At 41.9% G+C, this 144,179-nt stretch overlaps 4 protein-coding genes across 15 annotated transcripts; 2 read left to right on the forward strand and 2 right to left on the reverse strand.

Moving 5' to 3' along the window:
• The first annotated feature begins 4,764 nt into the window (after positions 1–4,764).
• Positions 4,765–47,464, forward strand: LOC119233743 (protein FRA10AC1). 12 transcript variants are annotated; one of them, XM_054689941.1, is made up of 16 exons: positions 21,574–21,696; positions 21,823–21,892; positions 22,242–22,324; positions 23,648–23,724; positions 25,095–25,190; positions 25,319–25,364; positions 27,094–27,170; positions 28,768–28,851; positions 29,409–29,493; positions 31,487–31,532; positions 32,177–32,290; positions 33,305–33,347; positions 35,942–36,060; positions 38,472–38,510; positions 43,709–43,787; positions 45,926–47,464. In XM_054689941.1, exons 4-16 carry the CDS (start codon positions 23,648–23,650, stop codon positions 45,966–45,968), a joined length of 948 nt encoding a protein of 315 aa, XP_054545916.1. In that variant the 5' UTR covers positions 21,574–21,696; positions 21,823–21,892; positions 22,242–22,324; the 3' UTR covers positions 45,969–47,464. The 12 variants fall into 12 exon arrangements, with proteins under 12 accessions (XP_054545923.1, XP_054545921.1, XP_054545919.1 ...); XM_054689943.1 differs by having other exon boundaries at positions 22,283–22,324; XM_054689944.1 differs by lacking the exons at positions 21,574–21,696; positions 22,242–22,324 and adding an exon at positions 20,957–21,079.
• A 1,424-nt stretch (positions 47,465–48,888) lies between these two features.
• Positions 48,889–79,729, reverse strand: PDE6C (phosphodiesterase 6C). The gene is made up of 22 exons (XM_037495996.1): positions 79,280–79,729; positions 71,999–72,151; positions 71,805–71,894; positions 70,752–70,892; positions 68,919–68,993; positions 67,697–67,761; positions 67,528–67,594; positions 66,862–66,909; positions 63,410–63,559; positions 62,697–62,840; positions 61,571–61,639; positions 59,549–59,695; positions 58,923–59,030; positions 58,428–58,537; positions 56,416–56,503; positions 54,203–54,303; positions 52,403–52,510; positions 52,255–52,318; positions 50,140–50,214; positions 49,947–50,030; positions 49,436–49,592; positions 48,889–48,950 (listed from the first exon to the last, which is right to left on the reverse strand). The coding sequence occupies exons 1-22, from the start codon at positions 79,727–79,729 to the stop codon at positions 48,889–48,891; spliced, it is 2,556 nt and encodes an 851-aa protein (XP_037351893.1).
• Positions 79,730–90,416: 10,687 nt separating this feature from the next.
• Positions 90,417–96,027, forward strand: RBP4 (retinol binding protein 4). The gene is made up of 6 exons (XM_037496856.2): positions 90,417–90,447; positions 90,574–90,702; positions 90,806–90,942; positions 91,064–91,170; positions 93,339–93,551; positions 95,720–96,027. The coding sequence occupies exons 2-6, from the start codon at positions 90,592–90,594 to the stop codon at positions 95,755–95,757; spliced, it is 606 nt and encodes a 201-aa protein (XP_037352753.1). The 5' UTR covers positions 90,417–90,447; positions 90,574–90,591; the 3' UTR covers positions 95,758–96,027.
• On the reverse strand, positions 95,502–120,584 carry FFAR4 (free fatty acid receptor 4). Its single transcript, XM_037496857.2, is given in 4 exon segments — positions 95,502–99,320; positions 111,265–111,393; positions 120,019–120,545; positions 120,548–120,584. Coding segments are annotated over 4 exon segments (1,083 nt in total). The 3' UTR covers positions 95,502–98,930.
• Positions 120,585–144,179: the final 23,595 nt, after the last annotated feature.

Here is a 144,179-nt window from a genome sequence, read left to right on the forward strand (position 1 = left end):
TTTATGTGGCTTTTGAGGCACAGAAATAACTGAGGGGGACCCAGTCCTGGCTCTGGAGGTTCTCTGGGGACACCTGGGAACCCCCTGTATCAGCTGAGACTTGTAGAACACAGTCTGGTGTGGCCTTACAGCTCAAGTTCCAGCTTTGCCCTTTACAGCTGGATCATCTGGGGCAGGTGTTTGCACTTACTCAGCCTCGGTTTTCCTCATCTGTAGAATGGAGATAATACTATTACTGATGTCACAGGACTGCTATGAGAGGAACAGAGAGAATGTAAGAAAGTGCTTAACATGCAGCAGTTACTATTATTCCATGCTGCTTCCCACTATCCAAGAACCTGTTATAGGACGGGGAGAGGGGCAGCCCAAGCCCCGCAAACCTGCCTATTTTAAATGGGTTCTGCCATCCGCCGCATCAACACAAAACATATGAGACTTTAATGGGAAGGAACTTTAATAAAACTAGGAAACAATACAGGTAAGGCAAAGAGTCTAGTTTCTAAATGAAGCACCCAAAGTTACCCGTCCCCTCGTGGGTAAAAGTCCATCCAAATGGGATTGGCCCAGAGCAAGGCCCCAAAGCCTGCCACAAGTCTAAGGCATCTTCCAGTGGGGACCCACAGAAAAGAAACAACCAGACAAGCCCAGAAGGAAAAGAGCAAAATCAACATCAAGATAAAAGCTGCCATTGTCACCTCCCCACGGGTCTCACCCACATCTGTGTCACCCCGTCCACGACCAAAAGACAAGCGCAGTTTCTTCACGTGTCTCTAGGCTCCATGCGCCTCCTCCAGGTCTCCTGGCTCCATCCTGCTTCCTTCCTCAGTCTCCTCTGCAGCTTCTTCCCTTCCTGCTCAGCTCCACCCTCCCTTGGGTGGGGCAGGGAACCTCCCCTTTCCTGGGGACCACCCTGTTGCAAACCCTCCTCCGAAAGCTGAGAGAATGACTGAGGGGAGCGAAATGAGAGAAGAAACCAGGCCTGAGGTAGGAGGGGGAGAACAGCCTAGAAGGATTTCTTTCCTGACCCACACTAAGCCCTCAACCCTAGGCCTGTGGAGTAGTTACTCTCTGTCTGTCTGAGGGTAAATCACACAATCCTGAAGAAGCACAGCCCACCTGTGTTATTTCCTTCTGTCCCCAGATTTCAGAGGGATGTCCAGGAATTCTGAAAGGTAGAAAACGTAATCCTCAGCTTCCATGGCTGTGGGACACCAATTTGGTGTCCAATCCAACCTCTTTTTCCAGTATTCTTTCTCCAATGCCTGAATAATCAGAGTTCCTTTTTCTTTAGAATCAGTTTTACCATATTCTTTCCTAATGACATGAAAAAAATCTCCAGTGTGTGTCATTCAATAGCTGTATAAAAATTATGTTCTTGACTTTTTAAGTTCTTTAACAATTACAAGGAATTCTAACATTTCTAAAATATAAAGATCACACCTTAAGGTGATAGGTGGCCTTTCTGGATTGTGAATTTTTAATTTCCAGATTTTCTCTATTTGTTTATTAGCAACTTTAAAGCACTAATGTTCAAAAAGCCACAGAAAAATTTGATTCCCTTCACAGGCAGAGCAAACCTAAAGCGAAATGGATACCTGGTTTTTGTCCTTTATTTTACCCCTTCTCTCCAACCCCCCATCAGACACAGAGTCCTTTAACCTCGCTCTGTTCTTCAGTCTCCTTGTCTCAGTTGGGAAATGATCTGATAGGATACAAGGTATGAATGACAGCAGGTGGCTCCTCCGAGGCCATTTATATTCAAGGAGGACATATGTTTTAACCTGGGGGCTTTCTGCTGTTTCTGGGCTTTGCCTCTAACTTCCCCAAACGTTCCCTGCCCTTGCCACTCCTTATACAAACACTTTAACCAGAACAATGCCATTCATTCATTAAGATTTAGGTACAATTTCATTTGAATGATCAATTACTTAAGAGAGTCATTTAACATAAAGAAATGAAAATTTAATAATGATAGAGGCAATTGTGGTATAGTAGAAAGAACCTGAAAACCAGGACTGTGAAGAATCCTTGTTCTTCCCTTTACCTGTGTGATCTTGTGCAGATCATTTGATTTTGGGGGGACTTGAGGTTCATACTTAGAAAACCCCACCTTGCAGGAGAATTGGGGGCATTAAGAGAGGTCATGTGAGTGACCTGATTGTGAAGGGTTTCTAGGAACAGTTATCCAGGCATTGCTGTCATTCAGTGGAGGAGATGTTAGGGATGACAGGGGAACCCCCTAAAACTTTTCAAATCGTGTGACTAAGTGGCAACCCAGTAATGTGGCTCTTGATTGTAACCTTATTACATGAGCATTTGCTTCTGTATTACCTTAAATTCCTTTTGCCACCCATCTGGTTCTCCAGTGTCTAATTAAAATTTGGAAGTTTCATGAAAACTCAACAGGAACAGTTTTTTTATGAAATGTTTTCTCCAATGGAGCAGATTGTGCTGCTCATCCGAGTCAGTTCTCAAACTAATTTAACTCTCAGTCCTGTAGTCTTCATACAGAAAGGCAGGGAAAGCAAAAATGGAGCTGTGAGGAACAATGCCAATTGGACTGCCTCATGCTTCTGACTCATTTCAGAACCATTATCATGTCAATAGATGCATCCCCACTACCCCCATTTTTTTTTTTTTTTTTTTGCAAGGAAATGCTGTTTGTTAGTACAGCAAGGTCCAGAGAGAAGTAACACATTAACAATGTGAGCAGGCTTAAAGACAAAGCAGGCTACACATCCTGAGATGTGCTGGTCACTGGATCAAAGGGAGGAAACAGCACTGGAAAAATGGGAAAGGAAAAGCAGGGCAGATAGCACATAATAATAAATAGCAATTACTTACTAGACATTTAGTATGTTCCTGACACTGTGCTTATAAATAAATTATCTTGTTTGATCCTAATGATAGCTGTGTTAGTCAGAGTAGGCAACCTGCCAAAACAATCTCCAGATCTCAGTTACTTCGTACAGTAAAGGCTGATTGCTTACTCATGTCCTCCCCTCCCAGAACCTTGGAGTCCTCCATGGGACTCTGCGCCCTGCTGGAGGGTGAGGGGGAGGGAGAGATGCACATGCGGAGGCCCCCACAGGAAGTTCTTACAGTCTCCACTGGGATGAGGCATGCATCATTTCTGCCCAAGTTCTGTGGATCAGAACTCAGTCGCGTGTCTCTCGGGAGTCTGCAAGGGAGGCTGGGAAATACCTACTAGGTGTTTGACCAGGAGGAAAAGGAAACAAGGCTTAGCAAACTCATAGTCTCTACCATCCATAACAACTCAGCATTACCCTCAATTAACAAGTGAAAGTTTAAGAGACGTGCCTAAAAGCACATGGTAGAACTGGGATAAATTCTCAGCATGGTAAGTTCTTGGTAGACCCCAAGAACCTGACCCTAGTTTCTTGGGTTTTGCTATGAGAAAAGAAACTGCCACTTCTGAGCACAGTCACTAAACCTGAGTGTTTCCTGCAATTGCAAGATAACATGTGGACATTACTGTTTTCAAGACTATAATGGAAAGATAAAAATGGAAATGGGGATGAACATGATATTGCAATTATGTACTGTTTACCCACCAAAGGTGGAGGCCTGGCTCCCTGGCTTCCTCCTTGGGTGTTAGATGATAGAATTGAGTTCATCCTGTGCTGCTGCAAACCATGTGCTATTAACCATTGCACCCTTTTCCTAAAGATTTTTTGAAGATTCCCTTGTTTAATAGCATCTGCTGTGATATGGCTGCAAAGGCATTTACCACATGCAAAGCTTGGGAGCAGGGAATTAGAACCGATGTTACCTCTTCCTATGCCATCGCTTTTATGTCCCACAGAACAGTGGTGACCCTAGTGTGTCACCTGGACTTTGGGTGATGCTTTAATTTCCCTGTTCTGTGTTCCAGCCATGTAGAATTATGAGTATCCCCAGTAAGCCCAACCTGTGCTCTGGCCTTTGCACTCATTGTGCCTTCTGCTCAGATGGGTCTAGAATCACTAAACATTTATTTATTTTTTCTTTTTATGCCAAGGTGTTTCTTCCTTATGACCAGGGAGGAAGCCCAATGAAAGGATTGGTCTAAGCCAATCATAGCCAGTCATATTCTCCTTGTCTCAGCCAAGACCTTTTACCTAATTCTGCTACAGAACTAAGTAGTCTGTGTTATGTGAAGGCCAGACAAGGGAATGCTGCCCTTACCATCTGCAGGACTAGCTACTCGCAATGTGCTGTGATAGTGCTCTAGGGCCCACCTGCTCTGCATGGCACTAAGTAGAGGTGGTGGATTCCGGTTCTTGCTTCAAATTTAAAACATAGTAGAAATAGGGGCCTCCCCGGTGGTGCAGAGGTTGAGTGCTGGGTTGCAAAGCTGCCTGCAGCCCCTGCGGCGCCGGTTCAATCCCCGGCTGCTCCCCTGCCACCAGAGGAGGGTCCCACATGGCGCACAGACCTCTCCTGTCATGCCTGCTGCTCCCCTCAGCAGTGTACTTTGTCGTTCTGCCAGTTCTGCTCTCCGCTCTGGCTCTGGTGGGTTCTCTCACCCTCCCGTGCTTTTGACTGTACCCAGTGCTTGTATGGATAAATAAATAAATCTTTAAAAAAAAAATAGTAGAAATAATACCTTCCCAGCGCATCTTGATTATATTCCAGAGAAAGAATGGTTACATTTTTAAATCTTGACCCCTCTGTATTGCAGGCAGTTCCCCAATAGCCTCCTCAATAGCCCTGCCTTTCTGTGATGTCTGTGCTCTCCTGACCCCTGAATGAATTCTGCATTCAGCTAAAGGTAAGTTACTGATGGCCCTGGGTCTCCTGCTACTGTGAGTTTGGTGACACTTTGCTTTCCTGTGTGCTCACTCCTCTTCCAATCCTTGAGGTTCTGCTTAAATGTTACTTCTTTTTTTTTTAAGATTTATTTATTTATGCATACAAGAGCTGGGGTGTAGGCCAGAGGTATGGGGGGTGAAAGGATTCACCAGAGACAGAGTGAGGAGCAGAACAGGCGGATCCACTGAAATACACTGCTAAGCAGCGGGCAGGGGACAAACAACCATTATAAGGATTTGTAGGGAACGTCCAGAGACCATCTCTCTCTGGGTCTACATTCAACCTCAGTACCTGGCACCAAACAAGTATATTTTTCTGGCGTCACAGTACTCAGGTGACACAGAATTTCCAGTTTATGCACACGCAGAACATGCAGAACATGCAGGGGAGCAGCAGGCAAGACAGGAGAGGTCTGCTGCGCCATGTGGGTCAGCTCCCTGGCAGGGTATTGAACTTGTGCTGCAGTAGCTGTGGATGGCTTCACAGTGGTGACTCTTATCCCCTTGTGCCACCAGGGAGGTCCCTTAAATGTTACCTCTTTGAATTCAAATGCAGAGTCTCTGTATCTCCAGGAAAGAGGGGAGTGAGGAAAAGCCTTCTGGGTACAGCATGAGGCTGATGGCAGGCCTGCTGATCCAGCCCCACGGACCCCGTAGACTTGCTGTAGGATCAGCGTGTTCTGCGGGTGCATAAACTGGAAGTTCTATCTCATCTGAGTGCTGTGATGCCAGAAAAACATACTCGTTTGGTGCCAGGTTCTGAGGTTTTATGTAGTCCAGAGAGAGATGGTCTCTGGACATTCCCTGCAAATCCTTACAATGGTTGTTTGTCGTGGAATTGTAGCAACGTCTAAAATGAATAGACTGTCATTCTAGATAATGGAAGAACATTTTGGTTCCAATTGAAGCAACACAAAAGGCAGACAGAAGAACTCTTTGGTGAACTGACCCCACTTCCTGGTGTCTTCCTACCTGAGTCAATATTAACTAACTTAGCAGTTATAGACGAATCACTTTAAGTATCCACCCCTGGAGCTCTTGTTCTTATCACAGCACCTGCACACTAGCAAGAGTAGGATGAATTCTCCTGGTCAAGATGAAAACTCAGAATCACTGTAGTTTGGTCACTAAAGCAAATGTGGCCTTAGTTTGTACCAGAGGCAGGTTGAAGCAAGATCTACCATTAGATTGATGAAATAAAACTCTTTTCCTTTAATATCTCATTTTCTTTTTCATATCTCCGATGTGCTAAACTCGTTCAATAAAATGTACACTGAAGGCTTGTTGTGTGCCAGCCGCTCTCGTCAGTGCCCGGACTCAGACAGAACAAGTGGACCCTGCCCTTAAGGATCTTCTTGACTGTGACCCGAAGTTCTGCTCCATTTTCAGACTCTTCCACTGGTGTCTGGCTGTGTTAGAGGGAATTCAAAAGAGCTTTAATGTTTCCCTTAGGCGAGCAGAGGGAGTGGTAGTAGTCCTATGGGTGGAGGAGAATTGCTACTTTGACACCTAGAATGGATGTCTTTGTTTTGTGTCTCTTGTCTCCATGTGAGAAGCAGTTGACTCCACTTATTATGCACTGTTGAGGGTGACCTTTCCATTTTTCTCTCTTGAAAATGTGCAATTTAATGTGAAGCATCTATTGGTGGACTGCAAGTACAAAACATTCTCAGAATAATGTGCTTGATTTTCCCTTGATGCAATTCACATTTATTAAGTGTCTTTTATAGTTAAGGCAGAGAGAAGGTGCTTCACATGCATTATCTCTTTTAGTCTCATTTAAACCTCCCCATTGCCTCTGATGGAAGCATCATTAGCCAGCTTTTATAGATGAGATAAAAGGGGAAAAAGGAAATGGTAGCTCAGGGCTCTGAAAAGTGCTAATTCACTTCCAGTGGATGAATAAGCTTATGATCTAGTTTCTATTAGACAGATTTTGGTAAACAATTTTAATATTAATACCTACCTCACATTTGCATAATCCTTTCAACTTTTCAAAGCACTGTCACCCTTTTCATATCTCCTGCTAGCCTGCTTGCTAATGCAGTCTAGAACTTTGGGATGGTGTCTTTTTTTTGAGCCTCAATCTCTGCAGAGGAATCTTTTTTTTTTTTTTTTTTTTTTTTTGTATAGCTGAACTCTAGAACTAAGCCAATAGAAATCGTGCTTCCAGAAATTTAATCCACATCTTTATTTGCAGAGTCTCCCTGGATGGTGTAATCTGCTGCTTAGTACAAGCAGTGTACATCAGCACTCTCATACCAGAGCCTATTGCTATGGTTACATCTGCCCCCAGCATTCTCTAAAACTCTAGATTTTAGAAATTTAAGTGCCTTTACTGCTTTGTGCTTGTTTGGATCTTCCTGCCAGTCAGTTAGCCTCATTTAATAATAGCCAAAGAAAAAAGAGAGAGAAAAAAAGCAAAAGAAGAGAAAAAGGTTTGTGTGCTTGTGCAGTGAGGTGTGTTTACTCTCAAAAAACCCCCCCAAAACCAGAAACCAACCTAAAGGAGGTGACGGCAGATGAGGCTAAAGCAGGTGCTTTTTAATTGCTGCAGCTGGTGCCAAATGTTTGGCATAATTTTTCTCCTCATTTTCAATTATTCGCACTAGTGCTCATTTAACTTTTTAGCTGAAGCATCTGAGAAGAGTCTAGGAAACTTCTCTGTTCCTCTCCCTTTTACAGGAAAGCAGGCAGGCAGTTTTTTTACAAATATTGTAAGTAAATACAATCCTGAGGATTTTTTTTTTTTTTTGCCTCAAAAAAACCTCATTGATTATAGAAAGGGAAACTGGCTTAACAACAATTTGACATTTTATTTGATTCAGCCAAAATTGCCATGATTGAATTTCTCATTTGTTTCAAAAGACTTGATTTAACTGTTCATTCTCATCTGTGATTTTGATTTCAGAGTTGTATGTCTGAGCCCCTAGATTCCAAATTGCTTTAAAAGCAGGTTGCTAAATTCTCCAGTTGATGTGCTATATTCATTTTGCTGTTTCACTTTTCTCCTTAAGTGGTGAAAGGAAAATATTGGATGCAAAATATTGGATGCAAATTCTTTTATGCATTGTCATTCCAAAATGCAAAAATATTGGATGCAAGTTCTTTTATGCATTGTCATTCCAAAATGTTTATGAAGAGCAAACTCTGCCAAAACCTTAGGAAGAACAAACTGTGTGCCAAAAAACAATACAAAGAACTACGAGAGCTGCAAAGATAAATAAGATAAGGCATTTTCCTTTCAGCAGGTTTGGTTCCAAAAGGAAAGTGAAACAAGTACAGGAATAGTATAATGCAGTTCCTGGGGAATGGTAATAGGCTAAAGAAAAGCCCATGTAGATCAACGACTCTTGATGGCAGACCAAACGTAAAGAAGAAAATTTATTTTCCCCTTCCCTTAAGTCATTTGAGAATGCTATTCAATTACTTTAACACAATATTTGAATTTCTATGCATTTCTCATATCGTTATTGGCCCATCTGTCTACCTACTTACCTACCTGCCATCTATCTAAATATAATATAAATATAGATATAGATTTCAAACTAGATAGTAGAGTTTTGAACTGAAAGATGTGGTTTTTTAATGATCTATTTATTTTATTATTTTATTTTATTTATTTATGCATACCAGAACTGGGGTGCAGGCCAGAGGTACAGGAGATGAGAAGATTAACCAGTGACAGCATGGGGAGCAGAGCAGGCAGATCTACTGAAATGCACTGGTGAGGGGAGCAGCGGGTAATACGGAAAGGTCTGCTGTGCCATGTGAGTCAGCACATGGCCGGGGATCGAACTCTTGCCGCAGTGGCTGCTGATAGTTTGATAGTGTTGTGACTTAATCCCTGGGCTACCAGGGAGTCCCCCTGAAAGATATGTTTTTTAATTTTGGAATTTTGTTTCTGGTTGTGTTTCAGAAAGGGAAAAGACAGAAAGGTTGGAATTCACAGAGGGCATTAGAGCCCTGGGTCTGGTCCTGTTTTCTGTGTTCCTGGGTCCTTGAGGGCACAACCTGGGTGATCCCCAAGATTCTTCTCAGTTCTGATGGTCTCCTGTCCCATCCTAAATGAACCTGACAACTGTTCCATAGGGAGCAAAGGAAATTGGAGGCATGAGAGAGTATCAGAGATTCCAGAAAGAAAGAGGGGTATTTGGGCAAAACACTTGATTTGCCTCTACTTTCTCTGTGCGTCTACTTTCTCTCCTATTTAAATGCCACAGCAGGCTTCCCTGGTGGCACAAGGGATTAAGACGCAACCTATGAGGCTGTCCGCAGCCACTGCAGCATGAGTTCGATCCCCCAGCTAACCAGGGAACAACCCATATGGCGCAGGCAGACCTCTCCTGACTCGCCCGTTGCTCCCCTCAGCAGTGTGTTTCAGTTGATCTGCCTGTTCTGTTCCCCACTCTGTCTCTGGTGAATCCCACACCTCTGGCCTGTACCCCAGCTCTTGTATGCATAAATAAATAAAAATGTTTAAAAATAAATACCACATCATTTGTAGAAAGCCACAAGTCTAGAGACACTTGTGGTTTATTGTGGGTCTGATTCCTTTTAATTCCCAGTGGGTATAGCAGAGACACAGGGCCTAGAAGAAAAATATCTAAAAGATCTATAAACTGATTAATGTTTATTCTGAGTTGTGTCCACAAATAAGTCTTGAAGGTAAATGAAGTGAGTTCTAAGGAGCTGACAGAAGGGAATGAGGGAAAGTGTGATGTGAGAGCAAGGAATGCCATGTCTCTCCATGGTTCTTTCCTGTCTATTTCACAGCCAGCAATCTGGTCCAGGCCCTAATTAACCACATGCCCGTGGGTTGCTGCTGGTCCCCAAAGATTCCCTCCCTTCAAACTCTTCCTGTCCAATTCACACATTATTGTCCGTCTTCAAACACTCTGTTCACCATGTTGCTTTCCTGGGTAATGATTTCTTACCAGTCCCTGTTACCGGTCTCATGTCATCTCAACTCATTAGCCCAGGGTTTGGGGTCCTTCATCCAGGAAGCATGTTATTCAAAACAGGAGATTTCACTTTAGCCTTGACCTTGGTAGCTATACAGTCCTATGGCTTTGGGCAAATGCTTAAACTTCCTTTTCTCATTTTCCTTATCAACAGAATGATTGGGGACTGAGGTCTCTAACTGTAAATGATCTCCTGGAATTGCTGATCCAACATGATCACTCCTGTCTCACCGTCCCCGGGAGTGCCAAGATTCAAGGATGCTGGCCCAATTCCAAGAACATCTATACACTTGGCAGGCCTTGGAATCTAAGTTTTGGTTTGAAAAGGCCATCACCTATAATTCTCCATCATGTCCTTCTGCCCTAGATAAGTCAGTGGCCTCAAGGGCTCTGAGAAAATGCACGTGCTTCCATCCCATGTTCTCTGGTTCTGAGCCATTCCACTGCTGGAAAGCAGTTCCTGGTTCCCACCCCATCCCATGGCTTCCAACTCCCAGAATAAAGCCCATCTCTTCCAGAAGCTAACTCCACCTAACCATGGTGTTCCTTCCATGGTGGCAAGTTCAATAGGCATTTCCTTGACCCTAGTGACCTGTCTATGTATTTTAAGATTCCAGTCATTTCCCCAAATGTGCTTTTTAAAAATAAATGTCTATATATCTTTTATACACACACACACACATACACACCACACACACAGTGACACTTAGGTATTTGTAATTTTATATATTTAATATGTATATATTTACATAGTTCTGTAGGTTATTTTTTCATTCACCATTATATCATAGATATTTTCTCTTCTTGACAGTCTTCACAAGGCACTAATGAATGCCTTGGCACTCTATTAACTCTTCCTCTAATGTTGAGCAGTCAAGATTTTAGTCTTTCAGTATTATAAATATCTCAGAACACACAGCTTTTTCAATATTTTGAATTATCTCCCCAGGCAACTCAGATGTGCTGTTATTATAAGTCATAAGCTTTTTTACTTTCTCGTGGTGTGTTGTAGTTTGGCTTTTCCCGCACATCTCTAGTTGACCCTTTAGTCAATACCTACAATAGTCATCCCAGACCTCCTGGACCCTCCTTCAGCCTCCACCTACTCCCCCTCAGCCAAGGGCCTTGCCCAGGGCGCTACAGAGCATTGTCTCAAACATGTCTGCTCTTCAGCTTTTCCCTAGTTTGGTAGTTCTCAACCTTTAGGAGTAATGAATCACCCGGAGGATTTGTTAAAACACAAACGATGGCTGGGGCCTACCCAGCATTTCTGATACAGTAGTTCTGGAGTGAACCCTAGAAATTTGTATGTGTAACAAGATCCTGGTGGTCCTGAAGCTGCTGGGTCAGGCCCTGCATTTAGTAAACTCCTGCTCTCTTTCTTTCATGGGAAATGGGTTATCCTCTCTAACTCCTGTCCACCTCACTATCTATCCTCTGAACCTCCTTCCCATCCTTTCCAGCACCAAGCTCCTACTTCTTCTAGAGCCTTCAGTAGCTGTGTCATTGGACCATCCTTTACTCCACCCTTCAGGCACTCTCTCTTCACTGCTACTTTAATAACCTTTTGCTTATGCATATTACCCATTCTTACTACCAGTCTAAATATCTTTCTTCCTGCTGCATATTTTCCTGAACTTGATCTTATAATCTTTCTGTCTCAGTGCCAGAGGTTACAAGCCAGGTGTGCCTGAGGCTTAGGAATATGAATTCTTAATAATCCCCCGAGGGATTCTGGTGTGTATGTTCCTAGAACTACACACATTTTGAGAAACAGTCCCTCTGTGTTGACAAAATTGGCTATTTCCTTTCTTTAAACACTTCCTTTCTGTTGCTAAGATACATTATTTTCCTGGTTCTGTGGACTCTCTAGGTCTGTGGTTCTATACATCTCCTGCATCCTCTCCTGCTCCCAGGCTCTGCCCTCTACTTTTTCTTTTCTCTGCTATCTGTCCCCATGAGCCTGTCTACTTGCAGTGCTCCAACTTGGGCAGATGGTTCCCAACCCAGCCCTTCTGGTGCTGGCCTCCTGGTGAGAGTTATGGAGCAGCGTGAAATGACTTCGGAGCTGTGATAAACCATTGCCAAAGGCCTGGACATAACTGTGAGGCAGGTGACATTGATCTAGGTGTCCCCCCCCCCCACCCGCCCCCGCCACCTCTGTGCCCTTGGTCTTTCCTCTCCATAAGATCCCTGTGCTGTGCAGTTTTTCAATCAAATCAGTTCAGCAAAAGAGCTCATCCTTTTACACAGTCGCACTAATGTGTTAATTTCCTCTTACTCATTTGCATTTTTAAAGCCTTTTATCTCTTTTTGTGGGTTCAACTGTTGTTCATGTGTTGAAGACATTTCAGGCTTCACTTAGCAGATGGGGGATTTAGGGGAAAACTGGGACTAAAGAGGAAGGAGGGTTGGGAGGGGCCTGGTTAGGAGCTGGGAGGGCAGGATTTGATCCTTCTTGAGTTCTGCATACCCTGCCTGGGAGAAGCAGTCACTGCAGCTGCTGTAGACCTGCCCCTAGCAGCTCTGAAGGTGAGGACAGACTGCAGAGTTGTGGCTCCGCTGGCTTCCTCCACCCCCACACGCAGACGGCTGGCTCCTCTTATTCCTTCAAATCTCAGCTGAAATCTTCTCTCTTCTGAGCAGCCAGTGCTGACCATCTTACTTATATGAGCCACTCTTGGTGATTCCTGGTGTGAGCAGCTGTGTTCTTTCATAGTCTTTATCATAGTTTGAAATTATGTTGCTTATTTACTTATTTTTCCTGTTTCCATTTGGAGGATCGGCCTCCTGAGGGCAGGGAAGGGCCCATCATGCTTTCATTTCCACTGCGCTCATAGCATAATGCTGGCTCATAGTACATATTAAATATTTGTAGCAGGAATTGTTATAGGACAGGGAGAGGGTCAGCCCAAACCCCGCAAACCTGCCTATTCTAAATGGGTTCTGCCATCCGCCGCATCAACAGAAAACATAGGAGACTTTAAGGGGAAGGAACTTTAATAAAACTAGGAAACAATACAGGTAAGGCAGAGTCCAGTTTCTAAATGAAGCGCCCAAAGTTACCCGTCCCCTCGTGGGTAAAAGTCCATCCAAATGGGATTGGCCCAGAGCAAGGCCCCAAAGCCTGCCACAAGTCTAAGGCATCTTCCAGTGGAGACCCACAGAAAAGGGTCAGAAACAACCAGACAAACCCGGAAGGAAAAGAGCAAAATCAACATCAAGATAAAAGCTGCCATTGTCACCTCCCCACGGGTGTCACCCACATCTGTGTCACCCAGTCCACGACCAAAAGACAAGTGCAGTTTCTTCACGTGTTTCTAGGCTCCATGCACCTCCTCCAGGTCTCCTGGCTCCATCCTGCTCCTTCCTTCCTCAGTCTCTTCTGCTGCTTCTCCTCTTCCTGCTCAGCTCCACCCTCCCTTGGGTGGGGCAGGGAACCTCCCCCTTTCCTGGGGACCACCCTGTTACAGAATGACTGGATAGCAGCACCTCCACCACCTGGCACTTAACAGCTAGTCCTTGAGCAGAACTCACTGCCTGAGTAGTCATTCCAGTGCTGAAAGACTTGCAGCGACAAGAGGGCAGTGGATTCCGCTCACTGCTGGGATGGGGTGGTCAGTGTCCTGGTGTGTGGCATCAGCAAAAATTATGAAAGATTTTGAAATAGGCAGCAAAGATTTCACTCCTGTGAATGAAGATCAGAATAAACCTCCCCAAGATGCGCCACTTTGGCATGGGGGTTATTTTGAGCCACAGGCGACGATCCTGCAGGATGGCTCAAAAGAAACTTTTTCTTCTTCTTTAACTACCTAGAAGAATTTAGATAAGGGGGTGCCTCTTCATAATGAGATTATCAGAAACAACTTTTTACGGCCCATCTGTATGGCAGGGCAAACGTCTAGTTACCAAATACCTGCTTTTCTTCTTATTGTCCTGTGAATTGCCCTCCTCACCCTGGAAGCTCTAGCCCCCTCCCTCCATTAGCTCAGAGTGACACATATATTCACTTTGCCTTTCTGTCTTCAAACCTCTCATGTATGTCTGAGTGGGCAGCATCCGATAGAGTAATACTTTCGATCAAACAAAACATTTTCAACAACACACTTTATTGCCAGAAATTACGTGGAATGTACATGATGCACAAGAACATTGTCAAATAAAAAAACAAAAACCAAATCTGGATTTAGTCAGAAGAGACTTTTATTCCAAAACATCATTGCAAGGACGTAAGACAATTGTAGTAGAGAACCTAAAAGTGTCTCAAGGGTCAGGGAAAAAGAAAAAAAGGTTTTCTTTTATAGAGAGATGTGATCAAGGCTAAAACGGGAAGTGGGATGAAAGGATGGTATGATCAGAGGACACTTTACGTTGAGGCCAGTCTGTCCTCAGGAAGGGCTATGTGCTGACTCAGGCTGAGGGTGGGCCAAGGGTCAGGGCTTGGAAGAAGGAGAGAAACAACCAAAGTTTGGTTAACAAGCATTTTATTCCAGTGGGATGAGCAATTCAACTTATTGTTTATGAGGTAAAGAATGGGAATTAGAAAAGTCTCTGTTTAGCCTTGGCATGGGTTAAACAGGGAGCATCTAAATTCATTTATCTAAATTCATATGTGAAAGAGTGGTTCTTTGTAAGCACTTTTCCAGAATGTAAAAACAGGGAGTGGTGGTGGAATCCTTTAACAGTCACTGTTTTCCAGGAGCAAAGGGCTCAGGTAAAATTCAACATTGTCGGGCCTCCCTGGTGGCACAGGTGGTTGAGCGCAGTGCTGTGAAGCTGTCCACAGCCTCTGCAATGCCGGTTCGATCCCCGCCGGCCTCGGAGCAACCCACATGGCGACCAGACCTCTCCTGTCTCACCCGCTGCTCCCCCAGCAGTGTATTTCAGTCCTTCTGCCTATTCTGTTCTCTGCTCTGTCTCTGGTGAATCCTCTCACGCTCCTGCGCATCTGGCCTGTACCCTGGTTCTTGTAAAAATAAAATCTTAAAAAAAAAAATTCGACATTGTCAGCATGTTCCGGGATATGACTTCCTTCCCTCTAATTTGGGTGGTACCTTGGTCCTCTCAGTCAGTAGATGTGCGGTCCAGGCTGTGACCACTCCCAGCCCTCCTTCCAGGGTGTTTAAGGCTTTTGGTTCCTCCCTCGAAGGAATCCCTGATCCTGAGTTACTAGGAACCTGTTTATCTCTGAGAGATGCTTTTCAGACAGTCTCTACCTTTGCTTCCAAACTACCACCAAAGCCACAGTTCCAAGGGGAATGCACTTGGAAATTTGCTTCCTATGGACTCAGTTCAACTCAGAGAAGTGTTTTGTTCCGTGTGGTATTTTGCTTTTATTTTTAAGCTTTATCTGGATGTCAATACTGAAAATTAGAATTTTAAATCTAAAAATCCAGATTTCTAACATCTCTGGAAAAATAGATTGCTCTAGCAATTCTGGCCTACATTTCTATTATATTCCTCCTACACTATTTAACAAAGTTCCTTCAATAAAGTGTGTCATTGAGAAAGTTCTATTTATGAATTGAACTATCACTTCTGATGCTGTAGCTTTTAGACAAAGTCAGGAGGGGCATGTGCTCTCTGTGTCCTGTTTACCACTGTTTCCCTGAGCTTATTCAGTTGTTTATGTTAGCTTTGTGTGTTTATTTCCATTTCCTACCACCAATTATCACCTTCAGTACCAGGACAACTAGTCAGAGAAGTTTTACTTTCAGAGAATATGTTGATTAAAGTATCATTAAGAAAATTGCTTACTATTTATGGATAGTTGCTTGACCACATATAAATAATGACATGTATCCTTAAATATGCAGCTGACTTAGTTCACTGGATTTTTTTCACTAGACTGTACCAGCATACTCTCTACATAGCAATTGGGTTCTTAAATTATGAAATCATGTGATATGGCCAATACCTACTTGATGCTTGCTTTCACCTTATAAAGAGAGAGGGACTGCTGGGGTACGTTGGGGATTGTAGTCAGTCTGGGGAGGACATTCTGCCCTTTCTTTGGATGTGAAGTCAGTGCCATTCATAGCACAGGGTTAATTAAAGCTGTGTTTTAAGCATTTTGAATACAAAGTCCTATCTCCCAAGCGTTTCCTGGTTTTCCTTCTTTCAGGGCCAGGGATCCCTCCCTAGGGCTTCCAGAACTTTATGGATTTTTTCTTCCTACTGCCCACAACATCTTTTTGTCATGGCCTATTTCTGCTTCTGTGTCCCACTTAGAGCTGGAAACTTGAAGATGGAAATTATGTCATTTCCATGATTATAGTCCAATGCCTACTTAATCCTCAAGAAAGATCAAGAAATGTAGAACCGATTAACCATTATTTAATAATGAAATATGATTCCTCACTTTGTACATTCCCAAGTCATGAAATCTTTGTGCCTACAGATATTACATGACAAAAAAAAAAGGTTCTGGTTCCCAGTGGTAATAAGTGTTGCTTATCTTTTCTTCTCATCTTATCTAATGGGGTGTCCCCTGTCACTTAATCATAAGGCTCCTTAGCCACTACTGCTTCAAAGACATCCTGTCTCTGTCCTTATCTTCTGGGAACAGGTCTAAAATGCCAATCAGGGGCCTCCCCGGTGGCGCAGCGGTTGAGCGCTGGGTTGCGAAGCTGCCCGCAGCCTCTGCAGCGCTGGTTCAATCCCCGGCTGCTCCCCGGCCACCGGAGGCGGGTCCCACATGGCGCGCAGACCTCTCCTGCCACCCGCTGCTCCCCTCAGCAGTGTACTTCGGTCCTTCTGCCTGCTCTGCTCCCCGCTCTGGCTCTGGTGAATTCTCTCACCCTCCCGCGCTTCTGACTGTACCCAGTGCATGTATAAACAAAACAAACAAACAAATAAATAAATAAAAAAAAAATGCCTCTATAAAAAAAAAAAAATAAATAAAATGCCAATCAGTTCATTTGGCTAATTGGCATATTGCTCTGTTTCCACTTTGCTTCCCAGTGTCCATCCAGCCACAGTATTCCTGCTCTGGCAGCCTCTTCCAGGCACTTCCAGGAGCAAGTGACTGCCCTTTGACCAGCTTGCAAAAGATAGTTGTTAGACTGCGTCTCTATTCATGGACCCAGCTTTACTATGGAGGTTGTAGAGCTGCCTTCTGCCAGAGCTTGGCTTATAAATGAACAGAAAGTACAGGATGACCTTGCCAAGAATTCAGAGCCCTGGTGCTTTCAGTCCTTTGGGTGTTGACTAGAGTCTTTCTCAGCACTTACTGAACCCTCTGTCTGACTCCATGTCAGTGCCTACAGGAAATTTGTCATTGACTATGTAGGATTTTGCATAGCATGGTTTCTGAGGCTCTAGAAAATCCCACCTATACATACTCCACCCTATTTTGTTTGCCTGGAATACTTTAATTGCCAAAACTTCCCATTTACCAATTAGAGTTAGAGTTTTAAAAACTTCAGTGTTAACCTTTTGTTGAAGTTGAATACACATATGTAAAAGTGTACAAATCATAGGTGTAAATGAACCACTCATATAACAAATACCAGGATCAAGAAACAGAGCATTATCATTTTCCCAAAGTCGCTTTGTTCCAACTTCCTTTCGATCCTTCTAGGTCCCTCACCTGTGCCCACCAGGGAAACTACTGTGCTGATTTTTAACAGATAGGTTGCTTTTGTTCTTTGTATAAATGGAATGATGACCGATGTATTTTTTTGTATATACAATGTTTCTTTTGTTCAGCACTAGTGTATGAGATTCATCCATGCTATTGCATATAGTTGTAGTTTGTTTATTTTCATGGCTGTATAGTAGTTCACTGTGTCAAGCCACAATTTCCTTATCTACTCTAATATTGATGGAGTTTCTTCCAGTTTTTGGCTCATGCAGAATTTTGTTATGAACTTTCTATCAGGTTTTTTGTTGAACATATGCATACCTTTCTATTGAAAACACACTGAGTAGCGGGATATATGAGACAACAGATATCTTTATACCTATAATTATATCTATAATATCTATCCATCCATCCATCTATCCATCCAGCACTGGTAAATATTATCATATACTTTCAAGATTATTTCACTGAGTTGTATTTCCACCAGCAACATATAAGAGTTATAGTGATGCCACATCTACATCAGCAATAGATCTCTCTTCCACTTATCCATTCTGGTGGGTGTGTAGTTGTCTGCATTGTTTCCTTAATTTGCATTTCTATAACACTTCTTAAAGAAGCCATTTCTTTCTACCCTTCTAAGTTCTGGGCTGGAGCTCTGTAACAAAACAAAAGCTCAGCAAGAGAAAAGCATATCATTTAATGTAAGTTCTGCTTGGCAAATATATTTACCAAAACTTTTTCTTTATAGGAAACTAAGACTCAAAAGAAATAGCCAAACCTGAGCATTTTTATGCTATTTTTTTTCTTTTAAGATTTATTTATTTATTTATTTATACAAAAACTGGGGTACAGGCTAGTTTTGAGGGAGGATGAGAGGATTCACCAGAGACAGAGTGGGGAAAAGAACAGGCAGACTGATGAAATACACTGCTGAGGGGAGCAGCAGCCGCGACAGGAGAGGTCTGCTGCACCATGTGGAACCCTCGCCAGCCTGGGGGATCGAACCAGTGGTGTCTGCTGACAGCTTCACAGTGCTGCACTCAACCACCTGAGCCATCAGGGGAGGTCCCTATGCTAGTTTTGATGAAGAGTGGAAAGTCATGGGAAAATGTGATGGGATGTAGGCAAGGCTTGTTAGTTCAATTCTTCTCCTACAGATTCTTCTCATCTTCAGAGATAAATATGCTTCTTTTCTCCAGATGTAGAGAAAGTACCTCTTATATAAGAGTCTTAAGATCTGCTTCAAGGGAGGTGGGAGAGGCCAGAGAGGCTTTCCTGCTCCTGCATTTCTCAAATTCCTTTTACTTGATGTAGTCAATATGCGAAGGTGCCATATTTTGGGGGACTGTGTCTTGAACTCTGTCAGTATCTTGTGCTATAGAAGGTAACATGTACATACTACAGTAATCTTACCTAGTCTATGGGAAAGATTGGCTATGAAAGCCTTCTCCTTCACCTAAACTGAGTTTGAAGGATAAGTAAGAGTTGGTCAGGCAAAAAAAATTGAGAAGGACCATTCAAGGTGAAGGGGAGAGTAAATTTGAGGAGGCATTCATGTGGAGGAAACAAAAAAAGGATGGCTGAGATCTCCTCAATGTTGTGGGGATTAAATGAGACAGCAGATGGTTCTGGTTATCTATTGCTATGTAATAAACCACCCTTAAACTTAGTAACTTGAGGCATTTTTTTTTCTTCCTGATCTGTAATGGGATAGGGTGTGGTGGTTAGGACTCACTCGACACAACTCATCTCTGCTGTATTCTGTGTCAGCTGGGGATGAAAAGAGCCAGAGGGCCAGATAAAGTTTCTATCATTGTTTTTTGCAAGCTAATCTTGGAAGTCACTTAGTATTACTGTTTTTATAATCACTGGCATGCCTAGAATCAAGTCTGGGATTGTAAGTATAGGGTTACCATGTAGGAGGTAAGTGTCATCTCATAAGAACACATTTAATATGTTAAAAGCAAGATGACATGCCTTAAGTGGAGTTACTTTTGTTAGGCCCCAAAACCTAAGACTCAGTTTTTATTCTCCCAGAAATGGAAACTTAACCCAGTCAATCAGGAGTCACCTGAACAGCAATAATTCAGTAATCAGCCTCATAGACCCCAGCATCCCTTAAAGGAAACCAACATTTTTTTTGGGGGGTGGGGGGTTGGGGGGCTGTATAACTTCCTTGTTCCTGCTGTCTTCTAGCTATAAAACTCTTCATTTTGAAGTGTTCTTCAGAACTGCTTTCTATCTTCTAGATTAGATAATGTTCAAATAAACATAAAAATTTAATATACCTTATTACCTTTTAGTAAATGAGATATATTGATGTGATCATTTTTGGAAAATGTAATCTGCAAAAAACTATAAAATATTAGCAGAATGCAAGCTTAACGCTTGAATTAGAAATATTACTTCAACATCACTCAACTTCTCTTACCGCCATCACGTACCTGTCATAGTATTTTGTTGCTATATTTGAGTTACACAGAATTTGAGGACATTCAATTTTTCATACTCATTATTCAACAACACACATTACAGATTGGGAGCCACAGGTTCATGCCATTTGCTAGGCTCTTAACACATGACAGAATATACTGCTACCATTCCACATACTCTTTCTAGTCAACCTTTGAGAATAAGGAATAGCTTTTACACATATTCATACCTTTGAGGACTAGGGCAGTGCCCTGCCCAGAGCAGGCCTTTAATAAATACTTGAATTTAAGATAAAAGTTTTAGTGAGCTGTAATTACTAACATGAGATTTTGTGGTCACGTAGTTTTTCTAGACTGTATTAATTCTTTTTGTTCAGATCATGTGACCTAACCATAACATATATGTTCTGTTCTTTACCTGTCAAAAATTCCTGCTCAAGGGGTAAATGTAAATCTTTAGCTAAACACTCTGATAGCAACAGATCTTAAATTTGTAACATGTTAGAACCAGGAGTGCTTCCCACAAAATCAATTAGTTTAAAAGAGAAAAAGTGCAGAAGAGGGTGGGAGTGAGGGACTGAGTCTTGGAGAAAAGTCAGTACTGTCCTGTTCTAAACCCCAATCAGTTCTTTAAGTCTTGTGTTTCCATTTCTCTTGTGCAAAGTGAGGCTAATAACAGAGCAACAGAGGTTCTTAAGATTTCGTTCACTGCTATGGGTAAAACAGGATGTGTTTACCATTTACTGTCAAAGATAGAAGTGGGGCCTTGAACTGATCAGCATGTTATCTACTGAATAGTGCAAAAAGATGTAAAATGATGTATGTATTAAGTATAAAGATTTAAAAAAAGTATAAAGATTGTCTCTAAAATGGGTCCACTGTAGAAGCAGAGGCATGAAGATCTCATTCACTGCAATTCAATTTGACAAATACTTAATTAGCGCTTGTGATTTTGGAGACAGTGCTAGATACTGAGGAGGAAGCAAAGATGAACAGCATCAGCCTCAGGGAGACAAGACATGAGCCTGGTAACTAGACTGCAAGCAGAATAGGGCTGTCATAATATAGAAAAGGTAAAATACAGGAAGAACCTGGTGGAGCTTAAAATAACTTTCCTGCCTGATTTTTTCTTTTTTTAAGATCTATTTTGAATCCCTTTTCACATGCCAGGCCACTTCTCTGCAGAGAATCTGCCACTCTGTGAAATCTCCCCTCTGCCCTATTCTTCTTAACTTCAGAAATTCGACGAACATCTCTGCCACCAGATCTGCATTTGGAATGGTATCTATTGTGTGGGTGGTGAAACGATGGAAAGTTATTTTTGTTCTAATTATGAGAACTGTTTCACTGGGAGAAGGAGTGGGAGGAGAGGCAGATCTGAGACCCAGGCTCTCAGCAAGGATGCTCCAAGGAGGCGTTACTAAGGTTACTAGAAAGAGGACGGCAGTGATATTCAGGCAGGGTTTTTTCTAAAACAAAATATATTTTAGTGTGCCATACGATATTAAATGCTGAGCTCCCTAGAGCGGTTGAGGGGGGCGGGGAGAGGGGGGAGGCTCAAGAAAAAACTAGGGACTGCGACTTGGAGGAAGTAGGAAATCTCGCCTTCTCGGCCTTGTTCTTCCGGCGCCTTTGTTTCCAGGGGATGCTCTAGCTGTTGCACCCGGTCGCCGCTCCCGGCGACGGTGCCATTTAGGCGTGACACGCGGCCGGACCGGACCGGAAGTGGCGCCCTTCAGGACCCGTAGGGAGAGGCGGGGAGCGGGAGGCGGTGTTGGTGGGGAGGGTGAGCTGCCAGCCAGCCAGGCCAGCCTTGCAGTGGCTCGCTCAGGCCTTGGATCGTCGCTACAGCCCCCGGGAAAGGAGGAGACGAAGATCCAGGGGGCGAAGTTGGCAGAGTAGGAAGGAAGGGAAGGGGTGTGTGAGAAGGACCTTGACTGTATTTGGGGTCGGGGATAAGGACTTCGAAACTTGTTTATCAGATGTTATTAGTTGATTCTCTTTCTTTTCTTTTTGGATGACAGACTCAGGAGACACCCGGAGTCTCACTGCTCGAGTTTCTCTCGGCCCTTGTCAGTTGATTCGTAGTCTGAAGTGAGTGAGAGCGCTTTAGTTCCACCACCGACTTGAGATGGGTGTAGGATGGAGGAAACCTCCAGTGAGGGGGAGGGCGAGCAAGGTTAGGAAGTGTTGTCCTGGGGTGAGGAACAAGGTTATGATGATGATAATGTAACATTTACAGGGATTTACTGTATCAGACACTGTTCTAAAGCCCTTTATATATAGTAACTCATTTAACATCTAGTCCAGTGAGGCCAGTAGTCTCCTTAGCCTCATGTTATTGCTGGGGAAACTGAGGCTTAGAGAGGCTAAAGAACATGCCTGAAGTAAGACAAATGAAAAGTGCAAAGCCAGGATTTGAATTCTGGTTGGCTGTTTGCAGAGCATATCTCTAAATTCTGCACAATGATGTCCCCCATCAAGATGTGAAGAGAGCAAGAACATAGGACAAGAAGTGAGAGTCTGGTATGGCTTGAACCAATGTTTTAATACAGCTGAAGCCAGGTGTTGAACTGATAAAGGGTGTGAGATCCAGGTGTGTTTCTAAGGTGATGACATGAAAGCCAACCTCCAACTCCAACCTTGGCTAGGGCCTTTCCTTTTATAGAAATCTGTGGGACAGGTAAGAGGCACACACCTAAGTTTGAAAATGGAGTCACAGAAACATTACAGACTCATACATAAGATTTAAGGATTATTTTATGTAGCCAACTTGTTTATCAGATGAATCCCAAAGAGATGAAATAACTTATTCAAGAAAGTCAGGACTAGAGACATGTCTTATGTCTTAGTCTCAGTGAAATAAAGTTTAGGGAGTTCGCTATTTCTTGTTGCACTTGCTATAGTGAATATTAAAGTTTAAGCTGTATTATTGATTGGTTGACCTGAACTGCTTCCTTTTAGCCATATGAATTGGGTATTTATGGCATCAAGTAGTCAAATAATTCGTTCATCCCCTTCAATATATGCCCTAATGTAATGCTGAAATCAGGAACTTGTTCCAACACAGCTGTGATAATTGAAATCTTTCAGCATTTTTAAAAATTTCAATTAAAAAACAGAACATCATAAAAAATAGAACAAGTTTAAGTTAACTAGGCCAAAGAACAAGGTAGTTTATGTTGAAGAAACTAGTTTTTTTTTTTAAAGGAAATTTCCACATATGTTGAAAAAAATAACAGGAAAAATTTGATCAATTGTTAGTGTACTCATCAAATACAGTAGGTCTAATGGAATATAATGAATTAAAATAGAAACAATTGGAATAGTTAAATTATGGGCCAAAGAATCACATTTGTCTGTATAATTAATTTATTTCATCTATCCTTGATTTCTTCATCTCCGTACTGGAGATAATAGTTCCTAACTTGTAGAATTAGAAAAAGTGTCTGGCACAATGTCTGAAACAAACTTGACAAACACACAAGAACTGTTATTACTGTCAGTCAAATAGAAATGAAGCATTGCTGAGCCTTGTATGTAATCACATGGAGGTGGTTTCTAGACCTGGTTTTTAATGAAAATGTCAAAGAGTAGCTTCCACTGTTGGTCTGATGATAGTTAATCAGGTGAAAATGTTGCTTCATTTCTGAAGGGTTAGGCTTGTTATTTGAAAGTGATTGAATGTTGTTTTGATGTTTTAGATAGCTGGATAGCTCATGAATAGTGACCTGCCACCACAATCCTTTAAAATTGTTGTGACTTTTTAAGATAACTTACTTTTGAAGTATTTTTTACTGAACTATTGGCAGCTTGGCTTCTAAGAAGCTAGTTTATGTTCCTTTACAGATGCACGGCCATGGAGGTTATGACTCTGATTTTAGTGATGATGAACACTGTGGAGAATCTAGCAAAAGGAAAAAAAAGTAAGTGATTATTTTATTGATTTGTGTTTCAAACCTTTTCTATGTTGAGGTGAGTGTAAGTAAATAATATGGAAATTTTTTTGAGATGTGTTTCATTCCCCAACTATGGAGAATGAATTTTTGTTCATTAAACCTGTAATGACAGTTGTGTAAAAAATAAGAAAATGTTTGTGCTATGAAGAGTATTGTGGAAAAGGAAGCAGAACAGAAGAAAAGAAAAACAAAGCTTTTAGATTTCCCTGTTGCATCTATTTTTCATTCAGCTCTTAAGGACTTGTTACTTTCTGGTATCACAATTAAGAAGGGGCTTGCTGATGGTCTTTTCTGCTAGTATTTGACTTCAGGATAAGTTTGGTGTAGGGAACGAGATTAAAATGCAGCCCATCCCCGGCTGCCCGCAACCTCTGCAGCGCCGGTTTGTTCCCCGGCCGCCGGCGAGGGTCCGACCAAAAAATAAATAAATAAATAAATAAAATGCAGCCCAATAATATAGTTTTGTAAATTAGCAGACTGTAAGTGGTCAAGGGAAAGAACTCATGGTTATTGCATTGGGAGGGACAAAAACTGTCTGCAAATACAGCCTGGCCTGACAAGGAAGGCTACATCTTAGTGGAGTTGCTATGACATCATTCTCTGCTTCCAGTGCTTAGAAATTTGATTTATTCATTAATTTAGATGTGGTCGACTGATTTGTATGAAACAAACTTACAAATATTGGTTTATTATATCACACTGATAGCAATATATTAAGCATGCTAATTGGAACTGATCATTTTTCTAGGGTACTCAGTCTTTGTGGATAGCCAAAACAATCGAATTAATTTTAATAAATTACATTTTATGGTGCTCTACATTTTCTAGAGTTTTCATTCAAAAATAATACTTTTTGATAATAGAATCTGAGCAAATCTAGTTGGATAGTCTTCTCTGCTCTAGGATTATATCTAACTAAATACCTAGGCCTGATGATTTATAGTGTATACCATCTGTAATCAGTCCTTTTTTCCATTGTATCAATTAGGAAACTTCATTACCTTTACAAATGATTTATAAGGAAATTGTGGCACAAAGAATGAATTCATCTTGTTTAAGATTAAGATAGTAAACGGCAGAGCCATTATTTGAACTGAGGAACTTAGGTGGTTTGACAGCAGAATTCATGCTTTGGATAGTTTCATCTCTCCATTTTATAGGTATTAAATAAAGTTAATAAGCTATTTAAGGAGATGTAAAATGTCTCAATACCAAGCCACAATTCTTTTAAGATTTGAATTCTTCAAAATGTTCTAATAATGAAAAGAAAAGGAAAGAGGAACACCCTTTGAGAAAAATGAACTCTTAATAAGTAAATTTTCTTTTGAATAAACCAGGGCAGTTGAAGATGATTTACTGCTCAAAAAGCCTTTTCAGAAAGAAAAACATGGAAAAGTGGCCCATAAACAAGTTGCAGCGGAATTGCTGGATAGGTAAGTTATGTTAGTGTAAATTAACTTTATTGTAGTTTAAGATGTAAACTCAGGGACTTGGGGGATTTGATTGTATGAAGTAGAATGTAGATGTTTGCATTTGTTTAAAATAAAATTTGTCTTAACAGGGAAGAAGCAAAAAATAGAAGATTTCATCTCATAGCTATGGATGCTGTATCCTTTTTGTATTCTAGTTCTTTATGATTAGTAGACTGGTTTAAAATCTTTTTATTTCATAAAATCTTGTCAAGTTAAATAGACCTTTTACATTTTATTTTTAAAGATAAGTATTTACTGACAAGAAATTTTGCCATTTATAGTTTTGAGTACCATTCTCTTTTACTAACATATAGGAAAGGCTTATAGACAAAAATAAGATGTATTACCAATGTTCTGTAAATATATGAAGAAAGTCCATGAACTTGGAAATAGTTGTTCCTACCTGTTTTTTTGCCAAGCTCTCAACATTTTTCATTTTAATGTGACTCTTATTTTTAGTTCTTTGAACTCTTATCCTCATTCCCACCTGATTTTATTGACTAGTTAATATTTTTGTAAACTAATATTTATTTTTAAAAGTTATTGAAGAAAATATTGTATGAATTTTTGAAGTCTAATTGGCATATGACAAACTGCACACTTTTAAAGTGTTTACTTGACAAGCTTTCACATAATTATACCTGTGTGGAACTATTAACACATCAAAATAACAAGCAAATCCGTTACCCTCAAGTTTCTTTAAACCTTTCTATAATCATTTCCTTCTGTAGTTCCTGTCTCCCACTCTCCTAGACTATCATCATATACTTTCTCTTTGTGGACAGTCCTCAGACCTATACTAGGAGAACACATTGTGATCAGTTAAGTCACTAGTTACCTTTAATAAAATAAGGTGTAGTCATAGACAATAATATAGATAAGGGCCTCCCTGGTGGCGCAGTGGTTGAGCACTGGGTTGCGAAGCTGCCTGCAGCCTCTGCAGCGCTGTTTCGATCCCGCCACCGGAGGAGGGTCCCACATGGCATGGTGCGCAGACCTCTCCTGCCGCCCGCTGCTCCCCGCAGCAGTGTACTTTGGTCCTTCTGCCTGCTCTGCTCCCCGCTCTGGCTCTGGTGAATTCTCTCACCCTCCTGCGCTTCTGACTGTGCCCAGTGCTTGTATGTATGTATGTATAAATCAATCAATCAATCAATCAATCGATCAATCTTTAAAAAAAAATAATATAGATGAGATTAGTTCTGTTACATGCATGTTCAGCTCTTAGAGATCTGAGCTTTTTTAAACAAAAACTGAATTGCTCATATCTTGTTATACTGCATTGAAAATAACATGTCTGTGGAATCTTTGACTATTAATAGCAAGTGTAAAAAGTGACATCTGATTTCTTATGTTTACTTTTATTTGAAAGCCTAATGCAAGGATTTAATATTATGAAAGTTACACCTTTTTTTCTAGAAACTTTATTATTACTGGAATGGCTGTTTTCTATTTTACATTAATGAAAGGTCAATTCTGCTCCTTACCTTTAATTTTAGAAACTACAATTTATACTTCACATTATGATGATTAAAATGAGTGGTGGTATGAGGTGGTATGCAGTTCAGCAGTAGAATAGGTAGCTTCTTTCTCCCAGATGGAGTTGTGTTTTATTACAAGAGTAATGGATGCTTGAAAAATGTTTAAAACAATATATCGTAGAAAGTGAAAGCCTCTCTTCATGATCATGTTAACTCTTAACAGTTTAATATTCATCCTCTTAGGTCTTTTTTGAATTTATAAGTATGTATTTGCATATTTTAAAAGTATAAATAGATTCTTAGTATGCTTTTTCCTTACTCCATAATATATTATGGGTATAGAACATCTTCTGAGTACGTAAAGTCCTTAATTTTTTGCATTTCAGTATCAAAGGCATACAAAATTTGTAAATGACTATATTTTATACTATGGTGGCAAAAAAGAAGATTTCAGGAGATTAGGGTAAGTATCGTGATGTTCACACAGAAGTTCCAATTTCCTTGTTATGTCATAGGTGCAGAGGCCATCCACACCTCTTAGCTAAGTAGCTTGTTTTGAATCCCACTTCTTTGGCTATAGACCCCAAGTGTACCCTTCTTACCTGCTGAGCCATATCTGCTCCTGGCAGTATCAGGGTAGATGAGGAATACTTACATGTCTGATTGTACAGTAATTATTTCTTGACAGGGATCTTTGAAATAATGAACTTTTTAAACCTCAATGTTTAAGATTGTTTTTTAAAAAGGAAAGCAAACAAGAAGACTTTACTATTTCTCACCCAAAAATTTCTTCCAGTTTTGGGCCTCCCCGGTGGCTCAGTGGTTGAGCGCTGGACTGCGAGGCTGCCCACAGCCTCTGCAGCGCCAGTTCAATCCCCTGCCGCCAGTGAGGGTCCCACATGGCGTGCAGACCTCTCCTGCCTCCTGCTGCTCCCCTCTGCAGTGTATTTCGTCAGTCTGCCTGTTCTGTTCCCCGCTCTGGCTCTGGTGGATTCTCTCACCCTCCCTCACGTTTCTGACTGTACCCAGTGCTTGTATAAATCAATGAAATAAATTCTTTAAAAAAATTTTTTTTTCTTCCAGTTTTGAGGCTCTTCTATTAGAGCCTCTAGGTTTTGTGTAGATTGCTTTTTTCTTTGATTTTAAAATTTTCTGAGTTGGTAGAAACCTAAAATACTACTATCAACTCATCTCCCCAGACTTATATACCCACTCAATTTATTTTGGATTCCCCAAAAATCTTTTATTCTATTCCCAAACTATTAGCATCTTGAAAAATCATCCCCTTAAATTTTTCGTCTTTTATTCAGTATCCTTGAGTAAGGAAGCTGAATTAAAGTAAGATACGGAAAACTTCTTTCCTCATGTATTTTTAAAATTGGATCTCCATGGGATATGTGACTGACTTGATCTAATTGTGAAACTTACTTTCATTTACTTTTCCTAATCCATTTAGTGTTTTTTCAGGTTTCTCATCCTAGCTTCAGTAATTTAGCACTATTTGTAAATTGAAACCAATACCAGAGGTGAATGGATTCTTTATTCATTTAACTTGTTTCTGTAGCAGCACTCTTTATAAATGCCTTTTTTTTTAAAGAAATGCTTTTTTTTTTAAAGATTTATTTATTTATGCATACTAGAGCTGGGGTACAGGCCAGAGCTGTAGGGGTAAGAGGATTCACCAGAGACAGAGTGGAGAGCAGAACAGGTGGATCTACTGAAATACACTGCTGAGGGGAGCAGTAAGCAAGACAGGAGAGGTCTGCTGTGCCATGTGGGTTGCTCCCTGGCCAGGCCGGGCATTGAACACGTGCTGCAGAGGCTGCAGATTGTTTCATAGTGCATTGTTTAACCCCTTGTACCACCAGGGAGTCCCCTTTATAAATGCTTTTTGAAGATAAGTAGAATTTTCATAAATCTATATATTGTATACTCACATAAAATTTTCTGTAATCTTCAGTATTATATTTTTACTCAGTTGGTCAAAATCTAAACTGTTTTAACTGCCAATATTTGATTAATTTTGCTTTATATTAAGTTCAAATAATTTTATTTCCCAGGGAAAATGATAAAACTGATATGGATGTTATACGAGAAAATCATAGATTCCTATGGAATGAGGAGGATGAAATGGACATGAATTGGTAATGTTTGCCATAAGAGGCATAATGCATCAAATGCTTTAGTCTTTGTTCTCCTACTGAGTGTTTTACTTTGTCACCTATCCAGAAGCTGAGCCCCCACATGAAACAGTTTTGAATTGAGCACATACAATCATGCCTTACTATTGAATCTAGTTTGGTTCTTTTGATAATTTTTGGTTTTAACTGACTTCTCATTGCTTGACTTTGTCTTAAAAAATAATTTACAACAGTTTTATAATATTATGCGTTGTCCCATAATATGTTATTGCATGCTATTTTTTAAATTAAAAAAAAATAGTAATACCTAAAAATGGTTTAAAAGATCCAAACTTTACAAAAGTAAAAAATAAAGGGTAAGTCACCTTCTCATCACTGTCAGACCTAGCTTCTCTCCCTGAAAGAACCACTTAGCAGTAAATATTAAGATATTCTATGCACAGCTAAGAAGCTTCTTTTAAAACATTAATATTTGTATGTATTATTTGACTCTGCTTCCATATAACAAACCATGGTTGAATTTTTAAATGTCTAAGATACATATTTTTTAATGCTTCTAGGGAGAAGAGACTTGCGAAGAAATACTATGATAAATTATTCAAGGAATACTGCATAGCAGATCTCAGTAGATACAAAGAAAATAAGGTATGCCTTCCAGATATTTTAGAAGATTCTTATTCAAGTACAGTATTAATCAAATACAATATTAATTTTTATTATGCTGTTATGCTACACATTATTCTTTTAAAAGATGCTAATTCTAGCAGTCTCTCTGTGCTTGAGGGTAGAATGAAAAGAAGGAGGCTGAGCACCAAACCCTGAGTAACTGCAGTGTTTAACCTATCATCAAGAAAATTCATGTCATGAGAGGCTATAAAAACATTGAGGCAAAACCTTTTTGCAATCTTTAATTAGTAGGTCACATTATAGTGGTTATATTTCTCATTGCCCCATCAGATTATGAACTTCATAGTGGCAGGCACTATTTCAATACTCACTTTTTTTCCTTAGCAGAATGCTGAGTTCAGTAAGTAGTTGTTTAATAATTATCTGTTGGATAAATTAATGAATTAAAAAAAGTTTAGAAAATATTACTATACACATTTGATTCAGTGGACATCCTAACATTTATTGGATAGCTAGTGAGCCTAACATATATATGTGCTTAAAAAAGAACTGAATAGAGTTATTTTTAATTTTTAATTTTTTTTTCCCCCTAGACTTGGGGTATTTTATTTTCATTTGTTTTAATCAGAATATTTTGAAATATTTGGGGCCCTCTTTTGCATTTAAAATATAAACTTGCTTAACTCACCTAATACATGAAGGTAAGCTTGTTAACTCTTTCCATTTTTATACATCAAAAGTAAATAGAGAGGTTAAATAACTTTGCCAAAGTCACTGGACTAGTTAATGAATGGTAGCACTTGTGTTGGGTCTGCATGATTCTGGAACTGAGCTTTTAACCACTATAGTAAACTGAATAGAACTAACCATTACTAAAATTTTAAGTTAGCATACTAATATGAAGTATCATAAGGCATTGGAAAAAAATAATTTTTAGCCAAAAAATAGTTATTTAGAATCTGAAGGGAAGTTTCACTATAGAACTACAGCCTGGTGCAATTGCTCTTTCTTGTTCTTTTTCTGGGCCAAATTTTGCCAATGACAGAAGCCTGAATAATGTTGGATTTCAGGTCAGAGATTTCTCAGTTTAGGTTGATGACATCAGAGGTATGGTCTTTTGCTCCTGAATGCTGTGTTTTCTATTATATGGGAGATAGCTGATTATATCCTTTGGTGAGCAAGAGTGGATTGTAGTAATATCAATTAGTAAGTAACACTTTTTGAGCATTTACTATACAGGACTTGACAAACTTCTTTTCTAATGAGCCAGATAGTAACTATTTTAGGCTTTGCAGGCCATATGGTTTCTATGACAACTAACTGAAGTCTGCTGTTGTAGTGAGAGTAGTACCATACATAGAATGGATAGGTATGGTTGTATTCTGATCAAACTTTATTTATAAAAATAGGTAGCAGGCCTATCACCCATAGTTTGCTGACGTCTGGTGTACTATGTGTTGGGTACTATTCTAAGAGCTTTATATGTCTGTATTATCCCATTTAAATCTCTTAACACCCAAAAATATATAGTTGTATTTATCTACTTTACATGTAAGGAAACTGAGGCACAAAGAGATTCAATAACTTAGCAAAATACTACTCTTAAGTGATAGGGCTTAAATTTAAACTCAAACACTGTGACTTGAAAAGCTGCACTCTTTTGCCTCATATGTACTGCCTTTCTGTTATACCAGACCCTCTTTTTTTCTTTCTGTTAATGTGATAGAACAGGATATATTTTTTTATTGTGTATCTTGTGACCTGACACCTATAACTTTTAAGGTGGTCTAAAAGTTGAAAAAATAAAAATGTTCCTTTTCAGAGACAGATAGTAATTTGATTGTATTTTTAAATTCCTAGTGAGAGAAAGCAATAGGATGGTAATAAGGTTTACTGTTTAGCTTGGAAGAGATTGTTACGTCAATTATTGATATTGTGTCTAGATTTTTATAAAATTTAAATGTAATGTTTAAATTTGTTTTGGTATAAATGTAATTTTTTGGTTTATCAGTTTGGATTTCGGTGGCGGATAGAAAAAGAAGTAATATCTGGAAAAGGTAATTTTTTTCCTGAATTTTACTTTTTAATAAGATACAGATCATTTTGTTATTGAAGTCATTAAGTAAGATTATTCCTAATATATACAGTAAAGATTATCTACAAAAGTAAAAATGTTAAAGCTGTATTCATGGTACATTACTAGAGCAGATAAAAAGACAGTGCTTCAGGAATTTTACCTTTAGAGCATTGGGCTTGATTACTCATTCTACTTCATCTCAGAGTATGAACATTTTAAAATGTGCTTTTAAATGCCTGTTTATGTTGGTACTAAAATACGTGTCTTTATATTAAGACTTAAAAATATTAATTTTTATCAATCTAATTATTATTAACTATTTGAAAGGATTTACAGGTATAAGTGCATGTACTTGGAAGAATGTATTTATTCTTCTATGATATTTGTGACTATACTTTTTTAGAACTCTAACTTTCTGAAGTGTAGAATCCTTAATATGGAATCACTAAAACTGTATCTAAATATAGTCTCTCTGTTCAGAAAGAATTCTGTGACCGATGTGTCTTAATGCTGACTTTATAGAACTACGAATTTATGTTGAGTAAATTTCAGAGTTTACACTAGATTGTATAGATAAATATTGTCACCAGCTATTATAGTTAATATTACTTTCTTTTTTTACAGGCCAGTTTTTCTGTGGAAATAAATGTTGCAATAAAAAAGATGGCTTAAAGAGTTGGGAAGTTAATTTTGCTTATATTGAGCATGGTGAAAAGAGAAATGCACTTGTCAAGTTAAGTAAGTTGAATTTAGTTGGGATTTGATTGAGTTCATCCAAGTTTACCTAATAACTTAGTTTTAAATATATATAAATATTAATTTAAAATTCCCTTCAAAACTCCTGAAGGAGTTTTTTCCTCAGAGCTTCCCAAAGTCTTAAAGAGCTTTGGAGACTAAAATTTTTATTCCCACATTATAGTTACATTAGGTGAATTAATTTTAATGTGAATGTAAACCAGTAATTTTATAAAGTAAAGACCTCTTCCCATTAACTTGAGAAAGTTACCAAATTACATGGTTAAGATGAAAGTATCAGAAATGACAGTGTAAAATCTCACATTAGCTGATAACCTTATTGTTATTGTGTGGATACTAAATAAAGGTACTCTCTTTGATCATTGAAGACAGAATTTTAAGAGGACATATAAGTTGTTCTTGGTATCAGTTTTAAAAGCTTAGGGCTATACCAGAATATATCAGCTTTTCTTAACATATGCATTCTATAATGTCATTATTTTCTTTTTTCCTTTCTAAGCTTATTTTCATGTGGCAGCTTATTTTCTCCTTCAAATGCTAATGGCCATCTGTGGGTCCTAAGTTAATGTGCCCTCAGAGCTTTTTGTCCACTCCAAATAGAAGTAAAGAATTTCCCCTGATACAGACTGCTTTCTGAGTTCTTCCTGAAAGTGTTCATGAGAAGTCAACTAGTATGAACTGAGGTTAAGGCAAAAGAAGAGGCTACAGTGGTGGCATTGTTTGAAAACTTTGCATTTGAAAACTCTAAGAGCTCTTCAGGGAAGTAACTTTCCCACATTGTTATTAGGTATCTTTGAGGTGACAAACATGTTAATACTGGTCATGAAATACAGTTTGCTTTTAGGGTAAATTAATAGCACATTTTTCTAAAGTAATGATAGAATATTTTTAATTCCTTACATATTTTAATGTTTTTATTCATTATATGCATTTTTGAGGTGGAGAGAATAGATTGTTTTCTTCAGATTATTTACTTTATTATTTTATTTTTTGTAGGATTATGCCAAGAATGTTCCTTTAAATTAAATTTTCATCACAGGTAATACTGTTTTTTTAAATGCTGTTGTTGGTGTTTGGTAGACTGGGGCATAGTCATTTACCTGCTTTGAGTGTCTAAATATAGACTTGATAGGTTGATGGTTTGATTAGTTGATTGTGCAGAATATCAGGCATTTACTGTATAACCACATAAACCAAGAAACTAGAAATTCATCATCTTCTACTTTAGCTAAGCAGTTTCAAATGAAGTCCTGTGAAGGGTGTTAGATAAATGCTACAATTTTAAATTTGGAGTCAATATTCAGACACAGTAATTTTCTTAGAAATGATGTTTTAAAGCAAATCTTCATAAATCATTTTTTTTGAAGATTTATTTTTTATTTATACAATAGCTGGGGTACAGGCCAGAGGCGCAGGAGGGTGAGAGGATTCACCAGAGACAGAGTGGGGAGCAGAACAGGCAGACAGACCAAAATACACTGCGGAGGGGAGCAGCGGGTGAGATAGGAGAGGTCTGTCGTGCCATGTGGGAATCTACCTGACTCGCCGGGAATCAAACCCATGCTGCAGTCTGCGAACATCTTAACAGCACTGTGCTCAACCCCCTGTGCCACCAGGGAGGCCCCATAAATCATTCTTAGGTCTCATTTTAATACAGTGTTTTCATTGGCATTTGCCATTCTTGCAGAGGATTATATACCCTGATGCTCATTTCACATTGATTGAGCTAAAATGTGTTTACCATATTGAGTGGGGGCGTGATACCAGTGTTCTGCAATATGCAGTATATTTAAGATTATGGACTTTGAAATCAGACTTTTGGGTAGTCTTCTCAGCATATTACTATCACTTAGTGGGCCTCTTCTTATCCAAACTACTTAATCTCTCTAAGACTCAATTTTATCATCTCTTACAATAAGGATACCAATATTATTGTGGGGAGTAAATCAAAGTACATGTAAAGTGTGTCACACAGTACCTGACATATGACAGGTCAAGCATAGTAGAGTCCCTGACATTAAAGGTGTTGAGACAAAATCAGATTTTAAGATCAGCTTGTTTAAAAATGAGTCCTATCTAGCATTTTAACTGATAAAAATAAATAGTAAATAATTAACAATTCTCTAATCCTTAAAATTAGCAGAATTTTTTAGATTACTTAAATAACCTATACCTTTATTTCCCTTTCCATCAATGGTACTGGTAAGATACCAGATGTACTTTTTTGACCTTGACTTTCAAGCTTCATTTCAAAACTGAAGTGATTTTATGAAAGAGGAAAAGAACAGTTATTGTCTTAAATAGTATTATAGCATTTAGTATAAGTAAGTACCTTAATTTGGAAGTTCTTGAAAATAAACCTCTCTTTTTCCCTTTACCCTTCTTCCTAGCATCAGTTTCAGCATTATCACCTTTTCCTAATTAATATTTCCTTTCTTAAAATGTTCAACATCACTTGTAATCAGGGAAATGCAAATCAAAACTACCATGAGATACCATCTTACACCAGTGAGAATGGCACATATTAAAAAAACTAGCAACAACAAATGTTGGCGAGGTTGTGGAGAAAAAGGAACTCTCCTGCACTGTTGGTGGGAATGCAAACTGGTCCAACCACTATGGAGAGCTGTGTGGAGATTTCTGGACCTACTAAACATAGAGCTTCCATATGATCCAGCAATTCCACTCCTAGGTATTTACCCAAAGGACACAGAAACATCAATTCCAAAGAACACCTGCACCCCTATGTTTATAGCAGCACTATTTACAATAGCTAAGCTTTGGAAACAGCCCAAATGCCCAAAAATAGATGACTGGATCAAGAAGATGTGGTACATATATACCATGAAATATTACTCATCATTCAAAAAAGATAAACACATGCAATTTGCAGCAACATGGATGGCGCTGGAAGGGATCATGCTCAGCGAAATAAGCCAAAAAGAAAAAGAAAAATACCGGATGGTCTCACTCATAGCAGGAATCTAGAAAACTTAAATAAGGGATCAGGAAAATGAATAACTATAAGAAAGTGAAAATCAAAATCAACAAAAAACTATGAACCAGAGACACTTTTTGGGGGGTGGGGGCCGGGAGGGGAGGGATTGGGGTCAGAATGGGGCATGTGCAGTTGTATGGGGGAATATAAAAATAAAATTTATTATTTAAAAAAAAATAAAAATAAAGGTTGTAAAAATTCAAAAAAAAAAAAAAAAGAAAGAAAAAATTTCCTTTCTTAGCCGTTAAGATCAATTGCTCACCAATTATGGCACTGACAATCTTGTAAATGAGGCCTGGGAGAGATAAAGCTATAGTAATAAAACAACGTATGATGTAAAGTAGACGTATGATTTAGGTAAGCATCTCCGTCCTCCTTCCATTGTACCTTCACTACATTCCTACCTTCTTAAGAGAATTTTCTATTTACTGATGATTTAGAACTGTTAGTGGTTTCTTATTACTATATATACTTTTACCTAAAATATTTAGAGATTAACTTAAGGATTTCTTATTATATAAATTGTATTTTTTAAACAAATAATTGATTTAATTTTTTTCTTTGCTCATTGGTTTTTATTTTTTGTAAGGTGAGTTAAAAGTTAACTTTAATTTTTTTTATTGTTTATCATAAAGGAGAAAAGAAGTCAAGTCAAAAAAAAGAAAGGGTAAAGTCAAAACAGATGATGAAGAGTCATCACCTAAAAAATCCAGATTGTCTTCTGCAGAAGAGACCTCCAAGAAAAAAGATAAAGGTAATGGTGAATAAAATATCTACTCACAGTCCTGAACGTGAAGTGTAACCAACCATAATGTCTCAGCTGTAGAATTTAAATGTGTTTAGAATTCTGTTTTATAATAATTGAAAGAAAATTGGGTGGTGAGTTTAGCTATGAGTTTACAGTAACTTTTAAAAACAAAGTTATTTTTGATTCATTTTTGGCAGACAGTATAATATTGAAAACAGCATTCTAATCCTGGCCTTGTTTCTTAAAGACGTGTTATCTGGAGCAAATTGGTGAGCTTCGTGTGTTTTATTTTTCCCAACACTTACCTGACCTCTGCACCGTTTGAGCCATCAAATAAGTATGTGAAAGGCAGTTAGAATCAAATTATATTGCTGTGATTTTGGCTATGGTCTGTATGATTTTCTTACTTGCTGATGAACTTGAAATGGTAGCGTTTGGTATATATGGGTCCTCAGCAATATAGATGGAGCGGGAGAGGACTATGCTAAGTGACATCGGTAAGATGGAGAAAGACAAACACCAGGTGATTTTACTCATGTGGGACAGAGAGAAACAATACAAAAGAACTGACAAAACTAAGCCAAAACAAACCCTAGACATCTGACTGTAGAGTTGAGGTTGTCAGAGGGAGAGGGGTGGAGTGAGGAGCAAAGCTGGGAGGGGCGTTGTGTGACAGCTTACATCTGAGGAGCTGTGAGCCTGTGCCTCTAAATTATACACAGTGTTGTAAACCAGTGTTACTTTAATACACAATAATACAATTAGAAAAAGGAGTTAAACTGGTTAGAACTTTGACTGAATTGGACTTAGAGTAGCAGGTAATGTAGATTGAATTAGATTCAGGCCGATGCTAACATAATAGTTGGACAGAAGAGGGCTCCCTTGCTCCAGCTGTGAAGATCGCCATTCTTAACATTTGTTTTGTTTTTTTTTTCTCCCTAAAGCATGTAGTATCACCAAGTTTTAGATTTGGTAAAATTGGTAGATGATAAGAAGAAAATTGTTACTATATTGTTTACTGAGAAATGTATTTGAAGTAGAATACCTTTTGTTTCTAGATCATTCCCAACAATAAAGTTTGGGAAACACTGCTCTATATTACCCACTGACTGTTTTTGCTTCAGCACCTACAAGGAAGCAGAACCCACTGCATTCCCAAATAATCTTTTACATTTTACGTAGTTGTAATTGCTGGCAGATTTCTTTTAATATTTAGCCTAAACCTACAACTTCTTACTTTTGGTTCCAATTATGTTCTTCGGCCTCCAGAAAAAACCTAACCTCTTTTTTTACCTATAGACATTTGGAAGCAGGTATCATGTTCTTCGTATAGTAAAGAAAATAACAAAGAAGAATACATTTCTTTTGCCATCAGAAGCTTGGTTACTGTGTTTGTTTGTTTGTTTGTTTGTTTGCTCTCACAACTTGGAAATGAGGAGTGAAGAAGCAGTATCCTAAAGCAGTTGCTGAGTTGGGGTCTTTACCATGTAGTCCTTGCAGCCTCTTTGCCTGGCTTTAAAGGAGCTTTTCATGAGCCAGCTTTGGCTGATAAAACCTTCTATCCAGGGAGTTGCAGCAGTGGTTACTCTGCATATATTAGCTGTCCTTTTTTGATTTTGCACCCCAGAGAAATATTTCCCCAGGGGTCTTCTAGGAGTCTGTGTATAGTGATGATTTTTAAAAAATGACACCAATATATCTTCAGTACTTTTCAGTTTCCATTTTCCTTACTGGTAACCATTGTATAGCTGAAAATATTTTATGACATAGTTGTCTGTGTGATTTTCAAATGCTAGGAACAGATTTTCACATACATATATATGATGTTTGTAAAAAATGATCTTATTTCTAAGCTGTTTTTAGATGTTGAACATCTCTGGTGAAATGTTGCTTGTATTGCAACTAATATATGAGGTGTTTTTTTTTAACAATATGAGTTGTTTTTTTTTTCAGGTATTCATTATTTTTAAGCTTCGTCCTAGGTTATCTAGGTCATAATAGAATGTGCTTTAAAAGAACCTAATTTTTTTTAATTTTTAAAAATTTTTTTACATCATTATTCATTTTTAAACAATATTTGCTTCCTGCCACCCCCCCACGTGTAGTCCCCATAGAGTTTCCTTCACCATTGTGCCTGTACATCATCACCTCAGTCTCCTGTGCTCCTCCCTCCCTCCCTCTCATCTCTCTCCCTCCTCTTCCCTTGCAGGATGTCTCTAATTTATAATTGTCTATTTTTGAAGAACCTAAAATTTTAATTAGGGATTTAAGTCTAAGGAACATAACAAATTAGAAAACAATGAATTGCTTGTCTGTATGACTATAAGCAAATTCAACTATTGGAAAAATTCTGGTTACAGTTACAACTGTTGCACTACAAGATTATTCTTAACAAAAAAATGCTGCTTCCTTTTCAGGACATTCATCTTCAAAGAAACTAGAAAATTCTGGAAATAGTAAGTATCAAGTATTTTTTTAATTAAAATCTATAGATTCCAATTATTTGCAATTCAGTTTTTCCATGAATTGTGACTTGATCTCAAGTATATTATTTTTTGGGTTTTTTTGCACAGTTAGAAAAATGATAGAAAAAAGACCCAAACTATATGGTTTCTTCCACATTTTAGAACATTTAAAAATTTAAGTTTAAAAGCTTAAGAATGTTTTCCAGTAAATACAGTGGATACATATTTTAGTTTTAGATTATGAAATATGAAGGAAGAAAAATGGGATGAGGTTGGATTGAGAATGAAACTATGGAAGTGCATTAAAATTTAAGAACTATTGCATATGTTGTGCTTTGCTTATGCTGCCCATGTTGTTTATGTAGACTTGAGTTGTCTGTCATTTGTGATCTTGATTGATCAAATTATGTGTTTTGTATATGGAAAGCAATTATGTGTTCAAATTATGTGTTTTGTATATGGAAAGCAAAATGTTAGCAAATGTTGCTACTGGGTAACTTTTTAATAAGTCCTATGTTTTTCATTAGATTGGATCAAACTATATTATATTTTATTGATTTATTTGCTAAGAGTTTTATTATCCTCCCCAGGTACCTCCCCCCCCCACCTTGCATCATTCCCTAAAGTATTCACAACAACTTAAAAAATATATATAAAAAATAAGGTCTAGGGCCTCCCTGGTGGTGCAAAGGGTTAAGATGCAACCTTTGAAGCTATTGAAGCCTCTGCAGCATGAGTTCGATCCCTGGCCAGGGAGATACCCACATGGCACAGCAGACCTCTCCTGACTTGCCCGCTGCTCCCCTCAGCAGTGTATTTCAGTCGATCTCCCTGTTTTACTCCCCACTCTGTCTCTGGTGAATCCTCTCACCCCCCACACCTCTGGCCTGTACCCCAGTTCTTGTATGCTTAAGTAAATAAATCTTTTAAAAAGCTAAAAAAAAAAAATAAGGTCTATAAAGGTGAAGTCAGAATAATGGAAAAGATTTATGTAACAAAGTAAAGCTAAAGGTGTCTGTACAACTATTTACCAGAAATTTGCATAATTTCAATGATAGATCATAAATCTATTACTATTCTTCTAACCATCAAACCAAAAGAGGGAAGCCATCAATAGATGATTAATTGTACCCATACAATATTAAAGAGAACTTACAGTGTTCAGCTTTTTCCAGCAGAATTTTGAGCTTTGTAAAGAAGGGCATTCTTTTGTGATATAACAGTGGCCTCACACCTAAATAGTACTACGATATCAAATTTTTTAGACTTTACAGTAAACTTGGGGTCTAACAATAAAGTTCAGTAGCATATCTAATATATTTTATAATATTTGAATTTATTTTATAGACATTTAGAAGTTTAAGACTTCTTATTTTGAAGTATATAAACTTATTTTTATGAGTTTAAAGTTTTATGTGTATATGGTCAAACACAGGGAAAAATTTAGTAATTATTCCAAATTCCATCACTTATATATAAACATTATTAGCATTTTAGTATAATCCTTGAGAATTTTTAAGTGTTCAGTAATCAAAAATTTTTCACTGTTAAATTAGAAAAATAGAAATTTGAAAATATTCACTGTCAAAAAATTTAACAGAAAGGGAGGTATTGATGGAAGCAGACCTGTAATTTAGGAGTACAGCATATTCCCTTATAAATTATTTAGTATGAACAAAATAATTTATGAACAAAATAATTTTCCAGCTCTGTCATTAAACACAGGTTTGTAACTCCAAAGTCTAAACCCTTTTTTGCCTATCTCTTCAATAACTGTTCGTCAGTGAATTAAATATAAATCTACTCTTTACACTCCACTTTTGGCAGATATTTTACACAAATCCATATTAAATAATTTGATCTGTCTCAGTTCTCTTTGTAAGATGAATATTTGGAGTCTTGGACTTGAGATAACATACTTGCAAAGCATGTGTCTGAAACAGAGTAAGTCCTTGATAACCTGTAGCTATTCTTATGTCAGAGAAAAATGTACTAGCCTCCAATAGTCTGTGCTTGTTGTCTAGAACTGACTAGAGAAGTCTGTAAGTTGACCTGTCTCTTTGTTATGCTAATTGGAGACTTGCTGCTTCTTTAGAACACCAAGTTATTAGGTATATCAAATATCCAGCAAAACTAAGACGATAGAGGGCATCCCCGGTGGCGCAGAGGTTGAGCGCTGGGTTGCGAAGCTGCCCGCAGCCTCTGCGGCACCGGTTCGAACCCCGGCTGCTCCCCGGCCACCGGAGGAGGGTCCCACATGGCGCGCAGACCTCTCCTGCCGCCCGCTGCTCCCCTCAGCAGTGTACTTCGGTCCTTCTGCCTGCTCTGCTCCCCGCTCTGGCTCTGGTGAATTCTCTCACCCTCCCACGCTTCTGACTGTACCCAGTGCATGTATAAACAAAACAAACAAACAAATAAATAAATATAAATAAACATGCCTCTATAAAATTAAAAAAAAAAAAAACTAAGACGATAGACTTGCTTTTATTATTCAAAGCATAATTTGGAGAAAAATGAAGGGAAGAGAAGGAAAGGGTAAGGAGATAGACTTGGAAACCATTGATATTGGCAAAACTGCTACTATGTAGGAGATTTATTTTTAGTGACTGGTTGGCAGAACTAGAATCTATGGATAAAAATGGACTGAGGACAGATTTTTGCCTTAATTTAAGGAAAAACATGTCAATTAAAACTATGAAGGAAGGATTGGAGAAAAGGGCTGCTTCAGGAATTAGCGAGATCGTCAAGCATAGGTTGGGTAGCTACTTGCTATTTATGGTATTGCAATCAGAGGTTTATTCATTGGATAAGGGTTGAATTAAATATCTCCAAGATCTCCTCCCAACAGAGTCAATGACTTAAATTCTCATCCCTACTTGCCAATAATTGTAGCATAGATTTGACACTGATGCAAAAAACATCATTTCTTTATTCTGTTCTCCAGTTGTTATTGCTTTGGCAATACCCTGCCCATCTCTGGAGGTTGGAACAGTAATCATAAGAATATGTAGTTGGGTCACCCTCATGGAAGAAGGTATAGATTTATAGGGACCTTAAACGTATATAGTCCAGTCTTACAAATTTGATTTTCTAAGGCTCTTTGGCTACTTTTTGACATGTGCTCCTTCAAAGAGTATTCTGTTATATTCTGTTATAATGTTATTCTAAACTGATTTGGTTATTTAGTAAAACTGGATTGTCTGGTATCAGAAAACTGGTATAGAAAGCTGGCATGTAGGAAGTGCTCTAGAAATGGAAGAAAACAGATGGCTGTATGTCTTTTATACTTAGTGCTCACTTTTAAAGACCGTTTTCAGTTTTGATCTCTGACATCATTAATAGGGTAACACCTTAGTGATAACTTTTGGGGCCTGATTTTAGTTTTTCTGTGTTTTTTAAACCTAATGTCAGTGATTTTTCCTAAAAATAAGAGTGGAAGAAATTATGTATTTAATTTGGGACACAGGCATTTCTAATGCCTATCATTGAATGGAAATCTCACTCCCAAGGCTTTTCATTTTTATCAGCTTGTATGTAAATCATTAGAAATCTAAATATCCCTTATATGTATGCCATTTTTGTTAGATTGGTGCCAGAATAAATTCTGTTAGGGTCAAAGTTCAGACATGCATGTTGATTGAAGGATCAAAGTCTAGCAGGTGAAAGTGTAGAACCACAGTGGCAAATCAGTGCTGTTCTATTTTTGTGTTGTGTTTAACTAAGGGACATTCTGTATTGCCAGGCCAAATATGTGTCTGTTCTTTTTTAGGCTAATGGTCATTATTAGAGAGGCATTATTTGCTAATGGTATTATTTTGTAGGATATAATTTTATTGCCTCATAATAGATTTTTTAACATTTCATAATTTTTCATTCACTAATACAGGATAATCCATCTTGTTATTTTTTTAAATTGTTTTTACCGATTTAAAGTGAAAACTGATCACTGTTTAAAATCATTATGCTGGTCATTTAAAATACATTAAAAATTTGAAAATGATTAAAGTACAAAATAAAAGATTCAGGCAATAGAATCACTGTTTGGTTGGGCTTTACAAGCATATATGCATACACATATATATCATGCTATAGGTACCTACAGTGTTGCCATAGATGGTAACAGTTAATATATTAATATGTAATTGCTATATATAGATAGATCCATATATAAACATATATTTAGTGTTTTAAGCATAAATTAGGATATACTAATCATGTATTCTGAAACTTTTAAAAAATTTGATTGTAACACAGACATTTTTCCATGGGAATAAATAGATATGCCACGATTTTTAAAACAGCTATATAGTATTTATTTAACAGATTATTAATCCTTAATTGGTGGGAATTTAGGTTGTTTTTCTATTGTTGCTACTTTAACTCTGTAACTTAGGGTAAGTTCCCCGTGAGATTTTATTTTATTTTATTTTTTCAAAGATTTATTTATTTATGCATACAAGAGCAGGGGTACAAGGCCAGAGGTGGTGGGGAGGGGTGAGAGGATTCACCAGAGACAGAGCGGAGAACAGAACAGGCAGACTGATGAAATACGCTGCTGAGAGGAGCAGCGGGCTAGTCGGGAGAGGTCTGCTGCACCATGTGGGTAGCTCCCTGGCCAGCGAACTCGTGCTGCAGTGTTTGCAGATAGCTTCATAGGTTGCATCTTAACCCCTTACACCTCCCATGAGATTTTAAATGCTTACCATTTTTGCTGAGACTTGGGTATATCTCAGCTATTTTTTATATATATTTTTTAAGATTTATTTATTCATGTATACAAGAAGCAGGGCACAGGCCAGATGTGCGGGAGAGTGAGAGGATTCACCAGAGACAGAGCAGGGAGCAGAACAGGCAGATCCACTGAAATACTTTGCTGAGGGGAGCAGCGGGCGAGACAGGAGAGGTCTGCAACGCCAAGTGGGATTCTCGCCAGCCGGCCAGGATCAAACCCGCACTGCAGAGGCTGGGGACAGCTTCACAGCGCTGCTCTCAACCGCCTGTGCCACCCAGGGAGGCCCACCTTATTTATTTTTAAAAAGAATTTACTGATATGGAAGAATGACTTCAATTTCCAATGAGCCATAAGAGTTGAAGCTAAATTGCAGTTAAATTAAAAGTTAATTGTACCAGTGGTTAATTTGAAATGTGTTTAAAATACATACTTAACAAAATCTCTTTTAAATGAACAGGAAACTCTGATGAGGAAGAAAGTACTTCAGAATCCGAACTTTGGAAGGGCCCACTACCAGAGACAGATGAAAAATCACAGTAAGTCCTGATATTAATAGATAAACTTTCAGTTTAGAATGCTGTGACTACAGCCACAGTTTTTGCTAGTGTTTAATGGACATCTTGAAAGTCTATTTAATGCCTAAGACCAACTAGACTGGTTAAATCCTAGCCATTGTTTGTGTCCATAAATAGCCACGTTCTCCAGCTTCCTCTTGATAAATAAACCTTTCCTCAGCTCACCTCAACATGTGACCCTCTGGTTTTTGCTTCAGAGAAGAGCTGTTTACTAGCACCTACAGTAGCCTATTCATGATAATCTGATTGTCATAGACCCATACAAGGGAGCCCCTTGAAGATTTATGCAAATGTAAAAGTTTACTTGCTAACATACCCACATTAACCCCCAAAGACAGATAACTCAGTGCATATATTATGTGTTCTGCTGTGGGTAACAGGCACTGTCTGAATCGGGGGGCGATGTTACCAGTTGTTGTCATACACTGGGATATTTATCACTTGAACATTATCTGTTAAAAGAGGATAAGGTAATACCCACAGCATAGAGTTTATTGTGAAGACCTAATGAAATAAAGAATGTTTCATCTGGTACAACACCTACAAATATAGTAAGTTCCCAATAGATTTTAGTTCCCTTTTATTAGTCCCTAGACATATTAGTTCATAATAGATTAAGAGACCTTTGAATATGTCATAATTCACTAATTTTAAGCTGATTATAAACCTGCTTGCTAATTATTTGATATATTCTCAGTGTAACAGAAGTCAGCTTCTTTAGGAAAAAAAAAACAATTTCTAATAATAGAAGATTTTTAAAAACAAGATCACCTTTTTTTTTTCTTTTGGTGATCTTGACCTTTTTTTCCAACCAAATAAAGAATTCCCAAATGTGTAGTCAAATTATAAACAGTACTTATGTTCTTTACATAAAATATTATAAATAATATATTGCTATCCTAGTTAAACTGCTTTTAGCTTAAAATGAGATAATAGGTCCCAGAGTTAACTTACTGTATATAGATACATCAGTAAAACTTAAGAAAAATCTTCCTTAATTCAAAACTTTTTGTGACCTTATAAAAACTTGACATCAATTAATCACTGAACATCTAAGTCCACACAGATGTTTAATTAATTACATATATTTAAATTCTTACTATAGTTTTAAAAATTCTCCTGCATTTTGCTGTCTTGCTAGGATCATGGGAAATATCAAATTGCTCATTCTTAATTCTGTAATTAATTTTTTTCTTGAAATTTGAACATGGTTGTGATGACTTTCTGCATTCACAACTTTTTTAAACAAAATAGTGAATCTCTGACTTAAAATGACATTTTCTGAAGAGACTGGTGGACTAAATTTGATTGTCCAGCTTGATTCACTATTCCTAAGACAAAGAAAAGTAACCTTGCATTTACTACTCATAGCAACTCTATGAGGAATATAATTTTCAACATTTACAGATAAGGAAACTGAAGAAGTTAAGAATTTGCTCACCCAACTAATAAGTGACAAAGCTAGCATTTAAATACTGACTGACTTGAATGCCTGTGTGATTTCCACTCTATAACACTAATTTTTATTTGGTACTTTACAATTTTCATAATTTTTAACACATAATCTAATATTTCCTTTTAGAGTTGTACACTTTTAGATATAACCTTGACTATACAAGTACATAATGTATTTACCATTCTCAGAATAATAAAAAACCTATATCCTAAGCATATTTTTTTCTCCATTCCTAAGAGTAGGACTTGTATTTTTCTAAAAAGAAAATTTTCATTCTGTTTTTGATCATACTATAATTTGAAATGAGAAAGAACAAAGAAATTATAAAGTCAATGAAGAAAGTAAAGAGAAGAAATAACATTTCACAAAGACTTCAAAGTAAAATCTTAGGAAATATATACATTTAAGGAGACCTACCAACAACATATAGAACATTTTGATTTTAACCAATCTGTGTATAGTTATGATTATTCTAGAGTCTAAGAATTGCTTGATTGCTAAATCCTGAAATATATTGATATATATAGAATCACAAATATGTTGACTTAAAACATTTTATTTCTTTATTCTTGTATCTATCACCTAGCATTATTTTCTCTAATTGTTGATTTTAATCCATATGTATACTTTTTCTCTTAAATAGGGAAGAAGAATTTGATGAATATTTTCAAGATTTGTTCCTGTGAGATGCAGGAAAGAAGCCTATATTCCTTAATGTGAAAGTATACTTTGAAATTCTTCACAAAAGTTTTATTTATGAGTGGTAGCTTGAGTGGTTTGTCCTTAGAAATAAAAATCTAGCAGCTCTCAGGATGTCAGATGCTTTGGCAGTTCTTTAGTTTTATTAGGGCCACTTTCCCCCAACCTTTGTATATCTTTCCATTATTTATTTTCAACTGTTTTATCTGTAGCCCTGGAGAATAGAACTAATAAACTATACAGACATTCCATTGTTCTATGTTTTTAGGCTATTCCCCTACTTATTCATGTTTATCTTCCCTTCAATTAGTTTAGATTATTGGGGTCTCACAGAACTTACAAAGTAGATAAAGAATGTGGTCAGCCTCTACTTCTCTTGGATATAGTGACACTCTCCTGTTAATCACTTATTTTCCCATTACCATCTATTTTAGATGCCTTTCTTCCCCCATGCTTTTCTCTTGCTTCCTTTGTACCTTTACCACTTCGGGGAGTTTGTTATAATCAAATTTGACTTCCCAGTTTGTGGGTAATTTACTATAAAATAAATTAATACCACAGGAGACCAGAAGGGGTCCCCATAGTCTACAACAGTGGTGTGCTGACTTCCCCACAGAGATTACACAATGAAATAATTTAACTGAGTAATACTGTGTGTATAGAGCTTGTCCAATACAGTCATGTAAATATGGATATACTTCTAAGCAGGGATATACTGTAAGAGTAACTTCTTAGGGGCCACACCCTGAATGGGTCTGAGGATATGCTTCAGGAGATCTAAACACTCCTAGAAACTATGGCTAAATTTTTACTCTGTGTGGATTTTGGAGAAAGAGTCCATAACTTTCATCAAATTTTCAGAAGAGCTTATTTTTTTTTTTAAAGTGGAGACCCACTTATAAAGAGCAAATGGATGGATAGAAGAGAATTCAAGAAATGTTTCTACAGTTTTTATTACATGTGAAGCACTGTGCTGGACATTGCACACAGGAACTTTCTAGGAAATAATTATGCAGTCTTTTCTAAACTACCAGAAAATAGTAAAGTGGTATTAGTTTATTAATGTGTGTTACAGTCAGTGACATTCAGTCCCCCAGTTGCCTGGGGCTTTGAAGTTAAGTTTCATATACTTGCTCTTAAGCAAAGTTCTTATCTATGGCAGCCCTTCCTTGGTGGCAGTATCTTCTGTATAACAAAGTCTCTAAGATTCATATACCTTCAATTTATTATAATTTAGATACTTTTTAAAAGAAAATATGTGGCAAAATGTATGGCATAATTGTTATTTGGTCGGTTTTCTAATTTGTTCTGTGATTCAAGACAAGTAAAGAAAGAAAGCTCAAATTTCTCTGAAGCCCAGATATATATCATATAGTAGAAGTAGCTGATAGTCTTGTTTCTTTCACAATTCATTATTTGAAAGGTCCGGTTAGAAAGATCAAGTAATTATCTTTTAGAAGTGACCTCTATTGAATTCCTTCCAAACTGCTTTTGATAATGAAGTTCTTATATATCAAGTCATATGCTTCTTAATAATGCATAATATATATTACCTCATTTAACATGCATTAGGATTATTCAGGCAATGTCTTATAAATTGATAATTTTCTCAATAAGCAAAATAGTTCTGAACATTAAAAGAATTCTTAGTTGCACATAACAAAATAATTTATTTCAGACTTGGCAGGGGCAGAGGGAAAGGTATAAGACTAAAACATAGTTTGTAAGCTGCAAAAATGTTGTCGTCACCATTCCATTATCAAGGGTAAAAAGTAGAGGAAAGAAATGATAAGCATTTCAGGTGGAATAACATCTGAAATCCGTTTCTTTGTTTCATGTATAGGATTTACATATACATTGTATACTATATATCAACTTTTAGATTAAGACATGTTGATGAGAGACTTAGTTCAGGCAAGGGTTTGAGGTATGAATCATAATTATTAATATTATGGGCTAAATCATGTCCCCTGTCATTCATTATGTTGAAATCTTTTTGTTGTTGTTGTTAAAGATTTATTTATTTATACAAGAACCGGGGTAGAGGCCAGATATGTGGGAGGGTGAGAAGATTCACCAAAGACAGGGTGGGGAACAGAACAGACAGACTGACTGAAATATACTGCTGAGGGGAGCAGCAGGCGAGACAAGAGAGGTCTGCTCACCATGTGGGTATCTCCACGGCTGGTGGGGATAGAACCGGCACTGCAGAGGCTGCGGACAGCTTCACAGCACTGCGCTCAACCACCTGCACCATCAGGGAGGCCTCATATGTTGAAATCTTAACCCCTGGGACCTCAGTGTGTAACTATTTGGAGATATGATATTGAATGAGGTAATTAAGGTAAGATGAGATCGTGTGAATGGGCCTTAATTCAACGTGATTGGTGTCCTTAACGAAAAGAGATGAGAACACAGACACAGAGGGAAGACCATGTAAAGGCTTTACCCATACGACTCAGAGAAAGTTCTCACAAGAAACCAACCCCTGCTGACACCTTGATCTTGAACTTAGAGCCTCCAAAACTGTGAGACAACAAATTTCTGTAAAGCCTTCCAGTCTGTGGTATTTGGTTATGTTATCTCTAGCAAAAGAATATAATTAACAAGAGCTTTAAAGAATTGGTGACTACTTTTCAGGATTATATATTTTTAATTTAAAAGAAATTGGTACCCCCCCCAAAAAACATATTTTTGTCTTATTTTGCACTTTCCTTGAACTTTATTTTTCCGAGGGTTTACAGGATAGAGATATATTTTTCTCTTGGGAGTCACAGGGATGACTTTTCTGAAGCTTGTCTTACTCTGTCCTTGATCACTTGCTGACTGTAATTTGCTGAATTTTTTGAATGTTTTATTTTTCTTCAAAAGTAGAAACTATTTGACATTTAGACCTCTTGGATTATATTACAACATTTGACATGTCTTGGACTTTCTGTCATCACCACCACCTCCTGAATCTTCTGCAGCTAGTAAAAAGAAGAAAAAAGGTATTATCAGGAACCAGTGGATATAAAGTGTTTTGTTCCTATACTTTCATGATATTAGTAACAACTTTCTAGCTAAGTAGTGATTTTAACTTGTAACAAGTACTAAGGCTTTGAGCATTTAAAATTTTGAATTCATATTCAGATTTGGTCTATTAAAAACATAGAGTGTAATAAATGGCTGGCCAATTAGCATCTCAGTTTCTCAAGAAAAGCACTGAACTTCACAATCTGGGAATCATGAATTGTTGCTTTGTGCCAGGCACGAAGCTTGATGCCAGTCAGTTCATCTGCAGTCATATATAAGATTTTTTTGGAGTAGGGAAGATTGAAAACCATGAATCAACTTATAATTGCCAGCCTAAGTACAGTAAAGCAAGTTTCGCATTTATATTTTTTATGTTATATGAGATAAGTCAGCCTGATTTCGGGCTATTTTACTAAAGTGAAAAAAAATTCCATCTAACCTTTTCCAATCGTGTTTCCTTCTTCCTGCTTTTTCATCTCCTCTTCAATTACTTTCATCTTTTCCTCATACTCATCAGCTAGGGATTTCCATTTTATTCTATTATTCTGAAGACCATTCAGCATTGGTGTGATTTCTTTGTGAAACCGTGAGAACTCCTAGAGAGAATTTTTAGGCCAGAAACTACTTAAATCCTAGAGTTGATTTTGATTACTGTGCAGAGAAAGCTGTAAGGAGTCATACAGTGTTCACAGCTGCGAGAAAAAGCTTAACACCCTGGAAATTTCTTTCCTACCTGCCTAAATTGCCTGTTCAGTTTGCTGGGATCTGAGTTTTCTCTCCATTTATTCCACCCCTGAATGAGACATAAGGGTAATACTTCAAACAACTTTGGAGAATTAAGAACATCCCTAAATGCTTTCCCTGTAGGGTTCCCCTTTGATTTTGGGTACAGTTTAAAAAATTCTTATGCAGAAAACTATATAGTTCACTCAAATAATCAATTTACTTACCTTATATACAAAAGTACAGACAAAATCAATAAACCCAACTTGAAGTTTAGGTAGCTCATCTTTTTTGTTTCTGTCCATCATAGGCTAGAAAAAGAAAGAAGTTCTTTTAAGATAGTTTTCTAAGACTCTGAACAAAATAGACTGATTTGTATTGAAATTTTTAATAAGTAGTCATTTATATGTAAGGCTTTACAATAGGTTGTTGCTGCAGCACTGTTCTCTCCAGATCTCCTTGTTCCCAAAATTCATTTGCAACCAGAAGTGCTACCTGCAAATAAGAAAGGCTTGGTTTATGAAAGCCACTTCAGAAATTTGCATTTTGTTTTTATGGCATTTAAGGATAGAGTTTATAGTTAATGCTTGAGGTATTGTCATCCCTTGTGATCTTTGGTTTAAAGATGCCGTTTACAGATTATATTGAAATGGAAAAAAGGAAATTCTCTTCCCTACTACAGTGTTCTAGATTCATTCTGGGAACATCGGTCTCTTGTTATTGCCACAATTTCCCAACAATAAAAGGGAGCCACGGGAGAATGTATAATTTCTTCAAACATGCTTTGAGCTGTAATGCTTTCCATGTCCTCTTACCCTGCTTATCTGTTAGCACCTAGTATATATATCTTCATGGGCACACATGCACACACATGCAGCTCTACTTGATTACCTTGTGAGGCTATTTTAGGGTTAATTTATATAGTTTCAAAAAAATAATCAAGTTCATTGAACACTTGCTAGCTGCCTTACATTGGTATGAGTCAGGCTTAGGTGACCTTTTACTTTAAGATGCTCACGGTCTAGTGAACAGTCAGGAAAATAATGAGGTAAGCACATAATAGTTATAGCATTAAAGTACTATAGATCAAGAAGGGAATAAAGATGTTTCAAAAAGAGGTTGCATTTCTACTGTATCAAGAAGAAATGGTAGTTGGCCAGGTAAAAAGAAGTGAAAGAATGTGCAGATAAAATTGAGCATCAATCGTGTATGCAACTAGGCACTTAGAGAGTGAAAGGTGGTGACGGGAAAGAGTGGTGGGAAATAAAGCAGGGCTGTGAATTAAGCACAGGCAGTGACAGGCCATGCAAAACTTGCTGGACAGTTTGAACTTGATTCTCTAGGCCAGTGGTTCCTATTGCTTGAGTCTACAGTTCCTCCAAAGTGTACTAGAGGTCCAAGAAGATGGAGACCAAGAAAGATTAAAGCTAAGGTAAGTTTGCTTCTTTCTTTTTTATGAAGTTATTTTTGTATACCTTTATTGGGGAGAAAGTGAATTTAAAAAAAAAAGTTTAAACCCTCTGGCAATGGGGAGTTTAGGTTTTTAAACCTTAGAGGGCTGAGCTGAACTCTATAAAAAAAACAGCAGCTCAGAGGGCTGGGGATTTAAGGATGAGAGAATCACTTAGGAGGCTCCCACCAGAGTTCTGGTGACTGAAGTGGTAGCAAAGGTGCAAGGCAGAAGTGACTATGAACAGCGGATGAATTCAAGCAAAACTGCTTGGTGATTGTGTACATAACAGGAGGAAGAGCCGGTAAGCCAGGGTGAAAGAAGCACAAGTGTCTGTTTTTGGACCTGATGGCTCCAACTTGACAGTCTACATTTATAGCTAAACCCCGTTAACTCTGGTCTCTCTTCTACTTAACAGTTTCCCTAGAAGTTAGGGAAAGAGAGATGCATCTCTAATCCATTTGAAATCAACTGGTAAACTAGTGGTTCCCCACTCTTGCTCCCCAAGGTTGGGGAAGGCACCTTTAAACCTCAGGTCACAGTGATGCTTTCTAATAATTGACAGCTCATTAAGAAGGGATTGGAGGAAGAAAACCACCTTGACAGAGGAAAGCATCAGGGAATTACCATACGTGTCTTTTGCTGATTTATTTCTATTACAAACTCATTCTCTGAATAATTTTATATAAACTTTATTTACAGTCTGTTGAATGATAAGGAGTTCTTTTTAAAAAGCTTTTCTTTCCAAGATTTCCTATATTTGCCTTGTTCTGGGGATTAATCAAATAACCAATATTTTACTGACATTTGTGAGTTCTTGAAAAATATTTGCTTCATTAACAGAAGCCCAACAGGGAACACTTTATTTTGTCTTCTCAAGTTCCTTTTTTCTTCTTTTTGGATTATAAACCAATTGTTTGATAGGATAATTCAAGTGTAATGAAAAATAGTTGTTTATAAAATATATAATTATATAATTGCTAGCAAAAATGAAATTCTGAGATTGCCAGATCTTCCTGTTCACTTTTATCTGGGACCTAGAAAATACCTGAGAGGGTGACAGAAAAGCATACATAACTACTCGCCTGACTTTGTACCTCCCAAGGCTTGGTTATAGCTGACAAGTCACATGCAGTCATCATCATTGCCCTTTGGAAGAAAACAAAAACAGAAAACAGAAAAATCAGAATGAATAATTTTTTACCTAAAAAGTAATAATATTCAGCTTCTCACATGATAATCTCTTTTTTGGTTGGATCATTCGTTACATATTTGATGGCCTCTTGTTCAGTTTCCATTTTTTTGCAGGCATCCACAATTTTTTGAAACATGGTTCTCTTCCTAAAAAAAGAAAAAAAGACAACTGCAACAATTTAGCATATAAAAGCAGAGTGGAAGGTATCTTTAGCAAATGCTTTTCAGATTCTATGTTCCCACTTTGCATTGGATGTCTACACATTGTAGTCTAAAATTGATAAATTTGAATATTTTAAAACAAAGTTACATGTAACAGAGACATCATACCATAAACAGGAAGGTGACAGATTGTGGTGAGATATTTATATTGCATGAAACCAACAAAAAAATTAGAACCCAAAATATTTTAAAATGCTCAATCTTACTGATAAACAAGGAAATACAAATCTAAGCAACAAGATAACATTTAACACTCAGATTAGTAAAATTAATTAATTAATTAAAAATGTGCCCAGATTTAGAGTATTCCAGACACTGGATAAGGGAAACCCCGGTACACTACTAGTGGGAGTTTGAATTGGTATTCTGGAGTGACAACTGCTGCTGGCATAAAGTTGAAGATACACAAACTCTACAGTGATCCCACATCTAGATATGGACCTTAAACTCTTAGATGTACAAGGATATACAGTGTATCATTGTAGGCAAAGATGAAAAATTAGAAACAACCTAAATAGCAGTGAACAGAATGATGGCAAAATTATGACATACTGATATTTTTGAATATACAGTTAAATGAACTGGATCTCCATTTACCATCAAGGGTAAATCTTTAAAACAAAATGTTGGATGAAAGTAGCAACTAGCAGAAAGGTATATACAGTATGATACCATTTATGGAATATTTTAAAGCAACAACATATAAAAACATGGATGGAAAGGAGGGATAAACATTGACATGACGTCAGAATAGTGATATCTGTGGAGAAGGGGTTTTTGTGGTGGAATGGGGATAGAATATCTCAACTGCATCATATTTGTCCTCCTTAAAAAATGACCTAAGAAATGTGTCAAAATCATAGCATTTGTTGATCTGGGATCATGGATATTTGGATATCGGTTATATTATTATAAGTATCAGTCTTCATATTTGAAATGTTTAATAATTAAATTTTAAATTATGAAGAATCAGCATAAGTTGACATTGTCAATCTGAGTCCTTAAATATATGGACCCTGTTAGTTCATTTTATTCTAATCCATTTTCACCAAACAACTTTATAAGTTCACTTATAAGAAAATATACAGAAGCTTGGGGTTTGTGGTTTTGGTAGTGTTATTATAAATAGACTGGTGCTGTGCTGTGTATAGCTTAGAATTGCATGAGTTTGATCAGTGCGTGTCAGTATTTCCAAGATTGCTCAGCAACCAGACTCTGACAGGATCAAGTGTCTGAGCCTGCAACACTAAATACCAGACTCCAGCCATGGAGAATTCTCCAGGATGAAGCTGGCACCTCACAAGGGTTCATGGCACTGCTCTTCTGGCAGAGCCCCAGCCTTGCTGCATTCAGACATCTTCAGTTCAATTCAAACTTCTTCAGGTAACAAACTACTTAATGTTCGGTGTTAAGCTTTTTAAAATACGTTTCCAGATGTCTAATAAATTCATTTTCTGGCACCTAGAACATATTCCATCAATAGTCCAAAAGAAAAATAAATAAATATGTGTGTGAATAAGTTCCTTTTAACTTTAATGTAATGGATCATTTATGGACGGTAGAGCTATGTAGAGTATAAGGGAGTTCTGTCAGGGGTTGGGGGAGTTCTGTACTTACTTAAAATATAAAGCCAGGTCAGTTGCTATGATTGCAATTTCAAACAGATGAATAACTGTTTCAAACTGACGTTTATTTAGGTTCTGGAAGATGTTTAAACTCTGTAAGGGGAAAATTCATAATAAAGTCCAATTATTAACTTATCTTTGATTCAACAAACCAAGTTATTCTTAACAAAATAACAGCTGGTTTAGAATACAGGTCGCCCTTATCCTCAAAGTAGGTTCTAAGCCTTAGCTCTACTAGGATAAAAGGACAATTTAGGGGGAAGTCTTACAATATGCGAAAAAAAAATATCTGAGTAATGCCCACATTGCTATATAAATCCTAAGGGTTTCCCTTATTTAAAAATTAAAGTTTTTAAATGGAAATATTTTCTTATATAATAGATAAATAAATAAATAGAAAGAAATGCATTGTCTCCCCATATATGTAAAGCACATCTGGTGGCTAAAAATTTCCATTTTTTAAGCATTCAATTTCCCTGCTTGTAAAAAGTTCTGATTGCATTGCCTAGCGACTCTATTTACAGGCCTTAAAAGTCTGCAATTAGCTGGTTAAATAGCATTGTGGAGAGCACCTCCCCAAAGAGGTATGGATGACCAACATGCAGTAGTCCTTTCAGAATGAATAATAAGCCTTCTCTCAAAACCAGTTCAGACTCCAGAGTAAATGACACTAAAAAATTTAGGATGGAAAACCACAACTCTATTACAAAATTTTAAATCCCAGAAGGGAAAAACATACATAATACTAAAAGTCTTCCAATGTTAAATCATTTAAATATTTGGTTACAGTTTTGAAAATTTTGCTTTAGTAAGTAAATGTAAAATTAAGTAATGTTATATTTGACACTGCCTGTGGTATCACATAATTAGTGGGATGTACAGAAATTTTTACCCCAAAATGTAAGATTGTTCCAAATGGTGAAAACAAGACAAACAAATTGGTCCTGAATTACTTTCAATTTTATTCCATTTAATTCCGTTATCAAAATAACAACAGATATTATCATTTTGATGGAATTAATTCTCCTGGAGGGAGCTTTAATTTCATAACAAAATTATTACAGTTTATATTAAACGCAGATTCCTGGGTCTGAACCCCAGCGAGTCCAGTCAGCAGGTGTGAAATGAAGCCCAGATTCATTTTTAACCACTTGCCCACCCACTCTGTTAAATGCATGATTCTGACGCTGTTGGTCTGGGTCCACATGTCTGCACATTCCATCAATCACAAGCTGTTAAAAACACTCAAGTCTGTTTTGCCATTTTTCTCTTTTCTGCCCAGACATTCTGCCTCACAAGCTTTACTTGACTTTCCAGTATCTAGGAGAATGTTATCTCTGTACCAGGACATACTCCTCTGCATTCCCTTTCCCAAAACTTTAATAAACAATTATTACAGAAATTGAGAACAGCCCCATTGTATGGAGGGTTACTGCAGCGACAAAACTGTGTTCCCTGACATCTACAGTGTGCCTCATTTAAATAAGTTTTGGTTTAGAACTTTCTCAAGAGTTTTTTTTTTTAAATTACAACTAGATTATATCTACAACTTTTCCCCAAACCTATATGCCCTAAAATAAAATTGATAGAAGGAAGAATGAATGGTTCCTTCAGAATGTTTGTGGTACATGGTAAATGTAAATCAAAGTGAATTCAAGACCAAGCTCACGGCTGCCCCCTGCTTAAAGCTCTCACTGACCTCTCATGCCCTGCCCACTCCTGAATGTGATGTCACCCCCTGGCACTTCTGGAACCTTGTTCAGTGCCTCTCTGATGGCAATTTTCTGATTGATGATCCATGGCTGCCTTCATTACCAAAGCTTGACTTTCTCAAAAGTAAGGACCATATCCTACCTATGGTGTCTCCTGTGAGCCAATAAGAAAACAATGGCTAGTAGCCTCCTTTCCCCTAGATTTGCACTTCAGGGCGTACAGGACCCCTATCACATCCACCATAGCTTTTTCTTCTTTCTCCACAGACTCACAGAGGTTCTGTGAATTTCCAAGGCTCTTTTCTCCTTTATGTCAGCTACTTCTAACGTGGTCGTTCAGAAAAGTTTGCAATTTAGCAATTTATCAATTGGTTTCAATGAGCATCTACACTGCCAACCTCCAAAACACAAGACCCTCATCTTTCCAAACATTTTTTATGGTTATTGCTTTCATCCAGAGTTTGAGACCTGGGCTAGAGAGAAGCTCACACACCTCATCTTGTAGAAGAGTCTTACTATACTCCAGGTGGTGCCTTTCCAAAATGGAAGATCCATGAAGCTTTGCTAGCGGAGACGTGGATCTAGGAGGGAAAGGATATGCTGTACCTTTAGCTGTGTAAAGGTTACACGTTAAATCCATATAATACAGAACCTTTATTGTCTCAGAATTTTTTTCAGCTCTTCCCTCTCCTTTCCTAATGCCTGTGAATTGGTCAAAGTTGACATATTGGAAAAGTTGGTCTTTTAGATTTAACAGATGAGAATATGCTCTTTAAAGAAATCCTTTGAAAAACCGTAATTTGTTCAATGAGTTAAATGAATTGTTTAAACTAGAAAGCTTGGATTAATCCCTGTATCTAAAATATTTGAGTTCCCTGGAGCTTATAGTTGTGGACTACCATTTATACATCCCTTTGATGAACAGAAGGATCCATATAGACTCCAAACCCAGACTGGGATGTGACCACATCCTTTCTGCAAACCTAGGAGCGAGAGGCCACATCCAACTTGGCCACTTACTTTTATCTAAGACAAGTTTTGACTTCACCATTTTGAGCTTGTTTCATTATCAGTGAAATAAGGGGATTCTAGAACCTCCCCCGTGGAACTAACTGTTATAGGATTAAGTGAGGCAGTGGGTATCAAGATCTTAGCCTGGCCTTTAGCACACAGTAGGTACTCAATAAATGTTTAGTTCTTTGGGAATGGAAATAGCTATTACACTACTGATTGGGAGGGAGGAAGAGAACTCAAGGACTAATGGGAATCTTTGGTTCAGGGTTGAAGAACAGCCAGCATGCGCTGGATCCTCTAGAGGATAAACCCCTTACCCAAAGGCAGAGTGGAGTTCCTCTTTTCAAGACAAAGCCTGATAGGTAGTATTACTGAAGGGGAGAAGTCACTGCTCACAAGGAACTTTTTATTCACTGAATAAATTTTTCTCAAATACTGTGTAGTATATATAAATAGAAATATATGCATATATATATATATATATATAATTCCATTTGATTTGAATAAAAGTCTTTAAGGGGTAAATACTATACCCATCAGGTAGTTAAACTGAATCTCAAATAGACAAGTGATTCGTCCAAGGTTCCTCCACCAGGAAGTCACTGGACCCCATACACCCAGACTCCTAAGCTTCTTTTCTTTAAAATGCCTCACTATCCCTGGAGAGGGCTAGGCTGTGTGTCAGAAAGAGGGCAGAGTATGGCGAAGGCAGATAGAGCATCTTAAAGGTCATTTCCAAGGAGCTAGGCTGGCCATGGGCATTTCTCATTCTATATCCTGAAGAGTGCCAATGACGTAGTAACAGTAGCAACAATACCTAATATTTAGTTACTGCCAAGAACCTCCCTGGCCTGAGTGTTTCATGTGCATGATCTCATTTATTCTTTACCAGGACCTTGTGTGTTAGGTGTGGTCGTTATAATTCTTACTTTCAAAATGAGGAAATAGAGCCTCAGAAAGTTTGAATAACTTGTGAACCCAAAGCTGTCTGACCTGAGAGCTGCAGCTTAATTATTACACTTCCTTTCTTAGAGCAAGAGAGGAACATGGTGAGGACATGAAGGGGGAGGCCATCTGAAGGAGAATTGGGTGGAAGCAAAGGCCCAGGAACATGAGCACGCAGGAAGAGATGATCTCTAACTTGAGCTGAAGGTGTTACACAGGTACAAGTATAAGCCTAAGATTAATGCACCTTAATATATTAATTATATACCTTGATTCAACAAAGTTGGAAAAAGAGTGAAGACATTTTGCTAGTGAGGCTGGGCACATTGGAAGTGGAAACAAAAAGGAAAAGGAGAGGCAGACCCCAGAGGGAAGAGCAGACATTCTTATGAGGGCTGAAGCTCAGGAGGGAGTAAAATGTGCACCTGAGCTGCCAAATGTGATGAAGGAGGATTGATTGGGCAGAGAGACAGACAAGTTTTCTTCTCTCCTCCCGTGCCTTCAAACATCACTGATTTGTGCATCCCACTGCGTATGTTCACTTACTTCATTTGATACAAATTATTGGTGCCTCTGTGGTCAATGTCATGGCAGAAAGCAGCAGCAAGCATGGCAAAGGCTTCAAGATCTGTGTAGTATTTCTTTAGTTTTCCTCTCTGAAAAATAAATGTTTATTTGCTTGCATTAATACTCCCCTATAGCAGGACAGTGAGTCCTGCTTGCATGGAGGTGGGGACCCTCTGTGTTTTTAGAGAAAAATGGTTTTATTTCATGAATTTTGTGGCTCGTTCTAGGCAATTACAAAACCCAGCAGATAATGGAATTTTTCTTTGAGGAAGACATCAGAGTGGTGAGGAAGACAACCAAGTGCCCAGTGATGCCAGCGTTTCCTGGCATCATCTGCAGGGGCACTGGGGTTTATGGGACTGTGTCAGACAATTCCAAAATAATGGATCTAAAATGAAGCACCGTATCCATTTCTCATCATGTTCAGGAGGGAAGCATGTGAGTTCACAATTATTCCCAGCACCCTGCACTTACCATCAGCAAAGTAAACATGGTCTGTCCCACGTTGAACCCGTGGCGCCAGTTGTGATAAGTGACGGATCGGTACCCTTTTCTCACAGTGTACATCCACCTGGTAAGAACCTGTCACCAAAAGAAGACACTACCGTTCAGACTTTGGAATAGAGCTCTCAAGGTTGGAAGGTCGATGACAATCTTATCTAAGAAGGTATGCTGGTCTTGTTTACCTGGTTTAAGGTGCTATATTGACAAAGTTAATAATAATTTAATACCCAACTGCAGCTGATCTTTTTTTTTTTTTTTAAGATTTATTTATTTTTGCATACAAGACCTGAGGTATGGGCCAGAGGTGTGGGGGGTGAGAGGATTCACCAGAGACAGAGTGGGGAACAGAACAGGCACACTGACTGAAAATCACTGCTGAGGGGAGCAGCGGGCGAGATAGGTCTGCTGCGCCATGTGGGTTAGCTCCCTGGCCAGGGATTGAACTTGTGCTGCAGTGGCTGAGGATAGCATCATAGTGCTGAGACTTAATCCCTTGTGCCACCACGGAGGCCCTGAAGTTGATCTTTTGAAACACAGGAAACATGAGTGAAATATAGTAACAGAATCGCAGTATTGTAAGTCAGAAACCATCTGACCTCTACAGGTACTCGGAATTTCTCCACCACATTTATTTCATAAAACAGTCGTAGTCCACACTTAATCAATCCATGCTCTGTGATGGGGAAGTCACTGAAGTGGAATTCACAAAGGTCTACTGCCTTCAGGTCTGGCAGGTCCTCTTTCTGTTGAAATAAGGACGATTTGTTTCAGGTTACATGGATCTTTTCTCTCTTTGTGGTCTCTGCGGGCCTACCAGATGGACATGCAGGAACAATGCAGTTCACTGGGCTCTTACTGAGTTCATCACATGCCCTTAATACTGTGCTAACATAGCTCAACAAAATTACAATAGAAGAATTCCACCTATAATTCACTGAAGCAAGCAGTTTACATATATTATCCTCATAGTAAATGTGCCAGTTATCCCCATTTTCCAGATGGTGAAACTGAGACTCAGCTATATTAAGAAACTTTCTAAATGATTTTCAAGTCCAGTGGTTCTTTTCTTTCTATGTTGTAAAATAAAATGCTTAGTTGTAGCAGCCTTACCTATGCTCAATACTCAATTTTCCTATCCAAAAATATTTGGTAAACAGTACATTATCATTCATTCAATTCTATCATACTGTCTTTGCATGCTCAGTGACTCTTTCCCACCAGATAGTGAACTCCACAAGGGTGGAGGGGGTCCTGTCTTATCTGCTGTGGTATCCAGGAACCTTCAGTGCCTCTCCCATCAAGGTGCTCAGCAAACGTTCACTGAATGAACTGCACAGCATATTGGAACACTCGCAGACATCTCATTTAACCTACACCTTGTTAGGACTTAAGACCAAAAAAAACAGTGAACTAAGCACATGAATAATGACATGGCTTGGGAAATAAAAATAATGGATCATGCTCTAAGGAGTTTAACGTATTGAAATGAATGTGCAATATAAACCAGTTAAGGGTGAGATCTCAGAAAAATCACAGGGCATAGCATCAAGTATCTGTGTGAGAAATGGAATACCAGAGGACAGGTGGAATTGGGAAGAAGGCGAGGGGAGACTAAATGAGGAGAGATTCTGAAGGGGAGTGTATTCAGCTGATCTGGTTAAGGGAAGGAGAAGGTGATCCCCTGGGAAAAGAGAAAGCACCAGGGGTCTGGAATTAGCAATCCTTGGCCCTTAACTGTGCCGAGTTTCCTTCCCTCAGTAACTTTAAGGTTTCCCAGGCGTAAGTCATGCTCTGTTCATACAACACCAAATGACATATAGCTGCTTTAAGTAAAATTATTGTTTCTGGCACCCCAGCCCCTGAGTCTGGATGGCCCCTCACACCCCTGCCTTTCTCCCTTCTTCCTGGGGTTCTCATCTCCTCCTGGGCTCCCTTCTCACCAATGCCACTCAGACTGGTCACTTGAGGCAGAGGTGATAAATAAGTCTCAACTCAGTGCTGGAATCTTTAAAAGGAAATTAAAATTTATATTCTGGAACTGAAAATAATCATCTGTTTTTAAAAATATTGAGTGAATTTAGCAGTAGGTTGTAGAAAGTGGATTTGGATAGGTTTAACAGTACACACCAAAATATAGGATTAATGAACTGAAAGAAATATTATTTTCAACCAGAAAAAATGGGGTGGACTAGTGGCAACAACAAGAAGTGATTTCCTCAGGATCCAGAGGAGAAATGAGAGGTGGCAGGTTGCAGTCATACCTGAGGGTCTATGTTCTGTTTGATTCTGCCCCATCCTCTGGGGTGACCATGGTGCAATCCTAAGGTATTGGGATGAACTGGGCCATGATATCCCTACATCCTGTGCATAGGATCTGAAATCCCTAGTGTCCTAAGCAGTTGTCTAGTTTAGCTGTGTTTATAAGGGATCTGTGTGAACTGGAGTGCACTGCAGAAAACAAAGAAGAAAAGTAGAAACCAGATCATTCTTTAGAAGAAATCTTTCTTTTCAGCCTTGAGAGGTGCCAGGGAAGAGGAAATTCAACACTGATTTGAAAAATGAGAATGTTCTCATATGTTTTATTAAAGGGGCAATAAGGATAGAAGTAAAACACTTACCAAAATGGTTACAAGTTGTTTTTCTTCACAGTCTTCAATTACATCTATATTTAACTTCTCTTTAAATTTCTAAATGTAAAAGAAATTGAGGTGTAAAATTCCTATAAAAAAGAAAATTTCTATCTGATTTCTCTACTCTTAAAATCAGTTAAAATATATCTAAAGTATGATATAATGAATTCTCTATAACTCCCAAATGTAACAATAGCTAGAAAAAGAGAGAACAACTTACATCTATTTTTCTATTAGTTTATAGAAATTTCCCTCATGTCCAAAACTTCAAATCCTCAAATCAAATTTCTTTTAATGCTCAAAGCACCCAATAAGCTCAAACCAAAAAGAAGAAATTCACACAGTCAAACTATACCTAAGCACATACTCCAAAAACCTATGAAAATAAAGGAATAGAGATATTTTTAATAGAAATCCAGAAGTGTGTGATATTTTCCCTCCATTTGTGGTGATTAGAACTCTGTTAGCAAATATCTACTCACTCCCCCAACATCTTGGTCATGTTTGGTCAATGAGGATTTTAGTGATTGTGATGGGGATAAAAACTTGAAATGTCCTTGCACAGTTGGATTTGCTCTCTTATACTCTGTCAACACTATGAAAATAACACCTATCAGGTAGCTGCTGGTCAAAAAAGGATGAGAGATGCATAGGGCAAACCAAACTCACAGCTTGGAACCAAGCCCAACCAAAATCAATGGAAGCATAGTCAACCCACAAATGCATACATAAGAAATAAAAGCTTATTGTTGTTTGCTGTTGAGATGTTACAACTGTTATGCAGCATTATGTGGCAATTGGGAACTAATGCATTTCTGTTCCTGAAAATAGTTTTTCCTTGCTAACACACTAGAGCCTATATGTCACTACTTCAGGTCCCACAGACAGGAGCTATCTTTAACAAATTGCTCTCCAACCACCTAGCCTGGAAGTCCAGGAAAGGGTCTGTGTACAATGAGTCACCCAGGTCCTTTATCTCCTCCTTTTTTGTCTCCCCTTTCTTATCCCCAGACTAAACCTATTCTCATTTTTCAGATATCTGGGTAATTAGGTGAATTCTGGAAGCTATGATTAGTTACTACCTAATGTCCACAGAACTGAATTCCGCACTTACCAAAATAGACATGATTTCATCAGGAGTAGCTTTGGTCTGGCTCATGAGCATTTCCTGAGCAATGTCTTTTCTGTTCTCTAGCTTATTCATCTTCTCATAGGCGTCAGTATTTAGAAGAGACCATCCAAGAAACTGTGTGAGAGTCTAAAATGGATAAAATGTGATTCAGCTCTCTAAAATTAAAGGAAAATTGATTTGAAGGAGAGTCTGCATATTCTCTTATCAATCTCCTTGCCACTTTGTTTTAATTTAAGAAAAAAACATACAATCATTCCCAGACAATACAATGGGCTAAGGTCTTGGGCTTTCAAATGTGCATAATGAATACTAGAGGAGAGGAATTACGAAAATGCAATAGATATTAGGACATATATAGTACTATGGCTAGGAGTAAACAGCCATAACAAGTACTCAATAAGGCATGACCTGAAAAACAAAAGAGGGTGGGGATGAGAGGACCGAGAAGGCATAGAAGTTGGAATTGGAGGGACAGAGAAAATAGAAATTTTTTTCTGATTTCCCAGCATTGTAAACAATTTGATTAGGCCAAAATCTCATACTTGTGTAGAAAACCTATCTAAAGAAGTCAGGAAACAGAAATGACACAATAATAACATATTGACTGCAACCATGTATAACTCATGGTTGCAAATAATGACACATCTTCTGTTTCATGAATTTCATCTACTTCTGTCAATTATATTTGCATTTACCTCAGTAATGTGTTCATCGTATTCATCAAATGGTTTTCCGTCCTTCCTGTTATAGAATGTAGCCACTCCCACAATGTCTTCTTTCTTATTGACAATAGGCAGGGACAGGACATTCTTAATGACCCAACCAGTTTCATCTATGGGTCCTTTCTATAAATAATAAGGACATGTAGGTAATTTTCTTAACTTTTAATTGTGAAATAATTTTAGAGTCATAGGATGTTGCAAAAGAAATGAAGAGAGAGGTCTCATGTACCCTTCACCCAGTCTCCCCAGTGGCAGCATCTTGTGTTACTGTGGTACATGATCAAAACAGGAAATAAACATGGGTACAGAGCACAGAGCTTTTTTTGATTTCTCCAGATTTATATGTACTTACTTGTGTGTGTGTGTTTCTATGCAAGTGTATCATATATAGATCTAGGCTCTTTCCACTAGAATTGAGATGCAGGATCAGTTCATCAGCACAAGTTTCCCTTTATAGCCACCACCCCACCACCCTTCACTTAGGCTATTTTTTTTTTAAAGAAAGAAATCATCTTGGGGTGGTTAGATACAATATTGACTTTGTTTCAGAACATGGGTAGAACTATACAGTCATGACAAGTTCTCCAGTACATTCCATTAAGTGTACTAGAATCAATTCTCCATATTGTGGCAACCCTAACCTCTTCTATGCCCCTGGTCCTAGGGATGGGAAGGACTAACTTTTGTTAGCTGAGTGTCCCCTGTTCACTTTTCCTGTCTTCCAACACACCTGTTTAGCTAATTCCTTACATGAAACTCTGTCAAAATATCTATCTATGGTTGTTTCTGTTATCCTGACTGATTCATCAAGATAGTCTTTTGTTCTATGGTGCAGTTCCATTTAGTTAAATATCTGTCAAGCTCCCATGATGTGCTGGAACCTGAACTGGCTGCTGGGGGCACAAACAATGAATAAATCGCAGGCCCTAATCTTGCAGTGCTAAAAGCCAAGTGGGGGATGCAGACACAGAAGTTGAAGTGCTTCTCAAAGTGTGACTATAGGACCATATATGACAGAATTTTTTCTTTAGCTTGTTTCATAAGTTCTGGGCATGATTGTTAAATAAGCTCTGCAGGTAATTCGGATGCCCTCTGGGGTGAGAAGCAGGGTATAGCACAGAATGGAGCAAGGCCAGGCACTCCACACCAGTTTTTCCTTCTTCAACCCTCCTTGGCTTGGTTAGTCATCAGAGGCCCAGGTTGTCCACCTCTTGTATGAAGCCTTTTCTACCTTTTTAAACCCATATGGACTTTATCAGATTTCCAACAACATTTAAAGCCTTAGACCATACAATATAGATATTTTCTAACTGCTTTGGAATAGTGGTTTTTTTGTTTGTTTGTTTTTGTCTCTAAGGCTATCTTCTAACCTTATCATATAAGTGACAGGACAGTGCTAGACATAAGCTATGTTTTGAATAGACAATCACTTCTTAGTTGAAGATCTCACTTTATACAGAGAAACCATCTTTATAGCAGAGACACTAAATCTCAATGCACGTATCCTAATTGTCAAAACTTTGGTTCTCAAAGTCTTCATTCTTGGAGAATTCTGTGAAATATTTACATACTTACACCTCTACATGAACTAGGAACAAATTAATAACAGAAAATGTGCAAAATAACTTCACAACCATGAGGACCCATGCATATTTTTTAAAGCTTCCAAAATAAACTTTACTGACTGCTTACAAGGACAAAAACATAAAACTGAGTAAATTCTGTGTACTTTTTTTTCTTAGTGAAATGGTGAAACCAGGGCCCTCTGGCCCACAAGCCAGACCTTACTTCAGCGCAAGTCAGTCTGAGCAAGGGGTGGGCCTTTCCCTTTTATATCTGGAGCCAGGATCAATGGCTCAATGAGGTTTAAGCTAAATGAACCATTCAAGTTCAAGTGCTCCAGCTGTCAGTCAAGGATTTGAGCTAATTATGCAGATTAAAAAATGGAGGCGAGCTGATTGGCACTAACTGGACCAATCAGACACTTAGGATTGAAAACTGCCCTGCTTTGGTATCCTGCCTCATTCAGCCAGTGGCTTGGAGCAGTCAGTGGCCAGCATCACCTGAGCACAATGTAGCTGTGGATTCCAAGCACAGGAGCTATTAGGGAGTTGGAGGATCCCCTATTGGAGGATCTGAGAAGAGCCTTTTCATGGACACCACACTGAGGTTTCCTGAAGAGCTGGGAAATTCCAATGGCTGGAGGTTTACACTAGGTTGGCCCCCTGGTCCTCTCTGCCAGGGCCATCAGAGCACCTGTGTGGCTGTTCCCACAGTGCCACTGCACCACCCAGGAGAAAGCACAGGTCCTCAAGCCACAGAGTACAGTCCTGGCTTTCCTGGCTGGCTCCCTCCCCTCCCTGTAAAGAGAGTGAATGCTTAAGGTTCAGACACTTTAGAAAGTCCTTGAATCTTTTTTTCCTGTCTGAGCACACTCTTTCCTGGAACCCAACTGCTATAACCGTAGTGGGGCAAGGCTAGGCATATCATGGTTGCAAGGAGGAAGGGGCTAAGCAAATATACCAAAAGGGTTTGTGCGTTTTCCATAGCAGCAAGCAGAAGGTGAGCAGGAGAGCAGAGGCAAACTCTTCCCATGACTGAGCAAGCATGCACAAGTTTCACGGCTGGCTGCTTCTGCTGCTGAGGATACAACTCTCACCCCGAGGAGGCAGCTTCTCCATCTAGGCACAGGTGGGGCTCTATGTATGTATCTGAGTGTGAGGACAGGAAGACAGATACTAGTGATCCTCAACTAGGTCAGTCTCTGCTCCTGACCATGACTAGGGATCTAACTGAACTTCGTTAAATGCAGAACTGGAACACAAGTGACAGAGGTAAAAAAGGAGAAGCTGCAGAGCCAAATGCCAATTTATCCCAGGAGGGACAAGAGGGATCTCTGGATGTTGGAGAAAAAAGGATAGAACCTGAGAACTGGACAACAGGTAGGGTCCTCAAAACCCAGCAAGTTTTTTTCCTTGATAGAATTGTAGTAAGTGGGGGTGGAAGAAAAACACCAGAAGGTTTGACTTCAGGTGGCAAGATGTATTCAACCATTATTTACTGTAGGTGTTTATTGAGCACCTACAATGTGCTGTGAACCATTATTTGCACTAGATGACCAGGAGTCAGAGATAATGAATGGTGGCTGCGGCCATGCCCTGCTCCCTGTGTCCCATGAAGCCAGGGGTAACAAACACCAGGTCACTCTCTCTCATCTCCCTTCTTCTCCTCCCACCTCTTTGCCCTTCACAGAAGAATCTCCTACTTGGTGGCCATTAGCCCAGTCAGGGTGAGTGGATCATGAGCCTTGTGTGTGTCTTCTAGCCACAGCAGAACAGAAGGCAGACTCTGAAAGTGGGGAGGAGGCAGTGCTGATCCCTGCTTCCCGGCACTGAGAGGTGAGGCCTGGCAGAAGGTGAGATTACCTGAAATGTGAAGTATTCATCTGCAGGGGCATTCAGTATGTTACATATCTATAAAGCAAGAAGAGACAAGGATCCTGAAACATGGGATGGCTGAGCCATTAAACCCACAAAGATGAATGAGCAAGAACACTGGGAGTCCTGCATTGCTTTCTGCTCACAGGCAAATTATTCATCCTGGCCCTGGGCCTGGCCACATTTGATAACCTACTGTCCAAGTACCCTTAGAGACTAGGGCAAAAAACACTTCCTTTACCAACTCACTACATTTTGCACTTGCAATTAGTGGTAATATCTCTTTTTATGTATTTTTCTCTTTGTCAGTAACTTTCCTATTTCAAAAATCTTGACCAGGGGGACAGTACTTAAGCCCAGCAGGAATCAGTTACTGACTTCCAGAAAATATCTGAACCTCATGTGGCTGCAGAATAAGAAATTGGGGACAAATGAATCTTTATTATGTCAACTAAATATTATTATGGGGAGTTTAGAAGTCTCTAGTTAACCTGCATTTGATTGCCAAGATCCCACTCATGTCCTGTGCTAAAGAAAGCAGCCATCTTACCTTCACGCTTAAGTGTATTCTTGCTTTTCACAATTGATTCCATCTCTGAGTTAACAATAATTTCATCCAACATTATTAAGAATTGAATTTATTCAATTACTTACAAATCCATTTTCAGCAACATAAGTTGGCAACCCACTAACGAGAGTCCAGTGGTCTGGAGGAGGTGTCCTTAAGGAAGATTAGAAGAAAGAAAATCATTGCTATACAAAGAAATGCACTTGTACAAAATTAAAATGGCAACTCCCGCAACCATCTCATGACAATACTCACGGAATCACTTTGATCTCTTCTTTTCCATGTAAAATATAGTCAATGATTTTATAAAAGATAACTTCCTAAGAGAAAAAGGAGGTATTACAAGGATGACCGTTTTTTCCCCCAGAAGACTTGTTTCATTGATGAATTTATGCTTTATTAGCTCCTTAAAACAGAACCTGACTTTCTAACTACATAACTCTACATAATGCAAATTACCAAACTACTCATGTCCGGATTACATGCTTGTAACAAAACAAGAAATATTATTGATCTTTAATTTATGTGAAAAAGCCTACTGGACTAAATTGAAAAAAAGCTGACTTCACCTAAACAGCTTTTAGGGGAATCTTGTTTTTCCTTTTTTTTTTTTTTTTTTTTTTAAGATTTATTTATTTATTTACACAAGCCTGGGTACAGTCAGAAGTGCAGGAGGGTGAGAGAATTCACCAGAGCCAGAGCGGGGAGCAGAACAGGCAGACTGACAAAGTACACTGCTGAGGGGAGCAGTGGGCGTGACAGGAGAGGTCTGCACTCCTCTTGTTTTTCCTTTTAATTGATTCCTTTCTATTGTCCTGAAACATCTGACTGATTACTTCAGTGGAGCAAATCATATCATTTTTTCAACCTCAGTCAATGTTTTCCCTTCCCAGCTGGACAATGAGCACCCACTTCCCTCCCCACCCTATCCCCACCCTGAACTGAGTGCCTTGGAAGCACGATTCAATGACTATGTTTTCAAAACTGGAAGGGACTAGAGAAATAGTCTCTCTACTTCTTGAGAAAAGGAATAACCTGAGGCCTGAACACATTCCGCCCCATTACCTTCCCTTTTCCTATGTGCTGGGATACAGTTCCTGTGATGGAAGTTTAAAGTCAAGGGAAAAGTAAATCTAACCCAGCCCATTACGGAGATGGCAGAAACTCTGAAGAATGAACTGCCACTGGTGTGTTTAAAAGTTGCACATGTGGCTCTGATGCCTCCTTCCCTGTTGACAACCACAGATCCACCAGTAAAGGAAATGGAGAGGTTAAACAGTGCATTAAGGCAAGGGCCACCCAGCTGATTTGGGGCAAAGCTGAGATTTGAGCCTCAAATTCCTTGTCCAATGCTCTTTCTAGTACTCCAAGTTCCTCCAGAAAGCTACAGGACAGAGGCCAAGCCTTCTCAGGCTAGTGCTCTTTCCTCACTGCACGATCATCTCTGAACTATGCACAGGGAGACATGCGCACTTACTCTGCCATCTGGTGTCCTTGGGCCTTTGTAAGCTTCCACTTCTCCAAGCCTGATTGGCCATTCATCATAGAATTCCTGGAGGCAATTGTATTTAAGCATTATTAAACAAATGATTCCATGACCTACCCTATCTTTCAAGAATGTCATGTGTTTGCATATTTTATATTAATATCTATATTTCTGGAATTTTAGAACTGGAGATATCAAATTCTCAACAATACTATTCATTATTGTGAAAAATTTGCTTAACCTTTTCAATCTGTAAAATGGATATAATGATAGAATTTATTTTATAAAGTCATTTGAGGATTAAATGAATAATAAGAGAGCAACTACCTGACACATAGTTAAAAGTACATAATAGCAGCTCTTTTATACATAATTAAACTAAATCCAGATAGGTTAAGAGGCTTGATTAAAAGAAATACAGAGTTGCCAACAGTGTTTTCCCCAATATCCATTCACCCCCCTCTTCTTTGTTAACAGAAGCTAATTTTATTTCAGTATAAAGAGAATTTAGGTTTGGTGAGGGTTTTTTTTTTTTTTAGCTACAACATCAAAAACATGAATCTTGAAAGAAAAAGAATAAAACTTCATTAAATTTAAAAACTTCTGCTCTGCAGAAGATATTAAGACAATGAACAGATAAGCCATAGATTGGGAGAGAATATTTGCAAGACACATATTTGATAAAGGATTTGTGTCAAAATATACAAAAAACTTTCAAAACCAAATGATAAAATAAACAACCCTATTAAAAATTGTGGTAATCTGACCAGGCAGCTCACCGAAGAAGATATACGATAGCAAAGAAACATATGAAAACGTGTTCCATATCATGTGTCATCAGGGAATTGCAAATTAAAATAACACACCTACTAGAATAGCTAAAATCCAAAATACTAACATAAGTGCTGGCAAATGTGGAGCAACAGGAGCTCTCTTTCATTGTTGATAGAAATGAAAAACGATACTACCATTTCCAAAGACAGTCTGGCAGTTTCTTACAAATGTAAACAAAGCCTTATATTATGATCCAGCAATAGCTGCCCGTGGTATTTACCCAAATGCATTAAAAACTTATATCCACTCTAAATGTACAGACAATGTTTACATAGCAGCTTTGTTCATAATTGCCAAAAATTAAAAGCAATCAATATGTCCTTCAGCAGGTGAGTGGATAAACACACTGTGGTGTACTCAGACTGTGGAATATTATTCAACAATAAAAAGAAATGAACTACCAAGCCATGATAAGACATGGAAGAGACTTAAGTGCATATGGCTAAGGGAAAGAATCTAATCTGAAAAAGCTACATATTGTATGATTCCAACTATATCATATTTTGAAGGCAAAACTCTAAACTGTGGACTTTAATTAATAATGTAGCATTATCGATTTATCAACTGTAATAAATGTACCACACTAATGCAAGATGTATGTATGGGGGAGGGGATGGGATCTGGAAGGAAGAGGATATATGTGGAATTTGATGAACTTTCTCCTCATTTTTTCTATGAATGTAAAATTGCTCTAAGAAGCCTATTAATTAATTTTTTAACTAAAAAGTCTTGTTGAAGACACACACAGCTAGAAGATTTAAGCTCAGGGTTTTTTGTTTTGTTTTGGTTTTTTTTTTTTTTTTTTTTTTTTGGTTTTTTGCTCTAAAATGCACACTTTTATTTCTGTGCCATACTTTCTTGCCACCGAATCCTATACCTATCATGGCTGATTATTTACAGAGTGTATTCATTTTTTAATGGATCACATTTCATATGGTATGTATTTTACAGGTGATTTTAGGCAAGTCAAATGCATGGAATAATGAGGACCTTCTCCTTGGTCATGTTCAGCAGTCCAATGGAGTAGCGTTCACAATTCAGGTAGGTTCTAACTGTGTAGAGCACTTTGTGAAACTGTCGCTCAATATCTGTAAGCTCTTCAAATACTTTATTGGCTGACCACATCAGGATCTGAAAATGAGTATTAAAAAGAAAAGCATTTAGAACAAAATAGACCATGAAAAGAGCATTAGCTCTAAGAAAACGGGCGGTACATCCAATAAAATGGGTACATATCACTAAACGCTGCGATTTCATTTTGTGCATGTGCCCATTGGCAAACTACTCAGGTTCTCTGGGTGTGATGATGAGTAGACCTTTGTAAGGATGTTGGTTTATCAAGGGGGATAAGCTGTGATTGGTGTCCATGTCCAAAAATTTTGACTTCAAAGGTCAAGGGACCTGAAGTCTTTGGGCAGAAGGTCCAGTATTGATGACCCCTTGGCTCCTGCTGGCCCTCATGGGGAGAAAGCCACATGCTTCCTTTTGTGCTTCCTAAGCATTAGGAGTTATCTCACCTGGACAGTTAGAATGGGAAGGGGCCTTGGAAGCCCTCCATCCCGAATCCCTTCCTATCATTGTCCCGATGAGGAAACTGAGATCCGGATAGAGGTTCAGACTCAGTTACCCTGACTCCCAATGATGTTCTTTATCCCTCTGGCTCAAAGAGGCAACAGACCTCAGAGCTTTACTGTGTGCCAGAAACTTCTAAGAGCTTTATTTGAACTAATTCATCCGATGGCCACTTACTAGTCACAACAACTATGTGGGGCAGGTACGAAAAATATCATCACTAACTCATATATGAAAAAAGTAAGTCTGCTCAGGGCACAGAGTGGAGAAAGGCAAGCCAGTTGTACATATAAGGGGTGGGGAGATGAGCTGGGGAAGGAGACCATGAGAGGACACCTGGCACTGAACTTTGGGGATCTGTTCCATGTGGATTGACTCCCCACACACAGGAGAACAGGAATCTGAGCTTGTTCCTCTAGGTCCCTTTGTTTGAACAGGTCACCCTAGAGTATTCATGCCATCTCCCATTACCTGGCTTCTTCGGGATTCAACACTGTAAAGGTAATTGGTGTGATGAAGCTTTAGGACGATAGAAACAAAGTTGAGGTATTTGGAAAAGACCTAAAGAAGGCAAAGAAAAACAAATTACTTATGACATTTTTCTTCTGGTTACATAATGGATAAATTTCCTGAGCCTCCAGCTGGATTCCCAGGGCTAGCATTACCTCTTCATCCTGTTTGGAAAATTCAGGTGCATTTGTTTTGTTAAGGGCCATAACCACAGCAAGAACCTCCTTGCCCATCACAATTGGGGTTGCCAGCAGGTTCCTTGTGACATACCCGGTTTGCTTGTCCATGAAGTCAGAAAAATGGCTATTCTGAAAGACATAGCCACACATTCATCAACAAAACATAGAAGCATGGAGCAGTAGATCTAGGAACAGCAAGAGATCATTCTCTGTAATCCACATCTTACTGTGGGCATCCAGGGCACAGCGGTCCCCAGCAACCACCCTCCTCCCTCCCATGCTGTGATCACAAAGAATGAAAGTGCCTATTTCAAAATGCAGTTGCCCAGCTGAGCTGAGGTCTGTCCAGGCTAGGCTGAGGTTGGACCAAGAGAAAAGAGGTGGTGGCACGGTCAAGTGGAAAGGAGGTGTTCTGAGGAAGGAGGGAAATACACAGATTATGATAGACATGGTGTGTGCTGGAAGGAGAGCAAAGCTGTGTTACTGCTCTGTTTCAAAGACTTCTTATTTTTATTGACACAAGTAAAATGTGCATTTGAAACCAGAGAACCAGTATACCCTAACATAAAGAACTAATAATCTCAAAATGTTTTCAGATCTTGCCTGCTTGAAAAAAAATCAGCATCGACTGCTTGCTTTGTCTCTGACTTTCGCTTTTCTATTTTCTACAATTTTTCTTTCTAATTTTATATAGTACTTTATCACTTAACAGTATCTATGACTTTTCTCCAGACCAATGCATATGGAAGTGAATTTACCTTCTAGATTCTTTTGCACTTACTCTCTGATCCCCTCAATCATCCCCTACCTGACTGCTTGTTTGTTTACCTATTTATTAGTATCCTCACTGCCAACGATGCTGCACTGACTCATTCTTGGTTTTGCTTTTTTTTTTTTTAATGTGATGGATTTCTCAAAGCAGAAACCCTTTTTGCTGGATCCACATGTATATGCACTTTCTGTTTACACAGGTTACATTTACAAAAGGTTGGGATTGTTACTTCCACTGTGATGTGTGAGAGGATCACCCCCTTACCAGCACCGGATATTTATCAGTTTTTTAATGTTGTTCTAAGCTAATGTCTTTCTTTCATTTTTTATTTACTTCTTTGAGGGAAAGGAAGTGGATCTCCCCAAATATAAGCCTCATATAAGAGATATAAGAGATAATTCTGGTACAGTAACTATGGAGAAAGCTAGAGAGTTGGAAGGGCATTATCTCATTAGCTGTAATTTAGAGGAATTACTCTTCATGGGTGTAGACTCAGCCTTCCATGGGTCCTCGTGATCTCCCTTTTGAACATGAATCTTCTTTGATTAAAACTGAATTTTCCATCTAATTCTGCGACTCAGTCTAATTCTGAGAGCCTGTATTATTATTTTTTTCCTAGATGATGGTGCTTCAATGGATAGCACAAATCTTGAGCTGACTTCTGTTTAGTTTCCAAAATTGAAAATGTCAGCGTCCAATGAAATGGTGTGTAACTTCCAGGCCAGAATTTCCATGAGGGAGCAAGAAAGGCTTGGCCAGTAGAACTCAGAGTGGATCTGGGAGCATTAGTCCCGAGCTGTGCCTCAAAATCACTACAGATAAATGCAGTAATAACTAAGCAGAATCTATCTTCCCCCGGAATCTGGACTTTCCCATGGAAGATCTCTACAAAGGGGCCCTTCACACACACACAATGTAAGATGCTGAAGGAGTCAAATGAAGCCTCTCAGTCCTCCTCCGTACCTTTCCCAATGTGGAAGCAGAAAGGCCAACTATTTCTGTAGGCGACTATATAGCATAATGGTGAAGAAGATTCTGGAGACAAATTTCCTTAGTTGAAACCAGCTGTATGGTCCTGGGCCACTTACTATCTATGTCCTCATTTTCTAATCTGAAAAGTTAGATTACGATATTCTCTACTGTCTAGAGTCCCTGACATGATGATAGAATAACATAGAAACACTAGAAAAGTGTCTGCTACGTAAAGGGTGCTCAGTAAATCCTGGGAAGGGACACCTAGGACTTTTGGGGGACTCCCTGGATTTTAAGTTGTTCTCTTTTGCAATTAACATTTTGCTTTTAGTTCTAGTTTTGCTAACCAGTCTAATGACTGAAGAAATTAGATTCTTAGCTGATGCATTCCTCCTGACCTGGGTGCCTGCTCCCTCATGAGGATCAGACTCTATGCCAGGCCATCAAGAGCCACATTTCTTTCCTAACCACTGTCTGGCTGCTTCTCTCTCCCAGTAGCATCTTCACTGTCAAGTCAGAATGTCTCAAGATTTCAATAGGTTCTCTCTCCTAATCCCCTGCTTGCCTAGGCCAGTTTACATTCTGTTTTCCTCCTAGCCTACTGTCCATTACAGATTGGGGTCACCTTTTCTACACATCAGAATAACAATCAGAAACCAGAAATGGGCCCCAAGGGATGGAGTCAGGTGGCCCCTCTGCAAACATACTTCACTCTGCAGCTTCAAACTTGATTCAGTTTCATTCTGTAATAGATCCTAAACACAAAGAAAATGTTCTTAAGTTCAATTAGCTGTTTTGATAAAGTGGCTTATAAGCTTCAAAATGTAATATTTGCTTATTATTGTAACTGAAACCCCAGAAGAAAATCACTGGCCAAATTACAGGAGAGGCAAGATGAGACCTTCTAGTTTTTTATTTTCATTATCTCCAACAGTCCTTGATAAAGTTTTCTTGAGTAAATGCAGCATTTCCTTTATTTCTCTGAGTCACAGTCTCCTCTGATAGTTCTTTTTCAGAGAAGTCACAGAAGGGACTGGAGACCATAGTTTAGAGCTGCAACCACCTCTTCCCTCACTCAATCTGAGCATTTTACAATTCTGGCCAAAATCTGTTACCCCTGGAAATCAGGAATCAGAAAGAAAAAAGGGAAAAGTAAAGTGGGTGGAAAGGGAATTAGAAGTGTCCTGTTAATTATTAAAAATCCAGGACTTCTTCCATGGCTTTCGTTTAAACCACAATCAGAAAGGAGAGCCACTCATAGAGTTAGTCAACAGCTTTCCCAACACAACAAAGAAATCATTAACTTGGAAAGGATATCTCTCAACTTCCTGTTATTACAAGTTTCGCTGTCTTTAACCTGTTTTAAAAACAGGCAATAATCATTGACCCAGTTTCGGCTGCCTGACCCCAGCCCCTCAGCCCCCTTGACCCTCTGCCCCCGGCCCCTCAGCCCCCTGAGCCCTCTGCCCCCGACCCCTCAGCCCCCTTGGCCCTCTGGTTGTTTATTGGGCACCTGCTAGAACGCAGGCTCTTCTTGTACATTTAATACATTTATGTTTGGGCACCTCCATTTCTCAGCCACGGAAGCTCAGTCCATCACAATTGCCTTACCTCCGACTTACATCTGTGCCTAGGTCTGACTTACGGTGCATGTAAAGGTAATTTCCTGGCAGCCCAGTGACTGGGCCACAGGAAAGGTGGGCTTCCTGGCTGTCCCTGATGCCGCCCTGTCTCTCTGGTCTTGCTCTCCTCACCTGGAAATGGGCAGCCCTTCCACCACCCATCCACTGGGGCTTGTCTACCCCTTGGCTACCTTCTGGGCCTGGGATCTTTCTTGAGGAACTAGGAAGGCCTTGAAGGGAGCATGTGAGTGGGCAAGGCCTCCTATGTGTGCCCAGTGGCTTCCCTGTTACCACCTTCATAGACCACCCTCCTCAAAGTCTGGAACCTTTGGTTCTGCCTCATTGTCTAGGTGTGAGAATCCCTTCCCTCCCTGTGTGATACACTGCCAGCCAGAGAAGTCGTGTGTGGTCGGAGGTGAGGTAAAAAGGCCTCAGAAGACCTGGGACGTAGTCCCAGATCCACCACATCCTGCTTAATTGACCTGGAGAAGATTCTTACATGTACAGGATGGAAATGAAAATAAGGTCCCTACCTTCCATACAAGGTCTTTGCCAGAACTAAGATTAAGAATGAGAAAATCGGGCCTCCCTGGTGGCGCAGGGGTTGGGCACCGGGTTGCGAAGCTACCCGTGGCCTCTGAGGCGCCGGTTCCATCCCCGGCTGCTCCCCGGCCACCGGAGGAGGGTCCCACATGGCGTGCAGGCCTCTCCTGCCGCCCGCTGCTCCCCTCAGCAGTGTACTTCGGTCCTTCTGCCTGCTCTGCTCCCCCTCTGGCTCTGGTGAATTCTCTCACCCTCCCGCACTTCTGACTATACCCAGTGCTTGTATAAACAAACAAACAAATACATAAATAATACATGCCTCTTCAAAAAAAAAAAGAATGAGAAAATCTTTCTAAGTTCACAAGTACAATGAAAAGTAGAAGAATTAATTGAAGTTTCACTTAAAAATTGGTCTCTCTCACCTTTCTTTTAGCAGATTTTATGGCAACTGCATAAGGGTGGCAAAACTGCAGGGGTATGGGTAGGATAGGGTGGGGAGAACTCTGGACAGAGTGAGGAGACCTTGGTTCTATTCCAGCCCTTTTCATTCTCTAATCATACCATGGGCTCTGGGAAAGAGATGTTCCCAGGACCTCATCATCCGGTCTGCCCAAGGAAGTGGCTGGACTAAAGACTCCCGGGACCCTCCTATCTAATCTTCCACAATTGATTTGAAACTTACTTCTTACTCCTACCTCTGCTCGCCCAATAGACCAGAGGTTTTCAACATTGTGTGTTAGAACCACCTGGGAAGCTTTTTTAAAAAATGCTAATGTCTGCATCCCAACCTCTGAGTCTGTTGAGAGTCTCGGACACTGGTCTATTTTAAAGAGTTTACAATTTGATTTTAATGTGCATCCAGACTTGAAAAATGCCACTCTCAGACAAAAATGCTTAGAACTAGTTGAAATGGAGAACAACTGAGCCCTCTCTTCTGAGCTCGGGTTGGGGGGGGGTGCGGTGTTTCTGTCTTCAACACTTATTTCTGTGCAGACATTTAGGGTTTCTTCATGTGAGCAACCCAAACTGCTATCCTGATGGCCAATGGAAACATGACTTCTTGGCCAAGGATCACCTGAAGCAGACAGGTGTCCTCAGGAAGAGGGAGAATGGAGAGCATGACCCCGCTCCTCATTTACTGCCCTGTCCATGTGGGGTGCTCTCCATGGATGGAAACAGACCAAGGCCACCTGGTCTTTAAAGTAGCTTTACTCTGTTTTCTCTCCTTAACATAGAGGACTGTGCTCATTAAAAATGTATCATAGAGAAGTCATTTTATCCATCTATTCTTTAAAAAAATCTGTAGAAAAAATATCTTCAAGTCACTTTCTTAAGCTTGATGTATTAGTAATTTTGGAGTTAGGCTCAGCTGGAGACTGGCAAGATGCATACTCCCTTTAGTAAACCTCGGGGTGTGTGTGTTCAGCCTTCCAAGCAGGTCTAGAGAACTTTGCCCTTAGGGCACATATCAGTTCAGTCACCTGAGCAGCTGCAGTGGGCCTGGAAAGCCTACTCAAACTTGTTAAAGTCACCGCAGAGAGGGATCATAGAGGACTCTGTGGTGTCCAACAGCAACCCTTGCACCTGCAGCTGTCCTGTGGTTGTTTGCAGAGTATTGCTAATGTTTGACAAATTCTGTGCCTTCTGGATCTGTGCTGCTCTTCTGCTGTAATCAGCTTCAGGAAGTATGTAGGGGATTATCCTCCTGCCTCCAGCTGCCCCCTTTCATGAGCTGGCAGTAAACCTCAGCACAGACAGCATTTCAGAGGTCCCTCCTAATCAACTCTGTTCCATCATAATTCTCTTCTCCCCCTTTGTTAATAGCAAATCAGTATGATGGGACATGAGCAGAGAGAAAGGTCTGGCAGGAGAAACTCCAGATTGGTCCATATGGCTATTAAGGAACAGGGGATTGTGGGAAATTTGCATGTTCATCTTTTTTTCTTTCCATTATATAAATTTTTCTGAAATGAATGAGTATAAAAGTGGTAGGAAGGAAGAGGTTTTTTTGTTTGTCTTTAAAAGAGGACAACAGGGGCCTCCCCGGTGGCGCAGCGGTTGAGCGCTGGGTTGCAAAGCTGCTACAGCTTCTGCAGCACCGGTTCGATCCCCGGCTACTCCCCGGCCACCGGAGGAGGGTCCCACATGGTGCGCAGACCTCTCCTGCCGCCCGCTGCTCCCCGCAGCAGTGTACTTCGGTCCTTCTGTCTGCTCTGCTCCCCGCTCTGGCTCTGGTGAATTCTCTCACCCTCCCGCGCTTCTGACTGTACCCACTGCTTGTATAAATAAATAAAAATAAACAAATCTTTAAAAAAAAAAAAAAGAGGACAACAGTTTGTGCAATATGCTGTTGGACTTCAAAAAGGTCTAAACATGCCATTTATAGCGTGTGTGTGGGGGCTGGGATGACCCATTGTACTTAATCATCACCCAAATTCATTTTTTTATTATTCAAATGTGAACATCTGAACTTCCAAATGGTATGATTTCTTCTCTTTGTACATTTGGTCTATAGGTGAAAGAACCCATTTATGAGCCAGTTCATCCCAAAGAACTAAGAGTGTTCAAGGGATTTGGATGAAAGTCATGGGGAGCAATCCAGGAATCTTGGCAGCTGCTATGCTGGCTGGTCTCACCAGTAGCCAGCCTGCTTTGCAGTGTTGTTCAGAAGCATGTGCCAGAACCCAAAGGAGGTTGTACGGTGTGGCCTGCACCAGGCCCAGGTAAGCCTGCTTGGAAAGTTGCCAAACATTACATGGGGCACACTTACCTAAAAAAATTATTCATTTTTTATATGAAATTTATTTTTATTTATTTTTTATCTGAAATTTATCTTTATTGGGGTAACATTGATTTACAGCACTGAAGTGATTTATGTGAAATTTATTTTTTTAAAGATTTATTTATTTATGCATACAAGAACTGGTGTGCAGTAGGGTGAGAGGATTCACCAGAGACAGAATGGGGAATAGAATAGGCAGATTGACTGAAATACACTGCTGAGAGGACCAGTGAGTGAGTCAGGAGAGGTCTGCTCGCCATGTGGGTATCTCCCTGGCCAGGGATTGAACTCGTGCTGCAGTGGCTGCAGACAACTTCTTGGGTTGCATCTTAACCCCTTGCGCCATCAGAGGGAGGGCCAATTTATGTGAAATTTAAACTGCACTGGATATCTTGTACTTTCATTTGCTACATCTGGCAGCTCTTGGATCTCCTCTGCCCCCACTCTCTAGGTTAGAGCCAAACGAGAGTCACAGGGATGGCCCCCTGGCTCCCAGCTCTCCTTCCCATTGTTTCTCCCTGACCCCTAAGACCTCATCTCTGCCCCACTGTCATAAGGCCACCTACCTTTTTCACATCTGGGACATTTAGGGGTTTCTTCATGTGAGCAACCCAACCCACTATCCCGATGTCCAGTGGAAACACGACTTCTCGGTCAGAAACCACCAGGTTGTCCTCAAACTTGGAGGTTGGGGTGACATTGAGCAGCCTGGAGGCCACCTCAGGCATGCCGTTGCGGGCCCGGCACATGAACAGGCTGCAGCAGTCGGCCCCCAGCAGCTGGGCCAGTCTCTGCAGAGCCTGGTGCACAGCCAGGTCCACACTGCCCACCTCCTCCTGTGTGGCCTGCAGCAGCTCCAGGCACAGGGCCGACTCCTTTGCTGATGTCAGCCTGGGGAAAGCCGAACTGGCCGTCACTGGCACCTCCATATGAAGCTTCTTGTCAAAGTATTCCTTGGCAAACCCAGGGTTGTCCTCCAGATATTTCTCCACGGCCTCTTGGCTGATTTCGCCCATGGTGACACTTTGCTGCTGTTCAGAAAAGCTGATGCTCACTTCCTGCAGTGGGCACCAGGAAGTAAATGCATCCTGGTCAAAGTTACTGGGGAATCCTAAGTGGCACTCCCAAGACCCCAAAAGGTCAAGCTGAATGGCAGTGTCTGCCTAGAGCTTTCAAACTGCCTGTAATTCTTGGGATGTGACAGAAGGTCCTGGCTTACAGTGGGATTCGGGAAGCATAGGATTAAAGAGTTCTTCAGGACACAAAATCCCTAAGCATTATTAGCTCATAAATCCTCAGAGCATCTTAGATCAGCCAAGCAAGTGGCAAGTTGAAGTGACTCTTCCACAAAAATAACTGCCCGTTGGTGGCAGTCCACAGCGAGGATGAACAACATTACATCAGCATCAATCAGTGAGACGATCAGTTCTTTCAAAACAGTTATATGAAGTGAAACTACTCCGACCTCAGAAGTGACCATGTTTAGGTAGCAACTTTAACAAACATTTGGAAAAGTTTACCATGATGCAACATAAAGCTGAATATTAATTTTTCTCTTTTCTTAAAAGTCCTTTCATTCCTCCAGGTTGCTTGACTTCCTGTGCTCTTCTTAAACCATTGCCTCTCAGCTCCCCTCACTCCAGAAAGCTGTGCCTCTGAAGTATTTTTAAAGGACAAAACTTGGTCTGGAGAAGTAAACAAAGCCAGAGATTTGCCAGTGACCTATGCTTAAAGAAGCCACAATGTAAACAATAATCTTTGTCAAAAGATGTGATTGCCAAAGGCAGCCCCTACAACTGCTATCCTGACATTACTGGTTTGGATTTTGTTTTCAGTAGCAGGAGCCAGATCTCACCCACATTTGCTCCAAGGTACAGCCTGTTAATCTACTGAATCACCCCTGCCTTGTTTGTTGCTAGGCTCCTTAATGTCTGTCTCGGGGGCTTCTGGCGTGGAAAGCACACTTACTGCTACTTAGGATTGTTTAATGTTCAGTTTATTAAGCTTTTACATGGATTAAGCACATTTTCCCAAATATTTAAACACTATTATGCAACTAATAAGTCAAACTACACATTTCATGAATCGATTTCCTTGAATATTTAAACGCTGATTTCAAACATAGTCAAGGTCTTTTAAAGCATTTAAATAAGACAAGTCTTACATGACAAATTCTCTTGAATGGCAACAGCTATATTACAGTGACTCTGAGGTTATAGTTACAACCACGTTTAAGTCCACTTCAAAAACTGCAAACCTAGGAGTTCGTTAACTCTCTAACCCTAAAGCTTTACCTTGCTAGTGTGATAGTCCTATTAGAGAATAAAGGGAAAGAGGATTTGCAATCTCTCATGAAATGAGAGATTCTGGGGCCTCCCTGGTGGCACAGAGGGATGAGTCTCAGACTGTGAAGCTATCTGCAGCCACTGCAACACAAGTTCAATCCCCCGCCAGGCAGTTACCCACATGGCACATCAGACATCTCCCGACTTGCCCACTGCTCCCCTCAGCAGTATATTTCAGTCCATCTGCTTGTTCTTCTCCCCACTCTGTCTCTGGTGAATCCTCTCACCCTGTACCTCTGGTCTGTACCCCAGTTCTTATATGCATAAATAAATACATCTTTAAGAAAAAGAAATGCATTGTTTTCCCAGGGGAAGAGAACTCTAAACTGGCCCTTGTTGAGCTATGTTACCTCTTAAGGTTGAGCTCACTTGCTACCTTCAAGGGCCTAGTCAGGCATGTGCCTGCCTTTGCACCCCTCAGTCACATCCACGTCAAGTCAGTGGCCCTCCTCAGATGACATTCTTCAGAACACCAAGTGGAGACACTTCAGAACACTCCATTAGCATCTCATAAACCTCATATGGAGGTTCATCTCCCAGGAGAAAGTTGAGTCAGCTGATTCACTCCTCTGATGGGACAATCATCTCCCAACACAAGTTTAGATGCTCTCTTTACTGGGTTATTTTGTGTGACTTAAGTCACAGCTCTCAATTTTCCCAAAAATATGTGTTATGCCCACAATTCCTTGATTCCATCCTTCTTTCAACAGAGAAAGAAAAACACTGATCTATATTCCATATACAAATTTATACTTGATAGGAAAAACATCTATGTTAACATTACCCTACTAATAAAAATTAACATTAAAAAGGGAAGCCTAGATGGCTCCTTCACTGAGGGATTACAGCGCTGGGCTTGTAAACTGAAACCTATTATAGCCAGGTCTCTTTTGTTTTTAGAACTACTTTTAGATCTAATCATCCGCTCATTCTTTCAACACTTGTCTACTGCTTATCCATTATAAACAAGACACCAGACTAGCTCCTGTGCTGAGACTTCATGTTCCCACTTAACTGATTCTCCTCCTCTCTTAGTTACGTGAGAAGATTATTCTTTTGCCCTCCATCCCCGGTAAAGCCATGTGACTAATTGGCCTATGGATTGTGGGCACAAATGTCTCTTCCAGGTAGGACTAATTGGTTCTGGCCTGAGACCCTCTGCTTCTCCATTCTCCCTGCTGCCACCTCAGTTCTAGATGGAGGGGTCTCCCAAATTCTAGAGTGAGGACATCATGGAACAGAGCCCCCTGCTGACCTGCAATGGACATAAAGCATGAGAGAGAAATAGACTTTCCTTGTGTTAGCCTCTGAGATTTGCAGCTTGTCTGTTGCCATATCATAGTCACATCAGTCCTTCACTGTTACACTTCTAATGCAGGGATCCAGAGGGCACTGGGGATGAATAAAGCTCTGCTTCCAGTTTTACAAGCATTTCTGGTTTAATAAGGGAGATAAGAGTAATATCTCCACAAAGCATTGGGCAGAATATGATAAATGCCAGAAGTGAGTTCATAAAAGGAATCATCTCTAGAATGGGTGGGAATGGAATAGAAAATGAGTATGTTCCAGGCGATAGAAACAGCAGAAGCAATAGTTCAGGGTGTAGAGTAACAGGGAAAATAATAAAAGTTGACTCTGGAAAGGTTGGTTGGACTTCAAAGACTAGACTGAGGATTTCGAACGCTGGAAAGTTTGGAGAGTTGAAAGTGACATGAGGATTTTTCTCTACAAATTTAATCTGGTAGTGTTTAGAAAGATGACTTAGAGAAAAGAAATATTGGATATTGGGATACAGATTAAGAAGTTTACATAGCATTTGGTTTATCATTATCAAATAGCTTGAAAATGCATAAAAGTTTTGCTCCTGCAATTCTGATTCTGCCTCTGTAAATTTATTTTACAGAAATAATTAAGAATGTATGTGACTGATGTGGTTACAGGGGTATTTATCAAAAACATAGTTATACAAACAAAAGTTTAGAAATAACCTAAACATTCAACAATAGGAGGTTAAGTAAATAAAATGACACACTGCATCCAGAGACTAGGAAAATACATTTACTGATAATCCTACTATAAAGGTCTGTTTACTGCTGTGAACAAATATTTGTGATATGCAGTAAATTTCTAGATAGTGCTGCAGTAAGATTACACACACACACACACACACACACGCAAGTCTGTATACCAAAATAACAGTGATCATTTCAAAGTCATGGGATTCAGTGTACTAATTTTTCTTCTTTTTTGCTTACCTGATTTCTCTAAAGAATCTAAATAAACATATCATTTATGTAATGAAGAAATTAACATACCACAGTTTCAAAGGCCATTTTCATAAGCTGCAGGTGAGGAGATGAGAAAGGAAGGGGCAATGTGACATACAATAAGGCAACAATTGGCAGGACAAGGCAACTGAAGCTGAGAAAAAGCAATCAAGAAAGGTTACTGGCACTACTTTGAGTACTGGATAAAATTTAATGAAGACCAAAAAAAATGTCAGGAATTTTTTAAGTCTGCCTTGAGCAAACACACAAATACACTTCTGTTGCCTCCTGCCCTTGATTTACACTCATCAGCTCCCCTGCTCCTCTTCCTCCCAGCAGTCCTTGCAGAATCTCCCATCTATGCTGACACGAACTCTGTCTTTTATTCACTTTTCACTTGTAGGCACTGAAAAGAGAAAAGTTAAGAAAAGACAATATTTTAAAAGAAAAAAATTACCAAACAAACCACTCAAAGTGACCTTTTCAACTCTACAAAATAATTATTGGTTTTATTAAACACCACTATTTAATTTTTATGTCAGCATTGCCACCAGCTCATTTCAAACAAAGTTTGTTTTTTTAATAGACACTAAACCATGGGGAGGATAAGAGGGTAATGTTGCGTCGTGCAACAGCATACTGACAAAGACACGAGAGTCATGGAGCAGGCTGTACAAGGCAGGATGCTTCTGAGAGCAAGATCCTGGCCATTTTTATTGATAGAATAATCATAGAGCATCAGCTATACGTGTTAGGTGGACAAGGAGAAAAGGATGGGTGAAACTCAGGAATGTTATCCAGGGCTTGGGGGACACGAGTGTGCTGACCATGTTATCAGCTTGATGACCAAGTGTTGTAATCAAAACTAAACCCCAGACCCCCGTCATGGTCCTAATCTTATCAACAAGGCATTCCACTGATCAGCTTTTGGGGTCCCTTGTCATACATCGGTCCTCAGTCCCCCGGGCATTCCCAGTCATACCTCTTGATGCTTACCCTTCCCAGAGTGATCAAGCTTTCTGCTCTTGATTGATATGAAAGGCACCTTGTAAGGTTTGGCTCATATGACTTTGACTGGACAGTTCTGACCTTTGTATAGGAATGCAGAACTACAGGTAACCATAATGGTGGCTGAACAGACCGTTTAAGTCTAGCAGAACTACACAGGCCACTTAAGTCTAGCAGACTCACAGGGTAAATCAATATCTGAGATGATACAGATATTGACAATTATTCAGATAAAACATCTCTGAAATAATAACTAACTTGATATGAAAATGCCATTGCATTTGCACAGAAATATAAGCCATAAAATACTGAAAACTAAAAAGTGATCATTAGAATAGTTAACATATACAATATATTATCTGTCAAGTACTCTTCTGAGACCCTTACAGATAGCATCTCTTTTAATTCTTAGAATAATCTTATGAAGTAGATATTATTATTATCTCTATTTCAGAGGTGAGAAGTTGAAGCTCAGAGAAATTAAATAACTTGCTCAAAGTCACACAGCTAGGGCCTCCCCAGTGGCGCAGTAGTTGAGCGCTGGGCTGCGAAGCTGCCTGCAGCCTCTGCAGCACCAGTTCAATCCCCGGCCACCCATGAGGGTCCCACATGGCTCGCAGACCTCTCCTGCCACGCCCGCTGCTCCCTTCAGCAGTGTACTTTGTCAGTCTGCCTGTTCTGCTCCCCACTATGGCTCTGGTGAATCCTCTCACCCTCCCGCGCTTCTGACAGTACCCAGTGTTTGTATAAATAAATAAATAAATCTTTTTTAAAAATTAAAAAAAAAAAGTCACACAGCTAGTAAGTGATAGTGACTGATCCTAAAACTACCAGTTTAAATAGGGTTAAATCTAAAACTTTACCTGTGAAGTATACAAGGTATCCCACTAACCACCACAGGGGGATATGCAAAGACTCTTCTTTTACGGCATTTAACTCTAAACATATATCGTGAGATGTCAAACACTAATACAGAGTTAAATAAAAATTCCAGAAACTCTTTTTAAAAGCGTACAGATGTACCAATGAATGATTTAGTTTCCTTAAACTTTCTGCTAACAATATCTTAGATTAACTGAGGGCATTTTGGATCATAATATTGAACCCACAATTCAATTCCACTTAATAATTCTTCTTACCATTGTTCATCACCAAAATTAATCCCTAAAAGCAGGGGTTTCAGCCACATTCTGGCAGCCAGCTGCAAAGGGCACTTTCATCTTGCACATGTCCTCTTTCTCGAGTCTCTGCCGGCACCTAATTGATGGTGTAAGCCAGCTATGTCAGAGGTAATGCAGTTGGTGGAATCTGTGTTATTTTCAACTACATTGATGAAACTGATTAGTGACTTTGTAACCACTGAAAAAAACCTTATTGAAAAAATTAATTTGACCTTTCTTCCTGATAACACTGACTGAATAACTAATCTCTCATTTTCCATCTTTTAAATGCAATCTTTTAAATGGCATCTTTTAAATGCAGTCAAAAGATAAATACTAACTAATTCCCTTGTGTTCATTTTTCTTGGACTCTTCTTTCAGGATGTTTATGTAAATGTCACTTGGTACAAATGAAACTGATTGGAAGTGCTTGATATTTATGAAGGTAAGGACCTACATTTCTTTCATTAGCTCTTCTTTCAATTGGTAAAACATTTTCCATATTTTCTAGGACTTGCTTGTTGCTGTATTAGTTAGGATACACCAGCAGGTACCAAAATGAATGAAACAAGACCATTCATTCCCTGAAGTATGGCAAGAAAATGAAGCATTTTTGTGCATATTATAAACTATCCATAAGATATAATTTAAAATATCATTTTATTTCTAGAAACAAAAGAAATATGTTTGCAATGAGAAAATTTGTTATATTTTCTGATTAAACATTTTCACTGCAGAAAAGTACAAAAAGGCACACAGGAAAAAAATTTTATTTTTTTTGATACTCTTTTATTTATTAAAATTTTATTTTTATATTCCCCACACAATTACAACTCCCTTACTTTGACCCCAACCCCTCCTTTCCCCGCCCCCCCGACCCCTCATAGAGTGTCTCTGGTTCATAGTTGTTTGTTGATTTTGATATTTTCTTTCTTATAGTTATTCTTTTTCCTGGTCCCTTATTTAAGTTTTCTAGATTCCTGCTATGAGTGAGACCATCCGGTATTTTTCTTTTTCTTTCTGGCTTATTTCGCTGAGCATGATCCCTTCCAGCGTCATCCATGTTGCTGCACATTGCATGTGTTTATCTTTTTTGAATGCTGAGTAATATTCCATGGTGTATATGTACCACATCTTCTTGATCCAGTCATCTATTTTTGGGCATTTGGGTTGTTTCCAAAGCTTAGCTATTGTAAATAGTGCTGCTATAAACATAGGGGTGCAAGGGCCTCCCTGGTGGCTCAGCGGTTGAGCACTGGGTTGCGAAGCTGCCCGCAGCCTCTGCAACGCCAGTTCGATCCCCGGCTGCTCCCCGGCCACTGGAGGAGGGTCCCACATGGCGCACAGACCTCTCCTGCCACCCGCTGTTCCCCTCAGCAGTGTACTTTGGTCCTTCTGCTTGCTCTGGTCCCTCCTCTGGCTCTGGGGAATTCTCTCACCCTCCTGCACTTCTGACTGTACCCAGTGCTTGTATAAATAAATAAATCAATCTTTAAAAAAATAAAAAACATAGGGGTGCAAGTGCTCTTTGGAATTGATGTTTCTGTGTCCTTTGGGTAAATACCTAGGAGTGGAATTGCTAGATCATATGGAAGCTCTATGTTTAGTAGGTCAATAAATCTCCACACAGCTCTCCATAGTGGCTGGACCAGTTTGCACTCCCACCAACAATGCAGGAGAGTTCCTTTTTCTCCACAACCTCACCAACATTTGTTGTTGCTAGTTTTTTTTAATATGTGCCATTCTCACTGGTGTAAGATGGTATCTCTTTTTTTTTTTTATCATAAGAAAAAACCCAAAGGGAATTTATTTTATTTTTTTTAATTAATAATAAATTTTATTTTTATATTCCCCATACAATTTCAACCCCCCCATTCTGACCCCAGTCCCTCCCCTCCTGCCCTCCACCCCCCAAAAAGTGTCTCTGGTTCATAGTTTTTTGTTGATTTTGATTTTCACCTTCTTACAGTTATTCATTTTCCTGGCCCCTTATTTAAGTTTTCTAGATTCCTGGTATGAGTGAGACCATCTGGTATTTTTCTTTTTCTTTCTGGCTTATTTCGCTGAGCATGATCCCTTCCAGCGCCATCCATGTTGCTGCAAATTGCATGTGTTTATCTTTTTTAAATGCTGAGTAATCTCATTGTGGTTTTGATTTGCATTTCCCTGATTGCAAGTGATGTTGAACATTTTTTCATATGCCTGTTGGCCATTTGCATTTCCTCTTCAGAGAAGTTTCTTATTAGCGCTTCTGCCCATTTTTTGACTGGATTATTTTCTTTGTTTTTGTTGAGTCTCATCAGCTCTTTGTAGATTTTTGTGATCAGTCCTTTATCATCAGTGTTGTGTGCAAAAATGTTCTCCCAGTTGGTGGGGTCTCTCTTTGTTTTGGTTATTGTCTCTTTTGCTGTGCAGAAGCTCTTTAATTTGATGTAGTCCAGAAAAAAAACTTTAAATGTCCTTAATCCTATCACACTGAGGTAATCACTGTGAACATTTTTCCTTTGATGTTATATATTTGCATATTTGAAAAATATTTTATGAGGATAAATTTCAAAGAACTGAAGTTAAAAACATCAGTTGACCTGTATTCATGTATTTGCAATCATGAAGAAATCTAACAGACAATGCCAAAATAAACTGTTTTTCTTTCCTAGTGTCTGGGACATCAAGGTTCATGATTTATTGCTAAGGAGTACTGGGGGGGGAGGGAGAGGAGGGAGAATAATTATACCAACCTTTAAAGCGCTAACAAAACATTGTCATAAAAACAATGAACATGCATAAAGAAACAAAACAAATAAACTTAATTCAACAATAATAAGATTTTAGAGTATATGATCAAGTGATTACTGGACAGCAGGGGCCAGTGAGTGGGTAAATTGGCTAAAAGGAGCCACTGGCATGGTAATGGATTGAGACTTTTAATATACAGAATTTGATTTATAATGATGTGTATCTGAATCTTACATAATGGTATGAACCAAGGTTACTTCAACAACAACAAAACAGATGCCTCTAAAACAAACAAACAAAATAACTAAGTGGGCTTTTTGTGGACAACACCAAAAAAACAATCACCATAAAAATGTATTGAAATCGCCTACATCCATACCATCCATATGGTATGTGGTAAAGGCCAGCAGACTATGTGGTCGGAGAAACTAAAAAGTCTGGGAGTGTTATAACTGTCTGAACGCAATTGGGCTCAGCCAGGGGCTGTCCCAGAATTGGAGGTGTCGAAACAGATGCTAGAAAACCTCTAGTCTGGAAGGTCGAAGAGGGGATGCAAGCACTGGGCAGGAGAGAGAGCAATGTTCTCAGTGCTTTCCCCCATGGGTATGTAGAGATGCCACCCTATGGCCACACACATGCTCCCTGCAAGAGAGGCTCTGACACAGACCTTATTTGAGGTGATTGAGATGCTATAGCCGATGGTTAAATTGCCTGTAACCAAAAGGTCTCTTCGTTGACTGGTTGGCCAGAAACAAGACTTTCCTAGCTGTGGGGACATAAGAAGGTAAGTGCATTATCTTTGGTACTCAGAGACACCTAACCTAAAATGGGGAACAGCAGTGGAGAGGGCAATGTGGGAAATAGAAGCAGAAACCAGGTTGGGAGATGCCCAACAGGAAGTTTCAGGAGCCACAGATCTCTTTTCTGGTGGCTTAGAAGTGGCCTCAATGCCCTGCACAGCGTTGGTCTAAGGACCATTCACTCCTTATTTCTGTTTGGCAGCCTTCCTTCTTTTCCCCACCTTCTTATGTCAGAGCTGACTGCAGTAAAATGGTTGAAATTTATCTCAGTTCTTTCCAGATTGGTCATGAAGATACAACTGATATTCAGAAAGGAATCTTACAAAAATATTTTTTTGCCATATTAATAATTCTCATTTAGTCAAAAAAAAGCTGTGTCTTCTGACTGTTTTGATCCAATTAAAGAGACTCTAACTCTGGACAGAAAGAAAAAAATACGGTCAGTAAATTGTGTCATCGTGTAGGCAAAATAACTAGTCACAGCAACTGACCATTGACGTTATAGGATTTTGTTCACCTCCACCCTATTGTCCACTCCTCAGCCAATTTACCTTGGCTGTTTTGAAAACAAAACAAAATTCTTCTATGGCTTGGAAGTAAAACTGCATTTTAAACAATGGGTAGATGTGTTTCAAAGTGGTTTGAGGGAAGTGCCGCAGAGTAAGTAGGCGACCACCGAGGTTGCTACAGTATTTCCAGCGCTGACCAGGGTTGCGTTTCTGGAGAATATTTAACAGGGAGGCTTTAATGCTTCTAAAGATGTTGAAACTAAAGAACAAATATTGACCCAGAGGGCACCACAGCTCTCCCGAAAGAGAGTAAAATAGACCCTTTGTAAAATGAAAAACTCCTTGGCCCATCTATTCCCAAAACCACGCACAATTGGCCCTCTGAGGGCGGAGGGGTAATTTGGCACAGCCGAGGTCTGGGCACCGATGCACCAGGCGGCATCAGCGGTCCCCTCTCGCCTGGGAGGCCGCGTTCTTCCCGCCAGGGCGACCTGAGGCCCCAAGCAGAGCATCTGGGCTCCCGGCCACCCCAAGCGGCAGTGGGGCGCATTGGCACAAGTGATGGGTAACCCGGCCAGCGCTTGGCCCGGGGGCACGTTGCCGCTGGAAAATCTGGGCTCCGCCGAGGCACCCCGTGCGGCAGCTCCATCACGCCGCGGGCGGCACTGGCGGTGAGGCCCTGGCTAAAGGGACCCTCCCTGCGCCAGGCGGCGGTGAGTCAGGGCGCGTGATGCAAGCACTGGCCCGCGGCCCCCGGCGCCTCCCCCTCGGTCTTTCACCCCGCGCGGTTACGAAAGCGCGACCCCCCCAGCCCGGAGCTATAAAGCGGCGGGGCAGCCCCCGCGGCGCGCTCGCCCAGTGCTCCACGCGCGCCCGGACGCGGCGGCCAGGCTTGCGCGCGTCTCCCTGGTGAGCCGCGGCCGGCGCGGGCTGCGGGCGGTGCGGGCGGTGCGGGCGGTGCGGGCGGTGCGGGCGGTGCGCGGGCAGTGGCGCAGGGTCCCGCGGCCAGGCGCTGACGGCGCGCGGTCTCCGCAGGGCTGACTCCCGGGCAGGATGGAGTGGGTGTGGGCACTCGTGTTGCTGGCTACGCTGGGCAGCGGCCGGGCAGAGCGCGACTGCCGGGTGAGCAGTTTCCGAGTCAAGGAGAACTTCGACAAGGCTCGAGTAGGTATCTAGGTCTCCCGACCCGTGTGGACAGCCCCAGGCGCCGGGTCCCGTGTGGTTCCTCTTCCCTGGGCACCAAACCCTGCCCCTGTCTTTTTCCCAGTTCTCCGGGACCTGGTACGCCGTGGCCAAGAAGGACCCCGAGGGCCTCTTTCTGCAGGACAACATCATCACTGAGTTCTCCGTGGACCAGAATGGCCAGATGAGCGCCACAGCCAAGGGTCGAGTCCGACTTTTGAAGTCAGTGGGGGCCCGGGGCCGAAGGCCAAACCCTGGACGAGGAGGGAAGGGCGCATCCTGCATGGGAAGGAGGGAGGAAACCTACACCCCGCCTGACTCAGGATCCTCTGGGCTTTTGCAGTAGCTGGGATGTGTGCGCAGACATGGTGGGCACCTTCACCGACACAGACGACCCTGCTAAATTCAAGATGAAGTACTGGGGCGTTGCGTCCTTTCTCCAGAAAGGAAGTGAGTAGTCAGTTCAGTGGGACCGTCTTGGGAAAAGGGCGCATACCAGGCCAAATCTCTGTGCTCCTTCTTCAGTGGCATCCTTAGGGAAAATGGTTTGTAGGTGGCAGGAACCACAGCACTGCCTGAGGGTAGGGGCATGGGACTGGGGGCAGCTAGTTAGCCTCCTCTCTAGTCCTAACCTCCTACCCCCAGTTCAAAAACCTGACCGAAGCCCAAAAGGACCTTAGGGCTGGTCAGGTGACCTCTTCCTGCCATTTTCCAGCCCAGCCTTGCGACAGGGTGTATAGCCTTCTTCATGCTTATCAAGCTTAAAAAGTACCCCAGGCCGCATCACGCTCAACCTGGTTTTGCTTCTCTGCCTTTTCTTTGGGCTGAATCCCTGAGACAGCTTGAGTACCTGGGACCCCAGCACAGGCTGGGAGACTCCACTCCAAGGACACAGGGAATAGTGTGCACAGCGTTGCTACACTCCTGGGTACCTGCCCATGGAGGCTGGGATGCTGAGCCAGGCACCGTGTTCTGGGGGCAGTGAAGTCTTCCTTCCTCCTCTTCCACGTGCCAGAAGTCATGCAGGGGGAGAGGGAGAGTAGGCAGAATGTTGGGGACTCTCAGAAGAGAGTCCGGCCCTACACTTGGCTGGATCCTGGAAACACAACATCGACATGCTCTTTCTACCTCGTCCTTCACCCCTGCCATTTTTCTTAAATTTCAAATATGGAGTCTGTTTGGTTAGCTAGAAAATAATGTAGGCTAAAGGACATTGTAGGATCTTAAACATAGACAGGTAACCCTACAAAGTAGGTTCAATATGCAAATGAATATACCGAGGCCAAGGGAAAGAAATATGTTGGGTGCCCAAAGTTATGCAACAAGAGCCAATGTCAGAAACCAGGGCGTTCCACTCCCGGGATCAGGTGGCTCTGAACAGCAGGACTCCTAATACAGGGCAACTTTTGCAAAGTGTTATTTGAGTCTCCTGTGGGAGAGGCCCGAGGGGGCCATTCAGTTTGTTGGGGGGTTGGGGTGGAACTCAGCACAGTGATCGAGAAGAGACAGGTTCTTCATGCAGCCCATCTTTAGTGGCACACCTCCTTGACATTCTCTATAGTTGTATTAGTTAAAATTGCATTCTTTATCCAATTGCATCTTCAGTATTCATTTCACTGTATAGATGGAGGTGCTTTTCTAGAAGAGGGGGAAAAACTTTTATCCTTACAAATAATAAAAAATATTTCAAATAATACAGAAAAACTTTCTAAAGTGATTCATTTAACATAAAATATCTACCTTTGTAAAATGGGTTACAAAAATGAACTCCAGGGAGTACAAGATTACTAACTCTATGTACAAGCATAAATACCTACTGCTCTATAGCATTTTGGGATGCACTGCTGCAGGGATAGGATTCTATGGGTGCTACATTCGGGGAGGATGAGAGAGAACCCAATGGGAAGGAAGGGTTTTCCTCTTCTCCTCCTCCCCTACCAAGACAGAATGGTTCTGTTCTTATCTCTGGTAAATTGAAATTCTTTCTAGCATTTCATTTGGAGGAAAAAAAAAATTTGAAATCTTGAAAGTGATTGTTATAGACATGAAGGGAGATAACTACAATAGGGAAGGCTTAAGGATCAATTCTTTTGTTGTTACCTTTCAGAAAAGAAGCTGTGAGGCCTGGTGGTTAGGCATGCAAAGTTTAAGTTATACTGCTGCATTTGAATCCTAATTCAGCCTACCACCTGGGGGAAGCTTGGACATATCCCTTATTCTCTGTGTGCTTCAATTTCCTCATCTTCAAAAGGAGGTGATTTATATTGTAATGAGTTAACATGCAGAAAGCTCTTAGAACAGGGTCTGAGACAGGATGTCTCTATCAGGGTGTGATATTATTGCTGCTGAGTTATTCTCCTCATCATGAAATAATAGCTTTATATTCTGGGTCAGGCTCAAGTTTCTCATTTTAGCAGTGAACAAACTGGGGCCTACATTAGAGAAGTGAATAGCCACAGCTAATTAGTGACACTTAGTGACAACTTTTATAAAAGTTGTCAGAATTTTCTGTGGCCTCTGCTCCTTAACAAAATGCTCAGGCATCACCGAAGGTGAGTTTCCCTGACATCCCAGTCTGTGGAGCCAGAGGCACTGGCACTTGGCTTTCTGACTTGCAGATGACGACCACTGGATTATCGACACGGACTATGACACCTACGCTGTGCAGTACTCCTGCCGCCTCCAAAACCTTGACGGCACCTGTGCCGACAGCTACTCCTTTATATTCTCCCGTGACCCCAAAGGCCTGCCCCCTGAAGTGCAGAGAATCGTGCGGCGGAGGCAGGAAGAGCTGTGCCTGGCCAGGCAGTACAGGCTGATTGCTCACAATGGTGAGTGACTGGGGACAGGACTGGGGTCCAGTGGGCAGAGAGGCAGGGCCCATGGGCCAGGAAAGTGGTTTCATCTACATGCAAGAGAAAGTGGAGTGTTGGTGCCATCCTCGAATCATGGTCCTTCTTGATCAGTTCTTTCCTGGTGTTATCTTGAGGCTGATGTAGAGGAGTAAGCAGAGGCCAAAACCCTGGCACTTTTAATTAAGTGAAACAGCAGGAGACATGCTCTTCTTTTTTTCCTGCTCCCTGAAGCCCAGTCTGTGGCACCCTGATCTCACCTCTGACTGCCTAACAATTAATGTTGGTGATGGAGTGACTCCAGTGAGAAGCTGGTCAGCCATTGAAACCATTGGTGAGAGAGACATCCCCATAACAAGTTAAGGAGAGAAGGCTTTCAACAAATGCTCTGTTTCTAATATGGAACCAAAGCCCTAAATTGTCTACATGGTTTTCCTCAATTTTTTTGTGATTCCCCCCGTTGGATCTTTTTATAAGTATTACCCTTTTTTTTTTAAAAGATTTATTTTATTTTTATGCATACAAGAGCTGGGGTACAGGCCAGAGGTGTGGGGGTGGGGAGTGAGAGGATTCACCAGAGACAGAGCAGGGAACAGAACAGGCAGACTGACTGACATACACTGCTGAGGGGAGCAGCGGGTGAGTCAGGAGAGGTCTGCTGCGCCATGTGGGTAGCTCCCTGGCCGGGGATCAAACTTGTGCTGCAGTGGATGGGGGTAGCTTCATAGGTTGCATCTTAACCCCTTGCACCACCAGGGAGGCCCCAAGTATTACCCTTTTCTTGATATAAAAATGGGAACATTCTGGAGGTAAGTGCACAGTATACGTACTTTCCCTCGTGGGAAAGTAGGTTATAAGCTCCTAATATGGTAATGCTAAAATGTAGGAACTCTTTTGTTGGTCATCTGTCACACACTATGACAAACAGACATGAACTGAGACCAAAAACATGAATTGGTGATATATTGATGTTCCATCCTAGGGCAGCCTAAATGAAGGGCCGTGACCGATTCCAACAGCACCAGAGTGCAGGCCAAACCCTTTAACTGCATTATCAAGTTGTTTTTTTTTTAAGATTTATTTTTATTTATTTATTTATGCATACAAGAACTGGGGTACAGGCCAGAGGTATAGGGGGTGAGAGGATTCACCAGAGACAGAGTGGGGAGCAGAACAGGCAGATCTACTGAAATGCACTGCTGAGGGGAGCAGCAGGAGAGACAGGAGAGGTCTGCTGCACCATGTGGGTCAGCTCCCTGGCCAGGGATCGAATTCAGGCCATGGTGTGATAGCACGATTGTGCTGAGACTAATCCCTGAGCCACCAAGGAGACCCTGCATTTCAAGTTTAATCCTCAGGGACATCTTATGCTGTGGAGTCTCTTAATATCCATATTCTGCAGATAAGAAATTGGTGGCTAAGAAAGATACTGAAAGTTGCTCAAGATCTTCACCAGGTAACTGGGTGGATGCAAACTGATGGTTTTTCAGTTTCTGTATTTGTGTGACTTTGAAGCCCTTGGCGGCGCCACCTGGTGACATGATGCAGGACATGGTGAACATTGTAAAATAGAGTGGCTGAGATCCTCCACCAATTTTCTGCAATAGAAACCTTTAAAATACAGGGCCTTCCTGGTGGCGCAGTGGTTGAGCGCTGGGTTGTGAATCTGTCCACAGCCTCTGGAGCGCTGGTTCAATCTCCGGCCGTCCCACATAGTGCACAGACCTCTCCTGCCGCCCGCTGCTCCCCTCAGCCATGAACTTCGTCGCTTTGCCTGTTTTGCTCTCCACTCTGGCTCTGGTGAATTCCCTCACCCTCCCGCACTTTTGACTGTACCCAGTGCTTGTATAAATAAAAAAATAAATATTTAAAAAAAAAGAAACCTTTAAAACACAGTGAGGCGAATGTAAGATAAGGAAGAAGAACACTTGCATACACTAGATTCTGTTTTCTCAGTCCCATGGCCTCCAGAGAAATCCAGCAGGTTTTAGAAACAGCCTCGAGTTTATTTATGAATTACAGCCACAGCAACCTGTAACCTTAGAAGATTTGAACAGTTGGGGCCAAAGGCCATCCTGATATCCATTATCTACAGTAAACATTGGGTACATCTTCTGTCATGAATAGCTTTGTTTTCTCTATTTCAGGTCATTGTAATAGCAGATCCGAAAAAACCCTTTTGTAGCAACATCGAGGATGTCAAGTTTCACCTAAAAACGTCCCACTCACTCTCAGCTGTCAATTCTATTTATCTTAATTTACGTTGGCCCTCTCTCTTCTCCTCCCCTCAGCAAACATAAAACCTTCTTCTGTACACACAAAAAAAATTTATGTTTGTGGAAATAAGTGGACCTGTTTGCACTCAAATGTCTATTGTTACTAGAGTTTTCTAAGGAATCATTTGAGGCTTAAGATTCCAGATTTTGATTTATTAAAACACAGTCATCTGTTTCCTATGCAATGGGTCTTTGTGTTCAAGTGTGTGTGTCAAATGAGAAATTCTGCACATGGGAAGGGTGCACTTTTATATCCCAGGAAGTTTTCTTTCCTCCTACTCTTTATGACCTTTGGCCTCTTCTTGTGCCTAATCTCCATTATCAATGACTGTTGCTTTTCCCAACTTCCTGAAAAAGGAGTTTCCCTGTTCACCCAGGAAGACCTTAGCTGCCAGCAGGTGGGTATAGGCTGGGCCTGCCAGCCCCAGGCCTCAGTCAGCCCATGAGGTGTGCAGGATGTGGGCTCACCTGCAGCTGGTTTGAGAGGTTGCGAGGCATGTTCTAGGTGAGCTCTCAGAAATACCCCCATTCCTTCATTGCTTCTGGCACTTAATTTGCTTCTTTTTCTAGATGTGATCAAAATGTTGAGGAGGAGAGATCTTGGGCTTTCCTGGGGGACTTGGGACATGGGGTTCTGGAATCCAGGTCTAGAGAAAGACCATGGTGTCCCCTGCCTGAAACTTGCAGAAAAATGGGTAGATGGGCAGGTGGAGGAGGTGTCTGGTAGCTGGGAGTAGGATAGAACACCAGTGTCTCACACCATCAGCAGCTCATGTGAAGGCTTTCGTATAATCACATGCAAAACTTCAGTTTTCCAGGAGTTCCCAGATGCTGCAGTTTCTCCTCTTGAAACAGTCAGGCTTTGATATCAGAGAGTTTGGATTGTAAGTTAAAATCCAGTTGAGCTATATAAAAGCTGTGTGACTTGGCACTTGTTACATGACTTCTCTGAGCCTCACTCTTCTCTAGTGAAATATAGGATAACAGCACCTCCCTGGTGGGATGCAGTGAGGATCCCAGGTGTAATTCTGTGATCCCAGGCTGGCATCTACAAAGTGTGTAGGGAAGGAGGAGCTACACCTCTCTCATGTGTGGATATCTCTGCCTGGGTGCTGGCATGTCAAGGACCCAAAGGAGACTCTTGGGCCCCTCCTTCCTATGTGCTTTGTTCCCTCACCAAAGAGGGAAGAGACAATTGACTAGGTACGGAAGTGTCATCTGTTGTCATATGGCCTGTGAGAGCCCAGCTCTCCAGCTGCAGGTGGACCACCCCAGAGATTCCTAAGATAGCCACACATCACTTCAAAATACAGCTTTCATTTACCAAATCTGTTAACTAGAGATGAACAACAGATCCCTGTCCTCTTGTTCTCCAGTGGATCCCATAAATCTTACTGTAGGAAGGAGCCATTCTAGAATTCCCTGAGCAATAGCACCAACTAGCACTGATTTTACTTTCCAGTCACTGATCCAGCCTTCAAGTGCATGTCCCTGGGTTCTCTTTGGCTCTGGTTTCTTCTCCCCTCCCTCCCTTTTCTCTCAGGGATATTTCATGAAAATGTCGGCCTCTAAAGACTAATGACCCCCAACACTAGCTTCAAGCCTGAGCTCCACATACCTTCAAATAGCTGCCTGTTCCCTACTTGCACCTCAGTAGGTTTTTTCAAGCTTGGCTGCCCTGAATGAAGCTCTTGGCTCTCCCACCTCTTTTCTCCCAGATTTCCCCACACTGTTTGCCTGTCCCACCATTTACTAGTGCAGGATAAAAACCTAGAAGTCATGCTTAAATCCTCTTCTTCCCTCCTACTCTACATCCTGTCCATCTATAAATAGCATTTACTTTCCTGAGATCATTTCTCCCAACCCTTGGTGATACCACCCACCTCCATGTTCCCCATCTTCTTTTTCAATTCAACAGCCTCCTAACTGGTCTCCATTTTTATTCTGGTTCCTCAAAGTTCATTTTTTGTAATATTTAAAAACATACATCAGACCCTATCAGTTTCCAGTTGCAAACTCCAGTGACTGTCCAATGAATACAGAATAAATACCCTGTGGTGGCCTGTATGGGGCCTAAGCAGACCTGTAACTTTCCTGCTTTCAACCCATGACCCCCAGCAGGGCACCCATCTACCCCAGCACCAACAGCAGTGCCAAATTTCTTGGTCCATATTTGCCTTGATTTGCTCATACCATCTTCTTTCTGTTCCACAAACATACCAGCCTCTGTACCAGCATCTGCTTGTCTTTAAAACTCTGTTCTCCTGGATTTGTATGGCTGGTTCTTTCTTGTGGTTGATCTCTTGGCTAAAATATCACTCATCAGAAAGTTCTTCCATGTCCCCTCCCTGCTGCATCTAAATTGCTACCACTGCCCTACTTTCTTTATGATGCAAAAGTATTTATTGACTCCTGTTTAATGTTTCTTCCCCTGACTAGAAGGTCTGTAAGCTCCACCAGGGCAGGGGCCGTGACTGTCTAGTTCACTGCTGTATTTGCAGCACCATAGTCGCAGTGCATGCTGCAGGGGCAGCTGGGGGGTGTTCTCCATCTCAAACATGTTGGAATCACCCCACTTTCTCTGACTTCATGACACTGCTTCTCTTAAAGGATCCACAGTTCTTAAATGTGAAAAAAAAAAAGTCATCTTTAATTGCTCCTTGGAAATTCCTCCAATGCTCTTGACATTAATGATCATGACACCTCGCAAGTCCAGAGTGGAGATCTAGAGTAGCCATGACCTTTTGGAGGTGAAATCCAGATCTCAGGTCAGTTCCAAAAATCACTTTGAAAACCAGCAAAGTGTGGCTTTATATGTAGATGTGATTGCTGGACAGTTATAAATAAAAATGTATTAAGTTCAATCATATACAAAGTTCATACTTAAAGAAACCTATTGCACATTCTTTTTTCTAAAAGACAAAATGGTTATTCTGAATGATGACCCCTTAATTTACTGGTACTGTAAATGTATAGTTGCAGAGGTTACATTTCCTTAAAGTCGGGCACGCTGATATTATGGCCCCTTTGACAACATACGTTTGATGGACAGCGACAAACTCTGCCTAGAGAGAAAAATTAATTAGTTGGAAATTACAGACAAATCATTTCTCCTGACAGATGTGTCTGTAAACATGGCTCCCTTTTCTGGGAACGAGAAGCAGTGAAAAATTTTCCTCCATTCATTCTTAAACAGTGACATGTTGTAGAGGATGGGGTTGAGGGCTGAGTTGGCAAACGTGAAGGCCACCACCCAGAAGAAGAGGGACGGCCAGATGACCAGGTCTTGCTTGAAGTTCTGGATCAAGATGAGGAGGATGGTGATGATGATGGGGCTCCACATGATGAAGAAGGAGACCATGAGCAGGAAGAGGGTGCGGAAGAGACGGAAGTCCTGCTGGGACACGCGGATCTGATGGCTCTCTGAGTAAGCCATGTTCGTCGTCAGCCTCCGCCTGGATGCATTTGTGATCTGCAAGAATACAAAAAAAGATGTTGAGGTTTTTGATTGAAGGGGAATCAAGGGTCCCAGAGTCGGCATCTACCCCCTCCTGCTGCACTGGGGCTACTTGGCACTGGAACTCTGTGTAAAGAGAGCACCCTTCTCTGTGGCCCTGCACTCTGCCCATAATTAGAATACACCGAGAAATGGGGCGCTTAGCTGAAACATAAGGCAGAAAATCAGTCACATTGCAGATAGAGTTGATGAGGGGAAGTGAAAAGCTTGAATTGAATGGCCTGGAAGAGGCTAGTCTGGATGTGCCCCTCCCCCTTCATAGGTTTATACTTAACTCCCAAAATGATGGCATTAGGAGCCATTGGGGGTGATGTTGGAGGTCATGGGGACATGTTTCTTGTCCGCCTCAGTCTATTAAAATAATGCTAATGGTTAAAAATTCCTAGGGACACTCACCTGGGGTCAGGTAATTTCCCACAGGCTTTCATTCTTTGTAAGACAATACAACTGGACCCACCCTTAGGGTTCTTCATATGATTGCAAGATGCCCTTCAGCAATAACCATCGGCAAACTGAGAAAATACAGGCTTATAAACTACAAACCTGGACGTTATACAGTACACCTGGACCACAGTGAGGGCACCAGTTGGGGGAAGAGGGAGAGAGAGAGAGTGTGTGTGTTTGGGGTTCTGCTTTCAATGGGGCTGAGGGTGGAGGGTCTAGGATTTATGGGCTTACTCTTTATTAGTGCATTCAATTTATAAAAGTAGGGACTTAAAAGTGTGGAAAGAGAGAGAAAGAAGGAAAAAGGAAAAGACAAGGTAGTCCCAGCTGATCAATGGCCTAAATTAGCCAGGGTCTGTGAAACAGAAGGAGGCTCACTGGGCAGGAGTCTGCCCTTCTCTAGCTGTAGCTGGCAATGCGCTTGAATTAGCTCTTTTTGAAGAGGATGCCCCATTGTTATGGCTGCATCTGTCATCAAAGAAAAGTCAACCCTGGGAGCTTACAATACAGACCAAAGGCTCATGAATGGGGTTAGTGCCCTGTGGAAGACGCCCAAGAGCTCCCTCTCGTCTGTCCACCATCTGAGTGTCCAGCGAGCAGTCGGCAGTTGGCACCCTGGAAGAGGCTGTTACGGATTCTGATGTGCTGATGCCCTGACCTTACATTTTCAGCCTCCAGAACTCTGCAGATAATATCTATTGTTCTTTAATCACCCAGTCTGTGGTATTTTGTTACAGCACCCCAAATGGACTAGGACATATTTTTCCTATCATTTCTTTTTTTGAAAGAGTTCATTCATTGGAGTGAAGCAATATGTGCTAAAGGTACAAACTCAAAACACATGTGGAGGAAAACTACAGGGCCTCCATGCTCTATACCCTCCATCTCCACCTCCAGAAGGGACCACAGCAAGCAATGCTCTGCAGGTCTCTGGAAGTGCTCTACCGCCACACACATCTGGCTCTGGATTCACAGGATTCTGCTCTTTTGCTTTGCGCACAAATGGGACCACACCATGTGCTGCCCTGAACCTTGCTTCTTTCTTAACAGTGTGTCGTTCCACATCAGCCCAGGCAGAAGGCCGCTCAGTGTTATTTGAGTGGTGCACAGGGTCCATGGCTTGGCTGCAGCAGTCTTTCCAAGCCCCTGTTGATATCTATTTAGCTTTTTGTATGTGGGGAATGGGTAGGTGCTGATTGGAGTGGCTCTCTCTGCTCTCCCATAGCCTGCTGGGGAGAAGGTGTCAGGAGAAGGCATTGGGGTGGGAGTTGGGGGGTAGGCACAGAGCACTGAGCCCACACACTGACTTCCTTCCCTTTCTCAGGGGAGTTGAAGATGCCTCCCAGTCTTGCCATCAGCTGAGTTTGGGGCTGTGACAGGCAGTGCTCACTCACTGGGGCAAGCGCTGCCTGGAGTCGGCCCCAAAATGCAATTGTATCTGGGAAGAACCCTCACCGAAGCCTGGGGTGGGGGTGGTTTGGGAATGATCCCCTGATCAGCAGGGTCTGTTAGCACTACCGCACAATGACCTCTGGTCAGAGGCAACGACTGACAGAAGAGGATAGCCAACTCAGGTGGGCACTTGTGCTAGTTGTTTGCGAGGGAGAAGGGGTGCACTGGCAGAGCAGCCTACCCTTCCCTGCCACCTCATCCTCTGCTCCCTTCCCACTCCCATCCTGTACTGTAGGGAGGGAAGGCTTCCAATTGAACATGAGATTGATGGTTTCAAATAGGCAGGTACACCTGCTGGAAAGTTCTGGAATCAGACATTGGTGTCATTAAAGATTCTCCATCCCGGTAAGAAACAAGCTAATCAGAACGCTGCTGGTGATATCTGTTGAAAAATCAAAACCATTCATGTTTATGCTCCCAGCTCAGAGGTAATGATTGACAGGACAACCTGGGTTGTAATAGGGCACTGTACCTGTTAGCCTGGCATGCTGTGTTCCAGCCTGTGACCTCTATCCCAGGGGAAAGACCCAACTCAGAAAGTCACAGCTACATTCATGGCTACTGCTGTTTGCCTAGTCCTGTTTGCTTAGTCTGCCTGTGTTCTCTGCTTTTCCTGATGGAGCAGGCTGTGGACCACACAGTGGGTGCTTACATGTCTGGAGACTTGAACGGCCACAAATCTCATCATTAGCTCTGCACCGGCCTTCCTAGACCTATTCCCCTAAGATTCTTGAGTCTCAAGAGGGGAAGTAATTGGAAGGTAATTAGCATCATTTACAATTTAGGCAAGTTTAACTACAAGATCAGAATGGCTTAAAATATTCTCCTTAGAATACTTCTAAGTAGCTAATTAAAAAATGGCTACTTAATTGTTTCATAATTAAATGCAATTGCTTGTTTGCTGCTAGGCAGAAGCTTAGGTCCACCACTTGGTGATGGAGGCCAGAGCACAGAAGCTGAGCGAACAGACTCCTTTTCTTCCCACTCACTCCCCAACAACAAGAACAGGTATCAGGATCACTTAGCATTACAGGGGTGGGGGGGGGCAGGAATTTGGGTGCCAGGGGCAGGTTGTAAAACACTATTTTATAAATTGTCACATTTAATCTTTACAACTGCTCTTAGGATTTACACTATTATTATTTCAGGAGAATCTGTAGGCATTACTCCCTGGGTCTCAGAGGTCTTGCTTCAGTGTGAATCAGAGAAGGTGGTTATTGATTGGAAGGGACAACTATTCCCATTTCAGAAAGGAGGAAATGGAAACTCAGAAAATTTGAGTTGAGAAACTGTTATTAACAGTGGTCAAAGCTCCGCTCTGTGGAAATCCACTCAGTGGGAGCTGAAGATGGGCCACATGAAAGGCTCCCATGGGGCTGCCATCCTCTTCAGTCCTACCCTCTACCGCCTGCCCTGCAGTGGGGTTTTTCAGGAGCTGTAACCCCTCATCTCAGACCATATGCTGGAGGTCACAGGGGCACATCCAAATCTGGAAGTTGCTGTGTAGAATCAGTTAGAACATGTGTTTGGGTGAAAGCTGGGCTATCCGAGACTACCCAGCCAGTAGACCTGAGAACGGCAGTGGGGCAGGATGGCAGGCGGGTAGGTTGCACGGCAATGGCACCATCTTTGAGTAGGGGCATCACAAACCCTAAAACACAGCCTGCTGGGCACGTAAGAGATGATTTCAACTGGTCCAATTTGCCCAGCCAAGAAGGATGGAGTCATTGATACAGTGTCTTATGACTAGTTTGTGAATAAATGACATTGATGGAATTCACACTTTTAAGCCTTCACTATTGCCTGGCCCTATATATGACACTTGGTTTGTCACTTTCAGTTCTCCCAACAGTTCTGGGACATGCTTTGATGATCCCCATTTTACTGATGAGAAAATAGGGCACAAAGCGGTTAAAGGTCTCATCCAATAGTACTCAGCTATGAAGTTGCAGAGCTGGGCTTCAAGCCTTGGCAGCCTGACTCCAGCCCACACTCTAATTCTTTTTTTTTTTTTTTAAAAAGATGTATTTATTTATGCATACAAGAGCTGGGGTACAGGCCAGAGGTGTGGGGGGTGAGAGGAATCACCAGAGACAGAGTGGGGAACAGAACAGGCAGACTGACTGAAGTACACTGCTGAGGGGAGCAGCGGGCAAGACAGGAGAGGTCTGCCTCGCCATGTGGGTTGCTCTCTGGCTGGCCAGGGATCGAACTCATGCTGCAGAGGCTGTGGATTGCTCCATAGTACAGTGCTTAACCCCTTGCACCACCAGGGAGGCCCCATACTCTTAATCTTACACCAACTACTTCCCATTCTCTTCTCGCTCCATCAATGGAAAGCCTGGTGCTCAGCCATCAACGCTGAGCTCTGATGCTAGGAACACTGACTGAGAAGCTTTTCTGGCTCACCTCTTGCTAGGAGACTTTGGAGCGCTCCTACCTCACTCCCACTGGGCTACAGGCTCCCTGGGGCTGGGTTGGGCTGCCCTGTGGCTTCTGAGCCCAGCCCTCCAGCAAATACCTGACAATGACGGTGAGGAAACAAAATGAACTGACTCATGGACCAAGTGAGTATGTGGCAGGTCTTTTTTTAGCACTGAAAAATGCTGCCATTTCCTCCTGTCTACAATTCCCACAACTTGCAGGGACTGAGAAGGAAAATGGGCCATAATACAGGGTGGCTCCTCCCTAGCTCCCCTCCTCCCATTAGAGCACAAGCAGAGTCAACTTTTACCAAAGGTTTAAAATATCTCTGGCATTGGACATCTGGCTTGATGAGCTTTTAGATTAAACCAAATGCTCAATTAACTTGAGATTAAATTTTATTTAATTAATTAATTTTATTTTATTTTATTTATTTACTGGAGATTAAATTTTATTCTCAAAAAAAAAACCCCACTGGGGTACATTCTGTCATCACCCCATTTGGGGAATGAGAGATGGAGACCTGAGAGGTGAAGTAACTTGCTTAAGGCTCCAAGGTCCAGTGCAGGGAGGGCACTTTCGGGGGGCACCCTGACTCCTCACCTCGGGGCTTGCTGCTCCTGGAGAGGACAGCACCTGGGAATGTGACCTCGGCCTCTCGCATCCGTCACCCCGGCACTTGTCAACATGCAAATGCTTGAACCTACCTCCAGGTACTCCCAATGTGTGAGACTGAGTTGGACCCAGAAACTTGCACTATTCATAACTTCCCCCAAGTGATTCTCATGCACTGCAGTATAAAAACTTCTAATCTACAACAGCAGGTTTGGGGGTTTTACAGTCATTTTTCAGTGCCTTTTGGAGACTTGCTGCCTTCAGACCTGCATGTGAAAGAAACTTATTCCCACCTCTCACCCCTTTGTACGCTGGGTAGCCAGACCATAGGTGCTAACAAGTGGGTGCAGGGAGGAGTTGCTCCCCATTGACATAGCTAGGATCCCTGAGGTTCCTTGATCAATCAGCAACCCTTTGATTAGAATCACCAGACTCTAGCACCACCTTGCCAGAGGACCCACCTTCCTTCCTATCACCAGCAAGCAGACCCCAAAGCTGGGAATGAGCACCAGGCTGTACATTTGCTCCCTAACGCCTTCATGACTACCTGAAGCAGGTTTCCTTTCTCAGTCAAGTACTGAGATAGTAAAGAGTTTCCCATCTTCAACCACCGATTCACTTTCTTATTCAACAAGTGTTTATTGAGCCTCTACTATGTTCCAAGTGCTCTTGTAGGAGTTAAAATACAGCAAGAAACAAGGGCGCCCTGAGCCTCCCAGGTGGTGCAAGGGGTTAAGACACAACCTATGAGGCTGTCCACAGCCACTACAGCACAAAGTTCAATCCCCGGCCAGGGAGCTACCCATGGCGCATCAGACCTCTCCTGGCTTGCCCACTGCTCCCCTCAGCAGTGTATTTCAGCAGATCTGCCTGTTCTGCTCCCCACTTTGTCTCTGGTGAATCCTCTCACCCCCCACACCTCTGGCCTGTACCCCAGCTCTTGTATGCATAAATAAATAAATCTTTAAACAAACAAACAAGGGAGCCCTGACTCCCTGCACTTCCACTCTAGTGTGTATGAGGGGATTGGGGAGGCGCAACAATAAACTTACCAACTGTCACAAAGATAGAAGCATCTCATCTCGCCATGGCAACAGTTGCTGGGTGGTGATGTAAATTAAGGCCCAACAGTTCCCATTGACAGCCTGATCCACTGCAATTGGGTGTGACTGCAAGACTATTACCCTGGGAAAGTGTTGATTGGAAAAAGCCCCCGAAGGTGTATCGCAGGCCTGAGTCACTAGGAAAGAGGAAGCAGGGAAGGAAGAAGGGCAGTTCAGGCCACTGCCCTGAGCACACGAAGGAGAGCCCAGGGGAAGCCTGCTCAGCCCTTGTCCTCCCCCGAGGGTAGACATTGTTTTCTTTACTGCTGCATCCCCAGAACAAGCTATATTGGATCCTTGAAGGAGCCAGCAATGACTTCTTCTCTGGGACAAGGAGTCAGAAGACCCAGATTCCAGCCCAAGCTTGTTCCCTTGTGATCTTGGGCAATAACCAATGTGGGTTCAGTTTTCTCGGGAGCCAAATGGGCCACGGTGGCTTGCTTAGTGAATGAGAGTGCAGATATGGTAATGTTTTGGAAATCACAAGGCTAATGTAAACAGAAAACGTAAACAATTTCTGTCAACCCCTTAACACAGCTGCCCAGTTCCCAGAACACTGAAGACACTGGTCCTCACATTGCACCTGTGTGTTTGCCAGGAGGGTGACTTAGAAGCAGGGAAGCTGCCATAGGTGGCTGGAGTGTGTACGGAGTTTGCCTCTGTCTCTCTGTGAAGATATTCATAAGGCAAAGCTTTTCTGCCAAGCCTTTTCTGTTGCAAGTATAACTCTATAAAATCCATTGAACATCAGTGTTATTAGGCACAATCATCAAGGCCAATCAGTAAATCATTTGAAGTGTCTGGATCCTTGTTCTTCTTTTTTTTTTTTAAAGATTTATTTATTTATTTATACAAGCACTGGGTACAGTCAGAAGTGCGGGAGGGTGAGAGAATTCACCAGAGCCAGAGGGGAGAGCAGAGCAGGCAGACTGACAAAGTACACTGCTGAGGGGAGCAGCGGGCGGCAGGAGAGGTCTGTGCACCATGCGGGACCCTCCTCTGGTAGCCGGGGAGCAGCCGGGGATCGAACCGGCGCTGCAGAGGCTGCGGGCAGCCTTGCAACCCAGCGCTCAACCACTGTGCCACTGGGGAGGCCCTGGATCCTTGTTCTTGCATAACATGGTTTAGAGACAGATGGCAGAAAGGACACCTCCCTTAACACAACAGCGTTCTTGAGGTCCTCTAGAGAGTTTCCAGGTGAGTCCTGACTTGAGAAAAAGATGGAAGGAGGTGAGAAAGCCTTCCCTTTATAGTCAGCTGAGACATTTGAGGCAGGAGTGGAATGGGGCAGACAGGAGCTCTGGGCCTCTAGGGGACGCAGGAGCAGGGGTATCTGAGCTGGAGCTGTAAATGCTGCCAGGCAAGACTGAGCACCAATTCTTTGTTCTTGCCATTCTCCAAATCTGGATCCTGCCGTTTATTCTTTCAAAAATCTCAACACCATCTTTTCCCAGCATGCCCTGAGAGAAGGTTGGAGGATCAGCCCTGCCTAACAAATAACAGGTGTAACTTACTCATTCCCTGTGACAGGTTGGCGTGTCCTACCAGTACTAGCTCTTGCATGGCTCACCTCCATCTACACTGTTGGAGTTGTGATTGTTATTTTACAGATGAAGGAATTGAGCTTTCCCAAAGTTAGAGAACTTGCCAAAGGCCACACAACACGTGAGTGTCAGGTTCAGGACTCAGTTAGGTTACCTTTTTTTTTAATATTTATTTATTTGTGTATACAAGAACTGGGATGCAGGCAAAAGGTGGGGGGTAGACAGAGTGGGGAGCAGAACAGGTAGATCTACTGAAATACACTGCTGAGGGGAGCAGTGGGTGAGACAGGAGAGGTCTGCTGCACTATGTGGGTCACGTCCCTGGCCAGGGATTGAACTCGTGCTGCAGTGGCTGCCATAGCTTCATAGTGCTAGGTCTTAATCCCTTGTGCCACCAGGGAGGCCCCAACTCAGATAATTAACCCTTTTTATGACTCCAAGTCTGTCTTGACGGTCCTTTACCTTTCTTTTATCCCTTATTCATTCCTTACATTTGTGTAGCATTTAACAGTTTGCAAAGTGTTTTCACCTAAACCTCAGCATCACTCCACTCCGTTTCAGGGTTTCACCATACTTAGTAGCAATGCCTTGCCTTTCCCCCTCCCCTTTCATGTGCAAAGCTCTTGCTGCACAGAGAATGTGACCATCCCCACTTGACCCATCTCCAAGCCCACAGCACTTTGCACAAAGCAGACCTATAACAAGTGTCTGGGACTCTGGGGCCAGGCTGCCTGGATTCAAATCTTGATAGTCCTACTTAGAAGCTATGTGACCTTTTTCAAGTTACTTAACCTTTCTGTGCCTTGGTTTCCTATCCTGTAATTCTTATTAGGATTAAGTGAATTAGTTCCTGACACATTCAGACTTGTTCAATACATTTTAAAATATTCATTCTTGGGCCTCCCCTGGTGGCGCAGCAGTTGAGCGCTGGATTGCGAGGCTGCCCGCAGCCTCTGCAGCACCTGTTCGATCCCCGGCCTCCAGGCGAGGGTCCCACATGGCGTGCAGACCTCTCCTGCCGCCCGCTGCTCCCCCTGTTACAGGGCAGGGAGAGGGGCAGCCCAAACCCTGCAAAACTGCCTATTCTAAATGGGTTCTGCCATCCGCCGCATCAACACAAAACATAGGAGACTTTAATGGGAAGGAACTTGAATACAACTAGGAAACAATACAGGAAAGGCAAAGAATCTAGTTTCTAAGTCAAGCACCCAAAGTTACCCGTCCCCTTTTGGGTAAAACTCCATCCAAATGGGATTGGCCCAGAGCAAGGCCACAAAGCCTGCCACAAGTCTAAAGCATCTTCCAGTGGGGACCCACAGAAAAGGGTCAGAAACAACCAGACAAGACCAGAAGGAAAAGAGCAAAATCAAAATCAAGATAAAAGCTGCCATGGTCACCTCCCCACGGGTGTCACCCACATCTGTGTCACCCAGGCCACGACCAAAAGACAAGCGCAGTTTCTTCACGTGTCTCTAGGCTCCATGTGCCTCCTCCAGGTCTCCTTCTGGCTCCATCCTGCTTCCTTCCTTCCTCAGTCTCCTTTGCAGCCTCTTCTCTCTCTCAGCTCCACTCTCCTTTTGGGTGGGGCAGGGAACCTGGAACCTCCCCCTTTCCTGGGGACCACCCTGTTACACCCTCAGCAGTGTACTTGTCAGTCTGCCTGCTCTGCTCCCCACTCTGGCTCTGGTGAATTCTCTCACCCTCCCGCGCTTCTGACTATACCCAGTGCTTGTATAAATCAATAAATAAATCTTAAAAAAAAAAAATTCATTCTTCACTTCTCTTCCTATTTCCCTCACCTCTCTTCTTCCAACATAACGATAATAGCTAACACAGCATTTATACTCTTGAGACCCTCCTCCTGCCCCCCCGCAAGCCCTTTATAGATCTTAACCCCAAATCTGAATCCAGTTCATACCTGAACAAGCCCCAGGCAGGGATGGGGGTTATTTGAGAGGGTCACGAGTCAAGTGGTAGGGAAGCATCTAGAAAACAACATGGGGTTTGGGGAGTGGTTCCACGAGGAACTGGGATTAGCAGACTCAGATGGGGACTGGCCTAGCTTTGGGTTCTGGGCTTCTAAGGTTACAGAGCCTCAGCTACAAAGAAAGGGCCGTAAAATGACCAGATGGAGAGCAGGTCTGTCAGGGCCCCACTTCAATATGCCTATTTGCTAGAGGACCCATTATGTGCCATAAAACCAACATTCAACAATTGTAAACCTCCCAGAGAACGCAAGGCTTTGCTTAAACCTGACATGAGTCAGGCACTTGCACACGCCATTTGCCTGGGCCAGCTCCTGACAGCAAAAGAGCTTGCAGGAGAGGTGAGAAGCCGGCTGGCAGGTCTTCCGTCCCTGAGAGATCATTTCCTGTTTCTTGCACTTTTGAAAGCCACATTCCCTGGGGCCAGGGGGCAGCCCTGAAAGGTCACAGAGGGGACTTCTGGCCAAGTTCTGTTTCTTATTCTACTTCTGGATGCTGCCCTTGTGAGGGTGCTCAGCTAGCCAGCCAGCCCTGTGTGCTGATGGTGCCTTTCTGTCTGTGTATTACACTTCAATAAAAAGCGACTAAAGTGTACACCCTCTATCACAACACAGCTATTTGTGACAGGGAAACAGTGGACACAACCCCAAAGTCCACAAACCACGTCACATCTGCATAACAGAAGACCCGGACACCATTAAAAATAATGAGGCAGAGATACAGGAAATGACATGGAAAGAGGCTCCAGTCTGGTGCTAAGCAAAGAAAGGAGGTTACAGAGAAGATAGCACTATCTCAAATCCAAAACCAAACCAAAATGGAATCTACAAAACATTGGATTGAACCATTACACAGAGTTGATATTTGACCACCTTCTATGATTCATCATCTAGATAGATATATACAACACACACAGCATGAAATGTGTGTATATGTGAATTTATAAGAAAAATTACCGGAAAAATTCACACTTTTGAAAGCAGACATCCTGCCATAAGCCATGGGGCCAAACCGGCTCTTTCCCAGCACCTAAGCCAGGGGATGAGCAGGCTCTGTCAGTGGCCGGACCCCCCAGGCGTCGGGCTGGAGGGCTGACCTGGGCTGGAGGGCTGACCTGGGCTGGAGGGCTGACCCGCTCAGCTGGGAGGGCGCCACAGCAGCGGGGTTTGCCTGCTGCTCCGGCCCCAGCCTGAGCTGCTCTAAAAGAGGAAGCGGCTGGGGCCGTGGCCAGAGAATGCAGCCTGCGGGCAGCCCCTCCGCTGGCCACAGCCGGGTTTGAGCGCCCCGAGCTCAGCCCTTAGGGCCCGGGAGGGGAGGCAGTTAAGCCGCCAGCAGCCCAGAACTACTTGCCTCTGGGCAGCATCCAGGCTGCTGGGGGTTGGAGTGGGGGGCGGGGGCGCTGCTGGAGGCTTCTCTCAGGCCAACTTCTGTGGGCCTGGCTTGATGGTGGCCCCAGCTCTAGAGAAGTTTGAGTGCCATAGAATCCCCCAACCTCGGGCCCAAGAGGCAACAGCAAGCCCCTCTTACCCCCCAAAACCCGCCACTCCCGCACAGGGCAACCTTGCCACTGCAGCCCTGGTGGGTCTGCATGCCCTGGGGCAGCACGGCAAGGGAAACCTAGTCCTGGCCATCACTGCCCACCTCTGTCTGCAGCATGAGCCTCAGTGGGGCGAGCCAGCCACGCCGCTGGGCTTGCACTGCCCTTAAGCAGCAAGGTTTGGGGGCTCCGGAGCCCTGAGATGGGGGGCCTCCAGCGCACAAACCTGTCCTGTGCCGGAGGAGGGGCTGCCCGCAGGCTGCTTACTCCGGGCCGCGGGTCCCCAGCTGCTACCGCTTTTAGAGCAGCTCAGGCTGGGGCTGGAGCAGCAGGGAAACCGCCACTGCAGCTGAGCCCTCAGCAGCTGCACCCGCCAGCCCTCCAGTCCTACTTGCTGGGGGTTTTGTCCATCAACAAAGCAGGAAAGAGCCGGCTTTGTTTTATGCTCTGGCTTATGCGCAGGGATCCGGTTTCACTTTGAACTGTTAACAATGAAGGTAAAGTACATATTTAGTTTCTATGCTACACATTTCTATGCCTTTAATTTTTTTTCTGTGTGAGCTTGTGTTACTTTAACTATGAGCAAAAAGAGATAACAACAATCACAAGACAACTTAAAAAAAAAAATAATAAACTCTCGTTCATCAGTGTCATAGAGGGCAGAGGGTGTGGACGCAGGGAGCCGGGGCTGGATGAGGGGAAGGCCAAGGTGACTTCTGACCCAGAACTGCCTGCTCCACCTGCTCCACCCCGAGCCTGAGTGAAATTTAGCTGTGGCGTTTAAAGCAAACGTACCTGTAAAATTTTGGAGTAACTGATCACAATGAGGAATCCTGGCACCAAGAAGTTCAAAATAACAAAGAATACATCCCAAAAGATCTCTCCGGCAATGTTGGGCCACACCAGGGTGCAAATTTGAATTTCCTGGTTATAAAAAGAAAGAGATCATCATTTAAATGTTGACTTCTGATTTGGCCTTTCCTCTTAGCAGTCGGTGTCACACAGATGGTATTACAGGAAGTCCCAGAATGCCTTCCACTGCTCATAGCCCACTGACAAATCATTGGCCTCTGACCTGCAGAATAACCAGCACTATTAGTGCCCTTCTCCAGGGCAGGCAGCTGAGCCTCAGGCTCACAGGCTGGTAAGAGGTAGAGCCATTCCTAGGTGTGGCTCCTGCCCGTGTGCTCTTTCCACTTCCCTGGATTAAGTTGCAATGGGCCATTGAGTTTTCCAAGCCTTCATTTCACAGGTGAAAAAACTGACCCCTGAACAATTAATGAAGAAGGGAAGTAATAGCTGCCCACAAGCACACCAACACAGGAAGGAGGTTTCGGTACAGTCATACTATGTATGCCAAAATCAAGGGTCGGTGTGAAGGATTGTGTTATTTTGGGGGATATTCAAATGTCAAAAATGTGACAAACTGTATCAAAGGTCATGGCTTGCTTCAACTCAATACTAGAAGCCAGACTCAGGGACTCTGTCTTCATCCATCCATTCAACTCATACTGAATGCTATTCCAGGCAGAGGGGAAGCATTTTTTATTGTTGTCCAATACGTATCACAATTGAGTGAGGAAACTCAAAATGCAATTCAATCGTCACCTCTTTTCCTATTCAGGGTTAGCAGAAAATTGTAACATTTAATATTTATTGAGCATTTATTCTATGCTGGGCAACACTTTCCATCCCTTATCTTACTGAAGGTTCACAAGCTCTATATTGAAATGTATTATTATTTTCCCCATTACACAAAGTAACTAAGGTAACATTACACAGGTAACTAAGGCTTAGAAAAAGTCTTCTAAAACAATCATTTAAAACACTAAAAGCATATTCCTTTTTAAGTATACAATATTTTCCCCAAAGAGCGAAAATGTTGTAAAGGATCTCCAGGAACCTACCAGGAAAGCTCTATGGAAAACAAATACTGTTTTCCATAGTATCTACATATCAAACAAGGAAGAATAATTATAGTTGTTCTGTGAAAAGGGAGTGAGAATGTTGCTTCATTTTCCTATTTTGTTTAGAGGTACCAGGTATTCCAAAAACTCGTTCCTCCATCCCTATCCCTACCGTCCACACCTGATGGGAGAATATTTATTAGGTCTTTCTTCCTTTTATTGTTTGAAAAGAAAGGTGAGTCTTTCAAGGATCTCCTGGCTGTAGGCAGCAAGATTGCCTTGGCTTTTTAGATAATCCAGGCAGACTCTGCTGTGTCCAGGCTCTGCCCAGCATGGACCCCCATTCCATGCACTGTGGGCAGCACATAGCAGCAGATACACTAAAGTAACAATCAGAAGAAATGGGTTCCAGCCCTCAGTGTGACTTGGTCTCTAACCCCTATACATGTGACAGAAAAATGTACAAGGAGGGCAGAAAATCAGATGACCCCAGAACCACTTCTTAAAGCCCCCAAGAGGCTGAATTCTTTCCAATGCCTTCTCCAGAATGTTTGCCAAATTTCTCCAGGCTTAACAAGATTTTGTAGAAGAATATGTAATGCTAGAGCAAAGTGTTCCCCCCGACATTCAGGACGAAAAGCAGGTCCTTAAACAACATGCTTATATGATGAGCTCAGTGCAGTTGAAGAAAATGTGTGTGTGTGAAGGAGTAGACTCCACCCATGCATGCACCCATACAACCATTCCCTGGGGAAAAGACTAGAAGGATCTACTCCAGAAAGTTAACAGTGTCTGTTTCTAAGTGGGTCTCCCCAGTTATTTTTATTATTTTGTCTTATCTGAATTTCCTAAACTTCCCATAATGTGCCGAGATTGCTTTTATAAGAACAGGTGAATTTTTAAGGGAAATGACGATCAAAGCTGAAAGACAGATTACGGTCACAGTTTAGCAAGCCTGACCGAGGGGATTTTCTGCTGACAATGAACCTGTTCTATCCCAGGAAGTCACCAAACTCCCTGACTCTGAGGAAGACACTTTTTCACCTTTTATTTGTGGCACACACTCCAGGCAGAGACTGTGATAAGGAAGGAAGATAAGAACTCTGCACAGCACCTTCACACATGGACTAAGCATGTGTAGACTAGATGAGTGATTCATATGCTCTTTAGAAAGCGATATGGTATCATTGGTTAAGTGCAATAGCTATTCTCATTAAAGAATTAAAAAACAGGCACCAGGCCTGTAGTCTGAGATGTAACTTGGTGTTCCAATTTTGTTTGTGGGAAAGTCTGTTTGACTTATTTTAATGCGAGGTACTGAAACTTGTAGAAGGAACTCAGCAGGAGTCAAATGTGGAAAGTGGGGCAATGAGCCTTTAGAATGTTCTCTATACTTGTTCTGCATGTTTCAAATGTTTCCTGATTTGAAAGCCAAATGTGCCAGCCCTGCTTTGTTACCACAGAAGCAGAGCTGATAGAGCAACAGTGTTGTTTGTTTTTTCTTTTCATTGCGGTAACACATTGTGGTAACAGTAGTTTACAACTCTTTGTAAGTCTCAGGGGTACAATTTCTCACCTCAGCAACTGTTATATATCACCTCACAGCCACCACCAAATATTCAGTCACCATTCACCACCAACTAATTGGCCCCCTCTACCATTTCCCTCCTCCCTCCTTCTCCTCGGATAACCACCATTCTGTTGTTGGTGCCTAAGGGTTTGTGTTTTATTTCATTTGATTGCATTTTCCCTCTTTATATTCCACAAATGAGGAAATCACACTTTTTTTGCCTTTCTCCTTTGACTTCACTTAGCATAATCCCCTCAAGATCCATCTATGTTGTTGCAAATGGCAAGGTTTCATCTTTTTTATGGCTGAGAGGTATTCGTGTGTGTGTGTGTGTGTGTGTGTTGTGTATCACATCTTTATTCAGTCATCTGTCTTTAATCATTAGGGTTGTTTCCATATCTTGCCTGATGTAACTATTGCTTCAGTGAACATAGGGGTACATATGATAGTTCCATTTTTAATTTTTTGAGGAACTCCCATACTGTTTCCCATAGTATCTACATCAATGTACATCCCCATCACTAGTGGGAATATGGGTTCCTTTTTCTCCAAATCCTCAGCAGCACTGTTTCTTATTTTCTTAACTTTTTGATAGTAACCACTCTAGCCAGTGTGAGGTAAAATCCCATTGTGGTTTTGGTTTGCATTTTCCCAATGATAAGCAATGTTGTACGTCTTTGGTGAAATGCCTGTTTACATCCTCTACCTGTTTTTTTAATATGTTGGTATTTTGCTGTTGTTGAATTGTATGAGATGTCTGTATATTTTGTATTTAACCCCTTTTTTGATATATGGTTGTGAATAACTTCTTTCGTTTAGCAGGTTGCCTTTTCATTTTAGTGATGTTTGTTTTGCTATGCATAAATGTTTTGGTTTGATGTGGTCCCATTTATTTATATTCTCTTTTGCTCCTTTTGATAACAACAGTGTCCTTTAATTCATTTGCTCAACTACTCACTGACTTAAGCCATGGTGGCCGAGTCTCTGGGAAGCCACAGCGAGGATGGACAAGCCTCAGTCCTAAGCTTCAAAGAAGTTACGATGATGTAGTCAGGGAGGGAGAGAAGCACTGAGAAACTTCAATACAGGGCAACAAGCTGGAAGTTCCCAGAGAGCTAGAGGTGACAGAGAGTGGAGTCAGTGGGAAAGCTGCTTCCAGAAGGGCTGTGCTGCATGCAGTGTATTTGTCAGGACAGGGCTTCAGCCATGCAGGAGCTCTGGCGTAGGGACCAGAAGGGATGGAGGTCACATACAATGGTGTTAAATGTGACTTCTATCTCTCCTTGGCAATCTTAATCCATTTTTTATGACTTCTTTTTGCAAATGATGCTGCAATCTACTCTTTCCAGCCCAGTTTTGTCCTGAGCCCCTGGCCTCACTCACCCCACTGCCATGAGGACATCCTGCAGGGCACCTAACAGGCATGTCTCTCTTCAAATGTTCCACCCACAAAAGGGTCCACCCCCTGCAGTCACCGACTGCATGGGACGCCATCCGCCATTCTGCTAGAATCCTGAGTACAAGCTTTCCGCCTTCCTCTCTGAAGCCCTTCCCACTCAGAGGGAAACGTTCTATCTTAGTAACTATCCCACCCACCCATATATCTCATTCTCACAGCCCAGCGCCTCTTAGCCTAGGCCCTTTCATGCCTCATAAGTCCAGTCTTCCTAAACGGGGGTACCTAATTTACCTAAAGGGTCCTAAAGGGATCTACCAGGCCCTTCTCCAAGTGGCCCCCAATAACCCTTCCACACCGTCTCTTGCTCCCTGTGGGCTATTTTCTCTGTCCGTAATGTCCTTCTAGTCTCCCACGTCCTTGTCTGGCTAACTATCCCTCATCATAGGCAGCACTTGGCTGAGATACTCATTCTTTTCTAAAACTCCCCTGTAAGTGGGGACAGTTACTCAAATACTGGCCCCTGCCCACAATGCCTGACTTGTTTGCAAATACCAATGGATTGCAACTGTTTCTTGTCTGCTCCTCTATTCATTCTCCCTGGAGTACCCCTGGGGATCTCTTTGTAAATCATGTGCCCTGCCCCACCTCTTCAAACAAATGGAAGACTTTAAGATCATATTTAATGAACTTGGAATCCTTGTTGGATATCTTCTCTCCTATCAGTTTCCCAATAAAAAGAGGGACTTACTTTCTCAAATCTTTAAAGACTCTAATATTAACACAGGCAAGCAAACCGTGTTTGTGTCCTTAGCCAGCCACACTCAGTAGACACTGGATGGCCTTGCTGGCCTGGTATTAAATCAGGACAGGGCGAGCAGTGAGATCGAGTGTTTCTAAGGAAGTGAGAACTCAGGGGAGATGGCACCAGGAGGAACCAGACAGAACCCTGTTAATTCCGGTTCCATCCTTTGCCCACTCTGTGGCATGAGGCATTTCAGCCTTCAGAAAGTGAGCATGAGAACCCGTATCAGGGGATTATTGAGAGAGCCCAATTAGGGCCGGGGCTGGGATGACATCTGTGCTCAGTACATACACCTCCTTGGAGAGGATGATTGTCTTGGTCATGTGACTGGTGGCAGGGGCAGGAGGGAAAGGATTCTCAGTAAATGTTTGTAGAGTAAGTGGACAGCACATTCCGGCCAAGGCGGCCAGTCCTCCCCACCTGCCGGTGAGGGTCACCGCCCCGCCGGGGCCACGGCACACATGGGCAGGAATCCCCTGGGGACAGGCTGAGCAGACTTGACTGAGATGTCTCCGTTGCCAGGATGTGTCCACTCTCTTAGAATGGCGGTCTATTATTTTACAGCAATCAGAGGAATTACACTGTTTGAAGAATGTTTAAAATGTTTATAACCAAAGATAAGGAAACTAATAATAGCTGGCAATTCCTGAGCGCTTAACTGTGTGTGCGCCAGGTGCTGGCCCACTTACCGAACGTTAGTGCCCATGAACATCCCGTGAGGTTAATACTGTGTCATGTGCCACTGAGGAAAGAGAGGGACAGAGGCGGGACAGCTCTCCTGTGTCATGGGGCTCCTAGATGGCAGGGCCTGGATACGAACTCAGAGTACTTGACTCCAAAACCTGCACACTCCTAATACCAAACTTTCTAGCATCTTCTACCATGTTTATCATTTCATCCTCCTTTTAGTGAAGTCTGAGAGTCACCCTGGGCCGCTGGCACCATGTTCCAATCTTAGGGAAGTGGGTCTCAAATAAGTGGCAAGTGTTTATCAGCACTGTGTTCTTGGGCTCAGCTCCTCAAGACGGGGGTGGAAGGGTTGGAGATGTGGGATGTAGGGCTTGGAGTGGGGTGGGGACCCAGCGTGTGCTCGAGGTTCGTTTTCTCATCTGTGGTTTCGTAGGAAGATGCCCTCCATGCCAAACTTCCATATTTTGTGTCAAATGAATGGGGCAGGCAGAATCTACAGCCTGGAACTGGGAGCAGAGGGCTGAGAAAATAAGTCTTTGTTATTTTTAAATGAGACTCAGCTCAGTCTAGACCCTACTCTGTCTCTTTTCAAATGGCCACTCTTCCTTTTTGCCTGTTGTTCATTCTTTTCACTGTAATTCTTCAACCACTGAGCTTTCTTGTGTTCACCTACAAAATGAGAGTTTCCTCCACATTGAGTCATAGCCCTCGAGGAACTGGTGGGTGTGGGGGGGAAAGGGGAAGATAGAGAAACAGGAACAGAGGACTGAAAGCTGGCAAAGCCTCTTCTGGTTTTTTACTCACAAGCTCCCTCGTCCCTTTATTTCTAATTTCAGGGACTAAGGATCCTGCAAACAACTCACCTGGCTCCCAGTCTCCCCAAGTGCATCTGGGTCCATTTTCTCTCTGGGACTTTGCCCACATTCTTCTCCAAAGGTGCTTCAAAACAAGTTGTTTCCACACTTAAACAAAAGAGTCTGCGTGTGTGCCCTGAGGGGGCTGGGGAAGGCCAGCACCACCCAGCCTCCGGGGGAGAAACACCAAGAGTGGAGACATGGAAGCCCCTCATCTGGGTGATGATCTGGTGCAAACAACCCTTAGGTTTGTCAACAAACCATTTTTGTCTGGACTTCTGGTAGGGCAGGGACAAGAGTCTTATTTTTTTAGCGATATTTTTTAGCAATATTTAGCAATATTGTACCTAAAGTAATTCTTAACGGAAAAGGCATATAAAGGGAAAGAAAAGATGTGCATAAGATATTTCTACTTGATCTTTCACTTCCTGTATAGGAATTTAATTTCTATAAGAAAGCAATAGGGATAAATGCTCAATTTCTCAAAACCAATGTAACTCATTCAGAAAATAATTAAAAAAAATTTAAATCTGATAGAAGAACCCCAGGTCCCAGCTGACTCAATGGTTTCAGTTATGACCTGGTCTTCCACTGATTTTAGAAGCAACTATATGACCCACCTTGATTCTCAGGCATATCTGAGTTGAGGGGGACTGGCCTATCCACAAAGCTAGGGTTGCATTACCTGCCCCTGCCACTCCACTAGCATAGCTCTGCCTGCCTTTCCTGGGCCCTGCTTGAGACTTACACCTTCTTCGATCAATGCTCCAGATGTGACAGAGTTCATACTAGTTAATCATTCAAGACCTTAAAACAAAACAAATGAGCCAGGTATTCCACAAAGGAAATAGACTATTAAGACAGAGACTTTTAGGTCTGATTTATGTAAAAAGATACTGTTTACAAGGATGCAAAGTTCTCACCGGCAAAGTAAAGGCCTCTTGAGACTCATCTGCAGAAATTGCCTCTGTGTCCATGTTCAGGAAGACACAGCCAAGTCTCCCTGGGCAGACAGTGTTTTCTCCATAGGTGGCATAGCCTTCCTCCAGGTCACCTCTCGTTCCCTCCTGCTGTCGTCCTGTGTGTTACCCTCCCACCCTCTTCTGACAGGTGAGAAGGCCTTTCTTTGGGGTTGGGGTTTGTGCCCCACACGCCTACCTGGCACCAAAGTTGAGTCTTAGTGCCCTCCATGTGGGCAAACCCAGCAACCTCTGTAGGGAAAGGGAGGAGGCAAAGAACCCAGCCTGGAACAGACCCTCAGGGACACTGAACCCTGAGCAAGCACTTGAGTCCCCCAGTAGGAAGCACCAAAAGTCCTTTCCCTACCCGTTCCCTCCAGGCACAGAGAACCCAACACATCCGATGATAGTCAACCTCAGGTTGCTGCCCCCCACTGTAGCCTGTGTCCAGGTGGGGTGTCCAGGGGTAAAGTTCAGGAATCTCAGTGCACAAACCCAATAGGCACAGAGTACAGCAGCAACCCAGAACAGACCTACGCCAGACATTCCAAACCATGGAACTCAAAAGGACTCGAGACACTGTCCTGAGCTGGCCACCTTTTTCAGATCACGTACCCTAATGACAAATGTGGGTGCCATTTCCAAGGATAAAGCTTAATGACCTAACCCCTGTGATCTGTGGAATATTTCCAGAGCCTTGGATACTCTGGATCCACCCAACCAAGCCTCTCAGCGTAAGAGCCCAAAGTCTAGTCTGAGCCGTCCAACTTGTAATTGGGAAACCTAACGCTTTCAAGCTGAAGTCACCAGCCCTGCAGAGGCAGCACTGGGTCTGTGTCCCCCGGTCTCTAATGCCCTTTCTCCCCACCGACTCACACCTGTCTTCCAGTTCTCAAAGCAGGACCCTTGCAGAGCCAGCACTCCAGTCCCTCCTTGCACTAAGGAGATACCCCTGAGCAAGCGAGCCTCAATTTCCTCATCTGAAAAGTAGGTGTGGTAATAATGGTAGCACCCAGGGAGAAAGCAAAAATCAATATAATATGATTAACCATTCACATCCCCAGCCTCCACGGTTCTCTCTGACTGCCTGTTAAACTCCCCTCTATTCCATGGACACCGCAATAGAGGCCCAACACCTTACAGGCGTTGTGGGGACTCCACTTACATTGTTTTAGAGGGTGCTCAAGTAACGACATCTCAGGGCTAAAATTTAAGAGAAAACTTCACAGCGCCAAGCACCAGTATCTGCAACAAATGCCCTATTATCTAGTTGTAACCATCATCCTAAGTCACCGTTTTGTAAGATCCCTCCCTCCCTGTCAATCCGCCCTGGTCGCTTGCCCTTCCTGCGCGCACAACGGCGCTCACCTGGTCGGTGCCGAGGAGTCGTTGCGGGACAACCTGGAAGAAGATGCAGAGAGGCAGGGCTGTCAGCGCCGAGTAGCCCCAGATGAGCGTGAGCAGCAAAGCCCGCGTCCGCGGCCCGGGGCCACGGACTCCTCGCTGCAGGCGCACGATGCACACCATGCGCTCCAAGCTGACAGCAGCCAGGGTGAGGATGGTGACGCTGCCGCTCAGGCACATCACGTAGAAGACCAGGTGGCAGGCGACCTGGCCCAGCAGCCAGGCCTCCGTCCAGCGCACAACCAGCACGGGCGGGATCGCGCTGGTGAAGAGCAGGTCCGCGCAAAAAAGGTTGAGTACAAGGCAAGCTGTGGTGCCTCCGCGCCTTCGGCGCGCCACCAGCACTAGGGCGCACAGGTTGCCCAGCACCGACACCGCAAAGATTAACGCCAGAACGACAGTCTCCACGGTGCTCAGCGCTATCCGGTGGTCGCCCTTGAAGTCGGAGAAGAAGGGGAAGCGGGTGCGGTTTGCCAGCTCCAGGCTGCGCGGGGGCCAGTGCCTACAGTCTGCGCGCTCTCAGGGAACATGCCCAACGCGCGGCGGCCCGCGGCCCGCAGCCCTCTGTGAGCGCGCTCTTCTGGGAGGTGACTGAGAGCCAAGGCGGGGAAAGAGGGAGGAAGGCGGTTGCGACATCTCCCCTCCGGCCCCCTCCCGCCTGCGGAGCGCCCGCGCTGGGCGTAGCGAGCTCAGCTCCCGGCGCTGGGAAGAGGAAGTGCCGGAAGGAGCGCTGGAAACACCCTGTCTGGGTGGTCACCCGGGGAAAAGCTCACCCTTCAGGTGGGTTTGGCAGCACCGGAGGATCCCTGGAACCACACATACCCAGTGAACCCTCACAGGCCAGCCCAAGTCTCTCATCTTCCAGAGGCACCAGTGTGCCAAGTCCACCCATTTAGCCAAACTCACTTGGGAGTATCAGAGCTGGACTTGGGAAATCATTTTAGCCTATGTTGTTCAGGCCTCACCGAAGAAGCTACCTGGGTCTGGGGGCAGGTGCCAAAGAGCCTTGCAATGGGTTTAGATTGGGGGTGGGGGAGATTGCAGAGGTCAAAGGGGGAGAATCTTTTGTTTTATCATCGATAACATTAGACTTTGGGTGGACTAAGCTCGCTATACACAGTTTTTTTGATCCGTAAAATGGAAATAATAACACCTCATTGGATAATTGTGAGGATGATATAAAGAGATCCACACTCTGAGCACATAGTAATCACTCAAGAAGTGTCATCAATTACTAGTTATTGTCATTAAAATGCATGTCAATTTTGCATTCTGAGCAATGATATAAAATGTTTTCATGTAAAAAATGGTGGGATCCCCAAAATCTTGAATAAGCTCAACATCCCCAAAAAGATATTCCAATACTTTCAGGCTGTGAATGTGCCTCAGGCACCCTAGTTTGACAGGCCCTGGGCAATACAGTCTCCTTATAGATGAGGAAACTGAGACACAGCAAGAAGTGACATGTCGGAGGTGGTCCCCCATTAGTAATTAAAGGTCAAGTCACCTGCCCTTGTCCCAAATGCTTTCACCACACAACTGCTGTCTAGTTTTCTGATATAGGGAATTCGGAAGTTAGAGAATTAAGAGTGTCCAGTGACCTCTTCCTTGACCAGCCACCCTCTCACCACCCACAGCTTTCCCCTCTCCCGTTTACCGTACAACCAGCCCTCTGCCTGGCAATTGTTCCCGTGCATTTATGAAGGGTTCAGTCTGGCAGTCTGAGGAAGGGTGGGGGAGGGGGGTTGTACTTGTGTGTCTGTTAATTACCGTGTGGGGAAGGTCTGATTGGCAATGTGACCTCTGACCTTAGTGGCAGACTGCATGTCAGTGGGAGAAGCTCATTTTACACCTGGATTGAGCTCAAACTAAAATGGAACCAGCTTGTTTCTGAAAGGGGGTAAGAGGTTGACATATAGAGAACGCAGGTGGGATCTGGCAACTGTCTGATTAGGGTCAGGGGATATTCATTCTCATGTGAGGGAAAGGAGAGCTGTGTGTGTTTGGGAGAGGGGAGAAGGAGATTCCATTTTCACAGGCTGATGTGTTATAGGGACAGGAAGAGGTTTTTGCAGTGTGAATGACCAGAGTGGAGTCTCTGCGCTAGGAGGTCTACTCCATCGTTACCCTCCAGGGTTCTTCAGATGGCTACATGGTGAGCACAGAGGTCCCCAAACCACCTCCTTTCCCATCACTTTCATGGCACCCCTAGGCCAAAAGGAAAATCCAACAATTCCATTTATGAAATAGTTGGTCACAAATGATTTAATAATACTTTATGTTCTAACAACTTAGAAACCACCTTCAAAGACAAAAACAGTGAACTGAAAAATAAAATTTTGTTCCGGTCTTAAGCAACCAGAATAGTTTCCTGATGGAATGGGTGCACCTGTTGAGCTTTGAAAAACCAGTCATCAGTTTGGGCTGTTGCCCTCATTTCTTGCTCCATGTTGATTTTTATGCACTGCCTGCTTTTTATCACAGTAACCCCTGAAAATTCATGGATTTAATGTTGAAATTGTGAATTAGGTAGTTTGTAGTTTATGCAGAGTCCAATGGATAGTTCCAGAGGGGAAGGGACTAGTCCTGTTTCCCTGGGTCTGAGCACACACAGGCTCATAGTTACTAATGCGGCCTTGGAATCTCCCTGCCATGATCAGAATCCCGGCTGTATACGCACTGTGAGACCTTGAGCAAGTTACTTTAGCTTCTGGTGTTCAGCCTTCCCGTATATAAAACGGTGATAATAACAGTACTGACCTCGCAGGGGCTGTTTTTTTTTTGGGGGGGGGTGGGTTGTGCAGGGTGGTGGTAAATGAAGTGTCTGCACATCAAGCTCTTTTTTTTTTTCCCCCAAGAATATGTCGACTGCAACTTTTGCCTGATGATTCAGAAATGGGTATGCATTGTGAGAGTCCAGTCGTCCATAAGAGCTTTGCGAGCTTTTGAAGGAAGTGTTGTGTGCAGTATTGGCTTTGCTTCTGGAATCCAGGACACAGCTGAAATTGCCTAGTGCCAGTGACTGACTGTCTCATCTGGAGTAATCTTCTTCACCATCTTTTCTGGCCTAATAGATATTTCATTCTCACACATTTGCCAAACAGACATCCGTTCTCTTCTCTTCTCATTGTTTCCTTGAAGAGAAGTGATAGTTCATAGAAATGAGAAAATGAAACAAAATAGAAAATTTTATTTTCTTTTTAAAACAACAGTATAGAGTTAAGGTTGCAGTTTAAAGTAAGATAATTTGTCTAGATACCAAATTTCAGAACCCATGCTATATGCCAATAAATGGCACAAATTGACATGGAAAAATAGCTTTTTTTTTTTTTAATCTATTTCTCAATAGGGCATTTGGGTTGTTTCCAGTTTGGGGTAATTAATTATAAATAAGTTGTTACAAGCATTTGCATCCAGGTTTCTATTTTTTTTTATTATCTATGACTGGTTCATTTATTGTGTCAGTCAATGACAATTTCATAATTCATACAAGTATATTCTATCCTTAATATTAAATTAAAATTTGAATATAAGACAATATCTTAGACTAACTTTAGAAAAATAATGAATAAGAAGTTGTATGTCACTTCCCAAGCACAGATAATTTCTTTTTCTTTTCTAGCTTCTTTTAACCTAATAGCTCTAAATGTTATAACTTGGTACAAATTTACCACCCTAAAAATCTGAACTCTGTAAATTTCAACCAATTGCAAAAACAAAACAAAGCATGTCTGTTCTTGAATTAATTGTGGAAATAATTGAATATAATTACCAAGAACACCTTCAATTTCCCAAATGAAACATATTTTTGAATATTCTCTCTTTATATTTATGGTGGTCTCCAGAATCTTTCATGATCATAGTTATATAGTCATATGCCCTGAACACCTAATAGGTATCTCCTTTTTATTTTTTTATTTTATTTTTATATTCCCCATACAATTGCAGCCCCCTTATTTTAACCCCAATCCCTCCTTTTCCCGCCATTCCCCTCCCCCTCCCCATAGTGTGTCTCTGGTTCATAGTTATTTGTTGATTTTGATTTTCTCTTTCTTACAGTTATTCTTTTTCCTGGTCCCTTATTTAGGTTTTCTAGATTCCTGCTATGAGTGAGACCATCTAGTATTTTTCTTTTTCTTTCTGGCTTATTTCGCTGAGAATGATCCCTTCCAGCGCCATCCATGTTGCTGCAAATTGCATGTGTTTATCTTTTTTGAATGCTGAGTAATATTCCATACCACATCTTCTTGATCCAGTCATCTATTTTTGGGCATTTGGGTTGTTTCCAAAGCTTAGCTATTTAAAATTGTGCTGCTATAAACATAGGGGTGCAGGTGCTCTTTGGAATTAATGTTTCTGTGTCCTCTGGGTAAATACCTAGGAGTGGAATTGCTGGATCATATGGAAGCTCTAACTTTAGTAGGTTGAAGAATCTCCACACAGCTCTCCATAGTGGTTGGACCAGTTTGCACTCCCACCAGCAGTGCAGGAGAGTTCCTTTTTCTCCACAACCTTGCCAACATTTATTGTTGCTAGTTTTTTTTTTTTTTTTAAATTTATTTATTTATTTATACAAGCACTGGGTACAGTCAGAAGCGCAGGAGGGTGAGAGAATTCAGAGCCAGAGTGGGGAACAAAACAGGCAGGCTGATGAAGAAATACACTGCTGAGGGGAGCAGCGGGCGGCAGGAGAGGTCTGCGCGCCATGTGGGACCCTTGCCTGGTGGCTGGGGATCGAACCGGCGCTGCAGAGGCTGCGGGCAGCTTCGCAACCCAGCGCTCAACCACTGAGCCACCGGGGAGGCCCAGTTGCTAGTTTTTTTAATATGTGTCATTCTCACTGGTGTGAGATGGTATCTCATTGTAGTTTTGATCTGCATTTCCCTGATTGCAAGTGACGTTGAACATATTTTCATATGCCTGTTGGTCATATGTATTTCCTCTTTGGAGAAGTTTCTTTTTAACTCTTCTGCCCATTTTTGGACTGGATTATTTTCTTTGTTGTTGTTGAGTCTCATCAGCTCTTTGCAGATTTTTGTGATCAGTCCTTTATCATTAGTGTTGTGTGCAAAAATGTTCTCCCAGTTGGTGGGGTTTCTCTTTGTTTTTGTTATTGTCTCTTTTGCTGTGCAGAAGCTCTTTAATTTGATGTAGTCCCAGCTGTTGATCTTTGCCTTCACTATCACTGCTTTGGGTGATGTGTCTGTGAAGATGTCTTTGAGGTGCATGTCATGTAGTGTTTTGCCTATATTTCCTTCTATATATTTTATGGTTTCAGGTCTTATGTCTAGTTCTTTAATCCATTTTGAGTTGGTTTTTGTACATAGTGTGAGGTAGTAGTCAAATTTCATTCTTTTGCATGTAGTGACCCAGTTTTCCCAGCACCATTTATTAAACAAACTTTCTTTGCTCCAGTGCATATTCTTTGCTCCTTTGTCAAAGATTAGTTGACCATAAATCTGTAGGTTTATTTCTGGGTTTTCTATTCAGTTCCATTGGTCTGTGTGTCTGTTCTGGGTCCAGTGCCATGTAGTTTTGATTAGTATGGCTTTGTAGTATAGTTTGAAATCTGGGAGAGTGATGGCCTCCATTCCCTTCTTTTTTTTTTCAGGAGAGTTTTGGCTATTTGGTGTTTTTGGTGGATCCATATGAATTTCATCAATGTTTTTTCTATTTCTTTGAAGAACGACATTGAAATTTTAATTGGAATAGCATTGAATCTGTAGATTACTTTTGGTAGGATGGCCATTTTGATAATGTTAATTCTTCTGATCCTTGAGAAGGGGATGTCTTTCCATTTCTTTGTGTCTACTATTTCTTTTAACAGTGTTTTATAGTTTTCTTTGTGTAGGTCCTTTACTCCTTTTGTTAGGTTTATTCCCAAGTATTTGATTTTTTTGTTTGTTTCAATAATAAAAGGAATAGTTTTCTTGATTTCTTCTTCTTCAGATTTATTGTTTGTGTATAGGAAGGCTACTGATTTTTGTGCATTGATTTTGTATCCTGCCACTTTACTAAACTGATTGATTAGTTTAGTTAGTTTTTCTGTAGAGTTTTTAGGGTTCTCTATGTATATTACCATATCGTCCACAAACAGTGACAGTTTGACTTCTTCCTTGCCTATTTGGATTACTTGTATGTCTTTCTCTTGTCTTATTGCTCTGGCTAGGACTTCCAGTATTATGTTGAAAAGCAGTGGTGAGAGTGGACATCCTTGTCTTGTTCCAGATCTTAATGGGAATGCTTTCAGCTTTTCACCATTGAGAATGATATTGGCTGTGGGCTTGTCATAGATGGCCTTTATGATGTTGAGGTATGTTCCTTGTATCCCGAGAATTTCAAGGGCCTTTATCATAAATGGGTGTTGTACTTTGTCGAGTGCTTTCTCAGCATCTATGGATATTATCATATGGTTTTTGTATTTCTCTTTGTTGATGTGTTGGATTACATTGATTGATTTTCAGATGTTGAACCAACCTTGTGTCCCTGGAATAAATCCTACTTGGTTGTGGTGAATTATCTTATGGATGCATTGTTGGATTCTGTTGGCAAGGATTTTGTTAAGGATTTTTGCATCAGTGTTCCTTAGGGAGATTGGCCTGTAATTTTCTTTTTTTGTGCTGTCTTTGTAGGGTTTTGGTATTAGTGTAATGTTGGCTTCGTAGAATGTATTTGGCTGTATTCCTTCTTTTTCAATTTTTTGAAAGAGTTTGTGTAGGATAGGCACTAATTCACAGCTGAATGTTTGGTAGAATTCATTTGTGAAGCCATCTGGGCCTCAGCTTTTGTTTTTGGGGATTGCTTTGATTACTGCTTCAATTCCACTGCTTGTAATTGGTCTGTTTAGTTGTTCTATTTCTTCTTTGTCCAGCTTTGGATGATTATATTGTTCTAGGAATTTGTCCATCTCTTCTAGGTTGTTGAATTTGTTTGTGTATAAGTGTTCACAGTAATCTCTGATTATTCTTTTGATTTCTACTGAGTCTGTTGTGACTTCTCCTCTTTCATTTATAATCCTATTTATATGTGTTTTCTCCCCTTTTTTCTTTGTGAGCCTTGCTAGAGGTTTGTCTATTTTGTTTATTTTTTCAAAGAACCAACTTTTGGTTTCATTGATCTTTTGGATTGTTTTTTTAATTTCTAATTCATTTATTTATGCTTTTTTATTATTTCCTTTCATCTACTGGCTTTAGGGTTTTTTTGGTTGTTCTTTTTCTAGTTCTTTGAGCTATGAGATTAGGTTGTTTCTTTAAGTTCTTCCTTGTTTGTTAATGTGAGCCTGTATTGCTATATTTTGTCCTCTTATTATTGCTTTTGCTGCATCCCATACATTCTGGAAAGTGGTGTCCTTGTCATTCAACTCAAAGTATTTTTTAATTTCTTCTTTGATCTCCTTATTAGTACAGTGGTCTTCCAGAAGTGTGGATTTCAATCTCCATGAAGTGGGAAGGTTCCTTGTTTTATTTTCATGATTTATTTCTAGCTTGATGCCTTTATGATTGGAGAAGATAGTTGGAATGATTTTGATTTTCATGTATCTGTTGATGTTTGTCTTGTGGCCCAGTATGTGATCGATTCTAGAGAATGATCCATGCGCACTTGAGAAAAATGTGTACCTGGATTTTTTGGGGTGCAGTGTCCTATAGATGTCTGTTAAGTCCATGAGTTCTATGTCTTTATTTAGGGCCCTAGTATCTTTATTTTTTGTCTCGTTGATCTGTCCATTGGTGAGAGTGGGGTGTTGAAGTCTCCCACTATATATGTATTTTCTTTAATATCTGTTTTCAGAGCTGATAATAATTGTCTAATATATTTTGGTGCCCCTTCATTTGGTGAGTATATGTTGATGAGTGTTATATCTTCTTGATGTATTGTCCCCTTGATCATAATGTAGTGTCCATCTATGACTCTTTTTACTTTTTTTAATTTGAAGTCTATTTCATCTGATATAAGTATGGCTGTTCCTGCCTTCTTTTTTGGTCCGTTTACTTGTAGTATTGTTTTCCAACCTTTTACTTTCAGTCTGTGTTTATCTTTTGTGGTTAAATGTATTTTCTGGAGACAGCAGAAGGTTGGATTTTGTTTTTTAATGCAGTCTGCTACTCTGTGTCTTTTTACTGATGAGTTTAATCCATTTACATTTAGAGTTAATATTGAAATGTTGGCATCTGTGTTTGCCATTTTGTTTGTCTTTTTTGTGATTTTATTCCTTGCTTTATTCTGTTCTTCTTGTTCATTCCTCTGTTGGTTTTGGCTTTAGGACTTCTTGTAGAATTTTTTGGAGTGGGGGTTTAGCTGTAATGAATTTCTGAAGTTTCTGTTTTTCTGAGAAGGTCCATATTTTATCTTTGTAGCGGAAGAAGAGCTTTGCAGGGTAAAGTATTCTTGGTTGGCATTTGCTGTCTTGAAGTTTGCTGAATATGTTACTCCATTCTCTTCTTGCCCGTAATGTTTCTTCAGAGAAGTCAGAAGTTAACCTGATTGGCTTTCCCTTATAAGTTATCTGTTTCTTCCCCCTTGCCAGTTTCATTATTTTTTCCTTGTCTTGGACTCTTGCAAGGTTTACTATTAGGTGTCTTGCCATAGTTTTCTTTTCATTATGGTAATTGGGAGTTCTTCTCGCTTCTTGTATGTCTATATTCATCTCCTTTATCATGCTTGGGAAGTTTTCTTCAATTATCTACTTGAATAATTTCTCAGTTCCTTTGTCTCTCTCCTCACCTTCTGGAATGCCTATAACTCTTACATTTCCTCTCTTCATGGAGTCTGATAATTGTCTGAGTCTCCTCATACTGCTTCATTTGCACTTCTCTCTCCTTTTCTCTTTTGGCTCTTTTTATTTCTATATCTTTGATAGTACTGATCCATTCTTCCATTTCATTGATTCTATTTTCATTGCTTTTCCCAGAGTTCTTTATCTCCTCTAGTAATCTTCTTATCTCTTGCACTTCTTTTCTTTCCTTTCTTAAGGTCTCAATTTCATTCTGCAGTTCAGTGATTATTTGTCTCAAATCATTTTTTTTCCTTTTCATTTTCTGTCTGCTTTTTAATCAGGATGATTATTAATTCTCTATCTGATAAGCCAAGAAGTTCTTCCAGGTCATTGTTGAGCTCTGGTGACTGTATTTCTTTTTGTGATGTGTCCTCCTGCTGGCTTGCTTGGTTATTTATATTTTTTCTTCTCCCTGTTGTTTGCTTTCTAATTAGTTCTATGCATTGGGACGTTGTGCCACTGGTGTTGGCGGGCATCTCTTTGGAGTGCTCCTTTAGGGCTGTTGGAAACTGTTTACCAGACTGAGACCAGCACTGGTAGGCCAAAACTCCACCAGGGTGTTGATGCTGTGTTGCTGGGCTCTGTCCCTTACAGTTCCCTCCCTCTGTATTTACTCAGTTCCAACAGGGAATCAGCTAGTTGGTGATTTAGTTCTGGTTAGGAGGTTGCGCCAGAGACCCGTACTTGCTGATTCTGTGCTTTTTCCCAGTGGTTCTCTGAGTAGTGGAGGTGGGGTGGAGGGGAGCAACTCAACACAGGGACTCTTATTCAAGCCGGGTGTTGTGTCTGCCCGTGTTCACCAGGTGTCATGCCTGCAGCTGTATGGATCCCACGCCCTGAAGTCTACATGCTAGGTCTCAGTTTCAGGGCTATCAGATCCAAATTGCTGTCTGTCACCCTGTGCAGTGCCCGCTGCTATGGCGCGTCCCATGCCCCCAATCCTGTGCCTGGCTCTCAGTTCCAGAATGGGGTCTTGCTCCACGCTTTATTTCCCTCCTTACCCCCATTTGCATGGCCCACCCTCTCTCAGCACCTGAGGGTGTTTTTGGGATCCTTGGTTTCCAACTATAGGGTGTTGGTGATTTTTTTCTGGTCACTACGTGGTACCAGAGAGCTTTCCTAGTGTCCTTCGGGAACTGTTTTTTCACCCCATGGGTCCTGGGGAACAGAGTGGGAGTGGTGTGAAGAGCCTCAACGGTGTGGGGGTGCTGTGTCTGCCCTGTGCCCCACCGTCGTGGGGATCCCATGCCCCGAATTTCATGCCCCGGGTCTCAGTTCCAAAGCCCTCAGGTCCAGGACACGGGCTATAGCCCAGTTCAGTGTCTGCAAAAATGGTGCCTTTTGCACCCCACTTCTGTGTCTGGGTGCCTGGTTTCTGATTACTCAGTGAGGGACATTCACCTCAATTATGGCTCCCGCGTGTCTCCCCACAAGCCTAGGTTGCAGGCATGGGGACCTGCTTTCATATGCCCGCTGCTTTTCCGCACAAGCTTACCAGCTGGCCTGGGGCTGTTTGTAGGTCTTCTTGGAGTCTTTATTTTTCTCTAATGGCGCCTGGAGCCGTTTGCTCACCTCCACGGGGAATCCTGCACTGTTCTCCATGTTCCAGTTCACAGGGTGGGTGGCTGAAATAGTTCTTTTCCACTCACAGTCCCTCTTGATGCATAGTTTGTTTTTGTTGGCTATTTTAGTTTTTTTTTTTTCCTCCTCTCTGTTGGTCGGAGAGTGCCCACTTTGTGGGTGGGGGAGGGGAGCAGGGTTCTGCGCTTTCCTCCCTTCTAGTCCTCTTTTATGGCAACTTTCTTCTTCAGGCAGTTTGCCAGAGTCACCTGTTTATCTTCCATGACCCAGTTCTCACAGGGACCTGCCGCTTTTCCTCCCTATTAATTTTTTTTTTTATGGGAGGTCTTACTCTCAGCGTTTCCTCGCCGCCATGTTGATCCGAGTTTTTGGTATCTCCTTTTTCACATCAAGCTCTTAACACAATAGTCATGGAGTGGGCAGTAGGTTGTGTCCTGCCCAACACTGAATAGGCACTTAAGGGCTGACCACACATCCACGTTCTCTGAGTCAGCTTCAGATTATGAAATTATTATTATCCCCCTCTTTCATTCTCAAATTAACCTGGTTTGGAGCTTAATTGTATGATCTGCCTGCTTTGGTGTTGATTAACTCACTCAGAGCTCCTAAACTCCCAGCACTGGCGTGGATTCCAAGCAATCAGACTCCAGAGCCTTTGCTCTTAATCACTAGAGCTGTGCTTTGTCATTGAGGGGGACTTTGTACCACTGCTCCCCACCCCTCCTGCCCATCCCCAGCATTTGGTAATGTCTGGAGCCATTTTTGGTTGTCACAACTAGGAGGTTACTACTGTCACAGAAGAAGGGGAGAGGCCAGGTTTGTGCCTGAACATCCTGCATGCCCAGGACAGTCCCTCCACAAGGAGCCCAAATCCTGCCTCGCTGTGCCCTCCTGGGGCCTCACCGGATTGGACTTTGCCCTTCACTGTTGACCACTCTCATGGCGGCTCAACTAGTCACCCAAGCCAGTAATGTTATCATTTTCCTCACAGGGTTTTCACTGGGAACCCTGTAACCCTTTAAACAAGCCTCCAGTTGAGGCTCAGCTTCAGGTTCTTCCCCAGGTGTGCCGGGCCATGACCCCTTAGGTCCCCAGGACTGGACTCAAAGTCATCAGGGTGGACTGGCCTCATGTGTTTCTCAGAGACAAGACCACAGGAAACCACAGGTTTAGCCCTTGTTTTGAGAGCTCTGCTTATTGCTCATGGTCATTAATTATTATTATTATCATGCTCCTTGGTCTCCTCCACTCTTAGATAAAATGGTAGAAACAGAAACAGAGTTGTGGCTCCACCAAGTGTAAATATGGACAGACTAGTTACTGAGTTACAGAGAGCACAGCACTGAGGGATGACCTCTGTGCCTGTATACTTTATATTTTTAACCAAACAGGTGGAGCAAAATTTTTCCCTGTATGTTTTTCTTGCTTTTCCATGGAAAAATTTTATAAAGGTGGTATGAAATGCTTGCTGGCCCATTTCTTCCTCTCCAAACCTCTCTGTGAGTGGTCTGTCATCTATCTATCTATCTATCTATCTATCTATCTATCTATCTATCTATCTATCCATCCATCCATCATCTATCTACACTCCCACCATCAATCTATCAATGTATCTATTGGATTCAAGACATTCAGTCCTTTCAGAGATAGAATATCTCCTTGCAGAATTGGGGTTTATTGTAGAGCAGAGTGCAAATGGTGCTTACCTCTGTGTAAAGATTTCAAGTCTCCCTCTTTCTTATGTGCCACTCTTCTTCCTATCCTGTCCATGTGGGTCCTCACCAAACCCCAGGTGCAATTACTGAATTTTCACAGCTGAGTAGTCACCTCAAACAAGGCCATTGGGGCCAGAAGAGGGCCACCTTGTTCTCTGAGAAAGGCCCCTGTGCTACTTCTTCAAGGAGACCCAAGACTGTCCAAGCAGAAAAAGCACTGGGCCATGGTGCGCACGCACAGCAGTGGGGAAGGTGAGCGGGCAACCACCCTGGGACAGGACAGCATCCTGTGTGCACAGCACCCACCATCCTCTCGACTGTCTGCATCCTACCAATCAGCCAAAAGGAAAAACCTAAGTAGATGCTGGAAAATGAGAAAAGTAAACCCAAGCAGGACTCGTGACCAGCCACCTGGTTGTGCTGTATCACACACTAGGGGCCTGCGCGGTGACCAAGTCAGGCCACAACTAGCACATGTATGCTTTATAAAAATTAGAGGGCATGCAGTTAGGAAGAGATCCCCCCTCCTGAGATGTGCTGCAGCCAAGACACAGGCTCAGCAAGCAATATCCGGCTGCACAGGCGGCGTCCTCTGCAGGGAGCCCACATGTAGACTCACAGGGCTCAGCCTTGGATGTGTGGGGTTTCAGAAGCAAGAGACTCTCTCATCGGCTCTTCCTGTCCACTTATTGGTGGTTTCTGCTCAAGCCCTCAAAGTCCACCCTTATATCCTTTCACATTGGGGCCACCAACTGGGTAAGAGCCTCCGGTGTGTCCCACCTCACTGATCATTTGCTGGGGCAATTGAGGAGAGTGGTCAGGCTGGTCGTCCAGCATGGGGGTATCGGCTCTCTTTTTTTAAAAAAAAAAAAAAGGTTTATTTTATTTTGCATACAAGAGCTGGGGTGTAGGCCAGAGGTTTTGGGGTTGAGAGAATTCACCAGAGACAGAGTGGGGTCAAGCCCTCAAAGTCCACCTTTAAATCCTTTCACACTGGGGCCACCAACTGCTCAAGATCCCCCTGCGTGTGTCCCACCACGCTCGTCATTTGTGGGGCAATCACTTCAAGTTTGCTGTTGCCAATATCTTGCCTGAGGGTATGAAGAAAGGAGTGCAAAGGTCAGTCCTGTAGCAACTGAAGAGAGCTGATGCCAGCCTCCCTGGTGGCACAAGGAGTTAAGTCTCAGCACTATGAAGCTATCAGCAACAACCATTGCACGAGTTCGATCCCCAGCCAGGAAGCTGACCCCACTCTGTTTCTGGTGAATCCTCTCAACCCCAAAATCTTTGGCCTATACCCCGGCTCTTGTATGCATAAATAAAATAAATCTTTTTTTTTAAAAAAAAGAGGGCTGATGCCACCATGCTGGACAGCCAGCCTGACCACTCTCCTGAAGTGCTGGTGTCACTGAAGTGTGTTTCCCAAAGCAGAGTCTTGCCCATTTTATAAATATACTCTCATCTCCATGTCCAGAGTGGGAGTTCCCAGGAGCCTTTACAATGCATTTTTTTTCCTGCTTAACTTGACCCAAATTAACTCCTGTTGCTTGTCACCAAGAAGTCTAATCCATGGAAGACCTAGCACCTGTCCTTTCTCACCCCTAGTATTTTAAAGATGGCATTTTAATGAGTCAGATGGCATCTAAGATAGGAATTTAAACCCCGAAATGTGATCTTGTGATCACCTTGTTCCATTCTTCTAAGGAGAGATGCAATCAAAGTCTTCAAACACAATTTTTTTTTTTAACTCAGAAGAGACTGCAGTCAAGGGACAAGGCATTTTGCATTTCTATTTAAGTGGAAGCTTTTCTCTGTGGCTCCCTGTGGGCCAGGAGCCATATTGGTCAGCATGGTAGGTGAGGAGACCATCCGCACATATCTAAGAGCACGTACCGCACGCCAGGCACCAGGCTCGGGCCTAGACACACGCAGACAGGAGGCGAGTGACGCAAGCACCAGCCCAGAGGAGACTTCTGCAGTCCAAGATGTGGCCTAACTGAAACTCCGCATGTCCCAAGGAGACCATTGGCCGAGGTTTTAAGTGTTGCATTACTCCTCTTGCATCAATTTTTTTCTCGGTTTGGCTTTTTTATTTTATGTTTCTGATTGCAAAAGAGAAAGAATGGAAAACACAAGAAATAACTTAAAGAAATGTAATTGTCATTCTTCCACGCAGAGATTATCCTGTGGGATCTTGCTGTATAGCTTCCCTGTGACTTTTCTCTGAATCTGAGGTTGTCCATAGGCACATGGGTATTTTCTAAGGTGGAGGTCAAGGTGCACACACTATTTTGTAATATGCCTGGAATATTATTTTTCTATTCTGTCAGTTCCCTTGGTGCCCATGGCTGCATGTGTAGTTACTCCATCTCTTATTGCCCAGGACTCGGCTGCAAGGTAGAAGAACACACCTAGTAACACCACAGACGTCCTTGCTTCATTTGCCAATGGCATAAAGTGATAAAAACACAGTTTTTCACAAGGCTAAGCACATCTACTTTTAATGGCAAGATTATATCCTGCTTATTTTTTGTTGTACTTTTATGACAAAGTATTTGTGACTTTAAAACAGAAACAACCCTCTGCAAAATGTGGGCAATCCTAAGTGACTAGATGGGATTTATAACAAAAAATTATTCTGACCTGTGGGGTGCCGACAGCCACTCCATCTGTCTCGTGGTGATAAACCCTTTCACATTTGTGTTTTTATCTCATCGAGAGGACAACTCTCCAGAGCAGTAGTGTATGAAGCTTAAAAATAACCACCATTGGGCCTCCCCTGGTGGCGCAGGTGGTTGAGCGCCTCACTGTGAAGCTGCCCGCAACCTCTGCAGCGCCCGTTCCATCCCGGCCCGCCAGCGAGCGTCCGCATGGCACTGCAGACCTTTCCTGTCTCACCCGCTGCTCCCCTCAGCTGTGTATTTCATCAGTCTGCCTGTTCTGTTCCCCACTCTGTCTCTGGTGAATTCTCTCATCCTCCTGTGCATCTGGCCTGTACCCCGGTTCTTGTATAAATAACTAAATAAATTAAAAAAAAAAAGCCATCATTGTGTGAGGGTTAGCCCAGAAGAAAGCAGCTGTGGGGAAGCATGTCCTGGCCGCTGCTTCCCTGCCCCCACTGAAGTGAGGTCCAGTGGGGTCCACCTTCAGGACAGGTGCTGCTCTCAGCAGGAAAGAAAGGGTCACATTACAAAAGCAGATTAGAGTCACAAAGCATTCATCTTACAGATGAAGCCAAGAGGCTCAACGTGGAGAAGGGAGAGGGTTTGGTCACAGGGTTTGTTAGTCCTCAGCAGAGCAGAGGCAGGCTCCTGGCTCCCATCCCAGTGACCTTAGAGGGAGTTACCTGTGAGTTTCAAAATTTAGGTGATGCGGGGTGCCACACGGGGTATAAATGTGCTGTAGCAGAATCAAATTGGATGGAACATTCTAGAACTCCACTCCAGAAGCAGCAAAGTTGTTTTCTGTTGGCCTGGCCTACTGATGAGAATATAATGACTAGAAAGGCCACTAAATTTCCCATGGCATTTCCCCCTTTAAGCCAATATTGACTGGATGGTCCCTCAGGGTTCTTATGTTTGCAAGATGTCCTTCAGTGATAACCACGAGGAAACTGAAAAAATAGAGTTTTATTACTTCTAAGACCTGGAAATTACACAGCACACCTGCGTCACAGCAGTGAGGTTGGGGGGAGAGAGAAAGATGCAGGGGTCTGGAGTCCACTTTTATTGGGACTGAGGATGGAGGAACAGGCTTTCTCTTTATTGGCAAATTCAAATCCTAAGAGTGGGAATTTAAAGCACAGGAAGAGAGACAACAGAAGAAAAAAGGAAAAATACAAGTCAATTCCAAGTGACCAGTTGACAAGCATCTTTGAAATAGAAGTGCCTCAAATAGGGGAGAGAGCCTGGCTCTTACTTAGTGTGTGACTATATGTTTGACTGAATGTTTGTGACTTAATGTTTGTGACTAGCCCTCCGGAGAGGATGCCCTTCCGATTATCAGAGTGGTCAGCTCTGGGAGTTCACAATACACACTCCAGCAACCAGAAACCCTGGCTAGTGGTCTCTGCCATCTCTGCTCTTCCCTCTGCCTTGGGTTATGTACTTGGTCACTCTGCCTGTGGAGGTGCTGGCGATGAGTAGTGAGTGAGCATCCCCAGGAAATGTCTGATCATTTGGATGGCGGTCTCCAAGGTTTGATTCCTGGTTCTCCAGTTCTCCAGCTCACTGGCTGTACTCCCTTGGATTACTGACATCACTTTTCTCAACCTCTTTTTCTCATTTGTTACTATACCCCCTCAGACTATAAAGATAATGAATATTAGGCCTTTAGCACAGTGCCTAGCACATACTAAGGGCTTAAAAATGTAAAATTGAGTTATTTTTTCAGTACCTGATATATAGTAGATGCTAAAAAAACATTTTTAATAGTTAATAAGTGATGAATAAATGAGAAAAAAAGGAATTCTGAGGTTTTGTGTGTCTTCTAGAGACCACCCGTTGCTATCTCAGACATGTTCCTCAGGAGCCTGCTGGAAGTTGTGTAGATATTCAGGAAGGGAGGGAGGGAGCCATCACCACACAAGTCCTCTCCCCACACCCACACCCTGTGCGCACACACACAGAAACAGAACATTTGAAAGGAAATGGTACACAAGACGAGTAAATCTTGAGAAAAGGATAATTTTGTTGGAGCCCAGGGAGGAAAAGAGACATGTCAGGGTTGAATGCAGGCCAGTGTCCAAAGCTGGGACTCTTCAGAGGGCCTGGAAAGACTCAGTAGGGCCTGAGTGTGCACTTGATGGTTCTCTTTCTCCGTGCTGCACCTGTTCACCAGCCAGTGGCCAGTGGAAGCCTTCCAGGAAGGGCTCCAGGTGTCAGGGCCATGAGACCACAGGGAGCTGGATTCCTGGGGACAGTATAAAGGGGAGAATGCTGGACCGACTCAAGAACTCAGCTCAGGAGCTGTGTGTTCCTGGGCACAATCATTGCTCTCTTGGGCATCAACTGCTTCCAACTCCTTCTTTCACAAATAAAAATGTTGCACTAAAATAAGAGCTTGACTGCTGGTTTCCAGTGGGGGTGTCTGTGGAGACCTTGCTAAGCTGCTCCACACTGCCCCCTTGTGGCACTTGTTTGTCGACAGTGCATTGTTTCTCAAAGCTCAGGTGTTGGGGGGTGCATCAACCCACCCACCCATTCATCCATCCATATTTCCTTCTTTCCATTCAAAAACACTGATAGGCACTCTAGGAGTTGTTAAGGACCCCATAGCAAATAATATGTTGTCTCTGTTCTAAGGAGAAACTCACAAAAATAGATAAATATGGGACCACCAAGTAAATATTCCAAAGGAACCTTGAGTGAAATGTCATGGGAGACAGGTGGGGGTAGTAGCTGTTTCTCCTGGGGCGGGGGGTTCAAGCAAAATGTGCAGAGGAGCTGGCTGGTTGGTTAGTCGACAAACTGGTATTGGGTGACATTCAGAAATGAGTTGGGGTGGGAGTGCGAGCAAAGGCAAGCATGGGGGAGAGGTAGACCTGGGAAAGTTGAGGAAGAAGCAAATTCTTCCTCACCCATAATTTCCCCTTAGCATGTCCAGGCTCATGGGGCTCCTGACAAGCAAGGTCACCTGGAAGCACGGGACACTGCCCAGGGGCCTTTCTCCTTTACCTGCTTTCTGGGCTTTTCTAAAGGAGAAAATCATTAGGTCAGTTTCTCCCCCAAAACTGATTTTATGGGGACGACACAACCCAGTGCTTTAAAATATTCCTTTTGCCCTGTATCCTAGGTTTAATCTTTGAGGCTACTTAAATAGGCCTTTGTTTTTGCAGAGGGAAAATTAGAGTCAAGACCTAAGAAAAGAGGATGTGACAAATCAGGTCCCACTGCTCTTTTCCGTGGCTTTGGTACTTCTCTGAGAGATGTGTCAGCTCTTCACTTCTGAACCTGGGAAGAAAGAGATCTCAGTTCACATCTGGGGACAATAATGATGAGCAGAATCATAAGGGTGAGGGGTGACTAGATGCCACTCAGAGCTGTGATCTGAACCTGGAGGTGCTGAGTGACACCCAAGTGCCTGCTGCAGGTGGAGACGTGAAGGATGGGTCTTTGGGTCTTTAAGATGTGGTGCATATGCCTATTTTATACAAAAGTGGGTGTGCGCACGTGCACACATATACACACTTACCACAAAACTCTAGAAATGCTGCTTGGGGATATACGCGTCCTTGATGGCTGTGCTTTTGAATTCATCCTGTGACTTGGAAATTGCCCACGTTATGAAACGTGTCTCCCCAAGGTCAAAGTCTGACACTGGCTCTCCCAGCCCCCTGGCCATGAGGCATCCCAGACTTAGCCAACCAAACACCTGTGACAGACTTGGCCTTCAGGATTGAATGTGAAGAAGCTGGGGCTACATAGAATCCATTTTTGGGTGAGGGTTTAGGACACGGTTGCATTTCTGGCATCTAGAGACCTAAACACTGTGTCTGTGTCCTGGGTGGTGACAATGGAGCCGCCAAAGGGCGAGAGGACACTGATCCAGACTGGAACGACTCCAAGACCAATTCTCTGTCCCTCCTCTTGGAGACACGACAAGCTTCATAATGCCCTTTCCTGTTTAACCCTGCGGCATGGGTCCATGTGTAAATTTTCCTCTTTCTGTGCTAAAGCTTTGCTCAGTCTCATCGCACTCCCGCCTGGCTTCGTCAGAGTTCCTTCTCTCTAGAGAGCCAGCAGCCTTAACGGAGCACTTTCTGAGTGTAGGTGCCATGTCCTTTGTTTCTGCACCCAAGGCGGGAACGAGGTCGTAAGGCCTGGTTAACTTTCTCCTACTTTATTTTCCCCTTCTCCAAGCTACATTGCAAAACCAGCCATTTCTGTCCTGCCAAGCACGTCACCTTCCCTTTCTCCTTTCTCACAATCCCTGCTATTCCTAACAATTGCCAACACAACGTTTTTTTGTTTCCCTGGGTCCGGCATCACTTGGCACTGGAGGGGGTCCCAGAGGGACGGAGGGGTGTGAACAGTGTGTAAGACGGAAAAGGGAGGGGCCGGTGACTCCCTCACCCAGGAGACGCCAGGGCTGGCGCTGGGAGGCCTAGCCTGACCACACGTTCTGAAATCACAATGTGGGGCTCACGCTGCTGACGTGGCGCTTCCGCTCTCCTCACAACTTGCCTTTTAGGAATTGATTCCCTGTATTTTTTATGCATGAAGTGGTTGTCTTTTTCTTTAGGTATTTTCTGAACTTGGTTTCTCCTAACTCTACAAATAATAGGCAGCGTTTCCTGACTGTGACCCCAGTGCTGTGGCGAGCGCTTTGTGGGCTGGGCCTGCGAACCTCCCCACCACCCTGCTAGCAGGTGAGCATCATTGTGGCGGCTCCTCCTCACAGGTGAGAAAGCTGAGCTCAGGAGGATATTGTTAGGACTCTGGTTTGCAACCCCAGGAAGTCAATGCAAGCTTAAAAAAACAAAACAAACAAGGACAAGGAGCAGGATAAGAAAGGAAAAAAAGAAACGGATCGGCTCAGGTAAGCAAGTGTCTGGTGGGTGTCCCTTGAGGAGCACCAGGCTCCAGGTGCCCAGAAAACCTGGCAGCCATCTGGCCTCCTGACCGTCTTCTCTGAAATGCCTTTGTTGCAGGCAGCTCGTCCCCGGTGGGAGCACAGGGGCGCCGGCATGGCTGTACTCCCACCCAACTCCGCAGACCCTTCCCTAACACATTTCTCAGGATTCCCAAGGGTGACTCTGGACAGCAGGCTTAGGGTCAGGGGCCCTGGAATCTGAAATGAGTCTGAGGGCAGTTTCCACAGTCAGAGAACTGAGATCAAAGAAGGGCAGGGATTCCTGGTAGGCTTAAAAAGCGGGGTGTGGAGAGGGGTGCACAGCAGATTAAGTAACAAAAGATGGATGCCCCAATTCAAAGCCAGTTGTGACTTCAACAACAGCCGTCACTTCCCCTGAGGTCCACAAATGACTGGGAGGTGTGAGCTCTAGTTCTGGTTTTGTCACTAACTGGCTGGGTTGACCTTGTCATTGTAACCACATAAGTCTCACCTTTGCCACTTGCAAAAAAAAAAAATATCTGTCTAATCTCCCTCATTGATTTGTTTTTGACATAGTAGACTTAGAATTAAAAGTACTTTGAAGAATCAAATATAAAGTATTGTAGTATAACTATGTATATATTCCATTTGGTTTATTGAAATTAGTTTAAAATCGTATCTTTTCCTAATTCCCTTTCTTATTTTTTTCCCTTTTTCTTTCTTTTCTAAAGATTTATTTATTTATTTATACAAGCACTGGGTACAGTCAGAAGCGTGGGAGGGTGAGAGAATTCACCAGAGCCAGAGAGGAGAGCAAAGCAGGCAGAGGGACCTAAGTACACTGCTGAGGGGAGCAGCGGGTGGCAGGAGAGGTCCGCGCGCCATGTGGGACCCTCCTCCAGTGGCCGGGAGCAGCCGGGGATCGAACTAACACTGCAGAGGCTGCAGGCAGCTTCACAACCCAGCGCTCAACCGCTGCGCCACTGGGGAGGCCCTCTTATTTTCTTTTTAAAAAACTATTACAGAAGCAATACATGCTATGAGCAATTTTCAAATATAGAGGGGGGAAAACATAAAACACCTATAATCCATTATCTTTGAATAACTACCATTAACATTTTGGTAGTGTATCTTGTCTCTTTCTGTATGTGAGGACACATGTAAGGTTTTTTGAAAATAAAAGGATATTTTAACAATCTTTTGAAAATGACTTTTCCCATGAATAATGTTGCAAACATTTTACATGCTATTAAATATTTTTCTACATCAATTTGTGGGAAGAATGGTCTTCCATTGTTAACAAAACTTCTCACATTAGTGGATTGGTTCAAATTTTTCCCTATTGGCGAAAATACTACAAGATATAACTTAATAATTAAATATTTGTTCACCTTCATGACTATTTACTTAGAAAACCTTCTAGATGTGCAATTTCTGCACCAAAGAATCAGGGTATCTATTGCATGTCTAGAAAGTTTGCACCAAATTATAGTCCCGTGAGCTATTAATTCTAGCATTAGTATTCATAGTAGATTTTATCATGTTTTTAAACTCTTCTAAGTCTGGTATCCTCAACTTTTTTTAACTTTAGATCCACAGATCCATGATTGCTTCCCCTACATTTCATTTTGCTGATGGGACCGCTGTCTCCCCTTTTCTCCTTCCAAGTGCCCAAGTGTTTTCAGGTGCAGATGTGAAAGTGTGAGAGGTAAGTGCAACACACAGCTGGGGGTGCTTCTCATTTGTTCATTTAGCTTTGGCCTGTCTCCAAGAGGGCCCCAGAGAAGGATAATTCCTGGTATCCATTCCCTTTTCTGTAATCCTCTCCCTTTGAATCCAAGCTGGTCTTGTGTCCCATTTGTAAGTAGTCAATTGCAGTGAAACGGTGTGGTGGTGTGGTGTGACTTCCAAACCTTGGCCGCAGGCTATCTGTAAAGGCAGGACTGGACGCAGAGCAGGTTTTCTAATATCCAGCAGACCGGGTAAGGGAGGAGTCAGAGTCCTTAGTGGCTTTTTGCAGGTCTTTTTATTTAGATTACCAGGTACAAGGCAGGCAGGGGCGCTGGGGGCTGGGGGGCTGTCAGCCTCCCAGCCCCCAGCAGGTCTTCACTCTGGGCTCTCCGACCTTCTCTCAGCTTCTTTCTCTGCTTCTTCCTCAGCTTCTGCTGGCGTCCACATGACGCCGCCCTTAAAAGCCCAGTCTCAGCCCAGGTGAATCCCATCTACCTATGCCCATACCCTACTCCAGGTGCCCGCCATCAGGCATGCATTCAGGACCACAAGGATCCATCATCTATCCTGATGGCGGGAGGGCAGAAAAGCCTGACATTTTTTCCTTACCCTATACTATCTAACTGAAACTCCAGGAGAGACTCTCAGACAGAACTACCCAACTGGTCCCACCAATTGAAAAACCATGATAAGGAATACTAAATTTTTGCTGTAAGCCACTAGATTTGGGGGTGTGCCATTACACAGTAATGCAAGAGCAAAACTTCTGTGAAATTTTCTTTCAGTAGTTTGAATCTAGGAGCAAGTCTAACATTTAATGGTTAAAAGTTGTCATCTTTAGAATGAAATAACCTGGTTCTCAATTTTTGCTACCACCTTCTTAGCAGTTATGTGTGGGAAGTTATTAAACTCTCTGAAACTTGCTGTACCAATCACTAACATGGGCATGATAAAAGCAACTGCTTTATGGCACCATTGAGATTAACCTAGATAATGCAATTAAAGTCCTTAGCACGATATCTGGCACATAGCTATTTCTTAAAACATTTCATGATGGTAATCTCTGCTGCTAATGTACCTCCTTCATATGACTTCCTTAAATTTGTTAAAGAAAATTAATCAAACTACCCTATTATTTTTAGTCTCTGCCTCAGCCACCATCACCGTGATGCCTTCTTTAGGTATTCCAGGGACTCTCAACATTTTCGGTCTTGGAGATGTAGTTGTGGTTAAAGTGCAAAGTGAGCTTAGGGTGGTCTAAGTGAATTTTCAGATGTCAGTTTCCTTAAGGAATGTTTTACATATGTTGTTGTCATTAATCAAATATTGACTTGATTTATGGCCACATTCTTGAAGTCTGCTACATGCACATTTGCACCCTTGTTTGTTTAAAGGTTGACTCATACCTCATGTCCCTCAATGATTTTACTGGAAATTCTAAAGATAAGAGATGTTTTTTAAAGACAGTCAAATAATTAAAATCATTGTTTTTAAAAGACCCCTATTCACTTGCTCCAAAAGCATATTAAATGTTAAACCTAATATACCTATTAAACTATTCAACCTGGATCTTAAGAAACTTACAGTCCACTGGGGTGGGGGGTGGTGAGGGATGGGGAAGACAATGACAGTCAAGTGAAAGATTACAGCCATATCTCGCTTAACAACCTACTAAACCTATGACCTGGTCCCAACAGGCTATACCATATAGCTCAGGTGAGGAGGAGGATATACCACCTAGGTTTGTGTAATTACACTCTGTGACACTCCCATAGCAACAGGGTCACTATATTATATAATACTCAATGAAAATGACTCTAGAACAGGGAGGCATGAGAATAAGATCAGAGAAAGGCCTTTCCTGCTACATCTTTTTTTTTTTTTTAAAGATTTATTTATTTATGCATACAAGAACTGGGGTACAGGCCAGAGGTGTGGGTATGAGAGGATTCACCAGAGACAGAGTGGGGAGCAGAACAGGCAGATTGATTGAAATACACTGCTGAGGGGAGTAGCAGGTGAGACAGGAGAAGTCTGTTGCGCCATGTGGGTCAGTATCCTGGCCAGGGATCGAACTTGTGCTGCAGTGGTTGCAGATAGCTTCATAGTGCTGAGACTTATCCCCTCGTGCCATCAGGGAGGCCCCCTGCCACATCTTTGCAAGCAGGATTCCTAGCCTGGTGAATGCGGAGGTAGATATGAGGAGTGACAGTCTCCCACCCAGCAGCTGGTTCCAAGCCCCTTTTTCTCTGACGTCTAGGGGTGGCCATGGCAGGCACAAGAAGCTATGTGAAGCTCATAACTGTTTCCTTTGGTGGCCTATTACCTTCCTCTGGCACTTGTAGGAGGTGGGGCCAGAACAAGCTCTGACAATAGGAATGCAAGCAGAGTACATTATTGTCCATGCAGCACAATTAGGCTGGTGCTGCCCACGTCATCTCTCTCTGCTGTAATGCCTTGGAGGCATCATGTTCTAGGTGGGGTAGCTAAGAGGTGAAGGAGGCCACCAGCTCACAAAAATTGTGAGGTGAACTAGAAATAAATCTATATTGTGTTAAGGCACTGACCCATTCTAATATACCATGTAATTCATTTCTAGTCCATGAGATGTAAGGAAAGTATACTTTAGAGTTTCTGGATATGTCCATTTCCAATAAATTCCCTTTTATTAGATAAAATGAGAGAGGCATATAAAATGTGTTCATTTATGACCTGACTAGCTGTCTGCCTTTCGGTTTTGAAAAAGCCTCATTAGATTGTGATGTTCAGAA

Source organism: Talpa occidentalis, unplaced genomic scaffold (assembly GCF_014898055.3).
Source record: "Talpa occidentalis isolate TD23 unplaced genomic scaffold, MPIMG_talOcc4v2.1 talOcc4.8, whole genome shotgun sequence".
NCBI classification, from domain to species: domain Eukaryota; kingdom Metazoa; phylum Chordata; class Mammalia; order Eulipotyphla; family Talpidae; genus Talpa; species Talpa occidentalis.

Excerpts from the sequence above, each read along its gene's own strand:
- LOC119233743 (XM_054689948.1), top strand. The coding sequence starts at position 23,648 with ATGCACGGCCATGGAGGTTATGACTCTGATTTTAGTGATGATGAACAC. Across the intron at positions 29,494-31,486 it reads GTAGATACAAAGAAAATAAG|TTTGGATTTCGGTGGCGGAT; the intron begins GTATGCCTTCCA and ends TTGGTTTATCAG. Across the intron at positions 38,511-43,708 it reads ACTAGAAAATTCTGGAAATA|GAAACTCTGATGAGGAAGAA; the intron begins GTAAGTATCAAG and ends TTAAATGAACAG.
- RBP4 (XM_037496856.2), top strand. The coding sequence starts at position 90,592 with ATGGAGTGGGTGTGGGCACTCGTGTTGCTGGCTACGCTGGGCAGCGGC. Across the intron at positions 90,703-90,805 it reads AGAACTTCGACAAGGCTCGA|TTCTCCGGGACCTGGTACGC; the intron begins GTAGGTATCTAG and ends TCTTTTTCCCAG. Across the intron at positions 90,943-91,063 it reads GGTCGAGTCCGACTTTTGAA|TAGCTGGGATGTGTGCGCAG; the intron begins GTCAGTGGGGGC and ends GGGCTTTTGCAG.
- PDE6C (XM_037495996.1), bottom strand. The coding sequence starts at position 79,729 with ATGGGCGAAATCAGCCAAGAGGCCGTGGAGAAATATCTGGAGGACAAC. Across the intron at positions 71,895-71,998 it reads TTTCCAAACAGGATGAAGAG|GTCTTTTCCAAATACCTCAA; the intron begins GTAATGCTAGCC and ends TGCCTTCTTTAG. Across the intron at positions 52,319-52,402 it reads ACCAAAAAAGAGATTATCAT|GGCAATGATGATGACTGCAT; the intron begins GTGAGAAGCTGA and ends TTTCTTCCAAAG.